The 108,155-nt window shown below is 36.8% G+C and overlaps 2 protein-coding genes across 7 annotated transcripts; both read left to right on the top strand.

Moving 5' to 3' along the window:
* The first annotated feature begins 11,792 nt into the window (after window positions 1-11,792).
* LOC118736636 lies at window positions 11,793-14,665 on the top strand. Of its 5 annotated transcripts, XM_036466682.1 has the most exons (5): window positions 11,793-13,723; window positions 13,937-13,999; window positions 14,059-14,259; window positions 14,316-14,472; window positions 14,535-14,665. In XM_036466682.1, exons 2-5 carry the CDS (start codon window positions 13,994-13,996, stop codon window positions 14,651-14,653), a joined length of 483 nt encoding a protein of 160 aa, XP_036322575.1. In that variant the 5' UTR covers window positions 11,793-13,723; window positions 13,937-13,993; the 3' UTR covers window positions 14,654-14,665. The 5 variants fall into 5 exon arrangements, 1 of the variants encoding a protein (XP_036322575.1); XR_004992753.1 differs by lacking the exons at window positions 14,316-14,472; window positions 14,535-14,665 and having other exon boundaries at window positions 11,793-13,282; window positions 13,340-13,723; window positions 13,937-14,103; XR_004992751.1 differs by lacking the exons at window positions 14,316-14,472; window positions 14,535-14,665 and having other exon boundaries at window positions 11,793-13,423; window positions 13,496-13,723; window positions 13,937-14,103.
* Window positions 14,666-29,849: 15,184 nt separating this feature from the next.
* LOC118735376 (apoptotic chromatin condensation inducer in the nucleus) lies at window positions 29,850-98,302 on the top strand. Of its 2 annotated transcripts, none has more exons than XM_036465096.1 (5): window positions 29,850-31,231; window positions 31,292-31,508; window positions 76,081-76,276; window positions 76,336-76,448; window positions 97,373-98,302. In XM_036465096.1, exons 1-5 carry the CDS (start codon window positions 30,012-30,014, stop codon window positions 97,574-97,576), a joined length of 1,950 nt encoding a protein of 649 aa, XP_036320989.1. In that variant the 5' UTR covers window positions 29,850-30,011; the 3' UTR covers window positions 97,577-98,302. The 2 variants fall into 2 exon arrangements, with proteins under 2 accessions (XP_036320989.1, XP_036320988.1); XM_036465095.1 differs by having other exon boundaries at window positions 76,036-76,276.
* The last annotated feature ends 9,853 nt before the right edge of the window (window positions 98,303-108,155 follow it).

Genomic DNA, 108,155 nt, shown 5'->3' with positions numbered 1-108,155 from the left:
TCTGCAGCTCTTATTATCTTCTCCAACATCAGATTAAAGAAGTCACACGAATTACTTGCTTAACCCTAAAAGCGCAATCTACGTCTGCGAGGCGTATACGGAAACGGGATTTTTTTATTTGAACTCAAAAGTGCCTTTATACTTTGTTGTTTTAAATAAATGTGGTTGTAGTTTTTATTAATAAAACTATGCCTTATTATTAGATTATATCACAACTTCTATATTCTTTAAAAAAATTGGGCAGAACTAAGCATTTTTAAGCTCACAGGTTGTCTTTTAAGTCACCTATGCCTTTAAGACATATGTTTGGGCTTTACATAACTTTCAAATAGATTGGGCTTCTAGCGTTTAACAAAAACAGAGAATCTTGCTTATTTGCATAACGAGAAACAAAACTTAAAGAGCCCCTAAACTAGAGTCGGGGCCCCCCTAACTTCCAAATTTTTGCCTAGATATTCAAAAATAGTACCACGAAATGCTTGGTTGATCATCTGCATACTCAAAATGTTCAATACTTCTTCATATTTATACATACCTATGTATATAATTTAAGATAAGATATTTCACTGCAAAGCAATGATTATAAATTGTTAGTTTACCTTACAAAATGGCGGAGGAATATTACAGAGTATACGGAAAAAAGTTTATTTTTCACATTTTTTATTTTGAATAACGTCTGGTCCGGCTATTTGGTTTACTATACAGGTATGTGGAGCTATGAATTTAAAAAATACATCAGGGTTTAGTTGAGATATTCGCTTTTGACCACTAGGTTTTGTACATTTCCTAGTACTGCAGAGCTTTTGACTGCCATTCAACTGGGAGTGGCCCGCGTGCGCTGAGTTTGGTTCCCGCCACGTTAGAACCCTGCCCAATGAAAAAAAAAACACATGCATCGGATGATACCCCCTTCTTTTGATGACGATCACGGCAAACATAGGAAGGACTATGATTTGAGGGTATGCACTTGGAACATCCGAACCCTTAATCGGGATGGTGCCTCTGCCCGTCTGGTTGATGTCCTAGGGAAAATAAAGGCTGACATCACCGCCATCCACTAAATGCGATGGACGGGGCGAGGAAGGTAAGCGTGGAGCCTTGCGACGTCTACTACAGTTGCCACGTAAAGGAGTGCAATTCGGTGTTGGATTTGTCGTGGAAGAGAGACCGGCGTTCACTCTAGTGGACGAATGTCTAGCCAAAATCCGCACCAAAGCGAGATTCTTCAACATCTCATTCATATGTGCATCCAAGGCTCTCTCAGCTTATAGCGTACATATTAGCTGAGGGTGATCGACTTCGCCGGGGCTCGAAACTTGGCAGTATTTATTACTGGGCTCTAGCATAAAAAATCCATCAAGTTACATGGATGTCTCCACATCGAAAAACGGGAGACCAAATAGACGGAAGGCATGCTTCCATGTTTTAGATGTACATACGTACACTCCGAGGGCCAAACATCGACTCGCACTACTATATTGATGCATCCAATATACGACCCAACCTCGGAGCAGCAAAAAAGGGCTGCAACAATGCAAGGAAACTTCAACGTCGAAAAGCTGCAATCAAAACAGACGGCCAATGGATTCGGCGCTCGACCCTCACACCTGCTGTGAGAGAGCACTCTTCAACAAACCGACTTGCGCGATCAGTGGAACCACGTTTCCTGCTCATTACTGGTACGATGAGGAGTGTGAGAAAATGCTTGAAATGCTGGCCGACAGAAAAAACACCCGAATTTTTTAGCAGAGAGTTGAGCGACTTACGGAAGGTTTCAAGACTCTTGTAGGAACAACCATGGCGACCTAGTAACCGCTGTCCAGAACGTACTCAGATTATGGAGGGAACACTTTTCGACCCTTTTGAATGGCAGAAGCACTGAAAGAAGTGGAGAAGACGAATCCGAGGTCCCAGTCGATGACGATGGAGTCGATATCCCAGCGCCCGACTATGACGAAAAGTGTCAAAGCTGCTTGAGCTGACGGCCTGGAGGTGGGGGAACGGTACATGACGGTAGGAAGTTTAGTTTAGGTTAGGCTTTCGATGCTTCCTCCTCGTAAAATAAACATGCTCAGTAAAAAGTTAACAATTTAAATCGACGAATAGTTTTATATTAACTTTTGTGAACTTCTGTTTATTTGTTTTTTGTACAACATATTTACCTCTATTGGTTACAATAATTTTAAGCTATAATAAAAAAATGTTTGGTAATTTATTGGTTTTGAATTTTTTTTTGTATGGGCCCCCCTAAATTTCGTTCTGGGCTCGCCCATGGCTGGGTATGTATGTGCATATATAGAGAGGTCCATGAAATAGAAGAATTGTGAAATTTTGACCGGTTTTGGTATTTGTTTTTTTTTTATTTAATGTTTATTATTCTTTTATAAATGTCTAGCTGGTATACAACAAACACCATATAAATTCAGATTTCAAACATTAGAAAAGCTCTGCTTATTTTCACAAAAATTTCAAACTTTTTAATCAGAATTTTGGTATGCAGTTTTGTAGACCATTTGATTCCACTATAATGAAGTGCAAGTTTCAAGCTGCTATAAAATTCCGTTAATTTTTGGCAATTTTTTTGCTGGCAGTGTCCTCCATATAAAAGAAAATCATGATACAAAAAAGAAGGTAGTTTTATTACTACTATTTTTTGATTATAAAGCAGATTTTTGACATTTCTCCAGATGCAAACATTAAGCATAGCTTTGACACATCGACATTTTTTGAGAGGGGTGATTTTCTTCTAAATATTTGGGATTTAATAAAAGAGTAAAATTTACATACAAAAAATAGCAAGTTCATGTGTTCGATCCTTAGAATAATATCGATGTGCAGAAATGAAGTAAAATAAAATCCAGTTTTGAAAAGCTTTTTTTTCAGTTTATTTAAGCAAAATAAATTTACATAACAAAACTCTTTTTTTTAATAGTCCGAAGAAGATGTATTGATAGATCATTAAAGCATAGTCCAAGACAGGCTTCGGAGAAGGTTGTATGGGCTCATTGCCTCACAATTAAACGAGTCACAATTCAGAATTCTCCGAAGTGAAGTATTCAGAAGTAATTCAGGATACAAAACTGTCGTGTAAATCTAACGTGGAACACAAAACCTTTAAAGAATTGGCAGCATTTTGGCAATGTAAGCAGGTCTTTGGCAAAACGTGGGGTGTGTAACCATAGGGAATCCTCTGGATTTATACCTCTATGACCAGACCCATAATTATCTACGCGTCAGTGGTATAGTGGAGCAGATTCTCAATCAAGAGCGTGGGAAGTCTGCTTGCTAAACTTCAAAGAACTACTGCCGTGTGCTGTCCTGAAGATTTCTCTAAAATACGTGGCGCTGCTCTTGATGCACTGCTGCACTCACCGTCACTTTGTATCTTCATACGAGGGGAAGCTTTAAAGGCCACCTGCAGACCAAAAAGAAACGGATGCTGGTATAACACTGAGTGGGACAAGGCGGAAATTGCTAGCGGCAGATATCTCAGCACTTGTGTCTTTTCAATGCCACAGGATAGTACGCCACCTTTGTTTGAAGAGATTCTATAATGTTTAGTTCCCTGCGACTGAATGCTGGTTTAATACCAGCACTGAGCCCGGAATCACACATAATCGAATCTTCAATGATGGCTCCAAACCTGACTCTCTCTTGGACTTTTCTTTGGGGAAGTATGCTTCGGTCTCCCAGGCTGAGGTGTTTGCAGTGACAGCTAAATTGCACTTAAGGCATTGGGCAGCCCTCTAACTACTTACTTCCAAACTCTGGCTGCCAGTTCAACCGGCAGTAACTCCGATCGTCCATAACTATAATATCTATCATAGCATGAAGCACCGAAATTAAAGCCTTACCTTTGCAAAGCACATCCAAATCCTTTTCGGTGACTGGCATTAAAAGAAACTAATTTAATAATAGCTAATTTTTGCGGTGGACAACATATTTACGGGTCTTTTATTTCAAAGAAAAAGTCAGTTGGTTGCTTCTTCAAATATGGGTATGTATGAATTTCAATTTCGTCATTGCTTAGATCGAAGACAAACTTCCTTTTAATTTTCTAAATATTTTTTTTTACACTATTTTATTGAGGATTAGGTATGGTAGCACGAAATGTCACAATCTGCTTAATTGTCAGGTAGTTAATATGGCGCCCGAAAAGTGACAATGAAACTACCTTCTTTTTTGTATCATGAAGAAAATTGTCGAACATACTTTTGTATGGAAAACCAACCAAAAAAAAATTATATTTTGTGAGCTGTCTAAAAATGTTTTTTTGATGTTGGTTGTTGTCTGCCGCTTCACCTGAACATAAAAAAGGAAATTCCAAATAATCGGCAGAGAATCGGTGAAAGGCCTATGCCGAGGCCGATTAATGGATCCCTACCCTAAACCACACAAAATCATTGCACAACCCTAGAATTGCACAAGGAAATTTTGTGGAAATCACTACACAGTACAATTGCGCAAACCTTATTTTGGAGAAGCGCTGCTCAAGTAAATATGTGTAAGAAATATGAATGTGCATTGTATATTTTGTAAGCTTCAGCTTTAAAACGCAAAACAGAATTAAAACAAGTAAGAAAGTCTAAGTTCGGGCGGAGCCGAACATTAAATACCCGGCGCAAGTATTAAATATATGTTTTCCACCTTTCCGAAAGCTACCGCTACATGATAAGCCGGCGTGTATAAATTTTAAGTAAACTAGCGTCCTTAAATTTCAAAATATTGAAATTTCAAGCATTTCTGAAATTTACCGTTATATGAAAAGCGACCGTAATTTTATTCCGATTTCAACAATTTTCAATGGTTTACTTTTATGTGGCAAGCACAATAACCATACCGAGTTTGGTACAAATTGCTAGAACGGTTAGCGAGATACATATACGTGATCATAAGTGGGCGGTGCCACGCCCATTTTCCAAAATTTTATCATAAACGTATTTCCTGGCAAAGAATTGTTGCAACCATCATTTTGAATAAATTAGCTTTAATATTTACTGATTTATCGAGGATTTCGTATTTATCGAAATTACCGTTATATGGGATGTGGGCGTGGTTATTGTCCGATTTTAAAAATTGTCGGCCATTTGGTATGCTGTACCAGGGCCAACAACTGTGCCAAGTCTGGAATAAATTGATGCAGCGGTTACCAAGATATACACATGTAACCATAAGTGGGCGTGGCTACGCCCATTTTCAAAAAAATTTTAATATTCTTATTTTTCGTCTAAAATTTATTATAAATATCAATTTTGAGTGAATTATCTTCAGTAGTTACTAAAATATCGCAGTTTTTGTATTTCTGAAAATTACCGTTATATGGGAGGTAGGCGTGGTTATTGTACGATTTTGCCCATTTTCAATACCATCCGTCCTACGCCCGAAAGAAGTACACGTACCCAGTTTCGTTAAGATATCTTAATTTTTACTCGAGTTATCGTGTGCACAGACGGACGGACAGACGGACGGACGGACGGACGGACGGACGGACAGACAGTCACCGCTTAATCGATTACTCTTTTCATTCTGATCATTTATGTATACATTTGTCTATATCTATCACGATTCGTTTTGCCTGTTACAAACAACCGTTATGTGAACAAAGTTATAATAACCCTTGTGCACAAGTGCGCTCGGGTATAAAAAAAATATTTTTCTACGCTCCTATCCATACCTTACTGCACGATCTGTACACCAAAATCAAAACTACACTAAAAATTGCGCAGTTGTCGCTATACGCAACACAAATTATTGTACAATAACAAAAGCATGAGCTAAATATCAAAACGATTTTGATTTTAGTGCAATAAGTGTGCAAAGAAATTCCGGGTTTTATTTTCCTTAGGCTGCGTTTCACTAGATTCATTTAAGTGAAAATTACTTTAATTTCCATACTTTACAGTACGATCTGGCCACCAAAATCAAAACTAGACTAAAAATTGCGCAGTTGTCGCCATACTTGTTGTATTTTCCTTGGGCTGCGTTTCACTAGATTCATTTAAGTGAAAATTACTTTAATTTTCAAATTTTTGTTTTCACCAATCAATTTTAATTTGTTTTTAATTTTGATTTAAGTAACCTATGCGCTTCACTTATATAAAAATTAAATCAGATATACACACACCACAGTTTTATGTATCTGCTGCTTACTTGTATACCAGCCCTGCATTTACAACAAAGCGTGCCAAAGCTTTCAAAAGCTGTCAGTGCAAATGAAAGCTTTCGCTGGTCTAGTCTGTTTTAAAACCACTTTTGACATACTTAAATAAATAGCTTATTGAAACCGAAAATAATTTAAATGAGAATTAAATAAAAATACGTTAAAGTAAATTTCCACTTAAATGAGTTTGGAGAATCGCAGCCTTATAAGAGTTGCCAAATCAAACATATAAATATCTACATATAAAAAAAATTTTGCTTTTAAACTAGTAATATTATTCATAGTTTTCAAACGTTGGAGAAATACCCTAGTTCTCAGCTTAACCTCAAGTTGAGGTCAAATCTAAATATTTGCTCCGCATCGTTTACGAATTTCTAGGGCTATTCGCGATCCGGTGCAAATTGCCTAGCATCATTGCACGGCAAATTTGTATTGCAAATTATTTGCAATACACAAACAAAACACACGCATTTGCATTTGTCATGGCTTGACAAATTTGCAATACCGAAAATCCATAGCATAAAAATGCTATGCATTGCAACTCTGGTTGACATTTCTATCACCTGATTAAATTCATAAACAAAACCAAAGCTGATGCACAAAAAAGAAAACGTAAAGCAAAATGGAAACTAGAATTATTGAAAGGAAAATAAAAAGAGAAAAACCCAACAAAAAATTGACGTTTATTAGCAACCATTTTTGAATCAGCCGTGAAATTCTTTTGCAAAAGTTTTACCATGACAGTTTAATAAAGGTCGCTCACAATCCATGGCATATTTCTGCAATTGCATAAATTTGTCAGCTCTTATGGACTGAATCGCGCTACTGTTCGAATAGGGTAAAATCATGAACCAAAAATACAAAATCATGTAAGAACGCGACCATGTTCTTGTAATTTATTTTGAGAAAAAAGTTTGTGAATGCCGGTTCGTCAGCTGAGCATTTGTTTACATCACAGGCACCCCTATTTTACACTTTTCTTTAAGTAAAGAAGAATTTATTCAACATGACAACTCGTTTCAAAGCATTTTAATGAATCATTGTAACTAAATTGTGTGTTTAAAATGGCTGACAATAAATTTAGTTAATTCTGGATTTTCGTGTTTTCTTTGCTTTGTTTACTTTTCGTTCGGTTTTCTAGAAGAAAGACGGCGTAGAACCCGCTCAAAAAATCGACTTTTAGCACTCTCTTTTTCAACATTAAAACCCACAAATTTTTTTTTTATATTTATATTAACACATAAATAACTAATAAATTAACAATTCAAAGTTTCTCTAAGCACAAGTCAAACAAGTTAATAGTACATCGCATTGTATAATTATAAGACCGCCACATATTAAAAAGTTTTGATTATTTATTTTGAAATTATTTAATTTTCATTGTGATACTTGCAAAAGTCGTTTGTTCTTCGTCTTTCGTCAAAGTTCGATTATAATTTTGTATCAACGCTATACCTCGTTCAGGAATATCATTAACATATTTATTACTCTTAATCGTCTCTAAGACAACGAATTTCAGGATCATCTTTTAGAGAATTTAATGCCCTACAAGAATATGCCCAGAAAAACCGTGTATCCCTTTATTATAACTTTTTTTAACGGTTAAAAGTTATAATTTTTAATGAAAACAAATTTGTTTGCATGTTACTTACACAGAAAATTTCAAATGCCCACCGACACCTTTTAAATAAAAATTTTTCCAAATGGGAGAATTTCCTTCCCATTAAAAAGGTCATGTTAGGGCCATAAACTCGCAAGGTTAGTTATTAAGGATGACCCTACTATATACCTATATATATATATATATATATATAGGATTACTCGTTTAAAGTAATAAGAATAAAGGGCCGTTTACATAAGACTTTTCTCGCTTTGCTTGACAGCTCGAACTTTGACAACAAAGCGTGAAACGTAGAAGGTATGCTACAATAAACGCTTTGACAGCTTTTGCGTTGTCATTATCCTCCATATTTTATATCTGTAAATTAGATAACAATATAATAATATGCACTAATAATAGCAATAATAGTTCCTATTTTCCTTATTTTCCGTCATTAAATTTAAATGCAAGCGCACGAGAAAAGATCCAAGTAGACGGCTGATTGCCAAAGCGCGCAAAAGTTGAGAGTTGCCGAAGATTTTGCTTCGTTTTGCTTTCCTCGCATCTATTTAGCAGGACTCGTATAAAATCGTGTATTGAACTTATCTGTCAAAGCTGAATTATGAAGCAAAGCGAAGCAAAAGTCGTATGTAAACGGCCCTTAACAGGTCTATTCTGCACGTTACCGAAGATGTTTTAAACCGGAAAATTGTATCACCAAAAAATGTTACCAGTTCTTGTCACCACGATTCTACATAGGAACGTTGGTAATGCAGTTAAAATATTCAGCAATTCAGCTATGGAGAATTGTGCAAATCCTGGCATTTCATACTTCACGGGGCAATAATTTGTTACCAGCTTATGAGATGGTAACAAAATTTACCGGTTACAAGAGTATACAGAATACGAAAAAAAATTTACAGGAACTTTATTTACCGGTTACAAACTTTTTATTATCAGTGCAGAATAGACCTGTAAGTGGGAAAATTTCTCGGAAAACACCCCCAAAAAAAGTCTGTAGCCGCCGCTGGGCCTGTGTTATTTTTGATTATGTACTTGGACGCGAAATAACACATTTTCTAAACATTTTTAAGCATATTTGCAGTCCAATGCAACGAACATACTTGTTTTAAGCCATCTTACAAATACTTTTATCAAGATGAAAAATGCCCACACACAAATATTGCCACTGATAAAACTTATACATATTTAGCAAACAAAATGACATATGGTAGGCAATAATTCTCAACTGTGAAGACGCGTTGTTAGATGATCTTCCAGTGTTATAAAGGATAATACGGCTTTCCCACGCCACCGTTAATTACTTTGTTCGCTCTTCCAATTACGATCGCGAATTACCCCATTCCCACGTGTGCATTTTTAATTCCATTTGACGATTTGACAGTTCTTTATTTCTGTATTTTGTTTTTTTTTCTTCGCTACAAAAGTTATGCAAAATGCAAATTATTGCTAAAAATGTATGTATAAGTTTCCGTATTAAATTGGTGATGCACACATATATATAGACTTTACTTTTCGCACTCAGAAAAAGTGCCAGTTTTGATTTGTGAGCTGGTTTCAACAAATTCCGATACTTGTCCGTAATTTGCATGGTAATTGCAAAGAACGTAGATAACAAGAAGCGACAACTCGTTATAATTGTAGCGAAAGTGTGCAACAGGGGCGTTACGTTCTTTGGTAATTGGATCTGAATTACCATCAAATGAGATAATTTGCTCTCAAAATTTTGTATGGCGAATTACGTAATTCGAAGGGTAATTGGAGTTCGAATTATGAATAAGAGAGCGAACTCCGTAATTGGGGTGTCATGGGAAAGCCACTAACTCTCTCTTGAAAATTTTGACAGAGATATGACGTCATAGGAGATTTTGTGTATTGCCTGTTTAATACACATATACATATACATATGCAAAACATATACACACTGATAGATCTCTCTCAGCTCTCTCCACCGGCAAATCTGCGATGACGACATATTCACGTTACTCTCCCGAATTTCACATCAATCAACCCAATTTTGTATTCTATCGGTCTTGGGATGCAGGTTTGGATTATCAAAGACACAAATCAAATTCGATAAAAAAATGGTTGAATTGCGCTTTAACTCCAAATAAAAGTGGTGTTTAAGGCGAGTTAAACGAAAACTATTTGTATGGCAAAGTCCGAGTTTATGAGTAGTGTTTATGTTAAGCTCTTGAGGTTTATTTTTTGCCAAATAGAATGGAGGATTCGTGTGGGGTTTGTGACAAAGCCTTCACAAGAAATGACTCTGCCATCGTACATTGCAGTGGGTTTTGTAAAAAGCGTTTTCACCGTTCGTGTCTTAAAGGCCAAATATCTGAATACGATATGAATCTTTTTAAAAAGAACCGGAATATTGTTTATCTGTGTAATGACTGTATGGACATGTCTGATTCGATGTTTTGATTCGATTATTATGGCTTTTAACCGGCCCTACTAGACAAACCTGACGGAAACTAATACACGCACACCAGTGAACTAACACAAATGCAAGTATGGACATATCAAGAATGATAGAATACAAGATTGCGCCGATCAGAGAGGATTTTTGAGAATAACTTTTGTGTGACGTCAGACTGGTGCAATTGCGAGAGAGAAATGCCAAAACGTGAGCAAGAATGGAAGAAGAAGAAAAAATGTTGCAAGGAAAACGTAAACAAGTTGCACAAGTGTGACGTCATGCAAACTACGATTCTGTCAAATTCGTTAAGAGAGGAATAGCGGTCCGAGATCGGCGCAACCTTTGTATTCTCTCAATCGTGTGGACATATATTAGTTCAATCCTGTGTACTAGCGAGAATGAAACCCCTCAAAATTTGAAAGAAAGAGATAGCAACAATGTACTACGACTGTTTTCAGCTAATTTCACAGAGTTGCATTTCATGCTGATTGAAAGTAGTTGCTACCTTCAAAATACCAAATATATCCGAGTACTATGTAAAGTGAACTATTTAAGATATTTATTTTAGAATTTTACCTTGGAAATAATTTTGCTTTGTATCGAAAATTGAAATAAAAAACTAATTAAATTGCATTTTTGTCTTGAGTATAAAAACTAGCACCACAAAAAATTAACAAAACCAAAAAAATAATACTTGGAAACCAAATTCGTTCATACCGAATACTTTTCAGAGCCAAATTTCTCATCACTAAAATTTTCGCAAAGCAACGCGCCCGCCATTTTGAAGTATTTATGTTAAATTTTACCAAATCGCCGAAGAATTTCGGAAAGTTTTGTGTTTTTTCCAATCAAATCCCAGGTGGAATATAGCTGAAAATAAGAAGATAATTATCTTAAATTGTGCATGGTATAAACAATTGTTTAAATAATATGAAAAAGAGGTATTTCCAGAATTGCGTGAGTAAGGAAAAAAGGATCTTTGAATCTGATGCGAAAAGATTTAGAGAACTTTTGGAATGTACTCAAGCAATGGAATGTGTAGCAAATGTTAATATAATTGAATGTCCCTCCGTACTTATGCTTCCGAGTTCCCAAAAAGACTTAAGTGTTGGTGTCAGTGATAGTGAGGGTGAGGATAAATGTCCAAGTCCCCATAGGGAATTGACTGCTGATAGTGATAGCGAGCAGGAACAGTTCTATTTACACGAGAGTGAGGGCGAAGAAGCTGCAGAACTTAGTAAAGCTTACGAAATTAAGTTCTGGGCCATGAGAAATAATATATCCCGAATTGCCGTGGACGACCTTCTGCAAACATTGCATAGGGCAGGTGATCGCGATTTGCCAATGACAGCCAAAACACTTATGGGAACCAGTAGAAAAAAGGTTTCTGTTATACAAATACCTAATGGCGAGTTTTTGTATTTAGGAGTTCAAACTTATTTCATGTCAGAGAGCTTAAATTTCTTAGCCAATAAGGAAGAAATTGTAATTGACATAGGTATTGATGGACTTAGGTTGTTCAAGAGCTCTAACCGAGTATTATGGCCAATTTTAGGATCTCTTTCGGATTTCCCGCGTATTAGCCCCTTTGTCATTGGTTGCTTTTCTGGGTTAAGTAAACCCAAAAACATCAACGACTTCATGCGTGATTTTTGTACAGAGGCCAAATCACTTAAATAAAACGGAATTAAAGTGGGTTCCATGGCAGTTTTAAAACCATTTAATATTCGTGTTTTTATTTGCGATTGTCCAGCCAGGGCTTATGTAACAGGAGTAATAGGTCACAATGGAAAAAACGGATGTCCTAAGTGTAGCGCAGAAGGACTTTATAAGGAGAGAAGAGTTTGCTTTCCGAAAAAGGTTGGTCTACCCAGGTCAGATAAGTCCTTCGCAATGAGAGCCAGTACTTTTCATCACCTTACTCAGTTTAAGGAAACAAAAAGTGTTTTAGAGGAAGCGGGATTCGGCATGGTTTCCCAATTTCCACTCGATTCCATGCATTTGGTGGATTTAGGCGCAGTTAAGAAATTGCTGAAACTGTTTATTACGGGTAAAAAATGCAATATTAAAAGAATCAATGATAAACTTACTTTTGTCGCACAATTTGTTCCGTCTGAATTTGGTCGTCTTCCCAGGAGCTTAGATGAAGTTTCTAATTGGAAGCCAACTGAATTTAGACAGTTTTTGCTCTACACTGGAATATTTGTTTTAAAGGATTGTATAAGTGAAGATTCTTATTATCATTTCCTGTTATTACACAGTGCTATTAGACTTCTTTCTAGTGAAAAGTCCTGTAGAAGAGAGACCGGTATTGCCCGAAAAATGTTGCAAGATTTCGTTACTTTTTTTGGAACTTTATATGGCGATGAGAAAGTAAGTTTTAATATTCATGGGTTACTCCACTTGCCTGACTCTGTTGATGAATTAGGTCCATTAGACTCGTTTTCCGCGTACAAATATGAAAATTTCATGCAGCTTTTAAAAAAAATTATTAAAAATCCTCATAATATACTCCAGCAATTGTTTCTGAGGATTCAAGAACGGCAAGGATCAGAAATGTATTTCAAAACTTTGAATGACTTTGGTTCATTCACTTTGGATGATAAAAAAGAGAAATACAGCTATTTTTTTGTGAGAAGAAAGGCCCAATCAAAGTTATAAAAGTCACAAAATCAGGAGAATCAGACAGAGTTCTGTGTAGATATTTTCAGAAAATCGAGAGCTTCTTTTTGGAACCTATTACTTCGTCTTCAGGTCTGTGAATAGTGGTTACAAGTGTTTTAGCCTCGGAAACGGTGGAAATATTAAGGAATGAAATTACTTATAAGTACTTTTGTATTCCTTTTAATGAAAAGTTTTTGCTCATAACCTTATTACACCATTTGTTTCACGACTTTTCCAATTTTGCTACACATTCAAATTAAATTAAATTTTTGCTACCATTTAATATGAATATAATATAATATATGAACCATAATAATAATATGTATGATATGATCCATGATAATAATATGAACCATGCACATGGATTCAAGCAATATTCTTGATGAGTCGTTTTGTGAGGAGTCTCCAGTCGAAAGTAAGTGGAATGTATGAAAAATGTTTCATCACATAATTCCATCGTTCTTTATTTTAGTGGGCCAATCCCTTATAAAGAAGAGGTGCTACGACACCAATGTTGAAGCGGCAGGTGTAAGCCAAGTTTGCTCTCCGAGTGATGGTAAGTGCCTATTGAAAAAACTATGTAAATAACACTTACGATTTTAGTATTAATTCTTGAAAATCATTAAAGATATTAACGCGAAGCTGGACACCAATGTTTAAGAAGAGGAAGCGGCAGGTGTAAGCCAAGTTTGCTCTCCGAGTGATGGTAAGTGCCTATTTTAAAAAACTATGTAACTAACACTTACGATTTTAATATTAATTCTTGAAAATCATTAAAGATATAAACGCGAAGCTGGACATCATTCTTAATAACCAAAAAGCCATATGGGATACTTTGCAGACAAGCATCAATAACGTAAGTCCTTGAAATACCTCACTCTTTACAAAAGCTGTATTAATACCAGGCTTGTTTTTTGGTTAGTTGGTTAGTTTTTTTGTATATTGTTTTTTTTTTATAAAATACATACATACATACATATAAATACATATGTACATAAATATATATACATAATAAATGCATACATATGTATAAACAATATATATATTTTGTATATTTTTTTTATTTTAGCAAGCAAAGTTGTCAACAAATCAGGCGGAGCTGGAGAAGAAATTCATATCACTCCAAATGAATGTAAGTGTTGTTTTGTGAAAAATAAGAATTTATGAACATATGAGTACTCGATTTTGCAGGCAGTCGAAAACGCGGAATTTCTCGCTCTAGCGAAATCAGCACGCGAAATAACGGTATCGGTGCAAAATATAGAAAAGGAAGTTTGTCGTATGACGGGCGATGCATGTGACAAAATTATGAATGAAATTGCCAGCATGTTGCCCTGCTCCGCATATACCCCGATCGAGGTATTAAAGGCCAAGGAGTATGTGAAAGCAATGGTAAGTAATAATAGCGAATTTAACTGATTTTATTAAAAACAACCCCCTTTCAATAGACCACATACTTGTACAAAGTCAAAGGCGTATCGGACGACGTTGGCGGCGTTTTCAAAAAGCTTTTCACCGATGAGTCCTTGGCTGAATTTAATTGGGAAGGGAGGTGGGAGAAGAAAGCCTTGAGAGAACTAACGTTATTTGAGCATGTTTTGCGCGGTAAACTAAAAAATAATAGTGTCAATAATGCATTCGTTTAAATACATTTCTTCCTTATTTAGACGTTTTCAATAAAATGACCTCCAAGGAGTTCGAGCACGCGGTTAAAAAGCAAGTGGAGCGGAGTCATCATCGTCTTCATCAAAAAAAATACGACTCCAAGAAAAGCGACAAAAAATAATGTATGTAAATAATTCATAATTACAATAATTAAATTACAATTAAATTATAATAATAATTACATAATTACATAATTAATACAGGTCCGAATTTCAAACTTTGTAGAAAAATTAGAAAAAATCAACAAAATGTTACAACAACAACAAACTTTTTATTAAGATTTCCTAGAAAAATTCTATGTATGCAGTTTTATAGCCTATTAAATTCTAGCTTAAGAAAGTGCAAGTTTCAAGTAGCCATAAACTCGCGTTGATTTTTGATAATTTTTTTAGCGGATGGTGTTATTATTTTCTGTCATACAAAATAGGCTATAAAATTGCATACCTAGAATTTTTCTAGAAAATCTTAATAAAAAGTTTGTTGTAACATTTTGTTGATTTTTTCTAACTTTTGAAATTCGGACCTGTATTGTTTTTGTTAGATAATGAGCTGTATTTCTAAAAAAAAATAATAAACAGTAAACAAACAATGGAAAAATAGCGAAAACTGGCCAACATGTCGTTTCGCATGACTGTAATTAATTAAAATATTGGTATGAACTTTTTTCTAAGGCTGAAATTTGAACTTATATGTGAAGTAATCAGCTATACTTTATTAAAAAAAATTTACATTAAATTAACTAAAGAAAAATGGCCAAAACTTGCAAAAATGTCGCGCCCAGTTTTCATTTGGTTTACTGTATATTTAAAATATGTATGAAAACCATAAAAAAGTAATAGAATAAGTAACACATTTTGAATTTTCGTCTATTTTTATTGTTTTGTAAATATGGTAACGTTAATAGAATAAGTAACAAATTTTGACTTTTCATCTAGTTTTTTAAACCTTTTTTTATACTTTTATGGCCTTATTCATAAAAAATAAAGTAGGTTTAAAAAGTTTTATAAATTGACGTTTTCATACATTTTTCAATTTATAAACTTTTTGTAAAGCAATTTTATTTTTTATGAATAAGGCTATTAGAATGGAAGTATACTGTCGTTTTCTTTCGAAATAAAGTTCTTTTACAGATGTGTGTAGTTATTTATAAGTTATTTAAATATTTTTGTATGTGAAAATACACAGAAATATGAAAAAAATTTAAAATAGTTTTTTTGATTCAGCAGGCCCGCTTTCTAAGCTGCAGATTATCAGATCTGATTGATTTATACATCAATCTGTTGAATCAGACTTGACTACTTATTACATCAGTTATGATTAATCAGGGCTGATTGATTTATATATCAATTTGATTAATCATACGTGACTATTATTTACATCAGCTTTGATTGATCAGATCTGACTGATTTATACATCAGACTGAGTCATCAGATCTTAGTGAGTATTGTATCAGTTATGATGGTTAATACCTGACAAAATTGTCCATCAGCTCTTATTGGTAAGATCTGAGGAATGTTTCCATACGAGCTGAGTTGATTAAATAAGGCGAGTGAGTAGTGCAAACATATGGTGCTAATATTTACAAATACGGCTAAAACCCACATGTTAAAATGAGAGGCAAAATCACACCTACAGGAAAGAATCCATTAGATTTTTCAAAACCGCTGTAGAAACCTGATGTATAATCTGAGGGGTTAATACTCCAAGGCTGATACTTAGATGATTCATCAGTGATCACTCAGTTGTCCCGTAGGGGGGAATTCAATAAGTTACCTAAAGCTGAAATTAGTCGAGAACGCAGAACGTATACTTAAACGCAGTCTGTATACGCAGAATTTTTTCGATTACTGGAGCCCTCAGTGTTGCTTACTACACTGTTGCCACTCTTCAATGCCTTTTCATAAACTTACCCTTTCAACTACAATTTTTGGTGTTATAATAGATCGTAGCTAAATATAAACTACTTAGTTTTTAACAAAAAACCTTATTCAATAGTACATTTCAAATATTTTAAACGTATTTTGAATAGGAACTTATAACTTTTTACCATCTGCAAAACTGACGATGTGGCAACCATCTAAAGAAGGAGAAATCAGCTGACACGGAAAAATCTAAATTCCGCAGATTTCTGCGCTACGAACTACAACTACAGAAAAATTCTGCGGTGTTGAGTTTTCATTTACATGGCGCTTTGGTAAGACAGTTCGTGTCAGCTGACTCGGGTTTACGTACCGGTAGGTTTACCTTCTTGACTAATTTCAGCTTAAGCAAATTAAAGACATTAAAACTCAAATTGATAATATTAATAAATCAAAATATAACCCTGCCAACAACAACACCAAGGGTATAACCACCGATGTTAATGCTGCCAATCGCATTTTTGCAAATTCAACGAACTCTAGTGTCTGCCTAAGTGCATGTAATAACAACTCTTATGATCGTCCTCCTAATTTGCATGACTTAACTGTCGCTTCTGTTGTCTCGCCTTCTTACAATGCTTCACGGGCAAATTGTGCTTCTGGTGACGTTGTTTGTTCGACAAATGTGCAAGTCGCAAACAACAGCAACTCTAATAACGTATCAAGTCCACAATTTCTGTCGACGCTGAAGCAGTTCTTGTATTAAACGAAGGCACTGGTGTAATTGAGAATCGTTCAAACAGTCAGAAAAATGCTAAGGCAAACGGAAGTGACAAAACGTGTGACATCGTTGTTGGTTCGAACGCTAATACCATGTCCCCACCGGAGCTAACCACGTAGTTATGGCTGTTGAGTTGGTTATCCCGATAGCACACTTCATTAAGCGTAGTTTCCCATATAAAATTGACAGCACTTAACCATTTCACTGAGATGGTTAAAAGCTAACCTACTCGAAACCACGTCGAAAGTCTGATACAACTCTGTGTTTTCCCGCCATGGACCCACATTAGCATTAAAATGTAAAAAAGTCGTTCCTTACTAGTGTTTGGACTTCACTAAATCAGATTAGACTTACTCTGGTTTTTGAAAAAATTTGAAATCTACTCCTCTACTCCGCTTGACTTCAAATCTATTCCGTTTTTTTTTTTTGCATCATGTTATGCCCCTCTTGGGCCGTTTTTGAGTGTTCACCACCGGTTTCAGTAAAAAAATTGAAAGTTAGCCAAAACTCACTGTTAAAAAGTAACTCTATGCAGAACTATAACTAACTGTAACGCGGATGCAGAACTATACTTAAGTTGTTAAAAAATATATGTAGAATAAAATTTATATAAAGTAGAAAAGGTTTAGATCCTATTGCTCTTTAAAAAATTAAGTGTTATAAAGGTTCTACTCTATAGAAAATGCTAAATATTACCTAAATATTTAACATATTATCCTTACATTTCCTCGCGTTCTTATTTTTGCATGAATAGAAAATATTTAAGTCAAACAATTAATGTCAGAAACGAAAATAAAAAATTCAGTCTGGTAAAGAAAATTTGTTTTTACTCAGATTTTTAGTCCTGAATCTAGTTTTGGGTCCGAACACTGTTCTCTACATTTGTACTGCTTTATCATGATGCAATAATACAAGGTGTTATCAGTTGGCAACTTCTCGCTCTAATTCCGCCATATTGACTGCCTTACGTGAAACAGTGTTACTTCTTTAACTATTCTTTGCCCATTAATATAGTTGAATGTTTTTAATTTTTTCTCAGTATACACACTTTGTTTTCTTAAAAAGCTATTTTATCTTATTTTATTTCATTTCATAACGAATATACTATAAAAAAGCAAAATTTGTTTAGGAGAAAATGTGAAATTTTATATTTTTCCCCTATATGGGGATTCATTTCTTCCCGTTTTTCTTCTCATTCTACTGAGCTAAGTAGTGTCAAATCGAGCTGTCAAAACTGATACCACCTTGTATTATTGCATCATGCTGCTTTATAAACCTCAAATAGCAGTATGGACAGCAATAGTTAGTGATGTGGTTAAGTTCGATTTGAGATGGTTAACTTTTTGGTGGGGACATGTTATAACTGCGAACTTGATGTTGCTGTTCGCCTCAAATGATTTCACTTAAGCTCGTTCAAACCCTCCGTTGAAACTAAAGACATTTCCGCTTATATTGCTAGGCATGCAAATATCGATGCTAATCTTATATCCTGCTATAAGCTAATAAAAAAGGATGCTCCAAGCGAATCTATTAAACGGGTTAATTTCAAAATCGGCATTCCACCGTCTTACATCAATAACCTATTAGACTCGGAGTTATGGCCAGAAGAAGTCAAGATTCGCCCATTTGATTTTTCTCAAAAAACGGCCCCGATGGAAGCAAACCGCTGATGGATACATTTGTCAGAAATTCTAAGCTCTCTGTCTATTTTCATAATGTTGGCGGTTTGCGTACGAAAACAAATGCTCTGTACCAATCAGCTGCAACACACGATTTCGACTAACTGCAGATTTTCTATCCTCAGAGATTTTGGACGATTACTATGAAGTTTATCGTAAAGACCGAATACTGCAGGCTGGAGTAACTAGAGGTGGCGGCATTTTGACTGCAGTGTCATCTTCCCTTGCTAGTCATGAGGTAAAACCTTTTCATACTGGCGATAACATCGAGCAAATCTGTGTCGCTGTTAATATGGGTGAAACGCATCGCGATAGTTTAAATGAAATCTTTTTTATTGTAAGTTACATCCCACCTAATAATGGTTACGACATATATAAGTCACATATTGATAATATTAGCCTTATTATAGACTCTTTGCAACCCTATCAAACGCCATGAATTCTAGGTGACTTTAATTTGGGTTCTATTCAATGGGTAATAAATCCTGAAGATGGCATTTTAACTCCTTTTACCTCTAAAAGGGATATTGAAGACTTACGTTTGTGACCTAAGCAGAATATTAGATTTAGTCTTTATAAATAATGACATTGCCTTTAATATTTATAGACATGATGTACCTCTAACCTGTGAATCGGTTCATCATAAAGCAATTGCACTCCAATTTTCATTCTATATGTACCAAAATGATCATAGCGAACCCAAATACATCTTTAATTATGCTAAAGCAAACCTTGCGGCCCTTAACGCATTCTTTGACTCTATTGACTGGAACAAAATTTTTGAGCACTTAGACTTGTCAAGCATGTATGTAAGGTTTAAGGGAGTGGTAGAAGAATGCCTTAATTTATACGTTCCAACCTATACAAAGAAGAGATCTTTTAATCTTCCGTGGTACACGAAAGATATACTAAGACTGAAAAATCAGCGGAATAATGCACATCAAAATTTAGAAAAACTGGTTCCATCGATGATAAAAAAATGTTTGTCCAGCGTCGAAAAGAATTTGAATGCTTATCAAAATTTGTATACGACAAATATATTAATTCACTAGAGACTAATATTAAAGTTAACCCTAAATCATTTTGGTTGTTTTTGAACTCAAAACGTAAGGTTAATGGCATCCCGAAATCCATGGAATTTGGGGACTCTATCGCTTCCACAACACAAGGATCGTGTGAACTTTTCGCTCGATTCTTTGGGTCGGTATTTGATACATTTAATACTGTCACCACGTAGTTGGACACCTCTACTTTACTGGAATGTACAAATATTGGACAGTTTGCTATCACTGAAGAACAAGTTCTGGAAGCGCTTTTAGACTTAGATGTTTTTTAAAGGAGCAGGATATGACCTTTTGCCGCCCTTGTTTCTAAGAAATTGTGCAGTCTCTCTCTATCTGCCCCTTACAAAAATTTTCAGTAAGTCCCTTGAAAGCGGTGCCTTCCTCGACGAGTGGAAAATCTCATTTATCTCCCCAATTTATAAGTCGGGCCTACGAAATTTAGTTGAAAACTATCGTCCCATCGTAAAAATATCTACCATTCCAAAGCTTTTGGATAAAATTGTAAACAACCAGCTCTTTGGGGCATTTAAGAGTTTTATTGTTACACAGCAGCACGGTTTTTACCCAGGCAGATCCACCAATACAAATCTTGCCATATTCCTCAATTTCGTGGTCAATGCGATGGAGGAAGGCGAACAAGTGGACACTCTGTACACGGACTTTGTGAAGGCTTTTGACAGCCTAAACCATATTTTGCTTCTTATTAAACTCGAGAAACTTGGAGTTCACTCCAACGCTTTAAGTTGGCTTGGGTCCTACTTAAAAGACAGAAAATTGGTGATGAAAATCAGCAACAACCTCTCTAAATCTATAACTGTCACATCGGGGCTTCCGCAGGGAAGTCATTTAGGCCCCTTGCTTTTTTCAATATTTATAAATGACATCAGCCAAACTTTGAAATTTTGCAACTGTTTGATGTACGCCGACGAGTTAAAACTATATTATCGAGTAAAAGACCTAGACGACTGTGTTAGACTACAGCTAGACATATCAGCGCTGATAAACTGGTGTAAGTGCAACGGTCTTTCTTTAAACTTCTCAAAATGCAACATTATTACATTTTCTCGTAAAAATGCCTGTATAAAGTATAATTACACATTTAACGACGGTGAGCCCTTTAATCGTGTAATCACTGTCAAGGATTTAGGTGTGTACTTAGACTCGAAACTAAACTTCGATTTTCACAGAGAACATATAGTCTGTGCGGCAACTCTAAATTGAGTTTTCTCAAACGTAACTCAAAGGACCGCTGTCGCTGTCGACCGCTGTAGTGTAGTGGTAAGCAGTGCGCGCTTGGGTTCAAGCCCTGGTCAAAGCAACATCACAAAAAATATGGAAAAAGGTTTTTTCTTAACAGCGGTCGTCCCTCGGCAGGCAATGGCAAACCTTCGACTGTATTTCTGCCATGAAAAACAGCTTCTCATAAAAATACAATCGCCGTTCGGAGTCGGCGTAAAAACTGTAGGTCCCTCCACTTTGTGTGACAACATCAAGGCGCACACCACAAATCGGAGGAGAAGCTCGGCCAAACACTAACATATGTGTAAGCGCCAATCTATTATTATTATTAACTCAAAGGACTTTGACATCATAGGAGAATTTGTGTATTGCTTGGGTGATATACATATACATATACATACTGATAGATCTCTCTCAGCTCACTCCACCGGCAAATCTGCGATGACGTCGTATTCACGTTACTCTCCCGAATTTCCCATCAATTAGCGCAATCTTGTATTCTATCGGTCTTGGGGAAATCTGTCAATTAAAAAAGGATAATCGTAACAATTGGTGCCAGAATTGGGATTGTTAAATAAATCCCGAAGGATAAACTTAAAAAAAAAATGGCAAAAATTTAAGAGCTAAAGATGGGGGAACTCAAACAGGAGTTGGAAAACCGAAATTTATCAACCTCCGGAAGAAAAGTGGAGTTACTATCATGGCTGCGAGAGGTTATTGAAAAGAAAGACATTGACGTTGACAAATACGACTTTCATCGTGAGGACGACGCGACATCCACGAAGGGCGAACAGAAGGTAGAGGACGATTGTTCGTCGAAGGAACACAGCAAACATCTAGGAAGGTTGAAGAACAGCAAAAGGCTCCAAGCTATGCTCATCAGAGGTACCAATGCACGTTTCAGAGAGGGTGTATTCGCAGCTGAATGAAAAGATTACACAGCTTCAGGAGAATTTAATCAGAGACAACGCGCTTCTCAAAGAAAGACAGGATAAGTTTGCAGAGGGACAGGATAAAGTCGCGGAAAAAGTGGGTGAGCTGGAAGGACGTTTTCTTGGTTTGCGGTTGAACCGTCCAGCTACTTCGACGAACGCTCCTGAGGTAAAGACTCCATCCTTTGACGGCACGATTCCTTTCCAGGTCTTCAAGCTCCAGTTCGAAAGGATGGCTACAGCAAACAAGCGGAACATGGAGGATAAATCCGCTGCGCTGTTCGTGGCATTAAAAGTGCCAGCAGCGGAAATCTTGCAGACTATTTCCGACTGTGAAAAGAACAACTACGATGCATTGGTTGTGGTAGCGAGCACAGGAAGCAAATTTACCAGATGGAGCTGGAGAATCGCTACCAAAAAGCTAACGAGTCTACAGGGATTCGCCTCTGAGATTGAGAGGTTGGCTCATTTGGCAATTGGAGACGCATCTGGTGAGCACCTCGAAAGGGTAAAAATCCAGAGGCGCATCAGCGGAATGCGGGACATGTATACCAAGCGAGAGACGTATGCGAATCAAAAGCCAACATTTGCTGAAACTGTCTCATAAACACGTGAAACAGCAGCGCTCTTAAGTATAAGTCTACAAAGCACCTCTAGTGGAAGTGGAGACACCGGACGTGATGAGTGAAATCCTGAAAACACTCAAGTCAATGGCAGGGAAAAATAATCCAACTGCTGGACGCGAAAAAGGATAACTCTGGCAAATGCTTTAATTGTGGGAAGCCACATGATTTGGCCACTTTTTATGTGAAGCCACTACCATGGAGCAATGCTGCAGACTACAACTGATGAGCTCACCCAAGTGTTAGTGGAGAGCCACTAAACCACGTTGTACTGGTGATACGCCGGTGGCCGGAAATGGAGGCGGCTATGGCAGCAGTGATCGCGCTTCGAAGTATCCAGGAAAAGGTCGTGGTCGGCAGAGGTTGCAAAGGCAAGCATTAAAGCCTGAGATGAGGATATACATGTCCGGTAAATGAAGTTGACGTCGGCGGAAACACTTGGCAAGTTTTAGCGTGAGGATCCGGATTTAGCAAGATGTGCTAAACGCAGTACAAGGATCGATGCCGGGTAGTCATGGCCAGAGGAAGCGGCATAAATCCGGCGAAAAGGGAGCCCATGAGAAGAGACATGGTCTGGTAACCACCAGTAGCCGGCAATAGCACGGCCATGTGAGATAGTGCATTCCCGGAGATAAGCCGGAAGCAATGTCCAGTAACGCATCGAGCCGAGAGGGTTTCCAGGAAGTCTATTTTGTATTGATGTACAAGTCGCAGCGCAAGAAAGGCTTCACCTCCAAACAACTGGAAAGGTCCGTATAAGACTGTTAGAGAGACCGAGATTGAAGGGAGACCGAGAACCAAGATGAAGGTGGTCCACTTGGAAAGGCTTGGCTCAGGACAGTCAGACTTAGGTGGAGGGCAGTGTGCCGAATACTGCGAAGCGAACAACAAGAAAATGGCAGAATGTTTGACGAAAGAGGTAGGATGTTCGAAAGCAAGAAGTGCCAAGTGGATGAATACTGCGAACGGCGAGAGAATGAGCGATAAACTTCAGAACGTTGTACAGTTGCCATGACTGCGAGCGTATGTATGTAACACAGCTACCACAGTACAAGTCAAGTCAGTTGCAAGTCAGCAAGCTACAAGTCAGTTGCGAATCAGCAACCTAAAAGTTCAGTTGTGTAAACAAGTTTTGTAAAGTGTTTTAATTGCCTTAACAATTATTTACTTCTTCATATAACGTGATAAAGGGATAAATTGCTTAAATTTATCACTTTATCCTCATACTTACATGAACGCACCTTGGTAAACAATTGCATAAAATTGTCTATTATTTAACTTTTATGGCTAGTTACGTTTCATTCTTCGTCTATTGTGTTCATTTGCATTTTATGTGTTCGTAGCAAAAGCGACCAGCTGGCAAACTGCGAAGATGGATTTTTGATAAAATTTATGCATTTATTCACCAACAGCGTTTGATAAAGTGATAAACTTTGGTTAAATAGATTTCCATACAAAGTTTGACAGTTCATTTATCAAAATGATAAATTTATCCTTTTATCAAGTTTATCAGCAGTTTATCATTTTTGATGAAGATCCCTATTGTTAATTGTTGTTATTGCATAAACCAGTATTAGTGGTATTCATCTAATGGGCTGTTTTGCTTACGCGTAAAAGCACATTTAACGCATTTAGCTCTAAATGCTACTCTAAATGTACAGTTAATAATAATAATAATAGATTGGCGCTTACACATATGTTAGTGTTTGGTCAAGCTTCTCCTCCGACTTGTGGCGTGCGCCTTGACGTTGTCACACAAAGCGGAGGGACCTACAGTTTTACGCCGACTCCGAACGCCGATTGTATTTTTATGAGAAGCTGTTTTTCATGGCAGAAATGCACTCGGAGGTTTGCCATTGCCTGCCAAGGGACGACCGCTGTTAAGAAAAAACCTTTTTTCTATATTTTTTTGCGATGTTGCTTTGACCAGGGCTTGAACCCAGGTGTTGCGGAGTGGAAGCGCGCACTTCTTACCACTACACCACAGCGGCCGACTCGCGTAAATGTACAGTTATCCATACAAAATTCGTCACCTAAATGCAACTCCATTTTTGCATTAAGAATCTAAATGCTAAGAGCAACCCTGTGATCTTCTAAAATTTACACGATTCGAACATGGTTTATTGAGAAAAAGCTGCGTTTCAGTGATCGCCGATAGAGATTTCATTTATTATTTTACATTGTTAGGATAAAGAAAAGTTACGCAAATTCAACATCGATGTGATGCTGATAGAAATCTGGACCAATTTGTGATCAACTCTGTTTGTTTGTTTCCTACTTAAGTGAGGAAATTTTTATTTACAGCACCGACAAATGAATATATATACAAACAAATGTTCGGTTGTGCTTAAAACAATTCAAGTTTTTGTATTGAATTTTTGGATTAAAATTTATTTTTTCCTTTTCAGTAGGTTTTTTGCACATTATCTTCTGCTTGAGAATTGATCGTAATAGATACGGATCTGAATAAGCGACTGGAACGCGGCTGTCTGTCAAAAGCATACAATTTTGAACTCGCGTAAATGTACATTTGTTAAATCCGATAGCATGAACGCTCTTCGAAAACATATGTTCGAAAGTCCTTAATGTTGCATTTTAAATGCAGCAGAAATGCTGCATAAACCGATAACTTTATCAAGCAGATAATCTTATAATAAAGTTTACGCACTCTGTTACATGAGCGACCCACACTCCTTTTTCGCTAATACTTGCGACAATAGTCGTGTTTTCTTTGGTTATCGAGCTCAGTATCATTAACTTTACTAGCACGAGGATAAAGAAATTATAGAAATTAACTCACTCAATGGGAAAAAATTATATTTGCGAGATGATATCTATTTAAATAAATATACATATAACATAAAGGCGATTAATTTGAACCAAGTTAGAAGAAACAATGACAGAATGAAGGGTATTCATCAAACCTTATAAATGCATTGTAAACCGTATAAACTCAAGAATGATAGAATACAAGATTGCGCCGTTCTGTGCGTTGACATTTGTGTACCACAAGTAAACAAAGAATAGAGCGAAAAGAAGAACGAGTTGAAACTGCCAAAACAGTTCACTTTACAGCGAAAAACGTGTTTTAATTTTGCTAAATGCGAAAAAATTGAATTTTTACCTAATCTATTAAAGAACAGTGAGCATTATAGTGCACTCCATTGCTTTGCAATTGAGGCTGCTTCAGCACACGTTTTAGTGTACTCCATTGCTTTGCAATTAAGGCTGCTGCAGAAAACTGCTGCAGCATCTCTGCGGGATTGATTAGTTTACTTGCTAATGGAGGCTGCGTGGAGAAGAAACAAAATCATTATGAAGAAATGCTGCTAATATAATAATAGAGAAACATTTCGGGAATGGCTTTGCCGTGCCCTATGTACACAAAATGCAGCGATTTGTCCCAGAGCTACACTTGCATCTACGCTTCTTGGATCTTGATGGCTGTCGCAATTTAACACACAGCACTTCATTTTAATAGTTTTTACGTAGTCTTCAACTCAAAAATCACTCACAAATTGCAAATTAACACAATTTAAACTGATTTTTCATTTATAATTAAAATTTCTCTTTCGCTGATTTGTAAACAAAGTTTTATTTACAAGTTACCACAACTGTCAAAATCGGCAAAATCAAAGTAGCGGTACCACTGACGGCGCCACCTTTGTTCGCTGCACCGTGGTTAAACTTATAATTGTGTAAACCTTATAAATGAACTATCAAAATTTGTATGGAAACTCGTTTACACATTTCTGATAAATTTCTCCAGCGATTTCACTGAATAATGCAACTCTGTCGCAACTCTAGCTATGTTTTCTTCGGCAATAATCGGGATCCTCATACAAATTTTGCACGCAAATTCAACAACAACGATATGATCCTGATAGAGATCTGGTTCAATTATTATCCGTTCTGTTTGTTTTGTTTCACTGATAATTTGGCCACAAAGTTTGGTAGCCGTGACAAATGAATTCATACACAGACAGACATTCAGCCATTGTTTCTTTTAACTTGCTTCAAATAAATAACCTTTATGTTATATGTATATTTATATAAATAGATATTGGCCCGTAGTCATAGTCAAAATAAAGTCCCATTGAAAATTATGTCAAAAAGCTGCAACTAACTTTAAAGTCGACTTTATTTTGACTATGACTACGGGCCATTATCTCGTAAATATAATTTTTTCCCATTTAGGGCCAGTTTTTCAGTGTCAGTTTAAACTGAGATTAACCCTCTAGTAGGCCAATTTTTTTATGAGTTGAAAAATTCAGGAATGGGTTATTTTTGCACGAGAAATCCAAAACTGGTGTCCATTTCGATCTGTGACAGTAACTTTTTCGTACAGGGGAGAAAAACTAAGACCGTCTGGAGACGGGCTCGCCGATATACTTACACATATTTTCAGCTTTCTCCTACATAATGTTGACCTACGAACCCAAGAATGATAGAATACAAGATTGCGCCGTCCTGGGCGTTGACATTTGTGTACCGCAAGTAAACAAAGAGTAGAGCGAAAAGAAGAACGAGTTGAAACAGCCAAAGCAGTTCACTTTACTGCAAAAAACGTGTTTTAATTTTGCTAAATGCGAAAAAATTTCATTTTTACCTAATCTATTAAAGAACAGTGAACATTATAGTGCACTCCATTGCTTTGCAATTGAGGCTGCTTCAGCAAACGTTTTAGTGCACTCCATTGCTTTGCAATTAAGGCTGCTGCAGAAAACTGCAGCAGCGTCTCTGCGGGACTGATTAGTTAACTAGCTAATGGAGGCTGCGTGGAGCAGAAACAAAATCATTGTGAGGAAATGCTGTTAATATAATAATAGAGAAACATTTCGGGAACGGCTTTGCCGTGCCCTATGTACACAAAATGCAGCGACTCGTCCCAGCGCTACACTTGCATCTACGCTTCTTGCATCTTGACGGTTGTCGCAATTTAACACACAGCACTTCATTGTATTAGTTTTTACGCAGTCTTCAACTCAAAAACCACTCACAAATTGTAAATTAACACGATTTAAACTGATTTTTCACTTATAATTCAAATTTCTCTTTCGCTGATTTGTAAACAAAGGTTTATTTACAAGTTACCACAACTGTCAAAATCGGCAAAACCCAAGAATGATAGAATACAAGATTGCGCCGATTGCAGCAGAATTCGTGAGAGTAATTTTAGCGTGACGTCATCGTAGAGTTGACAACTGAGAGCGGCGAGAATGAGGGCGACTAGTGATGTGCTGAATTGTCCCCAATACTCGGTACCCAATACTTAAAAAAGATTTCGGTACCCTATACTTCCTTTTCGGTATCCGATACCGATTATTTACATTAAACCCTCGCCATTATATGCATTTCAGGTTTAGAAAAAACTTTCATTACTAATTTATATGATATCGGCTAAAACACTTGAACTTATCGCCACAGAAAAATATTATTTTATCAGTTTTAACCTTTGTCGGTCCAAGGTTCAAGAAAAATACTTTGACGGATAAAGAAGCCTTTCAGGGGAGAGATTCTGTAGCCAGCTAGCGACAAGTTTCTCATCGATATCGCACTTGTTGACTTACAAATATTTGATATCAAACGTCGACAAAATCGATACCGATTCGAAAATTGTCGTTAACTGGTTACAGAATCTGTCCCAGGCCTACAAAAATGATATCGTCCGATTCAGCTGGAACAAAAATGCTTCAAACAAGTAAGGGTTTCTCTTGGCATCGAACCGACATATATACATCTTTCATTTGAATCAGTAAAAAAGCTCTATTGACTCTTACATTCGGGTTTTGTTAGGCGTTTTTTCCATATTTTTGGCCTATGTGCGCTTTTGTTCGAAACCTAAATGTTTCGGTACCGAGTATCGAGAGTATTGGGTACTTAGAAGTATTGACTCAGCACATCACTACTGCTGTCTGCTCTACTATGACGTCACCAAAACAGCTGATTCTGTCAAAATCACTGAGAGCCGAGTAGCGGTATCGTCATCGGCGCCACCTCTGTATTCTCTCCACCGTGGGCAAAACCAAAGTAGCGGTACCACTGACGGCGCCACCTTTGTTCGCTGCACCGTGCTACAAACCGGCAATGCCGTCTGCAGACGGTCAAAAATGCAAACTGGGTTTTTATATGTCGGCAAGCCGGTCTGTAGACGGTCTGTGTTCGAAAGCAATTTTTTCCATTTCAAATGGTGACATAATTATAAAACTTATATTAAAATATGGTGCTTTTAACAACGAAATAAACCGAATTTTTTATATCAAAAAATTTTTCAAAAGAAAACATTTTTTTAATTACGAAAGTACTAAATAGCAAGAAATAGTTAATTTTAACCGTGTTTTCAAAATCTGTAATTCAACTGCCGATTAAAATAAAACGGATTGACATAACGGATTAAAATTTACTTTGCCGTAAGGGTACTATTTTTGTCTAAAGATCGTGCCTTACGAATGTAGAAAAAAATTATTATAGGTGCACTAAAAAGGTGTTTAGTTAACGACGGTCTGGAGGCGGTTCTGCCTACTGTAGGGTTAAGTAAACTGAGTTTAAATTGAACAGCTGACTGACATTTGATTGGCTGATCTTAGTTTAAACCAGCCAGATCGGGCGTTTAAACTTAGTTTAAACCACGGCCGTGCACTGAAAGACTGGCCCTTAGTGAGTTAGTTTCTATAAGGGTATTCATCAAACCTTATAAATGCATTGTAAACCGTATAAACTTATAATTGTGTAAACCTTATAATTGAACTGTCCAAATTTGTATGGAGACTCGTTTACACATTTCTGATAAATTTCTCCAGCGATTTTACTGAATAAACTTGATAAGCTGATTTTCGTTGTTTTCTTTGCTTTGTTTAATTTTCGCAAGTTTTCCAGTGAAACAAGATGGCGTAGAACCCTCTTAAAAAGTTGGCTTTTTTCACTCTCTTGTTCTTACACGATCTTGTGTCGTTCGTTCATAAAGGATAATCGTAACAATAACGAGAGCTGTCATTCGGCCCCAGGTTATAGCATGCTAGGTTTGCCTTACCTAATAGTATGCAAATTCAAAAGGTGTAAATGCACGTTAATAAACGCTTGTGTTATATTTTAGATCTGGCAATATGTGGAAAAATGATATTCACTGAATGTACCTCTTAAAACAAGATGGTTCCCTTTCATACTTTACAGAGTGGTGCAAGGTGTATTGAATTTTCAAAAGTCGTGAATGTTTTACGGAAATAAAGTTTATTTTCTTAATTAGGTATTTAGCGCTGAAAATATTTATTGTGCATATATTGTGAAATATTAAACGTTTGTTTAATGATGCGGCGACGAAGCGAAAGAAAGAAATCTACTGATGTTTCGTCTCCTGCCCCGGCGTCGCGTCGTACGATTCGTCGGTCTCGCAAAACATCTGAAACTGCAAGTGAAAAGAGCGCACATCCCGAAATGTCACCAACGGGGGATGAAGCAGAAAAGGATACTCCCTCTGCGGATTGCCCCGTTGAACCCACAAATGAGGAATCGTCAGCTGAACCCGGTAGAAATCGTTCACGTAATCGTACACCGGTAAAGGATCGAAGCAGTCCCGCCAAACGCAAAGCTCAGAACACTATCGCTGACCTAAAAATCGAAGCTATCCCGGAAGAAAACAGCTCGATAAAAGAAGATAGCCCAAATGAAAGCAAACCAGGTGCAGATGTGACTGCAAGCAATGAACAAGCTCCAAAATCGGATATAGATGCACAAGCTGCTTCGTGCTCGTCAAGTCCGAAAACTAATGTTGATATTATGAAGCCATTAGATGTATTGGAAATACAAGCAGAGGAACAAGATGAAGAAAAGTTACAATCACAAGATGCATCAACTAAAAATGAAAATATGGTTGAAAACGTTGATAGTTCAAATAAAAATGAAGAAGAAAAGTCGAATAACGATGAAATAATAAACAAAGGATTTGAAGCGGGTAGCTCTGACGCTACAGATGATTTGAAAAATAATAAGACAGATTCTCAGTCACCTAAATGTGAAGTCACCAATTCCGACGAAAAAACAGATGCGGCAAAGGCGAATAAGCGAACCTGGATTACAAAGAGAACAGTTCAAAATCGGAGTCCACTGCTTGTGATTACCACTGAAACATTAAAACGTCCTGAAGGCGTACATCCTGCTCCAAAACTGAACTTAGGGTCCCCTGAAATACAAGAAGTAAACTCTGAACGCGAAGAAGGCGAACAGACACCTTCTCCAGAAAGAGAAACACACAAAATAAATACTATAAATAGTACTGAAAAACTTAACCGCAATCCAATAGAGCTATCTTCCGCACCAAAAACTATTAACAAAATAAATATAAAAGTTGAAAAACAGAGCCCGACAAGTAAAAAGCCTAGTAATGTACTATTCATTACAAATCTTGTCCGACCATTTACCGTGCTCCAGTTAAAAGGCTTGTTAGCTCGCACGGGAAAAATGGTGGAAGAGGGATTTTGGATTGATCGCATAAAATCAAAATGTTACGTACAATATGAAACTGAAGAGTATGCATTTGAAATTTGTTATTTTTGTTTTTGTCATACTAAAGTTAATTTTATTTTTAGTGAAGCCGTTGAAACCCGTCACGCATTACATGGAGTACGATGGCCAGTCTCTAACCCAAAATGCTTAATTGTAGAATTTGCAAGGAAGAGTGACTTGGATCGTGCTATTCAATCTACTAAAGAAGAACAATCCAATTTTGGTCAAGAAAGTCATAGAGATAATGTTCTTATCGGGATGGGTTGGAATAGGGATCGAAATGGCATAGATGAAAAGAGGGTAAGTGTAAAGGATTGCAATATTGCTTCATTAATAAAGTAAACATGTTTTTAAAATTATGGCCCTATTATATATAGCACCTGGTGTCTAGTTGCTGGCACTAAGTATTATGTATAGCGATTAATCTCAATATACAGAAAAGCACAGACAACATCCCAATTTCCTTTTTGATATGTACATTTCGAGGTAATTCGCAACTTTGCTCCAATGTGTTTAACAATTTATGTAAACAAATAACGAAATCGTCACAAGCGGGCAACAGAAAATTACGCTACTAGACTCAGTAGCCGACAGTCAGTAGCCAGTTGCTGCAGGTAATGCGAATTTTAAAATACTTAGGTCTCTTTTTATGCGGTTTTTCAAACCATTTTTCGCTGTAGCGATTTTGCTTTTTTGAGAGTTTTTATTACTTTTTTTTCATTTCGTAAGAGACAATGCTTCTGATAAATAATTTGTCTTTGTATTCTTACATAATTCATATACATATATTTTTTTGTTTTTGATTAAAATACGGATTGAATTTTATTTATTTGATTAATGCTCAGTTTTACATCGAATAATAAGTCTTGAAGTGAAATAAATATTTTTTTTTTGGTTAATATTGCCTCACTGGATTTTATGCCGTTTTTCAGAATTTTTTACATGGAGTATCTGAATTTATGCGGTTTTTGAAAATGCTGGAACGCATCCTCTGTTTTTGTATGAAAGTAAAGAACTTTTTATGCGGATTTTTTCTTTATTCGCCTTTCTGACTAACGCATGTACCGCAATAAAAAAGACCTAAGTGTATATGGTTGCCCATCGGCTATCAGCCATAAATAATAGGGCCATTAATATATATGTACATACAGTGATGGACAAAAGTCTACATACACCGCCTCTTGTCGTTGATTTGAAAGTACAAAAACTTTATTGAAAAATGTGTTGATACAGTTTTATTTGAAACCATAAATCTGGGCTTTGCGGTGGTAGAGCAGCCAATGCTTAACAATGTGTGCCATGTGCTTTCGATCGTTATCCTGTTGAAAGCTCCAACTTGCACCAAGCTCCATATTATCCACCGAAGGCTTCAAATTATGTTCCAGTAAAGATTTGTATTGATAACGATCCATATTACCCTCAATAAATGCTATTCTTCCAACTCCAGATGCCGCAACAGCCCCCCAAACCATTACGTTGCCACCACCATGCTTCACAGTTGATAATAAATTCTTCGGATTAAGTGCAGTATTTTTTTCCTCCAAACTTTTGCCCTTCCATCGCTGCCGAATATATTGAACTTTGACTCATCTGTAAACAAAACTTTTTGCCAAAAATCCATCTCCTTTTCTTTATGTGATTTCGCGAACTCCCAGCGAAGTGTACGGTTTTTTCAGAAATAAGAGGCTTTTTGCGTGGTGTTCTACTGTGGAAACCGTTATTGTTCAGAGTTTTTCGAATTGTTCTTGGGTGGACACACTTGTTTGATGTGCCTGTTATGTTCGGCTATTTTTGGAGCAGTAACTTTTGGACTTTTGTCCACTTCTTTGAGAATCAAGCTGATGTCTCTGCGAGATAGTTTCCTCGGGCGGCCTTTGCGTGGCCTATTTTCGGTAGAAACACTCTTTTCAAAGTTTTTTACAATGGTATGTACTGTTAGCCGACTCAAGTTAAAAATTTTTGAAATTTCACCATATGATTTGTTTTCTTTTCTGTGCTATATAACCAAATTTCTTACGTCAACTGATATTTCTTTTCGCGGAGCCATTGTTGATGCATAAGTCTTCAAACCACAACTAAATTCAATATCAGCAAAGCACCAAACATAGTAAAAGGAAACAAAAAAACAAACGGTAGTTTACCGTTATCACAACACAGCATACCAGTTTACAAGCTATGAACTTCGCTCTGTATGTACACTTTTGTCAACGCTGTTTCTGCGTTTTTTTACCATAACTTTATTTTATGTAAAAGAATGGATTTTTTTTTAGTTGATTGTGATAAGAAAATGGTTTCAAATAAAACTGTATCAACACATTTTTCAATAGAGTTTTTGTACTTTCAAATCAACGAAAAGAGGCGGTGTATGTTGACTTTTGTCTATCACTGTAGTTTAATCTAAGAGTTATGAAATAATGAAATATTAAAATTTTTTAAATTCAATTTTAAATGTACATATCTTTTAAATTGTTTGTGAAAACCATGGCGCAATAAGCAGGTGAAGTAATAAAACTTGCTTTACTTTCTGAAATTCGGCTGCCATATAGTCATGGCATGGTACAATAATTACAGATATTGTATTCCCAGAGAGCGCATATTCCGATCTACATTATTTGCAAAATATCATTGTTGCCCACACTAAAAGGTTTACTGTAACGGAAAAGGGATATTTCTATACACCATATACCAACGGTGGGCAATCGCGGCTCTTTGAGCCAAATGCGGCTCTTTTCTTAGCAAAGTGCGGCTTTTTTTAACCGACTTCCAAAAAAGGAAGAGGTTATCAGTTCGCCGGAATATTTTTTTTTATGTATGTTACCGCATAACTTTGGACCACGTCAACCGATTTCGATAATTCTTTTTGCATCGGAAAGGTAGTGTCTCAGAGGTGCTCCCATACTAATCTAATTTAGATCCGATCATTGGATCATGAAATATATACATATATATATATTTTTTAAAGTCGGTTTCTTTATTGCTAAAAATTACTTGTAATTTTCTTTATGCTTAGATCATTGTGGCTCGTTTCACTATTGAAAATACTTATTTCTTTGCTGGATATTCTTTTTTATTGTCTTAATTTTTTATTTTTAACGACTTCCAAAAAAGGAGGAGGTTATCAGTTCGTCGGAATAATTTTTTTTTATGTATGTTACCGTATAACTTTGGACCACGTCAACCGATTTAGATAATTCTTTTTGCATCGGAAAGGTAGTGTCTCAGAGGTGGTCCCATACTAATCTAATTCAGGTCCGATCATTGGATCATGAAATATATATACAAATATATATATATATGATTTTTTGTATTCGGTTTTTTTTTGCTAAAAATTACTTGTATCCTTTTTATATACACATACGCAAATTGAGATCGAACATTACCTGCAATTCGGAGAATGACCGATATGATGGAACATTTGCAAACTTGAATTTGTCTCTACAAGGAGAGAATAAAAATCTTTTTGATTTGTCGCAAATTATTTTAAGTTTCGAAGCTAAACTACGTCTTTTTATTCATGATCTCCATGTCTAGAAAAAAATATTGCACATGATTTAAAAACAGATTTTGAATAAAGGTTTGCCGATTTGAAATTATTTAAATGTACGTTTGCATACTTCATACACACCCTTTTATGTAACTTAATTGAGAATGAATTTACATACAATATCCGAAATACCCCTTTTTAAGAAAAGCGAAAGAAGAAAAGTTGGAGTTTTTGGAATTGAAAGAAGATACTGGAAATGCAACATAAAGCTTTACCATTGCTTGAATTCCGGCAACAAGTACCAGATTTAAAATATCCGCTGTTGAAAATTGAAAGAGCAAAGTGACATTTCATTTTGAGAGGAAGCTGTTAGTTTCTGCTGAAAAAATTTTTGCCAACAAGAAAACAGCTGATCGAAAACAGCTGGTTGGAATTTACGCAAATCCCTAAATTGAATTTGATAGTTTGAAAGTTAAAATAGTAAAATGCGACTAATTAAACTTGTAAGAAGGAAGTAATTATTCACTGAGCTAAAAGCACAATGGTTTTTTCAACCTAGTTATGGTTTGATTTTTTCATGGTCAATAAGCCGATTGTAAGGAATGTGGTTCAAGTTGAACATTCGCTTGCTGTTATTTGTTGGCTTCAGTACGAATGTCGTCAGTGCGATACAAAATTTTTATTTTTTTTTCTGTTTTCGTTTTTTTTTTTTTAATTACGAAAAAGCTTCTGTGAAGTGCAGAACCAAATCAAACGACGAAGAAAATTGAGTTTAACCTGCTGCAGTAGCCAGAGCGAAGTTGGGCTATTGTCGTTCGTGTCTCCCGAGGCAGATGAAGCTCCGTCTCGTCTATATCCGGTGGTGGTGTGCCTAGAACGGCATTCACAGGTCTAGAATCTCACTGACTCCCTGTGAATGCCGTTCAGGGCCTCGGTTGCTTGATGAACCTCTGGACTTCGTCCGTCAGTTCATATAGATGCCTCCTGACGTGCCTAGGCCAGGGCTCCTCTGCAAGCAGCTGTCTGTTTGGGTGGCCACTTCAGTGGCTCTCGATCAGAAACTGCTTGCAGAGCATTATGTTGTGCTCCTTTATGGGGAGCATTTGTGCCTCGTTGTGGAGGTGATGTTCTGGCGACATCAGGAGGCATCCTGACGCTGTCCTGAGTGCGGTGTTCTGTACAGTCTGTAGCTTCGTCCACTGCGCCCTACTAGTCCCCGGCGACCACACTGGTGCTGCGTAGCTTAAAACCGGCCGGCCTATTGCCTTTTATGTTGCCAGCAAAGTTTCTTTGTCTTTGCCCCAAGTACTGCCGGCTAGCGACTTGAGTACCTGGTTGCGGCTCTGTACTTTATTGACAATAGCGGTTGCGTGCGCAGAGAAGGAGAGCAGGCTGTCGAATGTTACTCCGAGTATTTTGGGATTATTCACCGTCGGAATTGGTGTGTCATCGACGTGAATTCCCAGCGGTAGCCTGACCTCCAGGTTGTGAACAGGGTCGCAGAGGATTTTGTAGGGGAGAGGGCTAGACACTTTGCAGTGAAGAAGCGAGAAAGTTCGGAGAGAAAGTTCATCTGCCTCGGGAGACACGAACGACAATAGCCCAACTTCGCTCTGGCTACTGCAGCAGGTTAAACTCTTTTCTAAGTAGATTGAATGAGGATGTGCCAAATGAGTGTCCGGCATGCGGAGAGACCCCACATGACTCGAAACATCTCTTCGCATGCCCGGAAAACCCGACAACCCTAACGGCTTTGTCCTTGTGGATCGACCCGATAGAGGCTGCACGCTTCCTAAGGCTGCCGTTAGTGGAACTTGACGACAACGACTGAGATATCAACCGATCTGGGCGGAGTTGTTGTAGCCGCTACAACAACAACAACAACGAAGTAAATTGATTCAACTTGGAACATTTAAAGGCACATTTATAGAGCAGCTGTAGCTGAGTGTGTAGAGATGCTTCTGTTGTTGCAGAGGCAACATGTTAAAATGATAATACAAAATTTTGTTTTGTATCTCCAACCAAAAGTTTGGTTAATGTAAATTAAATTGTGGTTAATATTACCAAATCATTGTTGAAAATACCCTGTAGTCAAATGAACTAGTTGTAAACTACCTCACAACTAGTATGAACCGCATGCCTAACTAGTCAGCCAACTATCTTTTTTCCATGCAATCAACTGGTATTTTTAACATGGGGATGTCCTATGAGATGGCAATTGTTAGATTTCGGTCAGAAATATACCAGTCTCATACTAGTTCACAACAGACAGAAAAATGCTAGGCTAATTATGGACCAAAATCACTACTTTGGGAGTCAAAAAATAAAATAAATTCATGAATATACAATAAAAAAAAAATACTATATTTTTATCTTTTTTAATAATATTGAATATGCAAAAGGAAACATTTTAGTAAAAAATAAAATGAATTCTTTTGATCATTTTTGAGGTAACTAAAATAAAAAGAAAAGTTTTCATTAAAATAAATTAAATTCATTAACTTTGCACATTTCAGTCTATTATTTTTAAAAATTTATAAAAGTAATAATTAATGTTTAAAATTTGAGATTTGGATAAGAATAAAATAAATAAATAATTCAAGCAGTTATTAAATATTCTTAATTTTTGTCTATAGTTTGGCTTGTTGATTGGTAATAGAAATTTATCAAATCAAATTTTTTAATCGTGTAAATAAAAAAAGTCATAGATAATTGAAAATGATCAAAAATAACAAAATAGTGAGTAATTAATGAATTAATTAACATTTTGTTTAAGTAATTAATTATTACTTATTAAAAAGGTGGTAATAACGGTATTTGATCATTGAACGGTTATCCAAAAAAACATGCTTTAATTAAAAATCATTATGAATATTAATCATTATTTAACAGGACTGGTATAATTGAATACGTATTCGATTTAATGGCTTACAATATACCAAAATAAAAGTTATAATATTTTGTGTACTTTATTGTATTAAATTGTCGAAGTCAAATAAAACGGCATGAATAAATCATTTTGTACTTGGGATAAGTCTGGTCATTTTCGAACTATTTCGGTCTCTGTCAGGAAATTCTAGTTGTAAACTAGTATTTTTCCTGACTAGTTTTGGATTTCACTGCAGGGTAACAACCAAGCATTGTTAATATTAACCAAAAGTTACGTTGATTCCTTTTCAAGTTTGAATTTGGTAAAATTAACCATTTTTTGATTGATTTTTCTCTCAGTGTTCGTTTAGTCAGTGAACTGTGTCATGATAAGGTTTCGGGATTTGTTTTCTTACATTGTCAATTTTATACTTTTGAATGTAAACAAAATTTCTAAAATGTGTTCGTCTAACTTACAAGTTTCTGCAAATATTCTATTTCGCCGGAACTTTCTTGTTGGACATTTTTTACTGGAGATTTTGAGCGAACGTACCTATTGACTAACCAACATTTAACAGAACGGTTACGAGCGGCTTTTACTGACGTAAAACCAGATTTTGAAAATTTGGCCAAAGAGATCTTTTGAATTTTCCTTAATATTTATCTCACGTACATTAGAATTATAACAAAATTAATGTTTTTCATTTCTAATAATTTTATGTAAAAAATAAATTTTTTTTTGTGTGGCTCTTTGTATCATTTAGAATTTAGATGTGGCTCTTTTCGGCCTCGGCCTTGCCCACCCCTGCCATATACCATATATGTCCACGTATTTTTTTAAACAAACCATCTTGCAGAGAACTTATTTAATTTGCAAAAGCCGATAAATAAACATTTGCTTAGTAAACAAATCAAACCTATTTATTGCTCACGTTGAAGGCGAATTTATATAAGGTGGTGTTACTAGCTCAGCTGATTTTGTGTATGTGTTTCGCCGCACGGCTTCTGAATCAAATTGAAAAATTTTGCTTGAATTTCTACACACACTCTTATAGATTTTGACAGTTTATGCCGCCAAAGCAAAAACAAAATACATGTAAACTTTTGTTTTTGTACTCCTGCTATCACCTTACATTAATTCGCCTTGCTCACGTTATTTCAAACGTTTTTTTGTTTGGAAAAATTAAAATTAATTGAGCAAAGCCAACTTAAAGTAAAAGAATCATGACTTCATGGTACAACTTTTGCAGGTGTTGTTTTCCCAGAGAGTTTTAATTCACATCGAAATTCGTGCTCCCTTATAGTCTAGTTTAGAGGCAAAGTGCCTCCCAGGAGCCTCTTGCACTTAGGAGCTGGCTTGGCACATTTAGGAGGTAGATGAGGGGTAACATCAAGAACCAGCATGAAGGGGGAGAAGAGCGTATTTAAATTTACCGCCAAACAATATTATGTGTATACATGGTACAATAATTACAGGTATTGTCTTCCCAGAGAGCGCATATTCCGATCTGCCCTATTTAAAAAAATATCATTGTTGCCCACACTGAAAGGTTCACTGCTAGTTAAAAAGGGATATTTCCATACCCCATATACCTTCGGTGACCATCCGTTCGGTTTTTTGCAGGACCGTACTGTTTTTTAAAAGTCTGTCCTGCGCAGTTTTTCGAAACAGAAAACCCCCAAAATGTACTGATTTTTCCCAAGTGTCCTGCATTTGTCCCGCATTTTCTTCGATATTTTAAAATTCACCTTTCCTAATCGAAATAAAAGCAGCTGGTTTTGAAGGTTCAACCAGTCAATGTGTTCTAAATTTTGTACGGTTATGGACAATGGATGACGAGAAAATGAAGACCAGCGTCAAATATATCAATAACACTGTCCTACAAATTGTGTGGTAATCGCTTAAGAAAAAAAAAATGTTTTCCAAGCCAATTTTTTTTTCAAACAAGCGTTTTCGTAATTTATTCGAAAAACGTGTTTTTGGTACAAAAAATTAAAATGCTAAAAATTATTCAATCAACATAAGCGACCTATAGTTCTCTTACAAAAATATATTTGCCGATTTTGATGAAAATTTGCCGAAAAGCTCCTTAAACTACCCTATAGAAAATTATTACTGTTACAAGCGACCAAAATCGAAAAAAGTAAAATTTCAATCATTTTCTTTTTACAGTAAATGAAAATCTGATGAGAAATGTAGATGTTACGGAACACAATCTGCACAAATTATATACTTTTGCAAAGGGCCCATCAATACCTTTCGAGATTTAGGTCGTTTCATGTGATATTGACGATTAACTGAAAAAAGTACTAAAAATACGTTTTTCGAACAAATCTCGAAAACACTTCTTTGAAACCATGGGTATTATTTTCGTGTTCAACGACCCAAAGTTTGCCTAAAAAATTTGCTTTACAGAGGTTCATATTTCGTTTAAAGTAAAATGTAATATGCCTTATTATAATTTTGTAAATATTCATTACAAAAAGATTAATACCAATGAAGCAAATGTGATTTATGTTTAAAGTTTGAAATTGCATTAATAATTAAGAAATATACACTCGTTGTTATTTGAAAGCGCACCCTTTTAATAGTTACTAGTTACGGTTTTCCTTTTGTTTGTTTAATATTCATTAATTTTTTATAAAAAAATATAGCATATTCTACGTCTAAATCCGATTTTAAAAATTTTTGAAAAAAAAACAGGGGCGACAATTTTGTTTTGTTGACGGTGCTGCGCATTTTCTTCCATGTAAAAATTTTGTCCTGCATTTTCAAAATATATTTGTGGTCACCGTACATATACCATATATGTACACGTATTTTTTTAAACAAACCATCTTGCATAGCACTTATCTAATTTGCTAAAGCCGGTAAAAAACATTTGCTTGTAAATAAATTCAAAATTTTTATAGCTCATTTCATTACAAACGTTTTTCCTTTTGTTTTGAAAAATTATAAAAATTAAATTGAGCGAAAACAAAAAGCAGAGCCAAATAAAAGTAAAAGAATAAACATTGAACTGCGTCAAAATGAAAATAAGGGAGCACGAATTTCGGTGTGAAGCAAAACTCTCCGGGAAGTCAATATCTGTAATTATTGTACCATGATGTGTATACATGTTTAGAAGCCACATGCGCTCTCTCGGAAGACAATACCTGTAATAATTGTACACGGTATGTCAAATTTTAAAGGAAAAATTTCAAATAAGGCAGTGTCAAAATCTTTCTTTTCGCTCTAATTACTTCAGCTGGTATAATTCCCCCATGTGTGAACACTGCAAAAGATACATTTTCTTGAATTGCAATGAATTTTCATTTCGTAAAATTATGTGGTTGAGCTTTAGTAGCTTCACCTAATTGAATTTCTACATGACAGAATCTTCATTATATCTTTCCTGGGTGCAAAATTTACTACAACTAAAAGTCTCTGATCAACCGGCAGAAGGAAACTAGAGTTGGGTTAATTCCGAATTTTTTCAATTAACCTTGTTTTTAATTTTCGATACTTTCACTCTTTTTAATGATGTGGCTCTTTTCAATTACATCGTTTTGCTTGTTCATGAATGTCATACTTAATCATGACACAAATATTTAAAGGCAGTTTCACTTATGCTAAGCGCATAGTGGAGCGGCGAGCAAAGAGCATCGAGCAAATCGTCGATTTCAAACTTCGTATATACTTACAAGTATTGAATCCTCTGCCCCTTTTTGTCTATTTTCTTTCTAACAACGGTTGTGCATGCCAAACAGCGGACGTGCCTGCCAAACTGAAAAGCATGATGGCGGCAGTGTTTGACAGGCACGTTCGACGACGCGAACGGCATTAGAATGAAAGAAGTGGAGGATAGATGACATGAGAATGAAAGAATTATGAAATAGCAGTATGTCGAACCTAAAACGAATATGAAAAATATGACAATGCAAATGAAGTTAATATAAAAGAAATGTAAAATAGCGAAAAGTGGAAGGAGAAGAAATAGATGACAAGCACGTATTAGAGTGTTTCGTGCGACAAAAAGGGTAGCAGTGTTGCGCCATTAAATATCTAAATTTTTTTTTTTAAATTTACTCCTATATGCTTTTTTATTTAGTTGGCATACATATTTCGCCAACCAAAAAATATCAACATATACATATACCATTACGCTGCAAGATTTATTTATTAAAACGGTATATGCTCATGGCCTTATTCATAAAAAATAAAATATATTTAAATATCTCTATACAGTGACATTTTTATAAAAAAATCGATTTCTTAATTTTTTATGAATTTGGGTATAATAAATATTTAACTTAACTTTGTGTGCACCTATCTCTTCCTGTTTATTACTTTTAAAAATTTTATTTTCTTTAATAGTCCATTAACTGAGTTACACCTTACCTTTTTACAACGGTCTTTAAGCATTTTTTGCTCAAATTGAAAAAATTCCCTGCTTCTCACACTTCTCACACTTCTCTCATTCTTTTTTATCGTTGTTATTATTCTTTTGACATCTAATTGGCTTTGTTTTTTTTCGCACAGAAATGTCATCGCCGCGAGGACGGCGCAATCTTTTATTCTATCATTCTTGCCCAATATGCATGCTGATCTAACTGGCAGCTAAGAGTATTCATTAAAATCGTGTAAATTTCTTATTATTATTTTATTTTCTTTAATAGTCCATTAACTGAGTTACACCTTACCTTTTTACAACGGTCTTTAAGCATTTTTTGCTCAAATTGAAAACATTCCCTGCTTCTCACACTTCTTTCATTCTTTTTTATCGTTGTTATTATTCTTTTCACATCTAATAGGCTTTGTTTTTTTTGCACAGAAATGTCATCGCCGCGAGGACGGCGCAATCTTGTATTCTATCATTCTTGCCCAATATGCATGTTGATCTAACTGGCAGCTAAGAGTATTCATTAAAATCGTGTAAATTTCTTATTACTCTACATATATTTTTTAATATAAACTGACTTTTAATTCTAAAATAATTAGTCTCAAGATTTATTAAAAATTTGTGTTCAAAAGATACGTTTCAAAGCATAGAAATTTTGATGCAAAGTTTATGCGAACGATTATCCGCAATATTTGTCATACAAATTTATCATCTTACTTGTCAGTAAGTTTTTGAAGTATTTTAACTTTTGTTTTTATACACATATACATGTGATACCATTTTTGTTTTCAGGGGGCAATTAATGTTCTGTGAAAACGTGAAGTGAAAACATTTTTCATCACTTCACATAAAATTACGATTTAGTCTGCGCACCCACCACTAACCCGAATATTTAGTTGTGTCGTGGGCACCTTCATCCCAACCTGACTAGATAGTTAGCGCCTGATAAAGTCCGTAGAGTGCGGAGGCTGTTATGACCCACTTATGATTTCCAAATTATTTTTACTTACAATAAAATAAAAAATTAAAATATAAATTTTGCAAAAAAAACGTATATCTTTTATTTATGTATGAAATTTTGACCAGTTTTGGGTTTCTTTTGTTTGTTTAATATTTATAATCTATACATAGTATAAAGAAAAGTCGAGATTCTTTGTACGCGGTAATCTCGAAAACTACTGAGCGGATTTCGACGAGATTTTCTCTAATATATTCTGTATCGATAGGAGAGTGACCTTTTTAATTTAGAATTTTAATAGGATTGCCACTTGTTAAGCAAATTATTTTATTAAATTCTAATAAGTGTAGACGTCAGTTGTGCACCGTCACCGTCAAATTAAAAGACTTAGCCTCTAGATGTGTAATAATGTATTATTTTTTTGAGTAGGGCTGCCACCTGTTTAAAAACTACAAGATCTTCACCAACCGTTGGATAAAAAAATGAGATATCAAATGAAAGTGCATGGCCTTCGCATGTACAAAAACTTCAAGTTTTTTTAGTAGGGTTGCCACCTATTTAAAATCACCATCTTCTATACATAGTACAAAGGAAAGGCGAGATATTTCAACCACGCTACTGAACGGATTTAGACAAGATTTTTTATGTATATAATAAATACATAAATGTACAGACATATACATACATTCAGCGCATGGCGAAGCCTCGCGCATCTGTGACCGGCTAGTTTTCTTATAAAAGTATAGCGCATTATATAACCAACACCACATAAATCCACATTTTAAACTTCGTACAAAAATTATAAAAACTCAACAAACATTATACCCATATACACTGCCGGGACAAAGTATTGGCACAGCAAATTTTTCACAATATATACAACAATTTTTATTCTAATATTTCTCCGCAAATTTTGTATTAAAATATGGTTCGTTCTGTAACAAAAAACAAAAAAAAATTATTCCTACACTTTGTGGAAAACTCGCGAAAATTCAGCAAATTTTCAACTTCCTAATCAGATTTTTTTGAGTATACAGTTTTTCAGCCCATTAAATTCTAGTAAAAAAATTTAAGTTCGGAATTAGTCAAAAATCGCATTGATTTTTGAGATTTTTTTGTTGAAGGTGTTTTGCATTTTTTCCATATAAAGTATTTTCGAAAAAAAAAATGTATGTATGGAAGAGACTGCGTGAAAAAATTGGCAAAAATCAACGGTAATTCCTAGCTACTTATAACTGACGCTTTATTATAATAAAATTTATTGGGCTACAAATCTGCATACTCAAATTCAAGAAGTCTCCGTTGAAAAGTTGAAAATTTGCTGAATTTTCGCGAGTTTTGCACAAAGTTTGGGAATTATTTGTCAATGTTATTTTTAATATCTTTTTTGTTATAAAATGAACCATATATTTATACAAAATTAGCGGAAAAATATTAAAATAAAAATTGTTGCATATATTGTCAAAAATTTGCGCTTGTGTTAGTATAAATATATCCCAGTAGCGAAAATGGCCCCGGTGACATCGTCACTAATGAGGATTTAGTGACATCGTCGCACTTGCTGTGAATCCTAAACGACATATAGCTGACAATGACACTGGTGACAATGTCATGCAGGTGTACTATCAAAGACTTATAACAGACAATGTCTTGCAGCGGTCACTTATAAAAAGTCCATTGCAAGATACTGTCGCTTGAATGTCATCAACGACGAAATTACCATTTATATGAAAAAGTCATGAACGACTTCCATGTAAACGGAATAAATAAACAACCAAAAATTTCTCACAGAAAGTGATTGGTGCAAGCTTTATCACAAAGCGGATTTGAATAAGCAGCAAGAGATGTACAAGTTACACTTGAGGCGATCACTGTAACCACTCTTAAAAGATATGTTTACTGCGAGATTGCGTGCCTTCCTTTCCAGCGCCTTAGCCGAGCATGCGTCTGCCCGCTTTCCTCGATACGGCTCGTTTTCAAGTAGGACAACATTTCATTTTCCTTACTTTTTTGCTTCTACAAACAGCACAGTTAACTCCCTTACAAAAGCTTTGCACTCACACACGAACCCACACACAGTGCCTTGCTAAGGGAGCCGATATTGTCAAGAGGGAGCGAGAAAACTGTTTTCTGAGCAAACCTTTTATTAGTTGCGTTCCTTATCTCCCAGAAATAGTCAGAAAAAGTCCGAAGTAGTCAGATTTAGTCCAAAAAGCGTTCCTTTACTCGAAAATAACAGCAAAAATGAGAGAGCAACACTCAGTGAGAGTGACTCTCTTCAGTGCGAAGTAGTCGGATTTAGTCAGAAGAATTTTCGCGCACTTGGGCGCACTTTGACATTAGTTGGCCAGAGATCTGGGTCTAAAATCACGCTAAATGCTTCCGGCGAAACACCGAGCTTAAAGTTAATCTTCCGCAATGAATTAATATCAGCATTCTTTTTAACTAGTTTAAAGCAGGCCATTTGGCTTCGATTAATATTTGAGTTTTTCGAAACATAAGATATGATATCATCTTCGGAAAGGGTATTCTTGAATGAGGATAAATGAACCCATTTCTTTGACGGAACAACGTCCAAGTCGGAGCTGGTCTTACGACCAACCACCACATCATCGGCCTTCCTTTGGCTATTGCTTCTTCTACTTGTTGCAGTTGACCATTTTGCATGTTAGGTTACATTAGCAGCACCACCAATATTCGGCAGAGCCTGAGAACCTTCGCTTACGCTCGGAGCAAGACCAGAGTGTGAAGTAGCACCCGCAGTCAAAGAGCTGTTGATCAAATTATTATTATTGGCAGCAGCAGCATCAAAGGTTGAAGAGGTAGCAGCGGTAAAACCAATACGCGCGTTGGACAGAGAACTCTCGCAGACCCGATTGATACTGTTGGCATTCGCAGCAGCAGCAGCAGCGGCATATGTGGGAGAGGCAGCAGCTATAGAAGTTGATAACATGTATGTGTTGGTAGCAACAGCTGAAGAAGTAGGAGCAGGCAAGTTAGCGGGCGAATCAAAACGGACATTAGACAGAGCATTTTCATCAACGCGATCGATATTATTTACATAGGAGCATGCATTAACGCATGAGTCTTTTAATTGAGTATTAAGATGGTTGATAGCAGTAACTATCTCTTCCTGATGAAGTTGGTTCTTTAATGCACGAAGTTCAGACTCCAAGCATTCCATTTTAAGAATTCAGCTCTTAACATCATAGAGTGCATTAACCAATGTAATGACTCGAACATTTTCGGCTCTTAGAGCAACGATCTCTTTAAACACAGAATCTAAAAGTATTTGTTGTTTATCAGCAGCAATGTAGGCATTCGAGCTTTTAGATTTGACAGTTTGCGAAGGAGAAATAGCTTTAAGAGATTTTTGTTGATTTGGAATATCGGCCTTGCTTTTCGCACCGCATTCGTCGCTTGTCAGGTACAGATTTTTAGAGCCAGAAGCAACGACACTATCGTCAAGCACAACACGGAAATTAAATTAACGGAACTTAAAGAATACGCAAAAAGTGATAATAATCTAAAAAGTCAAAGAAGTGAATTGAAATTGGAAGGAGGCAAAAAATAGTTGATATAGTAAGTGTTTATCGTGCTTGTGCTTGTATGAATGTGTTTTGTACATACATTTCTATTCTTATTTGACGTTAGTTTTGTTGTTGCCATTGTTTGTACTAAAAATTTGGTTGTTTGGGTTCCTTTACTTTTTCCTGTTATTCTCTTTTAGTGAGCGCATTTTGCTTACGCTCTGGGATTTTGACATTTTTCAGTCCAAAAAGATAAGGAATGAACCTATTATTAAATCATGCATTGGCTGGTTGGTTTTCTCGTTCTAGCATTATGGCTGAGTTCCAAGTTGGCATATTGCAGAGCATCCGCCTCTTTTATTTCTAAGCTATAAATGATGGAAATGACCAATTTGCTCAACTGAGTTCCAATTCGGCATTTGAACATAGTTGCGCATATTGGACATTTCCATGAGTTATTGTATAGAAATAAAAGAGGCTGGTGCTTTGCAATATACCCACTTACAACTTAGCCTATATATCTGCACTAGGGTGCAAAAAGTAAAGTCGGAATTTTTGTGCCTCCCCCTCTATACCGAAAAAAGTATACCCTTATTTTTTTATTTTGAAATCAAAAAATATTTAGAGGTCGCTCAAAGCGCCCAAAGTTTTCCATGTACTTTATATGGGGAAAAAACAACTTTTCGTAGAAATGGTATGGGTTGGTTTAAGTGGATTGTCACTCAGGTGACAAGCAATTAGCAAGTTTGCCACTTTGATTCCACAACTCGGGCAACCTACAGCCATTTGGCGGCTTTAATAAATTTCAGTACGTCATACGGAGAGAGGCAGCTGCACTCTGAAATATTCTGCAGGAATGGTTTGCCGAGTGTCTTTAGCCTCATACTTGCGAGGGCTGGACACTCGCACAGCAAGTGTTCGACTGTCTCATTTGAGCCCGGGTCGTCGCAGCTGCGACAGAACCTATTGAAGGGCAGTCCTATCCTTTCGGCGTGTTCCCCAACGGGCCAGTGCCCCGTGCACACCGCAGTAAGTTTGTAGGCATTTTGCTCATTCCTAAGAGAGCTTTGGTTTTGAGTGGGTCGTAGGACACCCAGAACTGCCGGGCAATTCTGTAGGATCCTGTGCAGTTCTACCTCTGCATGGCCTTCGAATGATAAATTTCGGTAATTTTTGTCTTAATCTCCCTGAGCGAGGCGCCCATGTCCACCGCGTGGGACACATCCAGTGCGGAGCCGCTCCTTGCTAGTTCGCCGCTGCCTCGTTTCCGTAGATGCCCCTATGTCCCGGGACCAGAAATGGTATAGAATAGTTGAAAATTAATATTTTTGTACCAGAAAACTCTATTTATCTGCAGGAGATTCCCAATAATAATACCCAATTGTTTATTTAACCATTTTTTTATCGCAACTATAATTTATAGGTCCGCCAAAAACCCACAAAAGCCCAGAAAATGCAATGGGGTGACCAATAAAAAATCGTTAGTATTAAAAAAAAATGGTTAAGTAAACAATTGGGTATTATTATTGAAAGTCTCCTGAATTTTGCTCATATAAAAATACATGGAAAACTTTGAGCGCTTTGAGCGACCTCTAAATATTTTTTGATTTCAAAAAAAAAAAAAATAGGGGTATACCTTTTGTAATTGTAATGTTAACCTTATGGGGAAACCAAAATATTTTCATCAATAACTTTTTAAATAGCCTGGCTAACGATATGGGAGTTTCACATACACATGGAATAGTTGTTGCAGAAAACGATAGCATATATAACTTAATTCTTCCTTAAGTCGACTTAGGCTTAGTTACTGCTGTTTTTTGTTTTAATAATTGCCATTTTACCTAATTTTTCCATCGGCAGGCACGAACATCATGTTCAACACAGAAACAATGAGAACGAATTTCACATACATTGTTGTATTTTAGCGCAAAACGATATGTTTCACAAATATTTTAAATGATTACCTGGAACATGCACATTTATCGTTATTATTCGAAAATAAAGACATGCCATGTATTTTATATTTCTTATTCAATTCAATTCAATTTCTTAATCAGTTCAAAAGGATGAAATAAATTTTTCTAGAATATTTCTCAATTTACATTTCAAAGTTTTTTTTTGAAACTTTAATGCAATCCCGTGCGGAGAATGAGAGAATTGAAAATCAGGTGATCCCAGCTGTTTTTAAATGTAAACAAACAAAAGGAGCTTTTAGTGTGGTCCATATGAAAGATTAGTTATTAAAACATATAAGAAGCCAAGTAGGGGTTCAACTTACTCACGTTTTATCTTAGGATAGAAGAAAATGCCTAGCACCGTCAGCTAAAAAAAGTATTAAAAATCAACGCGATTTCCTAGCGTCTAGAAATTTTCACTTTTACCTAATTTAATTTGATGGGACGGAGCTATTTGGTTTTGTGGCTATTGTTGCGACAATTTTGTCAGAGTGACAAGTGTCAGCAAAATTGTCGACAATCTATTATATAATACGCGAAGGTATTTTTTTTGTGGCATAAAATATCTGTACCGTTCGTCCGATTTTAAAAAATGAGATGTCGAATTAAAGCGCTTAGTCTGTAGATGTGCAATAAGGTTTTACTTTGCATTCAAATGATTTAATAATCAATGCCATCAGACCCACACCGTTCGTTCGATTTTCAAAAATGAGGTGTCAAATTAAAGGGCTCTGACTTTAGGTGTGCAATAAGGTTTAACTTTGTCGAAAAGAGTTTGCAACCTTTTAAAAAATTAAGTTCAAAATAATACGCGATGGCATTTTTTGTTCCGCATAAAAGATCTGCTCCGTTCGTTCGACTTTCAAAAATGGGGTGTCAAATTAAAGCGCTTGGTCTGTAGATTGGCTAACTGGTTTTATTTTATCGAAAGGAGTTGCTACCTGCAAAACAAATATACTCAAATTATTTAATAATCAGTGCTATCAGATCAGCACCGTTCGTTCGATTTTCAAAAGTTAGGTGTCAAATTAAACAATGTGGTTTCACTTTTTCGAAAAGAGTTGCCACCTTTAAAAAAATTAAGTTGAAATTATTTAGAAAGTTAAACCAATTATTACAAAATGGTTGTCGATCGAAACGGGTTTAAAAGCTTTGTCTTTTAACTTTACTGGAGGGTTGCCATCTGTTTAAAAAATTAAATTAAATTTAAATTAAGGGAATTAGGTAACGGACATACATCACCATTTGAGTGCTAGGCGAAAAGATTTTAAGAAGACAATAGTATGTAAATATTTTGAAGAGGGTTGCCACCTGTTTCAAAAGTCGATTTTAGTTAAATTAATATTAAAACATGTCAAACAAAAGAAAGTTAAGAAATCTTTAGTTTCAACACTAACAATATTTTTGAGGTGTTTACAGAAGGATGTCATCTGTATAAGAAGTTAAATTTAAATTATTTAATAAGCTAAGTACGGTGAAACCCGCTTAAGAACCCCCCCCCCCCCCCCCGCTTAAGTACCTAAGCCGCTTAAGTTCCCAACATTTTAAGGCACCATGAATTTTTTAATGTATTCTGAATAAAATCCCTCTTTTAAGTACCTCCCCGCTTATGTACCCAACCCGCCTAAGTACGTACATTTTTCGTACCCCATAAACCATTTTACTTATAATTTTCCCCTTTTAAGTGCCTTTTTTAAATTTCTTCAAACATTTACATATTTTGAAATTCAGTGGCAGGGCTACACAACTTTGGAAAAAAAATTCTAAAAAATCAACGGTAATTTTAGCCACTTGAAACCTGCGCATTATTACACTAAAATTGAATGGGCTATAAAACTGTATACTCATAAAAAAATTTTAACACTTCTGAAAAACAAGTTTGAAATTTTGGTGAATTTTTTTTCAGTGTTCGGCAAATTTTTAAGCTTATATTTTAAGTTTCTATGGTTTTTGTTAGGGAATGAATTTTTTTTAATTGAAAAATTTTAAAAATTAAAAAATAAACATAAGTGGCAAACAATATAATTTGAATTTGGTCCAAAATGATATGCTCTGTTGTATGTATGTATAAATATGTATTATCAATGCCTTTTTAATTTAATTTTTATGAAAATGACATAACATTGCTTTATCTGTTTTTTATGTGTTTACGTGCTTAAATAATGCTACGATCTTGGTTTTAAATTACGTCGAGGTACTTAAGCGGGTTCTTTTAAGTATCCAACCCGCTTAAGTACCTCAAAAAGCTGTAATTTTTCGTGAGGTACTTAAGGGGGTTTTACGGTAAATGATTAAAATATTGGTGACAATCAAAATGGGTTTGACAAGGCTTTATTTCTGAACTGTATTTAAGGGGTTGCAACATGTTTAAAAAATCAAATTCAACTTAATTCATCAGTTAAGTGTACCACAATATTTGAAGGTAATTTAAGAAGATTATAGCTTGAAACTACGTCTGAAGAGGGCTGCCACATGTTTAAAAAATGAATTTAATTAGCTTATACGAAATTTATTTGAAATACGGGTGCCAAAATAAAATATTTATCACCATGTTAGGCGAAGGAAATTTAGAAATATTTTGGTTTGAAAATACTTTTTACGAGGGCTGCTGCCTGTTGGAAAAGTCGAATTTGATTAACTTATATACAAATTATAGGAAATATTAAAATACGGTGTCAATTCCGGGAACATTTATAATGTTGTAAAGGGGTTGCCACCTGTTTAAGAAGTTAATTGAAATTATTTTGTAAAAAAGATGAGTTATCAGAAGATAGATATCAATCGAAATGTGTTTGAAAAGGCTTTATATCTGACCTCTGTCTGAAAAATCAAATTTAAATTAATTCATCAGTTAATTGAAATTTGTGTCACCAGAGAAAGAGACTGAAAAAGACTTTAGCTTGAAAACACGTTTGATAAGGATTTCTACCTGTTTGGATAGTCGAATTTAGTCAACTTATACACAAGTTTTATGAAAAACTAAAAAAAAAACCTCGAGTAAATAAATAAATATCTTTTATTAGGCTTGCCACCTTTTCGAAAAGTCGTACTTATCTAACTAAGTATATATGTACGTATATTATACGAAAGGGAATTTTTTGTGAAGGTCAGTAGATTTGCACCGTTCTTTCTAATTTCATGTATGAGAGGTGGCTGTATAAATGGGTTACGATTTTGTTTTTTGAAGTTGGAACTTTTTTTATCGGTACAAGGTGATTTGAAATTTTGGAGATATTAAAAACCGAAACTATGCGAGACCTCTCTTCACTCAGAAACGGCTGAAGGGCACTTAGATGAAATATGGCATTCGAATCGCTTATAACTCTGATTAACATTTAGAATATTTTTTAGTTTTTTTAAATTCAATTTGGGCGTTTTAACATCATGCGGGTTCACTTCTTCTTCTTCTTTTTGGCGCTGTAACCGCCTAAGCGATTTTGGCCGAGTTCAGCAAAGCACGCCAGTCGTTTCTCCTCTGTGCCAACTGACGCCAATTGGAAACGCCAAGTGAAGCCAAGTCCTTCTCCACCTGATCTTTCCATCGCAGTGGGGGCCTCCCTCTTCCTCTGCTACCACCAGCGGGTTCCGAGTTGAATACTTTCAGAGCTGGAGCGTCGGTGTCCATTCGAACGACATGACCAAGCCAGCGGAGCCGCTGTATTTTAATTCGCTGCACTATGTCCATATCGTTGTAAAGCTCATACAGCTCATCGTTCAATCGTCTGCGGTACTCGCCGTCGCCAACGCGTAAAGGCCCGTAAATCTTCCACAAAATCGTTCTCTCAAACACTCCAAGAGCCGCCTCATCGGATGTTGTCATTGTCCATGCTTCTGCGCCATATACCAGCACGGGCATGATGAGTGACTTATAGAGCGTGGTTTTCGTACGTCGAGAGAGGACTTTACTCCTGAATTGCCTACTCAGTCCAAAGTAGCACTTGTTGGCAAGAGTGATTCTGCGTTGGATTTCAATGCTGACATTATTATCGGTGTTAATGCTGGTTCCCAAGTAAACGAAATTCTCTACTTTTTCGAAATTGTAACTGTCAACAGTGACGTGGGTGCCAAGGCGTGAATGTGCTGACTGTTTGTTTGATGACAGGAGATACTTCGTCTTGTCCTCGTTTACCAGCAGACCCATTCGCTTTGCTTCCCTATCCAACTTGGAAAAGGCAGAACAGACTTCGCGGTTTTTGTTACCGATGATGTCGATGTCATCGGCATAAGCCAGCAATTGCACGCTCTTATAGTAAATTGTTCCTGAGCGGTTCAGTTCTGCAGCTGTTATTATCTTCTCCAACATCAGATTAAAGAAGTCACATGAAAGGGAGTCGCCCTGTCTGAAACCCCGTTTTGTGGCGAACGGCTCGGAGAGGTCTTTCCCAATTCTTACGGAGCTGGTGGTATTGCTCAACGTCATTTTACACAGCCGTATAAGTTTTGAGGGGATGCCAAATTCAGACATAGCGGCGTATAGGCAACTCCTTTTAGTGCTGTCAAAGGCGGCTTTAAAGCCGACAAATAGGTGGTGAGTGTCGATCCTTTTCTCGCGGGTCTTTTCCAAGATTTGGCGTATTGTGAATACCTGGTCTATGGTGGATTTTCCAGGTCTAAAGCCACACTGATAAGGCCCAATCAGTTCATTGACGGTGGGCTTAAGTCTTTCACACAGTACGCTCGATAAGACCTTGTAACCTATGCCTAGAAGGCTGATCCCGCGGTAGTTGGCGCGAATGGCGGGGTCACCTTTCTTGTGAATTGGACACAGCACACTTAAATTCCAGTCGTCGGGCATGCGTTCATCTGACCATATTCTGCACAAGAGTTATTGCATGCACCTTATCAACTCCTCGCCGCCGTACTTGAATAGCTCAGCTGGCAGGCTGTCAGCTCCAGCAGCTTTGTTGTTTTTCAGCCGCGTTATTGCTATACGTACCTCGTCATAGTCAGGCGGTGGAACGTCGACTCCGTCATCATCGACTGCGGGCTCGGGCTCTTCTTCTCCACAACTTTCCGTGCTGCTTCCATTTAGTAGGGCGGAAAAGTGTTCCCTCCATAATTTAAGTACGCTCTGGACATCAGTTACTAGGTCGCCGTTATTGTTCTTACATGAGTACGCCCCGGTCTTTAAACCTTCCGTAAGTCGCCTAACTCTCTGGTAAAATTTTCGGGCATTCTTCCTGTTGGCCAGCATTCCAAGCTCTTCGCACTCACGTATTTCGGCCTCTCTCGACGTCTCGCTTCCCTCTTCAGATCCCTATAGCGGTCCCACATAGCGCGCGTTGCGCCCGATCGCAGCGTGGCCCTGTAGGCGGCATCTTTTTTTTCTGCAGCTTCCTGACACTCCTCATCGTACCAGTTGTTCTTTCGGGCTCGCTGAAATCTGACTACTTCTTCGGCGGCGGTACTTAATGAGCGGGAAATGTGGTTCCACTGCTCGCATATGTCGGTTTGTTGAATAGTGCTCTCTGAGAGCAGGTGTGAGAGTCGAGTAGCGAAAGCGCTGGCTGTCTGTTGTGATTGCAGCTTTTCGACGTTAAGCTTTCCTTGCATATTTGGGCGCACATTTTTTGCTGCACAGAGGCGGGTGCGTATCTTGGCTGCAAGAAGATAGTGGTCCGAGTCGATGTTTGGGCCTCGGAGTGTGCGTACGTCTAAAACACTGGAAGCGTGCCTTCCGTCTATCACAACATGCGGGTTCACTAGTATTCCATTTATCACGGTCGTTTTCCAAAATTTCTCACAGTTGCCTACAAGCGTATATGAAACAGAAAAAATGTCGCAGACAATTCTGGCAGTGAAATTTTATAGAAAAATCAACAAGCGCACCTGTCACTTTTATGAAATAGGCCCCTGGTTTTGAAATGTGCTTTACTTTTATGAAAAAAAAAAAACTATAAACATTAAATATACAAAAGACAAAAACTGGTCAAAATGTCACTTGACTTAATCAGCTGACCACAAGGGTATATAGGTAATGGGCGAGTCCGCGCTTCCCTCTCCTCCAATGCGTCCACCTCAACAAACGAATAAGGCTTATCAGCCCTGTAAGCCTACCTCCGACAACCGTCCCACCCGCAGCTGTCACGGGTGGGACATGCTTCACTGTTGAATTGTTATTATCTAACTATGCGGAAACGAAAATGCAATTGTGATAACCATTTGCAATGAATTTCTAACATTATGTAACAAACACGAAACACAACTTCAACTTGTGTATTTAAATATAACAACTTTTAGCTTTTTTTGTCACGGGTGGGGCAAGACCAATACTGCGTAATAATAACGCATAATATACATATGTAGATAAATTTCACAGTATTTTCAACACAACATACTTTAAACCATGATACAAAAAAGAAGGTAGTTTCATTACTACTATTTTTTGATTATAAAGCAGATTTTTAACATTTCTCCAGATGTAAACATTAAGCATAGCTTTGCCACATTGAAATTTTTTGAGAGGGGAGATTTTCTTTTAAATATTTGGGATTTAATAAAACAGTAAAATTTGCATAAAAAATAGCAAGTTGATGTGTTCGATAATCAAATTTGAACGTTTTTCTTAAGCGTTTAAAAGATCCTTTGAATATATCGATGTGCAGAGATGAAGAAATAAAATAAAATCCAGTTTTGAAACATTTATTTATTAAAAAACTTTTTTTTCCTTTTTTTTTAACAAAATAAATATATTTACATAAAATATTCTTTTATTAGTCCGAAAAGGACGTATTGTTAGCTATTTCGTCATTAAAGCATAGTCCGAACCAGGCTTCGGACAAGGTTGAATGGTCTCATTTCCCTCACAATTAAAGGAGCCAAAATTCAGAATTCTCCCCAAGTGAAGTATCTAGAATTAATTCTGTATACAAAACTATCGTGGAAATCTAACGTGGCACACAAAACTTCTAAAGAATTGGCGGCATTTTGGCAATGTAAACAGGTATGGTGGAGCAGATTCTCAATCAAGAGCGTAGGAAGTCAACTTCAAAGAACTACTGCCGTGTGCTGTACGGAAGCTTTCTCTACAACACGTGGCGCTGCTCTGGATGCTCTGCTGCACTTACGTCACTTTGTTTCTTCATACGTAGGGAAGCCTTAAAGGCCACCTGCAGACTTGAAAGAAACGGATGCCGGTATAACACTGAGCGGGGCGAGTTGGAGGGGAACGAGTTTACGTGTCTGCGGTGACAGACAAGCTGCACTTAAGGCATTGGGCTGCCCTCTGACTACTTACTTCCAAGCTCTGGGTGCCAGTTCAATCATATCATGAAGCACCGAAATTAAAGCCTTACTGGGGCTAACGTTTGCAAAGCACATCCAAATCCTTTTCGGTGATTGGCTTTAGAATAAACGAATTTAATAATAACATATTTTTGCGGTGGACAACATATTTAGCGGTCTTTTGTTTCAAAGGAAAAGTTGGTTGGTTGTTTTTCAAATATGGCGATGTATGAATTTCCATTTTCGTTATTGCTCAGATCGTAGACAAATTTCCTTTTAATTTTGTAAATAATTTTTTCAAAATAAATAAATGATTATTGATGACTAGGTATGGCAGCACGAAATGTCACAATCTGCTTAATTGTCAGGTAGTTAATATGGCGTCCGAAAAGTGACAATGAAACTACCTTTAAACACACTTAATAAATTTACTTACTGCATTTAAAGCTTTAATTCGTTATTTATTTGTTGATTCAAGATTTTCACAAATGTGTTATCCACACGTAAGTTAGTTTTATAAAGAAAATAATATTTGCCATGAGGTTCAGTTTCCCATGGAACCTCCCGTTGTAATGTATGTACACCAGTTCTGTTTCAAGACTGCTTTATTGCTTCACTTCATGTTTGTACCTATGGCTGGTTTTCACTATGTCATATTTTGAAAGAACTTTATCTCCTTTATCCATACCTTTAACGATAATATTATATGCCAAAAACAAACAGATCGTCGATTTATCAGCACACGTACACGACTAAACACACTGAGGGGAAAAAATTTTAGAATTAAAAAAACGTGCTAAATTAAAAAAAAATAAAATCAGTTGACACTATTACCTTTTTAAAAACGAAATAAAATCCATTGACATTATTTCTCTTTCAAACATTAAATTTGCTTAGCTTAGCGGCGGCCCGCGTTAGCGCGCCACACCGTGCGCGCCGCGTTCGCGGCACGCGTACCCCGCGCGACCAGCGCGCACACCACGTCACGCTACGCTGCACTTCTTTTTCTCAACTAAAAATTTTTAATTTATAAAGGCTATTCAACTGGTTTATCTTATTTTATCATTGCACTTTTGTTTGGAAAATGTAGCTTTATTTTATTCCTAATGTGAATGATTAAAAGGAATGACACTTTTTTAGCACTTTTATTTTTCGATTTGGCACTTTTTTATCCTCAATATGGCACCTCATAAGTAAGGATAGTTGGCAGCCCTGATTGGAAGGTTTCTGCTGTGTTTTGCATATAATTTGTGTTTCAAAAGTGTGTGAAAACCAATCAATTAACTTGTATGATCTCGGTTTCGATATTAAATAATCAATAATTGTTTATACCCGTATTTTGGCACATTGGCTCGTTGAATGTGCCATCTAATAAATAGTGTCGTCATTCTCCTTAGCTGCTTTTAAATGATGTTGTCACAAATTTCTGGCGGAGACATGAATACAGTGTAAGAAAATTCTTTTTCTATAATTGTTTCCTTATAGAAAGCTTGGTTTCTTTTCCACCTTGGACATTCCGAATTCATTCAAAACATGCTAATTTAAAACACAGAATTATTTCAGCGTTCCTCCGGGGTTTTTGGACATGGACTGTTTCTTCAATTTAATAGTGTTCGCTTTATTTTTGTGGAAACGAAACATGTTTTGCAAGTTATGGATCATTTCTACACTCTTTCATCAAATATTTCTCGTATTCCAGCTGTGCGCACGCGTTTAGTTTTTCGCATCATGTTTTTACATATTCGTAATTTAAATTTTTTAATAAAATCAATTGGTGGTAGTTCATGATTGTGTGTGGATTAATATCACAACACTGGGGATTTGGCAATAACCTTTTTCATCTATTAAAAAACAACACTTACGGGGCAATGTTTATTGTAAGAACAACATTTTTTTCTATGAATCGACATACTTTAAGCATTGTTGACGCTATTTCCATTTGAATGAGGAAATAGCGTCAATGACTTTATTTCCAAATATTTTTTTGACTTTATTTCGCTTTTGAAAAGGTAATGATGTCAATTGACTTTATTTCGCACCAGGGTGGGAAATAAAGGCAATTGACCTTATTTCCATTGACCTTATTACCTGTCACCAAATGTAATATGCGTAGTTAAATCTAATTTACTGAACAAACAAGCTAATTTTATTACTTATACTTGCAATAATAATCATTTAAAACGGACGAAAAGGCTGTTTGTGTAAATTATTTTTGTGTTTACAAATTTTGAAATAAAGAAAATGAATATCTACATTACGGCGGAGTAATTTGTTCGAAGCAAAATTTGTATAGCAAATTTTATGATTAATTCTAAGCAGCAATGGCGAACAAAGTACATACATACCAAAAATTACGTTTAACCCTTTAAATTTTCAAAAGAAAAAGTAGTATATTGTAACTTTTTTGGTAGAAATTTTTTTTTCATTGGACCAAAAAAATGTTTCTGTTTTCTTGGTTTGGTAAAGTATTTTCTTAAATATGAAGAAAACACGAAACTTTGTAAACGAAAAACTAATTTCGTTAAAAAAAATTGAATAAACTGATTTGTCTTTTAAAATTTGGGAGGGCCAAACGTACCACAGTGGTTCGGATCGCAAATCTAGCTGGACGAAGTTATTTAAACAAATATTCTTTGATGGATTTTTCCATCACTTCTTATCTAAGGGATTTTTGGGTCGCTGATTACGAATCTGAAGTTACTTATCAAAAATTCAAAATGGCGGACGAAAATTGAAAAAAATCGGTAAATTCTATGAATCTGGGTATCTGGGGGTTTTCTGGGTCGCTGATTACGAATCTAAAGTCATTTACCAAAAATTCAAAATGGCGGATCCAATATGGCAGGCGAAAAGTTTAAAGGATCAATAGATTTCTATGAAACTGGTTATCTGTGCGTTTTCTGGGTCGCTGATTACGAATCTAAAGTCACTTATCAAAAATTCCAAATGGCGGATTCAATATGGCGGACGAAAATTGAAAAAATATATATTTATGAAACTGGGTATCTGGGGGTTTTCTGGGTCGCTGATTACGAATCTAAAGTCATTTACCAAAAATTCGAAATGGCGGATCCAACATGGCAAACGAAATATTTAAAAAATCTTAACCCTTCACATATGAAAATGTTTTGTTCAGAGATTATACTTAAAGCGCTTACAAATTTGTTAAAGTTTAATAAAAAATTTCGCTTTACATTTTGATTTTTATTTTCAGTTCACAATAAAAATGACTTAGTACATTTTAAAATAATTGAATAGAACAGCTAATTCTCTAATAAAAATAGTCCGTATCTTAACTATGCGACACCCACATATTGACAAGTTTTGACTATATATGTTATTATATATATATTTAATCTTAATTACTTTTTTCATAAAAATGTAGTTTGTTCGTTATTAAAGAAGTTGTGTAAATCCAGGTTTCAAACTTTGAGCAATATTTGAAAAAAACTCAACAAACTTTCGCAACAATTTCTATGTCTTTAATTAGGTTTCTTAGAAAATAATGAGTATGCAGTTTTGTAGCCTATACAACTTTAGTAAAATAAAGTGCAAGTTTAAAGCACCTAGGGCTTTTTGTTGATTTTTGGCATTTTGTTTTTTGTTGTTGAAGGTGTTGCTCATATTCTCCATATAAAAAAATAATCGAACATACTTCGTATGGAAGAAAATGACTGACATCGTCAACGAAAAAATTGCCAAAAATCCCTAGGCACTTCAAACTTGTACTTTTTCCAAAATTGAATGGACTACAAAACTGCATACTCAATATCTTTCTAAGAAACCTAATTAAAAACATCGAAATTTTTGCGAAAGTTTTTTTTTGTGTTTGAAATATTGCACAAAGTTTGTAACTTGGATTGATATGGTTTTTGTTAAAGACTAAAATTTAAGAACATAGCAAGAAACACAAATAAATTTCAGAAAAAATTTTATAACAGCGTTTAAAGATTTGCATGCCTGTTGTATAATTTTTTTAATATCAGAAAGCAGAAAATTCGCGAGTTTCTTTTTTTTTAACTCTTACATAACCAAAGTTTTGACAACTCCAAGTAGTTTCACAAACGGAAATAACGCAAATTTCCCAATTTAATGTGAAATAACACAAATTTGCTTTATCTAATTTCTCGTTGAGCAATAAGACCAACTTTTAAACTTAACAATTGAGTAATAAAGCAAACTAGTGCACATAGGTACAGTTACGTTTGACAAAAAGTAGTACCTAAACAAATTAAATGGACAGATCTGTAAGTCTACAATTTTGAAAGTGCCCTGCATCGCGGCAGTCCGAATTCGCGCGCCGCGCCACCCCGCGCCTCGCCGCGTTCGACGTCGCGCTCGCGTCTTCCGTCCCTCCCTTCCTTTCGCAATTATAAACTGGTGGTATTGTAACCGTTTAGAAAAAAGAATAATAATAAAATGACACTAGTTCACTTCTGAAACTGCTTTTTTATGTCCAAGTAATGGGAATTATTACGTGTGAATTCTACCGGGTGAAGTAATATTAGAGAGAGAAGAAAGATTTTGACACTGCCCTATTTAAAAAATTTGTCTATAAAATGTGACTATAAGGCATCCGAATGTCAGAAAATAAAGCGAGAAAGGTGTTTTATTACTTCACCTCTTTATTAAGCCAATCATCCCACCTGCTTGTACCGAGTATGCGTTCAAATTTAGAAGTCTGAGAGTAGGTAAAATTTTACATATTTTTACATCACTATTTCGTACCACATGTTCGCTCCGTCCACAGTCCACAGTTCGGATATAGCGAGTGGTAATAATGCAGAAATTTTAACTGAAGATAAAACTCAAAACAATATTCTCTGTGTTATGCATATGCTGCGAACAGGAACCTCAATTTTTGCTTATTCCATGCCATGGCGGAATTATACCAGGTGAAGTAATTAGAGCGAGAGGAAAGATTTTGATACTACCTTATATGAAAAAGGATCAGTCCAGCGCCTTCGTCTTGACCTGCAGGCTGTGTCGGCGTCACAGCCGCTAAACTAAAACCTAGAATACGTAGTAATAATGAAAATAATAAGAGCATATTCAGGTTAAAAACTGTGCATTACTTTGATTTTATTCCACCACCCATTTCAAGTGCTACCCATCTTTTAAACTGGTGGCAGCCCCTTTTGAATATTCTTAGTATTTAAGCTAAATATTTCCTTATCCTCCTTCGTTTGACACCCATATTCTAATATTTCATACAGTAACTTCTGTATAATTTAAATAAGTTCAGCTTTTTATAGATGGCCAAATATTAATATATAATATATGTATATAAAAAATATATATTTTTCAACTACAATCTTGTTAAACTCTTTTATACATATTTAAATTACCTAATTCCCTAAATTGAAGTTGCATTCTAATTTTATAACGGGTGGCAACTCTGCTACATGTGTAAACAGGTGGCAACCGTCTTCAAATTATTTTCAAACTAAAATGTCTGACAACCTTATTGTGATGCATATTTACATCATCTGATTCCCTTAATTCAAGATAAAATTTAGAACAGGTGGCAACCCTCCTACATGTAGTTTAGAAATAAAATATCTTCAAAGCAGTTTCGACTGATATCCATATTTAAGTAATTCACTGCATTGAATTTAACTTTGTAAAGAGGTGTCAACACTCTTTTACATCTCCGCTATCTCTTTCGTCTGACGCTCATATCGGGATACATATTTCAATTTTCGAATGGCCTAAATTTAAGTTTGAACTTGATTTTGTAAACAAGTTGCCACGCTCTTACAAGCTATTTAGAAATAAAGTTCCTTTAAGGCCATTTTAATTGATATCCATGTCGTAATAATTCCAAATTTCAAACATACCAGCTAGCTCAGCAACTAGTAAAAGAGTTTTTCTGTGCCAGTCAGAATTCTAGAAGAAAGACGTATACTACGGCTTAGTGGAAACCTTGACAGAATAGTATTTTTAAACACAACTATGAGCTAATGTCATTTTAAAATTACATTGAGTGAATCTTAATGTGAATTCTTTTCTATATATATCTGAAATTTTTAAACAAATTTAAATTTAAATAGGGATGACTGAAACACATCGATGCATCGAAAATATCGATGTTTTGCTTCGATGTATAAATAGTCGATGTATCGATGTTTTTTCAAAACTGGCGTCTATAGTACATTGAACCGTCATTTCAGTTTTTTAATTGTACAAAAAAGAGAAGTGACTTTGACCAAAAAGTTGAAATTGCTCCAGAAAGTTCCGTAAGAAACATAATTAGCGTGGCAGTAATTTATTTCTAGCTTTGTACAATTTTGCTAATAACATATTTTGTTGTGAAACATTATCTGAAAAATCCTATGCAAATCGATGTCGATGTACATTTCGAAGCATCGAATCAAAGAAAAACTTCGATGTATTTTCGCAACTGACATCCCTATTTGTAACAATACTTGTGTGATAAAAGCCTATTTATGTGTATGAAATGCTATCTATATGAATAAAGTTTCAATTTGAAAAAAAAGGCGAAAAAGCGTACGTGAGCGTGCGTGATTAAAAAACTAGGTATCGTGAGCGTGCGTGAACGTGATTGCAAAAAATATAACAGTACGTGAGTGTGCGTGATTTACAAAACCATCAACGTCGGCGTGCGTGAACGTGAAAATCACTCACGCGCCTATCTCTAATACATAAAGGTAATTCAAAGTAGTTCAACTATGAGAAAAAGGTAACGATAAGAAAATGTTTTGTGCTTTTGCAGAATACATTTATAGATAACATTATGAATTCAGATATAGTTATCAATCCAAGATATTTTCTTATGCATTATACCTATCGCGATGTTTAATTATGCGACCCGATTTTGTCGTAGTTACATATCTCGGTATAATGGATGGTGATGTCGTCATAGGCGCACCTGCGCATTAGTGCTGAGATTTCCCGCTTCAGAAACTTCTGCAGTAACTTTTGTTGTTGTCTCAATCATATCTCTTACCTCCCTCGTCTCGTATGGAACATCTTTGCGTCTGGCAGGCACGAGATGGAATGCGCTTCTGCGAAAATCTCCGTTGCTGGTGTTATCGATATAAGAGCGAGGGGTTTCTGCTCGTTGTTTGATGCAACCCTACATGCTTGAGTTACGAATCCACGCTGCATCTCCCACTTGAAATAGCTCTCGATGAGTAGCCTCGTGCCTCTTATCATAATTGGCGGCTTGCTTGCTTTTCAGCGCCCGTCATTTTCTACTGGCGTGTCAAGGTCGTAATTTGACACCAATTTCTGCTGCGTTACGGGTAGAGTAGTGCCAATCTTTCGGCCCATTAACATCGCTGCTGGTGAAAAGCCTTTTGCCAATGGTTTTGCTTGATACTCCATCAGCGCCAGATATGGGTCCTTATTCTTCTTCAACAAGGACTTTACAGTTTTCACTGAAGACTCAATGAAGCCATTGCTTTGCGGGTAACATGGTGATGCGGTTGAAACGCCCATTGTCTGGCGAACGTCGTGTTGATTAGCACGCTGGAACTGTTGTCCGTTATCCGATCTGACGATCTCAGGTATGCCATGCCTACATAAAATTGATTTGAGATGGTTAATGACGAAGCTCTTAGTTTGGTTTTCAAGTCTGGCTATTTTTGGATATCGCGAGGAATAGTCACTGACGATTATGTAGCAGCTGGAATGGTGAAAAAAAGTTTATCCCTACGATTTGTCAAGGTCGCTCCGGTGTATCGGTGCTCATCAAGCTTTCATGTCGAGGTGTGGTATTTTGAATGAATTTTGAATTTGATGGCGCATTTTCTTATATGGTTTCCGATATCTTTTCCACAGCCTGGCCACCAAACAGATTGTTTAGCTGTAGTCTTACATTTGATAATTCCCAAATGACCGGCGTGTATCTTCTCTAAGACTTCATGCCGAAGCTCCGCAGGAACTACAACGCGACAGCCGTGCATAAGCAGCTCGTTGTTTACTGATAGGCAGGGTTTCTCGTTTTAATATGGGCGTATTTGTGTTTCGATTCGGCGTCGGTCCGGCCAACCATTTAAACAATACTTCGCGAATTTTTGAAAAATTGTATCTCTCTTTTGAGCATATTCATAAATATTTAATTTACCTTGGGTAATGGGCAAACTGGCCATTACGTTGTCTACGTATGTTCTAGCGTCCTCTTCAAGGCAACCTTCGCCCGCTTCTAAACCTTCTTCGATTGGACGACGTGACTGTGCATCTGCTGCTACTAAGAATTTTCACGCTGTGTAATAGATTTCATATTGGTAGTTCATAATACGCAGTCTGAATCTTTGTAGTCTTGGTGTGAGCTCGTCCAAATTTTTCGACGTAAAGATGGCTATTAAAGGCTTGTGGTCTGTGTCTATGTTGAACTTAATTCCAGTGAGAAGTTCTAGAAGTTTTACAACTGCCGCATAAGTAATCTCTAACCCCTCCTCTATCTGTGCATAGCCTCGATCTGCCGGCGAGAATGTTCTTGACGCGTACACTCTTGGACGCAGTAGTATGTCCCCTTCGTCGATTTGTAGCAAAACCGCTCCCAGGCCGTAGGATGATGCGTCAGTCGAAAGAATAGTTTTGCGCGACGGATCGAAAAACTTGAGGACCGGTGTTTGGATAAGCATCTCCTTCAGCTGTCGAAATGATATTTCTCGGCTGCTTCCCCATTGGAACTCTGTCGTGCTTCGTAGTAGCTCATTGAGCGCTTGCGTCAAATCTGACAGGTGTGGAACGAACTTACCAAGGAAATTTACCATTCCAAGGAATCTTCTCAACTCAGTAACCGTTGTTGGTGTTGGATATTTCTCGATGGCCGCTATCCTTGAACTGTTTGGACGAATTCCTCGCGCGTCGACGACATGTCCTAAAAACTTCAGGGATCTAGTACCGATTTCGCACTTTTCCTTGTTCAATGTAGCGACATTCTCTTTTAATCTGCTTAAAACCCGGCGTAAAATGTCATCGTGCGATTTGGCGTCGGAGCCAAACACTAGAATATCATCCATTTGGCACACTGCCCCCTTGAATTTGCGCAGTATACTTATATTGCGTTCGTTTTTGATAAATTTCCGGTGCCGAAGAAATGCCAACAGGCATTCTCAAAAAACAGTACCTACCAAACGGGGTTAATTACGTTGTCAATATTTGTGTTGCCGCATTTAATTTAATTTGCCGAAAATCCGAGTTGGCGTCCAATTTGGAGAAAAGTTTTGCCCCTGCTAGTTGTGCTAAAGTATGGTCCGCTACCGGGATTGGGTATATTTCCCTCTCAACTCCTGCATTTAACTTAGTTAGGTCGACGCACAGTCGAATATCACCATTACTTTTGGTAGTAATTACCATTGGGGAACACCAGGGTGTGTGCTCGTCTACTTTTATTACCTTCATCGGGTTCGACGGGTACTCTGCCTGCTACAAAGATATGAAACATCACGTCATTTTTTAGTTTGATGTTTACATTCGAAGTCTTTCAAACAACCGAGCACATTGAAAAGAGATGGAACCTATTACTCTATATCAACTGGATTTTAGTGTTTCTAGCTTGCTTCAAGCTTAGCAAATATTTCTGCAGCCCTTTGACATAAATGTGCTTTTTATTTAATTTTGCTGAATTTCATGGCTCCCAAGTGTGGAGATCGCTTATACTATTCACAGTGAGCATTCCCGAAAATTCATTTTTAACCGAAGTTAATACATGAAGTGAAGTGTTCATTTGATTGATTCTTGATTTATTTTTCGTTTCGATTGACCTACATACACTTGCGAAGTGATTCAATTTGTGATATTTGTTACACTTCTTCCCCTGCGCCGGACAATTGTTCTGCTTCACATGTACTGGGTGGCGCCGAATGAGCTATATGGTTTTAATTCTTTTTAACAGTTTTCTTTGGGGATATTTGAAAGAAAGAGTGTACGTTAACAAACCAAGAACCATTCTCCAACTCCAAACCAACATTCGAAATGACATTATAGCCATTACACCCGAAATTCTGCGAAAAGTTATGGAAAATATGCTAAAAAGAGCACGTATGTGCGAAGCAGAAAATGGACATCACTTACAGGATATAATTTTTCAAAGCTAATTGCAAAAAATTACTCAATAATATACTGTATTTAAAAAAATATATATAATAATCGCATAAATAAAAAAGTTATAAACCATTTAAACCAAGGCCGTATTTAGGGGGGGGGACTTAGGTGTAGCATCAAATGTTAACTACTATTGCAAAAATCGCTATAATACTTATGTATGTACTTATACACTTTCAAAAGTCTCCCATCTTCTGATGAACTTAGAAAACTGCAAGAAAACATGGTAGTTTCGGTGCCTAGAGGAAGGCGTCGTAAAAAAGAAGCAGACCAATCTTCATGGATGAGCAAACGCGAAAAGCTAAAAAAAGATAGCTATGTAAAGGTTACTGTTTCAAAACTCGCTATATTCAATTTTTATATATACAATTTGCAAAAACTACCACACTGCGATATTGTTTTTTTAATGCTATTAGGCTCTTGTTATCCAAATTTTCAGATAATAAAGAGAAATATACAATTTGGGTGTTACTTGTTGTTGTAGACATTTTTTTAAATTTATGGCTCACTATTATAAAATCACATAACGCTGTTTGCAAGTGGACTACTCATTTGTGCAATATTAAAAAAAAACTCAACAAACTTTCGTACAAATTTCGAACTTTTAAAAATTCTAAAAAATCAATCGACATTTTTAGCCATTTGAAACGTGTACTTTATTGTACTAGAATACAATGGGCTACGAAACTGCATACTCAGAATTTAATTGAAAAACTCGAAATTTTAAAGAAAATTTGTGGTTTTTTTTTAATTGCAGTGCAATGGCACTAGATTGGTATTTTTTACAGATTTGTAATTGGGCTATTGGTAAAAAATGGGCCAATTTTTTTGTAGTCAAAAGATTGATACAATACAGCGATGTTCTATTGAAAAATTTCAATAAATTAATTTTCGTGATTGGGATAGTGAAAATTATTTTGGGTGTTCAAAGAATTGGGATACGATTTACACCAAATTTTAGCAAATACCCAATCGTGTGACACTGCCTTTAAACTTGTATTTATACGGATGTTGGTAAAGAACGAACTATAAAAAACTAACCGAAATTAAATAACTACAAAAATAATATTTTAAAACTTGTCAAAATTTGGTGCGGCTATAATTTGTTCGACTACTGTACATAAGTTGGCTATGATAACTCGGCCGTGATATCATAGTAGCACAATACCACTCATATTTGACTTACAAACAAAATACGGGCAGGAATTTCAAGTTTTCAACCCTGTTTTTATGAAAAACTTTGTTTTTATCAGTATTTTTCTTTTAATCAAAATATGTTGAAATAAAAGTGAAACTAAAAAAAATTTTGCCAGATTTTCCGGAAAGAAAGAAAAAAGATTTATATGAACGCAAAGTATACATATTTTGTCATCGAACACACCTAAAATAAATATCAAAAGTTAACTCTGACTCTGTTTATGGAATTATTTTTCGTTTGCAATACGTTTGTGTGGAAGACTGCCAAATGAATGGGATGCAAATTTCCAACATTTCAAAACTGCTTTTAATCAAACAATTTTGTAGAGTAGAGTAATTGTTTTTTTTTTTTTTATGTAGAATCAAGGCATCCGTGATCGAATCAAACTCGAATCGAAATTTCTTCTTCTTCATAAATTTCATTTGGCAACATTCCGCCATCTTGGATTTAAATTTTTTTTGGGTTTTTTCCAATTTGCAAGCTTATTTTGCATTTTTCGTAAAAAATGGTTATATACAAATATGTATAGAATTTAATTTCCCACATTTGTTATATAGAAGGTTTTTTCAAAATATAATTTTTTATTGTAAAAAATTAGCAAAAACTGCAAAAAAAATTTACATTGCCACGGTTTTCGCCATTTTTTGACAATTTCTGTTGAAAATACATAGCATATTGAAATTCAAAAGTTGTAGAGAATTTCATTCTTCACAACTTGTATACCTACATTTGTTTTGTATGACGCTTAGATCACGGCTGGGAACGTGCGAAACATAGCGATTAACTCAGAAAAATAGTTAAATTTGGTAGGAAAATTAAAAAAAAAAATTGTAACAGCGATTTTTTAATGCAGTTTACCTCTATTTAACACGTAGATCATGGATCCACAGTTTCGCGCCTAAATTTTATTTGGCAACATTCCCCCGTCTTGGATTTAATTTTTTTTGGGGGGTTTTTGCGATTTGCAAACTAATTTTGTACTTTTCATAAAAAATGGTTAAATACATATACATATGTAGAGAATTTCGTTTTCCACATTTGTTATGTAGAAGGTTTTTAACAATAGCATTTTTTATTGTAAAAAATTAGCAAAATCTACGAAAAAATTTTACATTGTCACCGTTTTCGCCATTTTTTGACAATTTCTGTTGAAAATACTTCGCATATTGAAATTCCAAGGTTGTAGAGAATTTCATTCTCCAAAACTTTTGTGCCTACCTTTTTTTGTACGACGCTTAGATCATGGCCGGGAATGCGGTAAGCATAGCAATGTACGCGATGCGCCGTAAAACTCATTGCCATTCGTGCTTGAGGGCAACTGTGGTTAACAAGCAAAGTTGCCGAATCCAAAACATTTGCATGAAAAGCCATTTTATTCACCAAAAGTTGCAGTACACATCACAGAGAGCATGGCAGCACTCAGATATTTTACTTCTCGGTTTAAGGGCTGTCTGCAGTTCTCAAGAAAAATCACAGTAAATATTTTCCATTATTTCTGTTGCTTGGAAAAGTAGTTTGCTGTTGCTGTTCTTGAAGAAATAAATACATTTACGAGCTTTTTTTCTTGAAAGCGCATACTGATTTAAGAAATCTTGATAGAAAAAAATTTCTTTTATGCGTAATTTTTTCTTGAGAGCTGCAGAGAGCCCTTTTAGCTAGCAAAATTATTGAACACGTTTAGAGGATATTATGTTTGCTCAATATCAAAAGATTGTTCCTGGCATTTACTGAAAATTGCAAAATTGTTCAATAACATAAAAAACTTGCAAGAGAATGCCAAAACTAGAGCGTAACAACACGAGAGAGCTGCAAATGTTTACAAGTAAAAATTTTACTTACAGAAACATGTAGGCAAGGCGTATTTAATAAGGTAGTGTTAGCCGTATATAAATAAAAAAATACACTAGCATATTATACGCACAATCACAGTATGAATTACAACAAACACGTCATTTTGGCGTTAGGCTTTCCGCGGCGAAAAATTCAGCGGTCGCCCCAACATCACCTTGTTGAATTCGCCTTGCATGCAGGTGTCAAAATACAAAAACTTTTACGAACTGTGTAGTTTTGAAGCTAGAGGCAAAAAAAAGTATGGAGCATGAATTGACATGTGTGTGTTTTTTGGACGCGTGTTCGACTGCCAACTTGTTGGTCATGAGTTCGAACCCTGTGACACGGACACTTTTTTATACATTTGTTTATTTACCAATGTTAATATAATATTTGGTGAATACTTGCTCAAAACAAAATCAATAATAATAACACAGGTTTACAAAAAAAAGCTTATGCATATTAAACCAAACGTATATATCCCTATGTTATTCGACACGCTGAATGCGAATCCGAAGTCCGTTAGTCTTCACCACGTCAGGTTCGTGGTCAGTTGAATTTCAAGTAGGGAAAAATTCATTGAATAAACCTGAAAATTCATACACATACATAAGGTTTTACATGCGCTGAACCCGAATCCGAGGTCCGTTCACCTCCATAATGTCAGCTTCGAGGTCATTTGAAGGTCAAATAGGACATAAAATTTATTCAATAAAAATTAAAAAAACAAAAAAAATTGTTTTTGTTGTCACTGAAACCGAGTATGGAGGTTCCTTGATTCCTCAAGGTCATCTGGAGGTCATACAAAGGTCATCCCAAGGTCAAATTCCGATAAATTTTATTGAATTTTCAGGTTTATTCAATGAATTTTTCCCTACTTCCTTCCTTTCCCGTGATGGAGGCTAACGGACCTCGGATTCGCATTCAGCATGTCGAATAACATAGGGATATACAGGTTTGGTTTAATATACACACTTTGTTTTTGTAAACCTGTGTAATAGATTGGCACTTACGCAATATGTTAGTATTTGGCCGAGCTTCTCCTCCGTTCGCCTTAATGTTGTCACACAAAGGGGAGAGATGTACAGTTTTACGCCGACTCCGAACGGCCATTGTATTTTTATGAGTAGCTGTTTTTCATGGCAGAATAAACTCGGAGGCTTGCCATTGCCTGCCGGGAGCGACCGATATTGCTTGTTTTATTATTTTTTTATGTTGGTCGGAAACTGGGCACGAACTCAGGCCCTGCACAATGCTAGCGCGCACTGCTAACCACTACACCACAACAATGTTTGGCTGACTTCCAAAACGTATTGTTACGATTATCCTTGAAACCTCGTCCGGATTTCCCAAATCTCTCGGCTCGTATCGCTGGATTGTTAAATAAATGCAATCGATGACCCAATTGTAGTACAATTAACTTTATTGTACAACAAACAATTTACAATACTCGCTAATACAGTAAAAACACTTTACAATACTTGTTAAAGCAATAACAGCGCTTAACTGAACTTATTACACACAATTAAACTTATATCTTGCTTATTCGCAACTCACTTCTCTGCTCACTTTACTTGTAGCTTGCTGTCTTGTAACTAACTCACCTCGCTGTGGCGGCGCCCTTATATACCTGCGCTGGCACTTATGGCAACTCTAGAACATTCTGAAGTTTATCGCTCATTCTCTTTCTCTCGCTGTTCGCAGTGTTCATCCAACTTGACGTTTCTCTTTGTGGAATATTCTACGTCATTCCTCGAACATTCTGCCTATTTCTCGTTGTTCGCTTTGTGTTGCCGCAGTATACGCCACACTGCCCTCCACCTAAGTCTGATCGTCCCGATCAGACACACTTGCCGCTCCAACCGCTGCAAGTCTTTCCAAGTGGACTTTCATCTTGGTCCTCGGTCTCCCCATTGTCTGGATTCGATGCACTGCGTCCTTCAGCCGTTTGTCAATCCTATACGGACCTTTCCAGTTACGATGTTGTCCGGAGGTGAAGCCTTTCTTCGGCTGCGGCATGAGCAACAACACCGAATCACCTTCCTGTAGCTCTTCTCGGCTCGATGCGTTACTGGACATTGCTTCCAGCTTATCTCCGGTGGTGCACCATCTCACATGGTCGTGCTCATGGGCACCCTTTTCGCCAGATCTATGCCGCATCATCTGTCCATGACACCCAGACTCCCGCCTTCGTGCTGCACTGCCTTTAGCACATCTTGCTACATCCGGATCCTTACGCTGAAATTTCCGCCGTCGTTTCGTATCTCGCTCTTCCGCCGATGCTAACTTCATTGACCGGACATGTATAATCTCAACCTTGGCTTTCGGCTTAATTGCTCGCCTTTTCCGACCACCTTTTTCGGGACACTTCAAAGCGCGCCTACTGCTTTCACAGCCGCCTCCATTTCCGGCCAACGGCGTATCACCATTGCAACGTGGTTCAGTGGCTTTCCTCCTGCCGGAAACACTGCCTGGCTTGCCATGACCACTTCCTTGTTGCGACCTCTTCTTCACTGAGCTAGCGGAACCTGTATCAGTGAACCGCTTCCTTCTCCTGATGAAACCACTCCGTCTCCATCACTGCCAACCTCCGCCCAACTAACCGCTTCCGTTTCTGGTGGAATTGTCGACACTTCTTCTAACCGTCTGCTGCAGTACTGGCTGTCGTAACCAACCCTAAGTGGCACTTTCCTGTGACGATCTGTCAGGATCATTCTCTGGAGGTCAATCTTCATGCCTTGGCCAAGTAAGAAATCCACGCCGATGATGACTTCATCCACAATGTCTGCCACTATAAACTTAGTGTACGAGGCCCAACCGTCGATTATTACCTCGCATGGTACTTCTCCTAACACTTGGGTGCATTCACCAGTTGCAGTCTGCAGCTTTGCTCCAGGTAGTGGCTTCACATAAAAAGTAGTCACATCAGGTCGAATAATGGAATGTGACGCTCCAGTATCCACTGTCAGCACTCGCTCCTGCCCATTCACACATCCACCAATAGTGAGGTTGCTCGCATTCCGGCCAATTTGTGAGACGGAGATTATGGGCCCTTCAACTTCTGGAGCCAGCACGCGGCCCTTCCTGCTGGCACGTTTTAGTTTAACGACTGATTTGAGTTGGATTCGTCTCCCTCAGCCCTGCGTTTGCGTCCTGCTGAATGGTTGAGCCCACTGGAACTTGCGCTGCAATCGCGGGCGAAGTGGCCTGGTTTTCCGCAACTAAAGCATTTGCCAGAGCCATGCTTTTTCTCACCCAGCAGTTGGATTAGCTTCTTCAGCATTTCCTTTGTCTCGTCCGGTGTCTCCACTTCCACGCGATGTGCTTTGTAGGCTGGTCTACTTAGGAGCGCCGCCGTTTCACGCGTCTGAGCATACGAGACAGTTTCAGCAAATGTTGGCTTGGGATTCGCGTACGTCTCACGCTTGGTATACACGTCCCGCATTCCGTTGATGAACCTCTGGATTTTTACTCCTTCGAGGTGCTCACCAGATGCATCTCCAATTGCTAAATGAGCCAACCTTTCAACCTCAGAGGCGAATTCCTGTAAAGTCTCGTTGGATTTCTGGCAGCGATTCTCCAGTTCCATCTAGTAAATCTGTCTCCGGTGCTCGCTACCATAACGTCTTTCCACTGCACCCATTAACGCATCGTAACTGTTCCTTTCACAGTCGGGAATAGTCTGCAAGATTTCTGCCGCAGGTCCTTTCAATGCAACGAATAGTGCAGCGGATTTATCCTCCATGCTCCAATGATTTGCTGCAGCCGTTTTTTCGAACTGGAGCTTAAAGACCTGGAAAGGAATCGTGCCGTCAAAGGATGGGGTTTTTACCTTGGGTGCGCTCGTCGAAGTAGCTGGACGATTCAACTGTAAATCACGAAGACGACCTTCCAACTCCTCTACCTTTGTCTCGACTTTCTCCTGTCTCTCTTCGATTTTGTCCTGTATTTGTGTAATTTTTGCATCCTGTGCTTCCAGCTGGGATGATATACGTGTCTCTTGTGCCAGTAGCTGAGCTTCTAGCCGGGATAACACCTGCGCTGATACCTCTGAAGATATACGTGTCTCCAGCGTTTGCATCTGGGATGACAGCTGTGATGACACCTCTGACATGCGTGTATCCTGTGCTTGCATCATCTGTGACATGGCAGCCAATAACGTGTTCATGGCCATAACTGTTGATGACGAAGGAGCCTTTTGCTGTTCTTCAACCTTCCCGGATGTCTGTTGCACATCCTTGGACGAACATGCAGCCTCATCCTTCTGTTCGTCCTTTGCGGATGTATCGTCGGGTTTACCTTGGAAGTCGTATTTGTCTACGTCGATGCCTTCAGCTTCCATAGCCTCTCGCAACCGGGATAACAATTCCACTTTTCTTCCGGAGGTGGCCAAATTACGCTTTTCCAACTCCTGTTTCAGCTCCTCAATTTTTAAGTCCTGAATTTTCGCCATTTTTAGTAGTTTCTCCTTCGGGATTTATTTAACAATCCCACTTCTGACACCAATTGTTACGATTATCCTTGAAACCTCGTCCGGATTTCCCAAATCTCTCGGCTCGTATCGCTGGATTGTTAAATAAATTCAATCGATGACCAAATTGTAGTACAATTAACTTTATTGTACAACAAACAATTTACAATACTCGCTAATACAGTAAAAACACTTTACAATACTTGTTAAAGCAATAACAGCGCTTAACTGAACTTGTTACACACAATTAAACTTATATCTTGCTTATTCGCAACTCACTTCTCTGCTCACTTTACTTGTAGCTTGCTGTCTTGTAACTAACTCACCTCGCTGTGGCGGCGCCCTTATATACCTGCGCTGGCACTTATGGCAACTCTAGAACATTCTGAAGTTTATCGCTCATTCTCTTTCTCTCGCTGTTCGCAGTGTTCATCCAACTTGACGTTTCTCTTTGTGGAATATTCTACGTCATTCCTCGAACATTCTGCCTATTTTTCGTTGTTCGCTTTGTGTTGCCGCAGTATTCGCCACAGTATCAATACAATGTTTGAATATTATTATACTGCGGTATTCAAACTGTTTGTATATGCAGAGTTGCGACACATTGCAACCATATACATTGCATATTTTAAATATTCAATATAGCAATGAAACATTTTTCTGAATTTTCCATTTTTAAAACACCAATGGTAATCAATAACAAACGAAGCATCAACTTTGTTTCTGATGCGCTGATTGCTCTAGCGATGCGTTTCGATAACTTTTCGGATGCGTTTTGGAACAGTATACATTGTCAATATTTTGTAGTTCGGCGTTATGGAACATTATACTTTGTACGTATGCAAAGCAATTGACGTTTTGGAAGTCAGCCTTTGTTTTATGGCGATGAGAAATATATCGAAGCAAAATGAAAATTGCCTGCCAAAACTTCACCATGGAAAAATTTCACAGTGGCGTAAGTTGCAAGTTTTTACTGGTTTTGCGTTTAATGACTATTTCTGATAATTTTTCTTCCTCTCAATTTGCCTCAGCAATTTGTGTCCACAAGTGGCCACGCATATCCAAAGCATTACATGCCCATTAGTCTAAGCCACTTTAGACGGCATGACGACCATAGGGGTTCATCCCGTAATTTCGAACTGGGTAAATAGTATGTTGAGCTGTAGACTGCTGGTTAGTCTGCTGCAGTTTGCCAAGAAGACTGCGATGTTCTTCAACATTGCTCCTGGTACGCAGTGGTCGTAGTACACCTCGTAGCTGTACGGCGTCGTAAACCATCTGTTAAAATCTACCAAATTGAGCGCGTAAGCAATGTGGTAAACTCAAGCGAAGTCTAACCGCAAAATAAAAACGTTTAAGTCTATATTACCATAATTTTTACCGCAAACATTCAGCAAAATGCAAAAGAATTATCGAAATCGGTTGACGTGGTCCCAAGTTATAAAAAAAAATATTCCGACGAACTGATAACCTCCTTTTTTGGAAGGCGGTTAAAAATTAATAAAATTTTAAATTGGTTCTTGGTCTGACATTTGACTTTTAAATTTACGCGTTTCATAAATTAACTCGTTGTGACAGTAAACAAGGCTAAATGCTACGATAGTCAAAAGAATTTAGTGACACTTATATCACCCTGCTTACAACATTAGTTAGACCGATTCTGGAATACGGTTCAGTGGTTTGGAATGCAAAATATCATATTTACTCAGACAAGATAGAATCAATTCAAAAGCAATTCCTACTTTTTGCTTTAAGAAATTTTCGATGGGATTTTCAATATAATCTTCCACCTTAAACGAGTCGCTGAAATCTTATTAACCTTCCTACACTTTATCAGTAGCAGGGAAATGCTTGGTATAATTTTTATGGTTAAATTACTGACAGGCTCAATTTCAAGTCCGTCTCTTGTGGCTGACGTTAGCTTTAATGTACCCTCTCGTGTATCAAGACACTTTTGTCCCCTATTTCTGAGAGCCGGTAAAATTAATTTTGAATTTCACGAGCCACTCCGTTGCTTATGAGGATTTTAATTCTCATTCCTGCACGTTTGATATGTCAGATCCACTTTTCAGCACTAAGAAAGCGATATTATCCTCTCTCAATAAATGAATTACTAACATAAAGACATAAAATCAGCAGATAAATTTAGTTCTGTAGCTGAACAGTTTTATATCTCGACACTTAACAAACTCCTCCCTTTCGTGACTCGGCGCAAAAATTGAAAATAATGGTTCCGTACGTCATGCGGACTGCGCCCCTCGTGCGGATTGGCGGGAAACCGTTGGGATTATTTTTATTAGACGAATTATTTATTTTATTATTGCTTTTTTTGAAATACAGTTTTGGGATACATGTGCTATGGCTCCAACAATGTGCTAGTAGTAAAACATTGAGTAATGTACGGAATGCATTTCGTACAGACGTATTGGCACATAATTTATCCACAAGCGTAGACAGACGTGGCAACGCAAGTATTTTTTCCTTAGAGTTTTGCTGTCAGAGTGATATTCTACCTGCCTTTTTGCCACATTTCGCAAATCCATTTGGAAACTTTCAAGGTCGCTTTCGAAGATTAATTTAAATTTTCTAATGCTGCAATCGAATTTTTAATTTCAGTTCAGTGTTAGCCTGTGTATAAATATGGTTTTATATTTAATATGGTTTTAGATAAATATGGTTTTATTTATACCTCAAATATTTCGTTATATGAACATATATGTATCTATTTATGCATTTTGTATAAGTGTGTAATCACTAATATAAAGTTAACGTATTCACTTAAGATCATCCGTACGTATTCTACTATTTTAACTTATTTTTTTTTCTTTTTAACCTTAAATTCGTTGCTAGACAAAAAAGAATTTTGGGTTATTGGCTCAATGTAATATATTTCAGACAATAAGACCGGTTCGAGAATGGGATGTTGGTAAGAAGGAAAGTTTAGATCGAGATAAAAATAGGGAAATCCTAAGGCGGCGTAGCAGAGAGAGGGAAATTTTCTTCGGCAATCGGGAAACTGATCGGAATGGAAAGGATAGGAGACCACGTTCAAAGGGAAGAGGAGAAGCGAGAAGTAGTAGCCGATCACCTGGTATGAATGCTATCCAACATTTTTGTCTATATATAAATAATATATGTATACTTTTATAGTACGGAAGGTAAAGAAAAAGGAAAATGACCCACCGTTACGACTTCTTGATGATTTGTTTCGCAAAACTAAGAGTACACCATGTATTTACTGGCTACCTTTAACACCCGAACAAGTAAGTTACGTTAGATCATGTGGTTAGTGTGTACGCAGGCGCAAGATATGTATGCATGCTTGACCAAATGTTGCATATCGTCGCCTGGGTAAAAGATAATCGTAAGCGCAATTTTGACGATTTTTAGTTCTAGATACTGTTATATATTTTGAAATAAGGTCTTTGGATTGGTGTTATCAGGTTTTAGATATCTCCTTTAGTTTCGGAGATATTGACTAAAATTTTTTCGATAATTTAGTAAAAATTTAGTTAGTGACACAGCCATATTAAACTAATCAATATCTTAAAAATGGCGTTCTCCATTTTTAGATATCTCCTTTAGTTTCCGAGATATTGAATAATAAAAAGTGTCGTTAATTTAGTAGAAATTTTGATCATATTTTGTCGTATTTCATCCAAAGTGGCTGCCAGATTGTGGACAAATGGCGCTTACGACAAAATTTTACTTCATAAACTCAAAACTAATTAACAATAAACATTAAAAATTGAATAATTTGAGAATTTTGTGAACATAGTAACATTTTCAGAGACTTTGGAGAAAATCTATCTTCGCGTTTTTGAGAAACTGCATTCCAAACTTCAACCGCGATTTCCCACAACCTTCCGAAATTAACATACGGCAATCGTTTACCCAGGCGACGATATGTGAATGCCTTGCAAATTTTAATACTTCGAAATATAATTGCAAAAACTTTTATTTTTCTCTAACGAAAATATGAATTCCAGTTTTTCTTAATCCATGACATTAATCTGAATGTAAACAAATTAGTCTATATGGAGTAAATTACATTTAAATTAAATGCATTACTAAAAGAAAATTAGTATTAGAAAATGACAATGGTCAGTTAAATGTTTTAGCTTTCTTTGTCGACTGACGATATTATAGCAAAAATGCTATGTTATGTTTAAAAGATAAACGCCGACAGAATGCTGTGATAACTTTTTCCAAACTTTTTGACATAGGTGGGATATTGATTAAAGGTGTTGCATATGACCTCTCATTTTCTCCTAAAACTCTTGTAATTTTTTTTACTTAAAAAAATATATATATTTTTTTTGTTTTAAAAAGTAAAATCAACTTTTCACCCGAAAAACTAATTTTAATTTAATAAAACAAGTATAAATTGGAGTATAAATTTAAGTTTCTTAAGGTAATGTAACAAAGATTTGAGGCATATCACTAACAATAGCTCTGTACTCTCATGCAAAATGATATCCAGTAATTCATCAGTAACTTAATTTTGGAGAATCGCTTTGAATAAGAGAACTACTATCCGAAAAAGTAAGAACACGCCAAGAAATTACTATGTTTATTTTGGCCTTTCAACATAAAGTTCCAAAAATTAAGTCTTTCATTTGCGTGAACCATACACGGTGGACTTGAACCAACTTTAAATCGAAGGACATTGTACATCATTTTTTTTTCCTAATTTGTGTTATTTTTGTTATAAATAACGTTTAAAAATTTTATATCCCATAACTTGTAGAGCCGGTTTTGAAAAAAAAACTCATCTATACTACATACATATATGGGCAAATCTAAAAAATAGGTACACTTTCAAACAAAAAATTTTAATTTTTAAATTTGTGAGCACACCTATGTTTTATATATCATTTTTATTCGTAATCTCTTAATAAATCTATTAATATAAGTGTAATTCATATTCATCAAGTGCTTCAAAAGTTAGACGAGAAATAAGCATGAAATAGAAAACAAAAGAATAAGCTGGGTTGAAATTACGCTGTTCAAGTTGTAAACTTTGAGGAAAGATTTTGAAAGTTGAACTCACTTAACTGGGATGTTCTAAATTCAATGGCATGCCCTGTTTTACAAGATTGGCTCCGGTTTTCGAGATAACGGTACTTGAAAATTTGATTAAATTTAACTATTTTATAAATAACTCCCTCAATTTTGAAGTTATTTTACTAAAATTTTGCACATAACAGTTTTTTAATATTACCTTAATTATTCCTTAAAATTATCGAAATAGGTTAACATTAACATATAGCTCCAATACAACTGATTACTCAGATATGTGTTTTTGCGCAATAACTCTTAACTTCATATCTGAATAATAAATTGTATGCGTGCTATATGTTAAATTGAACCTATACTAAATTTTAACCTGTTTAATTAAAGGAGTTATAACGCAAAACAACGTCTCAGATCAATCAGTGGTATGGGAGCTATATGTTTTAGTTAACCGATTTCGATGATTTAATGGAATAGTTAAGGTAATATTAAAAAACGGTTATGTGCAAAATTTTAGTAAAATATCTTCAAAACCCAGGGACTTTTTTTTATAAAATAGTTAAAATTTAAGGAAAGTTTCAAGTACCGCTATCTCGAAAAGTGGAGCCAATAGGGTAAAACTTAGGACGCCATTGAATTCAGAAGGCTCCAATTAAGTAAGAGCAACTATCAGAACATTTGTCGAAAAAAATTGCTTTAATACCACTCTCGAAATATTCTGACTAAAAGAAGTAGCATCATTAAGAGTAGTAAATCAGGGTTTTTACACACTTCTAGAGATAAATTTTTTGAAGCATTTTACAGGTATATGTAATTTTATAAGGACTAGCAGTTATAGAAAGATTTAGATCGTTTCGACGTGTTTTTCAAATGTGGCTTTAATTAAAGTGTTTTTGGAATAAAAATTACGCTCAAGATCGCAGAATATTTTATCTTTAAAAGTTGGTTTACTCTGAAAGCACAGCTCTTGCTCAGGTATGAAATTATTCGTAATTGTTTGTAGTATACAATACATACTTAAAAAGTTCTTAAACTTAAATGCTTCAAAAACTATACGCGATAAACCGAAAATTTTGATAATTGTGAAATGTGGAATTACAGACTTTGAGTTACTTGCCATTTCGTTATTTTTTAATGCACACTTTTCTTACCTACTACATTTGAAGTGTACACATAAGTACTAATTGCACATACAATTTCAAATCAGTATATGGTGTGCTTCAAAAGTTATGGCATAATTAATTTTTCACCTCTTAAAAATTACATAAAAAATTCACTTGTTTTCATTATTATTTTTTATTTAAACACCTATAATTCAAAAGTTATGAGGGAAATTGATCCAAATTTTTTTTGAGGCTTCAAGTATATCCAAAAGCAACCAGCTTGATATAGTTTCCAACAGTGAAAATAAAGCTAAAAAACACTAAGGTTACCTGTTTTTTAGATTTGCCCATATAGTTAAAACTGTAGATTGTTTGTCTATTTGTCTGTTTGAACTCACTAATCTACGGTACTACTGCATGGATTTTCATGGGGCTTTATCTTGTATATAGAGAGTGACCTCGGACGTAACCTAGGGTACAAAAAAATGAGATGTGACAAGGGGGCGTGGTACCTCCCATAGGCGTGACATTTTTAATCAGCTATAACTTCGAAACCGTAAGTCACATAAGTTTGAAACGCACTCTTAATTTTAAGTTTGCTATCTTCTTTCTCCTTTCTCAAAGGATTACTCAGAACAAATTCTAACTCTTATTGTTCGTCAAACTATCGGCAGTTTATGTTGTATGCAAAAATTTGTTTTCATTGTTGTAATATTTAAAACATTGCACTGTAAATAATTTACCAAAAACCGGCACATATTCGTTTAAACGCACCTGAACAAGGAAGTCGAAGGCATATTAGCGATTGAAAAAATAAATAGTTTTTTTTTGCATTAAATGGAAATTGGTAAGCTATTGATAACAAAAAGCATAATATTTTTTTAGCAAAATTATTTTTATAAGCTTTTATTTAACTTGGTCATCCCGCGCAAATCGCGGAAAATTCCAATTGATTTTAAACTGACTTCCCGACAAGTTAGAGACTTGAAATTTTCAGCATAGTTCCAATGCCGATGACACTGCAATTTAAAATGTAAATGAATTCTCCATATGGTCCAGGGGTCTTGATTCAAAGGCGGTCAAAAAATAGTAAGATTTATGGCTAACAGAGCGTAATTTGCCAAAGAACGTAAAACCACTATAAAATTGTTAAAGCTGCCGACGCGCCGCGGCGGTAGTGCAGCAAAGCTATTCCTAGTCTAGATATGAACCTCGTTGTAGGCATCATATCAAGGAGATACAATAAAAGACTCCAGATGTGCCCCGCCAGAAGAAGTTAAATATTGCGCCTAAATATAAGCCATGCTACAGCGGAAATGGACGACACGCCATTTCTTGAAATAAAATTAACTGCTGCTATGTGTACATATGTATGTTTATACAAAACGTAAGCAAACAACATTTTGCTTGCCAAGTCTTCTGTTCTCTTTCATTGCAAGTTGAATTATTTTAATATCTATTGCAAAATTTTGTACATAAAATAAAATAACACTTTTTATTATACAACGCTTTTATAAATGGACTACAAATTATAAAATAAAATAATGTAAAAAAAAATATTTTTTAAAAACAAGCTTTTATTTAACCTGTACAATCAAATGAAGTAGTGTAACAAAAGATTTTTTAGCAAGAAAATTTTGTCAAAACTGCACTAAAATGAGTAAAATAAAATAAGTTAAGATCTCGTTAAAGTTACTAAAAGCCATTTAGTGAAAGGAGTTATTCAAACTCTAATGAAAATTACTAACAATTTGTACTAATTTACTTCTTAATTTACTTTTTAAAAAAGCTTGTCGGCGAATTCAGCGTACATGCATAATTGGTTAGGTATGTATGTATGCAGATATTTAAATGCCGGTTTGCTATTCGCGCGACAAGCTTTTTTAAAAACGAAGTAAATTAGTACAAATGGTTAGTAGTTTTCATTAGAGTTTGAATAACTTCTTTCACTAAATGGCTTTTAGTAACTTTAACGAGATCTTAACTTATTTTATTTTACTCATTTTAGTGCAGTTTTGACAAAATTTTCTTGCTAAAAAATCTTTTGTTACACTACTTCATTTGATTGTACAGGTTAAATAAAAGCTTGTTTTTAAAAAATATTTTTTTTACATTATTTTATTTAAGGATATGCTTTGAACTTAGCCCAAAAACACATGCAGTGGACAACTGTACAACTGTGGGCAATATATGTAAATTGAATGTTTTTTCATCGAAAAACACAAAATTGTCCCATTCAGTTGTCCACTGCATGTATTTTTGGGCTAAGTCTAAGCGCCCTTGTCTGTGATATGGTTTCAACACAGGCTTTCACACCGTTTCTTTTTATTTTATGCAATTGGAGTTTCGTAAAATGTTCCTGGTGGTCAAAGGAAGATCCCACTGCTCTTTTATTTGAGTGGAGCTAAAAAAATTAGTTGTTGTTGTTGTTGTTGTAGCGGCTACAACAACCCCGCCCAGATCGGTTGGTATCTCAGTCGTTGTCGTCAAGTTCCACTAACGGCAACCCTAGGAAGCGTGCAGCTTCTGTGGGATCTGTCCACAGGGACAGGGCCGTTAGGGTTGTCGGGTTTTCCGGGCATGCGAAGAGATGGTTCGAGTCATGTGGGGTCTCTCCGCATGCCGGACATTCGTTCGGCACATCCTCATTCAGCCTACTCAAGTAGGAGTTTAACCTGCTGCCTCCCCTTTTTTAATCCGATTTATTTGGCGGATATTAAGTTTTTTATATTCTTGCGTGACATTTTTTACGGCATAATTCTAAATTTTTTTTAAAGCAAATACTTCACCCAATTTCTTAATTTGAATAAACTTCCTTATGGTACGATCTATTTTGACCTTTTTGATGTTATTAAGGGAATTCACTTTTGGCGTTTTAATAAATCAGTTAAAAGCATATCCTTAAAAAATAATTTTGCACTTGTGTTATCAATAACTTACCAATGCTCCATTTAATGCAAAAAAACTTTTTAGTTTTTCAATCACTAATATGTTTTCGACTTTCTTGTCAGGTGCGTTATAACTACGGTGACCATATTTATGGAAGCCGAATACGGGACAAAACATAATTTTGCTAATTTTTTCTACAAAAACTTACGTATCTTTTTCATACAAAGTAAGTATGTTCGACCATTTTGTAAAACGAAAAGCAAATGAGCAGCACGTTATTATACTCAATTTTGAGGTACAAAACTGCAAACCATTTTTTTCTAAAGATTCCAATTAAAAGAGTTTTGACGAAATATTGCAGAATTAATTTGTGTAGTTTTTTGCACGAAGTTAGAAATTCGGTATTTGGATAACTCAGTGAGAGGGGAGACCAGTATGTTTACATGTATGTATGTACTTATATAAAAAAATATTTATTGGTGCAAAAATGGTGGATAGGCACTGTGGCTAATGGTAAAGTTCTTTCACCACCTCTGCAAGATTGTAAGCCATGCAGAGTCCGCAGAATGCTCCGGATGGTTATCCGGAGGATGCATCAGACTGAGCCGAGTATACTTTGAACTGCCATCAAATTATAACTTAAGAAAATTTTATTCCGTGGCAGTTGAGAAGGCATCGAGCCTAAACAGTGCCTATTATATGCTTTTTGTTAGGAAAAGAGTTTTACTTTCATAAAAAATAAAAAACATTAAATAAGCTAAGGAAAAATAGCCAAACCTTCCTAAAATGTCGAGTCCTAAATTATATTTTGGTCACTGTATGTATTCCTCGAATCGAAACACAGGCATTCAGATTAGAAAATAATAACTGTTTATGGGGAAAATTACGATCATATACCAACCACACTTAAAACTCGTTCATAGGCATGCCATTTTAATGAGCTGTTAAGGCGTCAAAAACACCGAATACGGGACAAATACAGGACACTAAAAGAAATACAGAACATTTGGCGTCCCGTATAAAATAAATAAATTGCCAGGACAATGGGCCAAAAAAGAGGACCGTCCCGTATAATACAGGACGGATGGTCACCGTAGTTATAACGAATATGTGCCGGTTTTTAGTAAAATATTTACAGTACAATTTAAATATTACAACAACGAAAACAAATCTTTGCATACAATAGGTGCATTCTTTTGCAACCGACCTACAAAAGAAGACTCGCTTAAATGACGAGATACACGCAAAGCAACAACACAAACTCGGCTATTTATCCGAGTTCAGCCAGGTCGGTTATTGTGAATTGTTAATAGGAAAGTCGAGAGGAAAGTTTTTGCTTCCTTATATACGTGACTTATATTTTAAATAAGTATATATATTACGCAAATACCTCGCATAATAACTCATTTGAATTCGTTTTTGCATCTAAATCCCGTTAAACTTATCACGTGTTTCTTGCCGGCTACCAACAGCGTTGCTTAAGTAGCTAACAGGAGAGTTTACCCGAATTGAGCGCTCTTTTGTCGCTCGCTTACAAAAAAATGCACCTAATATAACCTGCCGATAGTTTGACGAACAATATGAGTTAGAATTGGTTGTGAGTAAACCATTGAGAAAGGAGAGAGAAGGTAGCAAACTTAAAATTAAGAGTGCGTTTATAGGAATATGTGCCACTGTAGTAAAGTACATATGTATGTATACTTTTGTAAAAGGGGGGTGGCACATGCTATAAGAGTGAAATTTTTAATCAGCCATAACTTCGGAATCATACGTCACATAAATTTAAAATTCCGCTCTGCATCGTAAAATATACATTTGCAAAAAATGGTGCCGACAGATGGCGCCGGAGTCAAGATATTTAGAGAAGCCGTCTTTATCGTATGACCTGAATTAATGGGTATTAAGTTTATGATAAGAAGTGGGCCTGCAAAAAAATGGACCCAAAACATAGATGACGCTGAAATCACGATATTTAGATGCCCGTTTATGATGACTTAATAAAGCCCCATTCTTTAAGTATGCATACAAAGAAGCGCAAAATGGTTTAAGCTCCACAGATATCCTAGGCACATCAACGGGTCATCGCTATTATCAAGAAGAAGTGTGCCGAATTAGAGAGAACACGGTAGGAATATTAATGACCACGTTTGAAAGGAAAAACTATTTCATCCTGTGGAACAGCAGGATTATAGAAGAAGATTACCCACTCTCGGCAAACCTTTCAATACTTGCAGATGTCTCACAGATGGAAATAAGAGCTAATAGTATCGAAGGAGATTAGTACTTAACCCAAATGTTATCTCAGCGCTATTATTCTTGGCCTATGAGCAAGCAAGGTTCTGCTCTTCAGTCCTTTCTACCTTAACTAATAACACTGGCTTACAGCAAAAATGTTCTGTGGATGCCACTATCCAATTTCTATGTAGAATTGATCGGTGATTCCGAAAATCGAGTTAATTTTTTTCTATGGATACGTTTTCGAGTCATTTGCAATTTACCGTTATTCATCTTAAAACAAAATGTGGTTCCACCTAATCACGTACATCTTACGAACCAATTTAACAATCTATGCGCTTTTGTCTACAAAGTCCGGCCAATTTGTTTTTTTTTTATGCATTTTTGTTTTTATTTTTTAATCATGTTGTATTTTGCCTTTTGTCTTTCTTGTTTTTTCTTTTAATAGTATAGATTTTTTTTTTAAATAGTACAAAGTTCTGACTTCTTACCTTCAGCCTAGAGTGCTCCATCTAGTTTGGTAGTTTTTTTAGTAGTGATAATTTCATTTATGGTCTTGTAAGTGTCGAAAAATTTGAATTTCATTCTCATAGCATTGTACTTATCACAGTTGAAGATCTGATGATCAGGCGTTTCTAGCGTGTTGCAAATGTTGCAGTACTCACTAACATTGGGTACAAATTGCTGTAAATAAATGTTGTTATATGTATGTCCGGTAATTAGCCTATTTAGTAGATTCATGTTATATGGCTCGTAAGTCTAATCTTATGTCCTTAACCCAAGGTCGTCTTTCCTTCATCGCAAAAATATTGATGGTATTACGGTCCCAGTCTACACATTTTTCCTTTATCTTGTCCTTAGTCTCTGTCCATAATAGTTTACTGATTTGTATAAGTGCCTCTTGTGGCGTTAGGTCCATCGAAAGCGTCTGGCCGTGATTTACTGTGGTTTTGGCTACAATGTCAGATTTTTCATTACATACTACGCCTACGTGGCTGGGTACCCACATGATGACTGCAGTTTCTGCTTGTGAATTAGCTATTTGATTGTGGATTTCAGCCACTATATGGTTCTGGGTTGACGGTCGTTTTAGTAGTTTTACAGCAGCTAAGCTGTCTGTAAAAATGCAAGGTTTGTTCTATTTATACTTCTTGGCAAGTTTAACCGCCTGTAGCAATCCCACTAATTCCCCAAACGTCGTCGATCGGTAAAAGGCTATGTTGTATAAAAATGAGACGTTATTAACCGTGTCATATACTGCACAACCAACTTTATTTTCACTAACAGAGGCATCAGTCGCTAATATGTGAAATCCCTGATCAAGATAGTTTGCTTGTTGTTCTCTAAAGATAGCTTGTAGTTGTTCATGTGCAACGTTGGTTTTAGACTTATTTAAGATTTGAGTCTATAATAAATAATTGGAGATTTGGTTGCCTAATAAAAGCAGTGTTTGTGTTAATTAGGTTGAAAATATCCTTAAATTTCTCAAAGGTGTGGTGTAGTTGTGTTTTTAAGTCTGGAACTCTGCTCTGTCTGGTCAAACTGCTCTTGCTAGCGGTGGCAGCTGCATGCTATGGCATATCGATCTAGGTTGGTGTGCTTGGGGGTACTCCTAAGCATCTACGCAGGGATTCATTTGCTATTGTTTGTTGTAGCAGTTTGAAGCATTGACATGGCTGGTGTTACTGTATTCCATCTTGGACCTTACAAACACTTTGAAAAGGTTGGTATTAGCCCTGCATAACTTTGGACCACGTCAACCGATAATTCTTTTTGCATCGGAAAGGTAGTGTCTCAGAGGTGGTCCCATACTAATCTGGTTGAGATCCGATCAGTGGATCATGAGATATATATATATATATATATATATATATTTTATATGGGAGTTGAAGTCGGTTTTTTTTTGCTAAAAATTACTTGTTGTTGTCAGCTTTGCAAGTAAATTTTTTCCTGTTGTTATTTCATCTTTGACCTTGCCAATTTGCCCTTTACTTGTCGAGTTCGAGTTAATGATTCTAGCTAGCCATTTTGTTGTGACTACCTGCTCAATTTGGTTTCCACTGATTATTAAATCGAAGTTCCCTGCAGAAAGATGCATGCATTTCGTTTGGTTCAAGTTTAAATTTAGGTTTATGGAATCGCAGATCCTTTGGATGTCTACAATTTTTGTTTTCAAGTTGAGGATTGCGGCTTTTTCCAACTTGCAGTGCTAAATTATCGCTATGTCATTTGCAAATTGAAAGACTTGCGTTTTACTATCGTTTATGCAGTGAAGCTTGGCAATGTATATATTAAATAATATTGGTGACAGACAGCTTCCTTGTGGGAGTCCATTGTTAACTTTCACCGAAGTTCCCCTAGCGTCAGTATTCTCGAGGCGAAGAAGTTTATAGTCCAATTAGGAATTTTCGGGTTTATATTGTATTCCAACAGTGTGTAAAATTTCCAGGTCGTCCCCGTTGTATGCGTCAGATATATCCAGGAAGAAAATACAAATATTTTCATTGTTTCATTGTGTTGTCAGCTACAAAATGCAGGGTTTCATTTAGGCACATTGATGACGATCTTTGTTTTCTGTACGCAATGCTTTTTGTGGTTTTATATTTCGCATCTCTATATCCTCTACAAGGACATCCTTGATGAGCATATTCAGGCTCTTCGCAATTACTGAGATAAGTGATATAGGCCTAAAGTTTTTAAGTCATTCAATTCTTTGTCCGCTTTGGGAATAGGAACAATCCTAATTCGCCTCCAATGACTTCGCTGTTATTGTAACTTGATTCCAAAGCCTTCAGCAGTTTTTCTTTGGATTCCCTAGGTAGATGTCTGAGAGTGCTAAAGGTGATTATGTCCAACCCCGTCTTTGGTGTTTGAACAATTATTTACCTCTTCAATCCTCTTCTTGTAGTTCTTGTTTTTAGCCTCCTTCACAGCTTGTTTCCATTCTTACGCTCTCAAAGCTATTTCAAAATTTACCACTGCATTCGTCGCATTTGCTTTTTTCCTTTTAGCTTGTTGTAACCTGTACATTTTGTTTAGCTCCTCATTCCACCACGCTTTGTTTCTAGCTGCTTGAATGTCCTTTTGCAGGTTATCCAAGTTACTAAAATCCACTGTGGCTAATTTTTCTATAAATTTGCGTTTTGGAACGAAGAAGTTGGGTAATTTTTGAATTTGTTTAATTTCAATAATAATAGGATAGTGCCTACTTCCACCAATATTAACCTTTTGGCACTGCCAGTTAATATTACTGAGTGCTTTGCTTGAGAAGGTCAAGTGTAGAACCGATCCAGCGTTGCTGTTACTGTTACTACAGTTATGTGTTTTTGTACCGTCGTTAAGGCAGATTAAGGTTGTATTTGACAATTCCCTGCTGAGTGCATTACCCTTCGGGGTTATAATGTTGTCTCCCCAGTTCCTATGCCTAGCGTTAAAATCTCCTTAAAAAATTCGCTAATCTATTTACTTCTTTTTCGAAAACTTTATTGGTTATGCTCGGTGGAAAGTACACATTGCATATCGATGGCTGAGTTTAAGATCGACCTATCTCGGCAGCCAGTTCGAAAACGCTCTATTTCAAAAAACTTTTCAAGAACGCCCTATTTCAGAACTCGTTTCAAAAACGCCCTATCTGAACTGTCGATTCAAAAACGCCCTATATCAGCATATTTTCAATACATTTTGAAGTGAGATAGGGCGTTTTTAAACCGAATTTTGAGATGAGGTGTTTTTCAATTAAATTCTGAAGTAGGGCGTTCTTGAAAAGTTTTTTGAGATAGAGCGTTTTCGAACTGGCTGCCGAGATAGGTCGATCTTCCACTCAGCCATTGATATGGTGACTGTTATGTGTAAACTGGTGGTTTTAGCTATTGTGATGTCCTATCTGGTGTTATATTTTATTTTGCTGTATCTAATTCCTCTCCGTGATTCCGTGCGCAGAAGTGGAAAACTTTTGAATGCCACTCACTTGGGAGTGGCCAGAAGCGATTCTTGTGCGTACGGTTCAAATCGCAGCTCACAACGTCCGGATATTTATAGCCACGTATCCTCTGGGTAGAAACCAAACACCCGTTTGGGAGCGAGCTAAAGTGAGAAGGCGTAAAACTTCGCGTGCGCTGGGTTTGGGTCCCGCCACGTTAAAACCCCGCCCAATCAAAAAGGAAAAAACTGCCTCGGATGAGACCCCCTTTTTCTGATGACGATCACGGCAAACGTTTAAAGGACTATGATTTAAGGGTATGCACCTGGAATATCCGGACCCTTAATGGGGAAGGTGCCGTTGCCCAGCTGGTTGATGTCCTCGGGAACACAAAGGCTGACATCACCGCCATCCAAGAAATGCGATGGACGGGGCAAGGAAAAGTAAGCGTGAAGCCTTGCGACGTCTACTACAGTTGCACGTAAAGGAGCGCAAATTCGGTGTTGGATTCGTGGTAGGAGAGACTCCGTCGCCGAGTACTGGCGTTCACCCCGGTGGACGAACGTCTAGCCACAATCCGCATCAAAGCTACATTCTTCAACATCTCGCTCATCTGCGCTCATGCCCCGACGGAAGAGAAGGATGAGGCGTCTCTTCTACCGCCGCCGAAGAAGTAGTTGGATTTCAGCGAGCCCGAAAGAACAACTGGTACGATGAGGAATGTCAAGAAGCCGCAGAGAAAAAATATGCCGCCCACAGGGCCACGCTGCGATCGGGCGCAACGCGAGCCATGTGGGACCGCTATAGGGAACCGAAGAAGGAAGCGAGACGTATTTGCCGCAATAAGAAGAGAGAGGCAGAAATACGTGAGTGCGAAGAGCTTGAGATGCTGGCCGACAGGAAGAACGCCCGAAAATTATACCAGAGGGTTAGGCGACTTACGGAAGGTTTCAAGACCGGGGCGAACTCCTGTAAGAACAACAATGGCGACCTAGTGACCGATGTCCAGAATATACTTAAATTGTGGAGGGAACACTTTTACAACCACTGAATGGCAGCAGCGCTGAAAGTTGTGACCAAGACGAACCCAAGTCCCCAGTCGATGATGATGGAGTAGCAGTCCCACCGCCTGACTATGACGAGGTACGAATAGAACAAAGCTGCTGGAGCTGACGGCCTGCCAGCCGAGCTATTCAAGTACGGCGGCGAGGAGCTGATGAAATGCATGCATCAGCTCGTATGACTAGAATTTAAGTGTGCTCTGCCCAATCCACAAGAAAGGCGACCCCGCCATACGCGCCAACTACCGCGGAATCAGCCTTCTAAGCATAGGATATAAGGTCTTATCGAGTGTATTGTGCGAAAGACTGAAGCCCACCGTCAACGAGCTGATTGGACCTTATCAGTGTGGCTTTAGGCCTGGAAAATCCACCATAGATCAGGTATTCACAATAGGTCAAATCTTGGAAAAGACCCGCGAGAATAGGATAGACACACACCATCTATTTGTCGACTTCAAAGCCGTTTTCGACAGCACGAAGAGAAGTTGCCTTTATGCCGCGATGTCTGAATTTGGTATCCCCGCGAAACTAATACGGCTGTGTAAAATGACGTTGAGCAATACCACCAGCTCCGTCAGAATAGGGAAGGACCTCTCCGAGCTTTTTGATACCCAACGAGGTTTCAGACAAGGGACTCCCTTTCGTGTGATTTCTTTAATCTGATGTTGGAGAAGATAATAAGAGCCGCAGAACTGAACCGCTCAGGCACAATACTTTACAAGAGCGTACAATTGCTGGCGTATGCCGACGACATCGATTTAATCGGTAAAAACAAGGGCTACGTCTGTTCTGCCGTTTCGGGATTGGATAGAGAAGCAAAGCGAATGGGTCTGGTGGTGAACGAGGACAAAACGAAGTTTCTCCTGTCATCACACAAACAGTCATATCATACGCGTCTTGGCACCCACGTCACTGTTGACAGTTACAAGCTTGTAAAAGTAGACGACTTCGTTTATTTGGGAACCAGCATTAACACCAATAATAATGTCAGCCTTGAAATCCAACGGAGAATCACTCTTGCCAACAAGTGCTACTTTGGGCTAAGTAGGCAATTGAGAAGTAAAGTCCTCTCTCGTCGTACAAAGACCACACTATATAAGTCACTCATCATGCCTGTGCTGGTGTATGGCGCGGAGGCATGGACAATGAAAGCATCTGATGAGGCGGCTCTTGGAGTTTTCGAGAGAAAGATTCTGCGAAAGATTTACGGACCTTTACGCGTTGGTGATGGCGAATATCGCAGACGATTTAACGATGAGCTGTATGAACTTTACAACGATATAGACATAGTGCAGCGAATTCAAATTTAGCAGCTCCGCTGGCTTGGCCATGTCGTTCGAATGGACAGAAACGCTCCTGCTCTGAAAATATTCAACCCGGGCCGCGATGCTGGTAACAGAGGAAGAGGAAGGCTTCCTCTGCGTTCGAAAGACCAGGTGGAGAAGGACTTGGCTTCACTTGGCATTTCCAATTGGCGTCAGTTAGCACAGAAGAGAAATGACTGGCTTGCTGTTTTGGACTCGGCCAAAATCGCTTAGGCGGTTACAGCGCCAATAAAGAAGAAGAGAATTCCTCTCCTGAATCCTATGGCTGCGCCTCCGTACCCATCCGCTCTGGGTTTTTTTAAGCATATAGAAGTTTAGGAGTTTGTGGTCATTAATTCGGACATCATGGGAAAAAATCTCCTGAAGGCAGACAATATCTATGTCTTCTTCTTATTGTTAAAAAAATCTGCATAATTTTTGTTGATTTTAAGGCTTTGTATGTTGCATTGCAAGAATTTTACACTCATCATTTGAGTTAACAATGAGTCTGTCGTCAATAGTCGCGTTCGATAGTAATAGTTTTCCAAATTTTTACTGGATGGCGTTCGATAACGACAAAAAATTATCCAACACACAAAAATTGAGAGAACAAGCGTTCATTTTGATGCAAGAGAAGCGTTCATTTTGTACTGGCAAAATTTTAGTCAGCAAAAATTATCCATCACGAAAACATATGATCACAAAACATATGGTTGCAATTTTTCTAAACAAATAAAATTGCATTTTTCGAGTTTTGGTATTTATATGCTTTTTGGCTGCCTGCTATGTGACCTTATGATAGCGCCAACTAGTTTTTACTTCTAGAAATATTCCTGGCGAACATTGAACGTTCACTTTCTGTTGCGGCGAACTTGCAACGTAAAAAAAAGGCACACAAATATATTAATAACAATATATAAGAAAAGTGAAGCCGAAAGAAGCCATTACAAATTTAAATTCAGTATACTCATACAGAGTTGAAATAAAAAGTAGTAAAATATGATCTATATCAGGAATGCATTTTAAACCTTAAGCTAGGTACTTATGTCAATAACACTTTCCTTTTTTCTTCTATGGAGGCAACATGAATTTCAGTTTGTTTACAAATAAAACATGAACAAAGTCAGATGGTGTATCTTCTTCTTCCGATTTTTCCAAGTGATGGCTAATTTCCTGTTCGTTTACTTTTTTGATTTTTCTTCTCTTTGGGAGAGAATTTTCGCTTACGCTTTTGATTTTAATTGTTGGCTGGTGCTGGCTAATTTTGTTATCAAACGCAACTAATGTTTACCTTGCATATATTTCAACTTTACAAGTGGTTCTTCTCTGTCAATTTCAAACTTTTATTAATAGGGTAATAAATTTTTCGATTTCTGTGACTTTGCTCCATTTGGGGCTTTCATAAACCGGCTGTGCTTCAATTTTTTGTTTCAGGCTTTTGGTATTACAAGTGTTTGGGGCTGTGTCATTAGTTATTCTTTTTGCAACAGAGCTGTATTTAGTTGTAGTCAACTTCCGATTTATTACGCGATCTTTATCTATAGTCCCCTCGATGTTGGGCTTAATCGGCGGGAAGGCTTCATTATAGTTATCCGGAATTGCGAACTGGTTAATTGTATTGAAGTTATAGACTTCCATAGCTTCTCTTTTTGATATTTTTTTTATTGTCATAACTTCTAAAATTTTCTCCTTCTGCCATCTTTTGCACGTCTTGTTGTTAAGCGAGTTATGCCCTTCTTCGCCGCATAAAATGCAGCTGTTGCTGTTTGTCATGCATTTGCTACTGCAGCCCTCTTCTTTGCCACATAATACACACCTGTTCTTTGCTTTGCAACCGAGCTTGGTATGTCCCAGCCTTCCACAATTGATTCTTTGTATATAATGAGAGATCTTAAGTTTTAGGTAAAAAGCTCCACAGTTTCCGGCAAATCGTTTCCTTGAAAACTTATTGTTACTCTTAAAGTTGGTACAAATTTGCCCCTGTTGTCTGGGTCACGTCTAGTTATTCTCCTAACAGAGGCTACGTTTATTTCAGATTTGATGTTGTTTAGTATTTCATCCTCCGAAAAGGACTTGGTAATTTGACATGCAACACCCATCGTTTCAACAAAATTTCTAGGAATAAACGGTCTCATTCGATTTTTTACTAATTCTGGATTATCAAGCCACTTTTTGCTAGAATATATGACCCAAAAAATCTTTATTTAAGGATCTGCCTATAGCTTTAATATTTTTTATACCTTCGATTTTAAAATTGCTGATTTTTTTCCAAAGTAACAGGCCATTTTGCATATTGTCATTACTGCACAGCGGGCTTTTGCTTGTGTCTATAAGGACACAAAAATCCTCTCTGTGATTTTCTGAGTAGTGACCACTGTACTTTTCATTTTCGTTTTGCTTACTAGTATTGGTGTTGCTAACCATAGTTGCTGTTTGCGCGCCACTAGTGGTTTCGGCTGCCATCTTCACTTGTTGTTTTTCTACTTCACATTTGTTATTTTCATTTGAACCGTTATTCGTTGCTTTGGCAAACGTGCCTTTCAAGGCGTATCAACTACAGATGATAGCTATGGAAGCCACGCTTCTTCTTATGAGCACGCTTGCGTCAAATTATCACCTGTTTTGCTTTGTTTACATATCCGCGTATACATACACATTAAGGATGTTGCGAATGTGGAATTTTAGACATCTGCTGATGCGAATGCGGATGCGGATGTTTAAAAGAAATAATTTAGGTGAGTAAATTAGGTGATTTAGGTAAATAAAAAATGGAAAATGTTAGTAATTTTGAATAATGTTTTCAGTACTTGAATTTAAGAATTGGAACATTGTATTTAATAAAAACTTTTTAAAGGGTCGTAAATGAAACCTGCACCACGAAATAACTACTAGCTCGAGGCGAAAAACTTGAAAAACTTGTAACTTGACATAATTGTAAATTGTTTTCGATTGACGCTGCGCCAGTGGAGGCATTTTAGCTATACTTACTGCAATAATTCCTTTTTAAGAATTGCATCTGGGCTGCAAATGTCGGATGTATCCTCCTGACTTTCATCTTTACAATCTAGCATCATAGCAAGATCGATGTTTAAACACCGTTTTTTTCCAAAGAATTCTTCATCCTCATTCTTTTGGTTGTTTCAGATTTTGGAGACCCTGTAACGTCATCAGTGTTTTTCGATTTTAGTTTTTGTAATTCATTTTTAACCTTTCTTCTTTGACTGCACAATAGATCGAAAATAAGTTATTTTTTTACGAGTTAAACTTGGCCTAAAATTTTTTATTCCAAAATAAAAGTCCTTTCCGGATAATAAACAAACCGCTTATCCATATTAAACAAATTTTGTATCACATGAAAAAGGAATGAAGTAGCTTTTAAACAGAAATAACGACTGCAAGTTACCACCTCTATTTATATATATATATATTTTTTTTAATTTAAAACTAAAGAAGTTCAAATACCTGACCCAAGGTTTGTTCTATGGTATTAATTAATATTTTTTATTGAAATATCAAAATGTGGCTTTCCTCGTTTAGACATTTTAGTTTTAAAGCTATTTAAGTCCTCTTTCATTTGATACCAATAATTTCGGTAAGCGGTATGTTTATTACACGTGAAGGACTTTTATTTCGGAATAAAAAATATTTGGCCAAGTTTAACTCGTAAAAAGAATAACTGTATATTTGGGTCTGTTGTTGACACAAAGAGTTCATACCAGTACAGTAAATGTTGTTTTTGTACGATTGCTACAATCTGTAGTTATTGAATCATGCGTGCCTTTTAGCACTAGTATGCCCTGTAACGGTGGTAGTGGAATACCGTTATTCGTGTATTTTTTCGATTTTTTACTAATAGCGTTTTCTTTTCTCAAAAAAAGTTCTGCCCTCTTATATGAGAACTCTTGCTTTGCGTTGCCCTGAAACCTGAGAAAATGTTGCGTTCTTTATATGAGAATGAAACAGAAAATATACTACCCCATCACAATTTATTTATAGAACTTAATAAAGCTGAATTATTCACTTGGCCTGTAAGTCTTTAACAATTTTAAAGCAAAACACTTATTTCTGATAGGGAAAATAATTACATTTTTACAAGATTAAATTAAAAATTAACCATGCAACACTCACCCTCACGTTTATTTGAGGGCAGAAAAGGCAGCACTTTCGCCGGATCAGAGCGCAACCTGCTGAGAAAAGAACACGACGCCTTGTGAAAGGGCTGAGAAAAGAACATGAAAATGTGACGCTAACACAAGGCTTAATAAGTGCAGCCTTTTTTCGAGAAAAGAAAACGCTATAAAATTGTCCGAACTTTGTTTAAGGTTTTCGTCCTCCGTCCCAGAGTCCAGTTTTCTGTCCGTCTTGTTCTTGTTTTGTCTTTTTCTGTTGTATACTTTTCTTTTTTGATTCCTGCCAGCCTCAAACCAATTTGAGGTTAGCCCGGAGTCCGACTCACTCATATTTAACACCCCGTCCAACGCCGATTATTCAAGAACGCCCTAATAATTTATGTACTTTTTTTTCCTTCCACTGTGGTAAAGTATACAAAAGCTATGAAATGACTCACCACCTTATCCACTTTGAAACGAACAAACAACACAAACTGACTTTGCACAAATATGCAAAAATATTTTGACACACACAATTTGAAGCAAAACTATACGGAGAATTGGACCTCCACCCACGGCTTCTGCTGTTGAAGTGGCCAATTTCTAGGAGAATATGGAGATAGACTACCTTCTTCATTATTCCTTTAATATTAACTAACAGCACCAAATGCCACTAAGTAAAACACCCCAAAAACAATTAAGCGGTGGTATGTTAGACATTTTTATTGATATGGTGTTTTTCAAGATGTTGATGAGGTCTTCCCCAAAAATATTCCCTTCCATCAATCCGTAAAGAATTAATTTTCGTTCCATCAGATCAAATTACCCTTTTTCAGTCCCCTAAGCCCCAGTTCTCGTGTATTTTACAAAATTTCAGTTGCAGCTTAATAGTCTGGGGGTGTTTTACTTGGTGGCATTTGGTGATATTAGTTAATATGAAAGGAATAATGAATAAGAAAGTATATCTCCATATTCTCCAAACAAATTTGCCAAACTTTGTAGACAAAAGCGCATACCCTGAGGAAGAAGTCGTTTGCTAGCAGGATGGTGATCCAAAGCATTCTGAAAAGTATCGACATCGGTGGCTGCTTGAGCAACATTTTCATGTAATGCAGTGGCCAGCACAAAGTTCGGACCATCGAAAAATGGATTGGTGGTATAGCACAAGCGAGCTCCGAGTAACTTAGAAGAGCTTTGGAGGCGATTAGAATTATAATCGGATAATCTTCCAAGTAAAATCATAGGAAACTCAGCAGAGAGCATTCCCGGATGTATGAAAACTAGAGAGCCTCCTAAATCCTGTTGATATCAACCTTCTAAAATCTCAAAATAGAAAAGTTCAAAACTGAGTTAAGAGTTGGCTTATGTTTTGCTGAAAATTTCAAAGCCATCCGCTTATTATTAAAAAATTTATGTTACCGTAACACTTTGTTTTGATCGCCAGTGTATGTATTACATAATAAGTAAAATAAATTACGAGTCTTGCAGCCTAGCTAATGTTTCCTTCCCATTATAAATGGAAAAAAGTCCCAATGTAATGCTTAAATCAGTAGTCTAATATGAGTGAATGAAAATTTTAAAATAAAACGAATAATTATTTAAAATGAGTTTTTTTAAAAACCGCTTTTGTTTTTTTTTTTCAAAAATTTCTACCATTACCTAAAGAACTATTTACTTTTAGAGTGGAATCTTCAGCTTTAATCGTCAAAATTGGATCCACAATTCACTCCAGTTCCAATATCAACAGTAATCAAAAGTTCCACACTTATCGGCAAGGCGAATTCATAGGTATACATATCGCTACCAAAAGGTGAAAAGGTGCCAAGTCCATTTTTTTTTTTAATTTAGTTTTGATGCAGAATGATTGGTAATACGAAACTACATAGATTTTTCGTTTCCCCTGAACAATTAAAAAAAAAACGAACTTGGCTCCTTTTCATCCTTAGGTGACGATATGTATATAATGTCGCCTTGCTTATCGATATCTGGCGTAACATGCGCAGGCTTGCGAACAATTATTTTGTTCAATATAGATACTTATGTTGCAAAATATTTTTATTCACATTTCAAAAATTCCCTGCATTTTAAGATATGAAAAACATCTGCCCTTTTTCCTTTCGCACGCATTTTTAAGGATGAAACCCTACAAGTAGGGAATTTTCCCTACATATGGCATCAGTGGGCTCGGAAAAGTTATGGGCTATACAATTTTTACATGTTATTTATAACACACATAAAACAAAAAAAAAATAATTATGTGCAATGGCCTTCGATTTAAAATTGGTTCAAGCACACCGTGCATAGTGTTCGTTTGCCACTTTTTCCCTTTTAAAATCATTCCTGATTTATGGATGCTCCCTCAACCAGATCATATAAACGTATTTAAACATCACCCAAGACAATTTAAAGTACATAGATGCGGTATAAAAACATATTTTCTTTTTAATATGTACATATTATACTGTGTACATATCTATCTGTGTATTTTATAAAAATGCTTTTTGTTATAAAACTGCTATTAGTAAAGTTAACTTTTCTGCAATGGTTTTAGATTGCTGAAAAAGAAGCATTCCGACAGAAACGACTTGAAGAACATAAACTGCGCGTTAAACAGAGGGAGTTGGAGAAAGGGAAGGAAAGGGAAAAAGAAAGGAATCGGACCAACGAACGAAGGGATAGAGAAAGGGAAAGGGATCAAAGACGTAATCGATCCAGTGATCGCCGTTCTCGTAGTCGTGATCGACGCCGTTACTAAACAATTATTGGTATTGTATAACCAAATTTTCACTAGGACTTCGTTGCATTTGAAATTTATTACGTTTCAACACATGCAAAAGGTGGATGCATGTTGAACGGAAGCTGAAATAAATTTCATTTAGCATCGTTCTCAAACTCGAAAAAATGGCAAGTATTTCTAGCTAACCTAATGATATCGTTTCGGGTTGTCCTTAGCTTTTGGCGAAGATGCATATGTTTTTTTTTTCTATTTACTTAAAATAATTCAAAGAATTTAAAATCAAAAAATCATCGCCAAAGTAATATCTAAAAACTCATATTTTTTTTATAAACAAAATAGTCTATTTTTCCAAATCATCTCACTTGAAACAATTCGTGATTCAGTTATTTTCAAGAAGTTCAAATAAGTAATCATATTTTGTTTCCATTGTGCTATGAAAAACGTTCTTTATCACTTCTTATACCCGCAAAAGTTTAGATTGAGTATGCAATTTAGTTGCAAATGCTACTAAAATTTTCATAGGAAACGATCCGACTTCGAACAGTCAAACCGTTAAGATCCGTCATAAAACTTTCTGGAAAAATCTTCCAAATGGAGAGGCCCAGCAAACCAGTTCAAATCTACATGTGTTTTCGACGACGCCGGGACACAAATTCAACAGTAGAGTGGAAGTTCACCACATAAAATTAAATATCAATATATACTGATAACATTTAAATAAAAGCAAAACGTTCTCTCATCAAATCTATTCTTTCATCTTACATGATTTTGAAAGTAAGTATCTACATTATATTATGAACTTTTTATAACTACTTGGGGCTCATTAGATTCACATTTGAGGGCCGATTGTTCAATATCTGGTTATCACTACTTGCCGGTTAAACATCACTATCGACGTTTTCGACATCATGCATATAACCTGTGATCGATAAAGCAGTCGTTGTATTTAAAAACTCAAAATCGTAATTATAGCACTGAATGGAGCTTTCTTAAATGTTAAGGCTCTGTTATGCACACTTGGCATTGCATGCACTGCTATACCATTTTTACGTAGAAATCAAAAACCAACAGACTTTTACGTATGTAATGCTGTGCGTTGGGTAACCGCTTACACGCGAAGCTCATTTAACAGATTCCTTATGTGACAACTCTCAAGCAATGCCAAGTATGCATAACAGAGCCTTTAGTTTAAAATTCAAAAAAAATATCCATTGTAAGGTTATATTTTTATGAAAAACTTGAATTTTTTGTTATTTAGTGAATTTACCAAGTAAAATTCCAAATTTCCGAATATATTTAAAGGCGCTGGCCCAATGCAGGCTTGCTTTGCTTGCTTAGCTTTGAAAACTGTCAAAAGTTATTTGGAATATACTAAAACGTATGAAGGGTGGCCAAATGGCAGCTTTGCTTCACTTGCTTTAAGCGGCTCAAAGTTTCAAATAGGCAAATGTTTTATTTGAAAGCGTTTCGTAGGCTTTTGACAAAAAGATATGTTCCCGTTCTAAATCAATTCAAACAAACTGCTGCAGAATTTTATGTACAAAAATTGTCTTACGTAATTTAACAAAATATATGTATAATATTAGTAATTCAAAGTTTAATAAAAAGTAATCTATGTTTCATTATTTATATTTAACATGTCGCTGGCTTAAACTGAAAAGTTGCTAAGTCCAATTTTACAAATTTTACAGGAACTTTGAATACAACATTTTGCGTGTTTAAAGCAAAGCAAAACTCCATACAAATCAGAAGGATTCGATCTCTGTTAAAAAATTTCGTATTATTTTGGCCTTATTGCATATTCGGGGCCTCTTTTGGACTTATAAAATTTATCTTTCATTGAATATAAACGAGAGAAAAAAAAAAAGCACCTTAGTCTTTAATTTCTCTTACTTTCTATGTCAAAATTTAAGGCTTCATAAAATGTAGACTTATCAACTTTTCACACAAAGCTAGCGATATTTATGATGTCAAATTACTGGTATGTCGTCTCTTGAAAAATCGATTTTCTTTTAGTTTTTTGTTTCTAATAAATGTACATATAGGTTTAAATGTATGTATGTATAATTATTATCATTCCTTTGAAATGCAAAAATTAATTCACATTCATTTAAAAATAAATCTGAAGATTGTTTTGTATTTTTTTTTTTTTAGTGTTCTGGAATTTTATGGCAAAATGATTTTTAGTGTAAGGAAACCGACCTTGACTTTTTAACTACACAGCTGGTTGCTTTGACAGCGTTCCAAGCCGCCATTTGGCAAAACGAGTTTTTGAAGTAAATCAAAGCAAATTAAAGTATGCAAGGCGTGCAAAGCAAGCCTGCATTGGGCCAGCGCCTAAGTCTTGATTCAAAAAAAAAAAACAAAAGATTTGTGTAGTTATAGAGACTCCAATGCCTGCCAGCGCATCCGCCCAGACAGTTCATTGAACACACCCAAGTTTTGATCGACCATTACCCGGAATTCCTCAAAAATACTTAAAATTAAAGAATATAATGCCACAAATATGAATCATACACACATGCAATAGTAATTGCATAACAAATTCAGGGCATGCATTAGTTCGGAGACTCCGTTGGTTATGGTGGTCATAAGTTCAGCCAGCACATTCAATGGCCCATTACCCGGAGCTGCTCCAACATGACGAGTAGATTTTAGTGAGCCTCTCATGCCACTGCCTCTGGCTACAAGCTGGATATCTGAATATTACAAAATAAGTAGCAATGATCTATTAAAATTATAAGAAAAGTGTTTGTTTACAAAATTACCTGTGTCACTCTGTTATAGTACGGTTGTTGCTCCCTTTCATATCACTGTAATTTTGTATACAACTCTGAATCCGCAAAATTCATGCTTCTACTCGTTATTAACCCTGATCAGATTTTACCTAAGAGGAGTACTCAAAAAGGTTTATTACTGTATATACTGTGGTTACGATTATCCTTGACTACATGACGGATTTACCCATGGTGAAACAAATACAGAACGTGACGCTGATTGTGGTACCGCTATCTCTTGAAAATTTTGACAGAAGTGTGACGTCATATCAGATTTTAGTTGCGATCCCGTGCGAGTCCGAACTAGTCAGAATCAGTCAGATTTTACTGGAAATCGATCCCGTACTCGGTTCTCTGACTATTGAGAGGACAAAAAAGAGAGTAAATACGGTTCTCTCTCTGTCAGAAGTTACCAGTTTTAGTCCGAGAATTGTTTGCTGGTAAATTCTGGTAAATGTGTCAAACGATCAGCTGTAGTGTGTTTGGCAACCAAATTGTAAAAAAAAATGCACTCTGCTAATTCATGTTGAAAAGTATTTAATTACTTGTTTAAGTGGATTCTAATGAATTTGAAAGTATTTTTGGTTATTTACATGTGTGAGCTGAGTGTGTTTACATACAAAATAAGCAAAAATTTACAACCAAAATTTGGAGGTTATGTTGAAGTTGACAGAAGTTACGATTTTTTACTAGAAAGCGATCCCGTACTTTTCAATGTTACTCTCTCGCTCTGAGCGAATTTTTATTTTTTGACAGTTTTACTAGTCCGAGTCCGAGGAATACGGGATTGCCCCTTTGGGGAACTGCCTGTGTAATATGCATATGCATATAAAAAAAAAACATATACAGTGACGAGCAAAACTGTAACATGGTGTAACACTTTTTATTTCAGCCACCGCTATATTTCCAAGTTCTAACGACTTTCATCCTTTTGTTGTATATTCTTGTTGGTACATCCCTACTCCCTCTCTCCTAACGATTTGATGTCAATACAAGAACAACAAAAAACCAGCAGACAAAAATGTAAATTAAGGCAGTTGTTACAGTTTTGCACTCACTCAGTTTTGCATTTGACAGTTATCTCTTACTTAGTTGGAAGTCAGATGACTTTTCTATATTGTAATTTATTGAAGAAGTGATCACCAGTACATATAGTTAATCAGGAACCATAAATGTAAATAATAGATTTACTGCGGAAAGGCGGGACCGCACGAAAAGTGGCAAAAAATTGTGGAATTTGCTACTTGAAAATGTTAAGACTGAGAAAAAATATAGCCTGTGTTCCCAGGGACAAAGGAAGTCTGTCACAAAATATTACGGTACGATATCTTGTGAACTTAGCAGCAAGTGGCGATGCAGCCTCTATTACAGAAGCGCTTAAGGTATTAAACTTTAACGCAAATCAATAGACAGCGAGGCGAAGAATTGCCAAATTAAGCGCAAAGGCATCGTAAAGAAGAAAAAAGCAAATTTGATCAAAATACATGTGCGAGTGTGGCAGCATTTCGCTGCATCGCACGAAAACCGAACCATTGTCTATTGGGATATGTTAGGCCGTTCAGAATGCAATAAAAAACATATTTTTAAGTTTCAATTGAAGGTTATCTGGTCTGACAAGACTAAATTAATCGCTTTCAATCAGATGGCCGGGCATGGTATTGGATCTAAGACCCAAATTAAGCCCATGCGCATCATGTAAGGCAAACTGTGAATCACATTGGTCGGTCAATAACAGTTTGGGGTTGTATTTAAAAAATTTCGTTGGTCCGTTAGTACGTATTATGCGTAAGGGACAGTATCTGTTCATATTTCAACAAAATTTGCAAGATGTAGTCGAAAAAATGAGAGTTTCTGCTGAAAAATCTCTCAAAACACACTGCGAACATAAGCCTGGATACAAAAGCAAAAATTTGCTAATTTGAAATGACCTCCACAATCCGCGGACATTAATATCATCGAAAATTTGCGAAATCAACTAAAAGTACTAAAAGTATCAAAGTCCGTAAAATCGAGTACATGAGCTGTGAAAGCAAACTAAAGATATACCTCCACAATTTTTACAGAGATACAAATAAAGTATGCCAAATCGCATCCAGGAACTGAAACGAGCAAAAGAGTACTGAACATTGTGTTAGTAGTTCTTTTTTTCGTGAAAATTGTTAAGTTGTAATTGTTTAAGTTCTTAAAAATATATGAGTGCAAAACTGTAACATCTGCCTTAATTTACATTTTTGTCCGCTGGTTTTTTTATTGTTGTTGTATTGACTTCAAATCGTTAGGAGAGAGGGAGTAGGGATGTGCCAACAATATACAACACAAGTATGAAAGTCGTTAGAACTTGGAACAATAGCGATGGCTGAAGTAAAAAGTTTTACACCATGTTACAGTTTTGCCCGTCACTGTACATACTGATAGATTTCTCTCAGCTCTCTCCACCGACAAATCTGCGATGGCGTTACTCAACCGAATTTCAAATAAATCGGCAAAATATTGTATTCTATCGGTCTTAGGGCCGGTTACTCAATGTCTGGTTAACACTAATCTCCGGTTAAACATAGTTATCGACGTTACCGACTCCCGTTATATGCATGGAGTCGAAGTCGTCGATAACGATGTTTAACCGCAGATTAGTGTTAACCAGACATTGAGTAACCGGCCCTTAGGATTTACCAAAAATCTCTAGGTTCGTATCGCTGGATTGTTAAATAAACGCTCACGATTAACTTTATTGTACAATGATCACTTTACAATACTTATTTATGCAATAACAACAATTAACAAATACTTGTTAAGGCAATTAAACACTTTACAAAACTTGCTTAACACAACTGAACTTATAGCTTGCTGATTTGCAACTGACTTGTCTTGTCTGGTAGCTTGCTAACTTGCAACTAACTGACTTCGCTGTAGCAGCGGCGTTATATACCTGCGCTCGCACTCATGGCAACTCTAGAATGTTTTGAAGTTTATTGCTCATTCTCCCCTGTTCGCATTATTCATCCACTTGAGGTTTCTCGCTGTCGAATATTTTACGTCATTCCTCGAACATTCTGTCATGTTCTTGTTGTTCGCTTCGCGTTGCTGCAGTATTCGCCACACTGCCATCCGCCTGTTCCGAACGCTGCAAGTCTTTCCAAGTGGACCACCTTCATCTTGGTTTTCGGTCTCCCAACAGTCTGGATTCGTTACACAGCATCATTCAGCCGTTTAACAATCTTTTCCAGTTACGTCGTTGTTTAGAGGTGAAGCCTTTCTTCCGCTGAAGCTTGTATATCAACACCAAATCGCCTTCTTGAAAACCCTCTCGGCTCGATACGTTACTGGACATTGTTTCCGGCTTATCCCCGGGAGTACACCATCTCACATGACCGTGCTTCTGCTGGCCACTGGTGGTCCTACGTTTGCGTCCTGTTGAACTGTTGTACCTTTTGGAACCCATCTTAAGTTCGCGAGCGAAGTGGCCCAGTTTTCAAAACCAAATCGCCTTCTTGAAAACCCTCTCGGCTCGATACGTTACTGGACATTGTTTCCGGCTTATCTCCGGGAGTGCACCATCTCACATGGCCATGCTTCTGCCGGCCACTGGTGGTGACCATGTCTCTTCTCATGGACACCCTTTTCGCCGGATTTATTCCGCTTCCTCTGTCCATGACTACCAGGCTTCGATCCTCGAGCTTCACTGCGTTTAGCACATCTTGCTGAATCCGGATCCTCACGCTGAAACTTGCCTAGTGTTTCCGCATCTCGCATGTATAACCTCAGCTCTTGCCGCCGGCTTTACTGTTTGCCTTTGCTTTGCAAAGCGCGACCTTTTCCTGGATACATCGAAGCGCGCCTACTGCTTTCACAGCCGCCTCCATTTCCGGTTACCGGCGTATCACCGTTGCAAGGTAGTTTCCTGCCGGAAACACTGCCTGGCGTGCCATGACCACTTCCTTCTGGCGACATCCTCTTTTTCACTGAGTGGGCTGAACCTTCGCGCTTTTCTTGTATCGGTGAACCGCTTCCTTCTCCTGATGAAATTACTCCGTCTCCATCACTGCTAACTCCAACACAACGAACCTCTGTCCAACTATCCGCTTCCGCTGCTGGTGGAATCTTCGGCACTTCCTCTAAGACCAACCGTCTGCTGTAGTACTGGTTGTCGTAGCCAACCCTAAGTGGCACTTTCCTGTCGCGATAGGTTAGGATCATTCCCTGGAGGTCAATCTTCATACCTTGACCAAGTAGGAAGTCCACGCCGATGATGACTTCATCTACAATGTCTGCCACTATAAACTTGGTGTACGAGGCCACGCCCCCGATTATAACCTCACATGGTGCTTCTCCTATCACTTGGGTGCGCTCATCAGTTGCCGGCTTCGGTCCTACGTTTGCGTCCTGTTGAACTGTTGTACCTTTTGGAACCCATCTTACATTCGCGAGCGAAGTGGCCTAGTTTTCTGCAACTGAAGCAGCCGGCACCACTTCTTCTCTCGGTTGCACCAGGACTATTTTTGCCTGCCATCGACTTGAGTGTTTTCAGGATTTCACTCATCACCTCCGGTTTCTCCACTTCCACTCGATGTGCTTTGTAGGCTGACCTATTTAAGAGTGTTGCCGTTTCACGTGTTTGCCAAATGAGCCACCGATTTTTGGTAGCGATTCTCCAACTCCATCTGGTAAATTTGCTTTCCTGTGCTCCCTACCATAACGCCTTTCCACAGCACCCATCAATGCATCGTAGTTGTTGCTTTCACAGTCGGGGAGTAGTCTGCAAGATTTCCGCTGCAGGTCCTTTTAGTGCCACGAACAGGGCAGCGGATTTATCCTCCATGCTCCACTTGTTTGCTGTAGCCGTCTTTTCGAACTTGAGCTTGAAGACCTCGAAAGGAATCGTGCTGTCAAAGGATGGAGTCTTTACCTTGGGAGCGCTTGTCTATGCAGCTGGAAGATTCAACTGCAAAACTCGGAGACGATCTTCCAGCTCACCCACCTCAACTTCGACTTTGTGCTGTTCCTCCTTAATTACCGCTCCAATTTTATCTTGCCGCTCTGCGATTTTATCTTGTCTCTCTTTGAGTTCCGCGTTATCTTTTACTAAATTCTCCTGAAGCTGTATGATCTTTTCTTCCAACTGCGATGCCATGTATGATTTTTGAGCTTCCAGCTGGGATGCAATCTGTGATGACATCTCAGACATGCGTGCATCCTGCACTTGCAGTCATGTGTACGTGTATCCAGCTCGGATGAATTTGCAGCCACTAACATGTTGATGTCTATACCCGTTGATAAACAAGGGGCTGCTTCCTGTTTTTCAACCTTCGTAGATGTTTGCTGCATACCCTTCGTGGATGTCGCGTCGTCCTCACGATGGAAGTCGTATTTGTCAACGTCGATGCCTTCCTTCTCACATTCGTGATAGTAACTCCACTTTTCTTCCTGAGTTTTACAAATTTCTCTTCTCCAACTCTTGTTTGAGTTCCTCGATCTTTAGGGCTTGAAGTTTTGCGATTTTCAAGAGTTTATCCTTCGGGATTTATTTAACAATCCAACTTCTGACACCAATTGTTACGATTATCCTTGACTACTTGACGGATCTACCAAAAATCTCTAGGTTCGTATCGCTGGATTGTTAAATAAACGCTCACGATGACCAAATTACAATACAATTAACTTTATTGTACAACAAACACTTCACAATACTTGTTTGTGCAATAGCAAAGATTAACAATACTTGTTAAAGCAATTAAACACTTCACAAAACTTTCTTAACACAACTAAACATATAGGTTGCTGATTCGCAACTGCCTTTTTTTTAGTTTGCAACTAACTTACTTCGCTGTAGCAGCGGCCTTATATATCTGCGCTCGCACTCATGGTGAAATGAACTGAAGGTGGCTCATTCCCGAAACCCGAAGTAATTCGTTCGTTTATTTGTAATAAAAACTTTATAAAAATGTCGTGTCTTGTGTTGAATTGCAGCAGCCGTAGGGGTAAAGCCCCCAAATGCAGTTTTTTTTTTTGTTTCCCCGCGACGATGCCTTGGCCAGAAAGTGGGTAGGGTTCTGCCGGCAGGAGAAGCCATTACGGACCACTTTTAAACACGACATGTTAAGTTGAAAACGTTGAAATACCACAAAATACAAATTAAAATCGGAGGTAAGCAAGCATCGACCACTTTCTGCAGGAAAACATGCGCTGCGACAAGATATTATCATTTTTCGGCACCTGCAATACAAACACAAAAATTCTAAATAGTTAATTAATAAGACCTATTCTTTTGAACACATTTCAAGAGTGGTTGAATATTTTTTGGTAACGTAGGGCTTAATTTGCTATATTCAAAGATGGTTGAGAAATTGGTGAATCGAGAAGAAAACACGTTTTCTCACTGCAAATTCACAACTGTCAACTCATTGTTCTTCGCCATATTTTTTGTTTACCCGTTGCCACAAATGTCATTCTGCTGGAATGCGCAATCTTGTATTATATCGTTCTTGGCTCGCCCTCATGGCAACTCTAGAACGTTCTGAAGCTTATTGCTCATTCTCTCGTTCTTCGCAGTATTCATCCACTTGACGTTTCTGACTGTCGAATATTCTACGTCATTCCTCGAACATTCTGCCATTTTCTTGTTGTTGGCTTCGCGTTGACGCAGTATTCGCCACAATACGAACAGTGCTAAAAGTAAAAAAAAAAGATCAGTCCAGCATCTTGGTCTTGACCTGCGGGCTCCTAAACTTAAACCTAGAATACGTGATTTTATTAAGACTACATTCTTTGAAAAACTGTGCTTGAAATATTCGTTGCGATTGTGTTGAAATTTAATATATAAATACAATAAAAAACAATAACACTGCAGTAAGATTTTCAACTTTTGAAATATAGCCTCTAAACGCCGAGACACGTCAACTTATTTTGGTTGAGTAGAGTTCGCACGTGTACGGGGTTTTGCTGGATCAGGGGCTGGATTCTGTAGCTGTGAGCAAATGTAGTGTACACCGAGGGCAAAACTCACAACCAAAAACTCACCGAATAAAAAATATATCTCACAAAACCAGTAAATCGCAAGCTTAGAGTGAAGGTTTGCTAAGTCTATTTTTAGAAATTTCACGGGATGAGAAAAATTCTTATAGCCATTTTCTTCAAGAATACTTCAAAACTTTTACTAAAATATTAAGCGTGATGAAAGCAGGAACAAACTTCATATTAGATTTTTAAGAGCTATTTACTTCATTCAATATCAGATATTTTCTTATTAAATATCAGTTACTTTTATTCCTCCAATATCAGATATTTTATCATTCAATATCAGTTATTTGACTTCATTCAATATCAGATATTAACCCTTTTTAGTTCTTCTTCTTCTTCTTCTTCTTCTTCTTCTTCTTCTTCTTCTTCTTCTTTATTGGCGCTGTAACCGCCTAAGCGATTTTGGCCGAGTCAAAACAGCACGCCAGTCATTTCTCTTCTGTGCTAACCAAGTCCTTCTCCACCTGCTCTTTCCAACGCAGAGGAGGCCTTCCTCTTCCTCTGTTACCAGCATCGCGGCCCGCGTTGAATATTTTCAGAGCAGGAGCGTTTCTGTCCATTCGAACGACATGGCCAAGCCAGCGGAGCCGCTGAATTTTAATTCGCTGCACTATGTCTATATCGTTGTAAAGCTCATACAGCTCAACGTTAAATCGTCTACGATATTCGCCATCACCAACACGTAAAGGTCCGTAAATCTTTCGCAGAATCTTTCTCTCGAAAACTCCAAGGGCCGCCTCTTCAGATGCTTTCATTGTCCATGCCTCCGCGCCATACACCAGCACAGGCATGATGAGTGACTTATA

The sequence above is a fragment of the Rhagoletis pomonella genome, unplaced genomic scaffold, assembly GCF_013731165.1.
Source record: "Rhagoletis pomonella isolate Grant_MI unplaced genomic scaffold, Rhpom_1.0 Rhpom_scaffold_00003, whole genome shotgun sequence".
Lineage (NCBI taxonomy): Eukaryota > Metazoa > Arthropoda > Insecta > Diptera > Tephritidae > Rhagoletis > Rhagoletis pomonella.
The sequence above is the reverse complement of the archived record's forward strand: the minus strand, read 5'-3'. Positions and strand labels throughout refer to the sequence as shown.

Coding starts and splice junctions, on each gene's coding strand:
- LOC118736636 (XM_036466682.1), top strand. Junction 14,260..14,315: donor AGGAGTATGTGAAAGCAATG/GTAAGTAATAAT, acceptor CCCTTTCAATAG/ACCACATACTTGTACAAAGT. Junction 14,473..14,534: donor ATTTGAGCATGTTTTGCGCG/GTAAACTAAAAA, acceptor TTCCTTATTTAG/ACGTTTTCAATAAAATGACC.
- LOC118735376 (XM_036465095.1), top strand. CDS start 30,012: ATGATGCGGCGACGAAGCGAAAGAAAGAAATCTACTGATGTTTCGTCT. Junction 31,232..31,291: donor GTACAATATGAAACTGAAGA/GTATGCATTTGA, acceptor TTTTATTTTTAG/TGAAGCCGTTGAAACCCGTC. Junction 76,449..97,372: donor TACCTTTAACACCCGAACAA/GTAAGTTACGTT, acceptor CAATGGTTTTAG/ATTGCTGAAAAAGAAGCATT.